General features: G+C 48.4%; 1 protein-coding gene and 1 non-coding gene across 6 annotated transcripts; both read left to right on the forward strand.

Moving 5' to 3' along the window:
• Positions 1–1,018: 1,018 nt before the first annotated feature.
• Positions 1,019–90,068, forward strand: EIF2B3 (eukaryotic translation initiation factor 2B subunit gamma). 5 transcript variants are annotated; one of them, XM_063939438.1, is made up of 12 exons: positions 1,019–1,140; positions 1,740–1,897; positions 36,820–36,962; positions 38,045–38,204; positions 39,126–39,237; positions 76,891–76,980; positions 83,987–84,096; positions 84,242–84,432; positions 85,026–85,097; positions 85,413–85,561; positions 87,258–87,361; positions 89,936–90,068. In XM_063939438.1, the coding sequence occupies exons 2-12, from the start codon at positions 1,744–1,746 to the stop codon at positions 89,986–89,988; spliced, it is 1,338 nt and encodes a 445-aa protein (XP_063795508.1). In that variant the 5' UTR covers positions 1,019–1,140; positions 1,740–1,743; the 3' UTR covers positions 89,989–90,068. The 5 variants fall into 5 exon arrangements, with proteins under 5 accessions (XP_063795508.1, XP_063795509.1, XP_063795510.1 ...); XM_063939439.1 differs by having other exon boundaries at positions 1,743–1,897; XM_063939440.1 differs by lacking the exon at positions 1,019–1,140 and adding an exon at positions 1,197–1,374.
• On the forward strand, positions 52,366–52,484 carry LOC134961804 (5S ribosomal RNA). Its single transcript, XR_010187964.1, has one exon. It is a non-coding gene; the product is annotated as a 5S ribosomal RNA (ribosomal RNA).
• Positions 90,069–144,179: the final 54,111 nt, after the last annotated feature.

The following is a 144,179-nucleotide window of genomic DNA, read 5'->3' on the forward strand; positions in this document are numbered from 1 at the left end:
GTGCATGTAATAGAGGATTAGGATGAGACACGGCAGGTTCAGTATGGTATGCCGGCGTTCGGGCTCCTGGCGACCAGCATACCGGCGCCGGGAGCCCGACCGCCGGCTTACCGACAGTGTGGCGAGCGCAAATGAGCCCCTTGCGGGCTCGCTGCGCTCGCCACGCTACGGGCACGGTGGCGCGCCACGCTATTTTATTCTCCCTCCAGGGGGGTCGTGGACCCCCACGAGGGAGAATAAGTGTCGGTATGCTGGCTGTCGGGATTCCGTTGCCGGTATACTGTGCGCCGGGATCCCGTCAGTCGGCATACTGAAGACCACCCGACACGGCTGGATATCAAGAAGAAATGGGTCTTGAAAACCTGTTTTAAGTTTTGTAGAGAGGTGGAGAGTCTGATATGAGAGATATAGAGACGTCCAGAGATAGGAAGCACCACGGCCAAAATCTTGGAGGCAGGAATGGAAGGAATTAGCTGGCAGGAGAGGCGGCATGTACTTGTGGTGCGACGGGTAGACTGCAGTGGCAGATTTGGTGTGTTTTATGGCGTCGCCGATGCCGGTGTTACAATATTATCTTTGGACATTGTTAAAAATAGTGATACTGATTAACAGTGATAATATTGATAACAGTGAAACTGATAACAATGGTACTTCTAATACTAGTGAAAACAATGGTGTTAACCATACCAGTGATAACAAGTGATAATCACAGTGATAATACCAGTGATAACAATAATGCCATTGATTAGAAGAGACATCAGTTACACAATAATAACACTGATGACACCAGTGATGACAGTAGTGATGATACTACTACAGTAATAGTAGACCAGTCATAACACTGACAATAATAACAGACCCAGCAGCACCACTGCTCCCGGCATGCCCAAGATGGTATGGTTAAGTACTACACACAGTGATGGGAGTGACACCCGCACCACACGCCACGTGGTATGACAGAGTGCAGGGTGCAGCAGCACATGGAGAGCACGTGGTTGGAGCTGCGCGATCGCGCTTCACCTGGTAGTTTACACGATTGTCCCCGAGCGGGGAGCCGTAGCACGTGACCGGAAGTGAGCGCTCTGTTTTGCAGGAGCCGGGCGGAGGCTTGTGCTGCTGTCCAGCAGTGACAGGTACCGGGTAAGTCACCCGGCGGGCGCAGTTAGGGACACCCACCCTTTAACTCTATCAGCACCCATCTCTGCCCGGCTTGTCACCCTATATATCTCTGTAATAAACGGCGCCATGCAGCTTGTGGGACTACATTTCCCAGCATGCCCTGGTAGCCATACCTGACCTGAAATGTATGCTTGAAGTCAGCTGGCCACAGAACCTATGTTATACATGAGTGTACCGGTATAAAGGGATAGTATGGTAAGCCTGTAGTGCGGGACTACAATTCTCAGCATGCCCCACCACCCAGAGATTGCCTCTTTCTGTTCACTCCTCTTACCACAGTCCGGCATGGCATCTATTCACATTACGGGGAGAGTTAGGGGGAAGCTCAGCACCTCCGTAAGTGCTGGTCACGCCCCCAATAGTGACATTGGCGGAGCTGAAGCGAATGAAGCTATGCCCGCACCTCAGCACCATGCCCACACATCCCAGCGGGAATCCTTTATATGGTACTAGATAGTGTTGCTTGAGTGACATCCACCACACATGGACAGCTTGGGAATCATTTTTTAGTGGTAATTTTGTGGGTTTCTATCCTGAATACTCTTCCATCACTCTCCCAGCAGGATGGCGGTGGAATTACAGGCGGTGGTGATGGCCTATGGTGGTGGTTCCCGAATGATGGACCTTACCTCCAGTATCCCGAAGCCACTCCTGCCTGTGGGCAACAAACCGCTCCTGTGGTATCAGCTGAGTATGTTGGAACGAGCTGGATTTGAGGGTGAGTAGTGCTCCGTGTGTGTAAGAAGTATAAAAAAAATAGTTTAGTTCTGTCATTTTCTATAACCTAACCAGGCTGATCACAGGTTAGTGAAGGTAGAGAAAAACTTTCTACCTTTAGTAAATTACCTCTTATTCCTCCAGTATCAAATATTTGAAGGTCTGGAAGCTCAGACTATCCTTATGAAAGGATTGAATGGATGCTAAGTTCAACATTCAGGTCCCTTCTGTTATATTGTGTTGTATCACCGTTCTCTCCACTTACTGCTCCTAGATAAATACAGTTCAGGGAAACGAGTTTGCCCCTGACAATACATAAAGTATTCAGGTGAACTCTATACAATACAGAGAGCATTAATATACAATAACGAGGGTATTGTAGTGAAGACTATACAATAGAGAGCATTTAATGACGACTATACAACACAGTGCGCATTCTAGTGACCACTATACAGTATAGAGAGCATTTCTCTGGCTGGGTCCACAGGATAACATTGGGATATGGTTGAGCGACAGCGGAAATGGCACCAACACTGTCACAAGCTTTCTGGCCTCCCAGGATGCATCGGGGCCTCACCATATAGTCCCGCCCACTGATTCAGTCAATCAGTTTTCTCTAACGTCCTAGTGGATGCTGGGGACTCCGTCAGGACCATGGGGATTAGCGGCTCCGCAGGAGACAGGGCACAAAAATAAAGCTTTAGGATCAGGTGGTGTGCACTGGCTCCTCCCCCTATGACCCTCCTCCAAGCCTCAGTTAGGTTTTTGTGCCCGTCCGAGCAGGGTGCAATCTAGGTGGCTCTCCTAAAGAGCTGCTTAGAAAAAGTTTTTATGTTTTTTATTTTCAGTGAGTCCTGCTGGCAACAGGCTCACTGCAACGAGGGACTTAGGGGAGAAGAAGTGAACTCACCTGCGTGCAGGGTGGATTGGCTTCTTAGGCTACTGGACACCATTAGCTCCAGAGGGATCGAACACAGGCCCAGCCATGGAGTCCGGTCCCGGAGCCGCGCCGCCGACCCCCTTGCAGATGCCGAAAAGCGAAGAGGTCCAGAAACCGGCGGCAGAAGACTTTTCAGTCTTCATGAGGTAGCGCACAGCACTGCAGCTGTGCGCCATTGTTGTCACACACTTCACACCAGCGGTCACGGAGGGTGCAGGGCGCTGCAGGGGGCGCCCTGGGCAGCAATGAGAATACCTTGTTCTGGCTAAAAAATACATCACATATAGCCCTTGGGGCTATATGGATGTATTTAACCCCTGCCAGGTCTCACAAACTCCGGAGAAGAGCCCGCCGAAATAGGGGGCGGGGCCTATCTCCTCGGCACACAGCGCCATTTTCCTGCTCAGCTCCGCTGCGAGGAAGGCTCCCAGGACTCTCCCCTGCACTGCACTACAGAAACAGGGTAAAAAAGAGAGGGGGGGGGGGCACTTTTTTTGGCGTTTTTGATATATATTAAGCTGCTATAAGGGAGAAAACACTTCTATAGGGTTGTTCCTATATATTTATAGCGCTTGGGTGTGTGCTGGCAAACTCTCCCTCTGTCTCCCCAAAGGGCTAGTGGGGTCCTGTCTTCGATAAGAGCATTCCCTGTGTGTCTGCTGTGTGTCGGTACGTGTGTGTCGACATGTATGAGGACGATGTTGGTGTGGAGGCGGAGCAATTGCCGGTAATGGTGATGTCACCCCCTAGGGAGTCGACACCGGAATGGATGGCTTTATTTATGGAATTACGTGATAATGTCAGCACATTACAAAAATCAGTTGACGACATGAGACGGCCGGAAAACCAGTTAGTACCTGTACAGGCGTCTCAGACACCGTCAGGGGCTGTAAAACGCCCTTTACCTCAGTCGGTCGACACAGACCCAGACACGGACACTGAATCTAGTGTCGACGGTGAAGAAACAAACGTATTTTCCAGTAGGGCCACACGTTATATGATCACGGCAATGAAGGAGGCTTTACATATCTCTGATACTACATGTACCACAAAAAGGGGTATTATGTGGGGTCTGAAAAAACTACCTGTAGTTTTTCCTGAATCAGACGAATTGAATGAAGTGTGTGATGAAGCGTGGGTTAACCCCGATAGAAAACTGCTAATTTCAAAGAAGTTATTGGCATTATATCCTTTCCCGCCAGAGGTTAGGGCGCGCTGGGAAACACCCCCTAGGGTGGATAAGGCGCTCACACGCTTATCAAAACAAGTGGCGTTACCGTCTCCTGAAACGGCCGCCCTCAAGGATCCAGCAGATAGGAGGCTGGAAACTACCCTGAAAAGTATATACACTCATACTGGTGTTATACTGCGACCAGCCATCGCCTCTGCATGGATGTGCAGTGCTGGGGTGGTTTGGTCGGATTCCCTGACTGAAAATATTGATACCCTGGATAGGGACAGTATTTTACTGACTATAGAGCATTTAAAGGATGCATTTCTATATATGCGAGATGCACAGAGGGATATTTGCACTCTGGCATCGAGAGTAAGTGCGATGTCCATATCTGCCAGAAGAAGTTTATGGACGCGACAATGGTCAGGTGATGCGGATTCCAAACGGCATATGGAAGTATTGCCGTATAAGGGGGAGGAATTATTTGGGGTCGGTCTATCGGATTTGGTGGCCACGGCAACAGCCGGGAAATCCACCTTTTTACCTCAGGTCCCCTCCCAACAGAAAAAGACACCGTCTTTTCAGCCGCAGTCCTTTCGTTCCTATAGGAACAAGCGGGCGAAAGGACAGTCATATTTGCCCCGAGGCAAAGGAAAGGGTAAGAGAGTGCACCAAGCAGCTTCTTCCCAGGAGCAGAAGCCCCCCCCCGGCTTCTGCAAAGCCCTCAGCATGACGTTGGGGCTTTACAAGCGGACTCAGGGGCGGTGGGGGGTCGACTCAAGAATTTCAGCGCACAGTGGGCTCACTCACAGGTGGACCCCTGGATCCTGCAGATAATATCTCAGGGTTACAGGTTGGAATTCGAGAAGTCTCCCCCTCGCCGGTTCCTAAAGTCTGCTCTGCCAACGTCTCCCTCAGACAGGGCGACGGTATTGGAAGCCATTCACAAGCTGTATTCTCAGCAGGTGATAGTCAAGGTACCCCTCCTACAACAGGGAAAGGGGTATTATTCCACACTATTTGTGGTACCGAAGCCGGACGGCTCGGTAAGACCTATTCTAAATCTGAAATCTTTGAACCTGTACATACAAAAATTCAAGTTCAAGATGGAGTCACTCAGAGCAAGTGATAGCGAATCTGGAAGAAGGGGACTTTATGGTGTCCCTGGACATCAAGGATGCTTACCTGCATGTCCCAATTTGCCCTTCACATCAAGGGTACCTCAGGTTCGTGGTGCAAAACTGTCATTATCAGTTTCAGACGCTGCCGTTTGGATTGTCCACGGCACCTCGGGTCTTTACCAAGGTAATGGCCGAAATGATGTTTCTTCTACGAAGAAAAGGCGTATTAATTATCCCTTACTTGGACGATCTCCTGATAAGGGCAAGGTCCAGGGAACAGCTGGGGGACGTAGTAGCACTAACCCAAATAGTGCTGCAACAGCACGGGTGGATTCTGAATTTTCCAAAATCTCAATTGACCCCGACGACACGTCTGCTGTTCCTGGGAATGATTCTGGACACGGTTCAGAAAAAGGTGTTTCTTCCGGAGGAGAAAGCCAAGGAGTTATCCGAACTTGTCAGGAACCTCCTAAAACCAGGGAAAGTGTCTGTGCATCAATGCACAAGAGTCCTGGGAAAGATGGTGGCTTCTTACGAAGCGATTCCATTCGGCAGATTCCACGCACAAACTTTTCAGTGGGATCTGCCGGACAAATGGTCCGGATCACATCTGCAGATGCATCAGCGGATAACCTTATCGCCACGGACAAGGGTGTCTCTGCTGTGGTGGTTGCAGAGTGCTCATCTGTTAGAGGGCCGCAGATTCGGCATACAGGACTGGGTCCTGGTGACCACGGATGCCAGTCTGAGAGGCTGGGGAGCGGTCACACAGGGAAGAAACTTCCAGGGAGTATGGTCAAACCTGGAGATGTCTCTTCACATAAATATACTGGAGCTAAGAGCGATTTACAATGCTCTAAGCCTGGCAAAACCCCTGCTTCAGGGTCAGCCGGTGTTGATCCAGTCGGACAACATCACGGCAGTCGCCCACGTAAACAGACAGGGCGGCACAAGAAGCAGGAGAGCAATGGCAGAAGCTGCAAGGATTCTTCGCTGGGCGGAAGATCATGTGATAGCACTGTCAGCAGTGTTCATTCCGGGAGTGGACAACTGGGAAGCAGACTTCCTCAGCAGACACGATCTACACCCGGGAGAGTGGGGACTTCATCCAGAAGTCTTCCACATGATTGTGAACCGTTGGGAAAAACCAAAGGTGGACATGATGGCGTCTCGCCTCAACAAAAAACTGGACAGGTATTGCGCCAGGTCAAGAGACCCTCAGGCAATAGCTGTGGACGCTCTGGTAACACCGTGGGTGTTCCAGTCAGTGTATGTGTTTCCTCCTCTGCCTCTCATACCAAAAGTACTGAGAATTATACGGCAAAGGGGAGTAAGAACGATACTCGTGGCTCCGGATTGGCCAAGACGAACTTGGTACCCGGAACTTCAGGAGATGCTCACGGAAGATCCGTGGCCTCTACCTCTAAGACGGGACCTGCTTCAACAGGGACCGTGTCTATTCCAAGACTTACCGCGGCTGCGTTTGACGGCATGGCGGTTGAACGCCGAATTCTAAGGGAAAAAGGCATTCCGGAAGAGGTCATTCCTACACTGGTAAAAGCCAGGAAGGAGGTGACTGCACAACATTATCACCGCATTTGGAGAAAATATGTTGCGTGGTGTGAGGCCAGGAAGGCCCCCACGGAGGAATTTCAATTGGGTCGATTCCTACATTTCCTGCAAACAGGATTGTCTATGGGCCTCAAGTTGGGGTCCATTAAGGTTCAAATTTCGGCCCTGTCGATTTTCTTCCAGAAAGAATTGGCTTCAGTTCCTGAAGTCCAGACTTTTGTAAAAGGAGTACTACATATACAGCCCCCGGTTGTGCCCCCAGTGGCTCCGTGGGACCTTAATGTAGTTTTGGATTTTCTCAAATCCCATTGGTTTGAGCCACTCAAATCGGCGGATTTGAAATATCTTACATGGAAAGTAACCATGCTACTGGCCCTGGCTTCAGCCAGGAGAGTGTCAGAATTGGCGGCTTTATCGTATAAAAGCCCATATCTGATTTTCCATTCGGACAGGGCAGAACTGCGGACGCGTCCTCATTTTCTGCCTAAGGTGGTGTCAGCGTTTCACCTGAACCAGCCTATTGTGGTGCCTGCGGCTACTAGCGATTTGGAGGATTCCAAGTTGCTGGACGTTGTCAGGGCATTGAAAATATATATTTCAAGGACGGCTGGAGTCAGAAAATCTGACTCGCTGTTTATACTGTATGCACCCAACAAGCTGGGTGCTCCTGCTTCTAAGCAGACGATTGCTCGTTGGATTTGTAGCACAATTCAACTTGCACATTCTGTGGCAGGCCTGCCACAGCCTAAATCTGTCAAGGCCCATTCCACAAGGAAGGTGGGCTCATCCTGGGCGGCTGCCCGAGGGGTCTCGGCATTACAACTCTGCCGAGCAGCTACGTGGTCGGGGGAGAACACGTTTGTAAAATTCTACAAATTTGATACCCTGGCTAAAGAGGACCTGGAGTTCTCTCATTCGGTGCTGCAAAGTCATCCGCACTCTCCCGCCCGTTTGGGAGCTTTGGTATAATCCCCATGGTCCTGACGGAGTCCCCAGCATCCACTAGGACGTTAGAGAAAATAAGATTTTACTTACCGATAAATCTATTTCTCTATCGTCCGTAGTGGATGCTGGGGTTCCTGAAAGGACCATGGGGGGAATAGCGGCTCCGCAGGAGACAGGGCACAAAAAGTAAAGCTTTAGGATCAGGTGGTGTGCACTGGCTCCTCCCCCTATGACCCTCCTCCAAGCCTCAGTTAGATTTTTGTGCCCGGCCGAGAAGGGTGCAATCTAGGTGGCTCTCCTAAAGAGCTGCTTAGAAAAGTTTAGCTTAGGTTTTTTATTTTACAGTGAGTCCTGCTGGCAACAGGATCACTGCAACGAGGGACTTAGGGGAGAAGAAGTGAACTCACCTGCGTGCAGGATGGATTGGCTTCTTGGCTACTGGACATTAGCTCCAGAGGGACGATCACAGGTACAGCCTGGATGGTCACCGGAGCCTCGCCGCCGGCCCCCTTGCAGATGCTGAAACGAGAAGAGGTCCAGAATCGGCGGCAGAAGACTCCTCAGTCTTCTTAAGGTAGCGCACAGCACTGCAGCTGTGCGCCATTTTCCTCTCAGCACACTTCACACGGCAGTCACTGAGGGTGCAGGGCGCTGGGAGGGGGGCGCCCTGGGAGGCAAATGAAAACCTTTTTTGGCTAAAAATACCTCCCATATAGCCTCCGGGGGCTATATGGAGATATTTAACCCCTGCCAGAATCCGTTAAGAGCGGGAGACGAGGCCGCCGAAAAAGGGGCGGGGCCTATCTCCTCAGCACACAGCGCCATTTTCCCTCACAGAAAGGCTGGAGGGAAGGCTCCCAGGCTCTCCCCTGCACTGCACTACAGAAACAGGGTTAAAACAGAGAGGGGGGGCACTAATTTGGCGTTAGAAATATATAAAAAAGATGCTATAAGGGAAAACACTTATATAAGGTTGTCCCTATATAATTATAGCGTTTTTGGTGTGTGCTGGCAAACTCTCCCTCTGTCTCTCCAAAGGGCTAGTAGGTCCTGTCCTCTATCAGAGCATTCCCTGTGTGTGTGCTGTGTGTCGGTACGTGTGTGTCGACATGTATGAGGACGATGTTGGTGAGGAGGCGGAGCAATTGCCTGTAATGGTGATGTCACTCTCTAGGGAGTCGACACCGGAATGGATGGCTTATTTAGGGAATTACGGGATAATGTCAACACGCGCCAAGGTCGGTTGACGACATGAGACGGCCGACAAACAATTAGTACCGGTCCAGACGTCTCAAAAACACCGTCAGGGTTTTTTTTAAAACGCCCGTTTACTTTAGTCGGTCGACACAGACACAGACAGGGACACTGAATCCAGTGTCGACGGTGAATAAACAAACGTATTCCTTATTAGGGCCACACGTTAAGGGCAATGAAGGAGGTGTTACATATTTCTGATACTACAAGTACCACAAAAGAGGGTATTATGTGGGATGTGAAAAAACTACCGTAGTTTTTCCTGAATCAGATAAATTAAATGAAGTGTGTGATGATGCGTGGGTTCCCCCCGATAGAAAATATGGGCGGTATACCCTTTCCCGCCAGAAGTTAGGGCGCGTTGGGAAACACCCCTTAGGGTGGATAAGGCGCTCACACGCTTATCAGAACAAGTGGCGGTACCGTCTATAGATAGGGCCGTCCTCAAGGAGCCAGCTGACAGGAGGCTGGAAAAATATCATAAAAAGTATATACACACATACTGGTGTTATACTGCGACCAGCGATCGCCTCAGCCTGGATGTGCAGAGCTGGGGTGGCTTGGTCGGATTCCCTGACTAAAAATATTGATACCCTTGACAGGGACAGTATTTTATTGACTATAGAGCATTTAAAGGATGTATTTCTATATATGCGAGATGCACAGAGGGATATTTGCACTCTGGCATCAAGAGTAAGTGCGATGTCCATATCTGCCAGAAGATGTTTATGGACACGACAGTGGTCAGGTGATGCAGATTCCAAACGGCACAAAGGTGTATTGCCGTATAAAGGAAGAGGAGTTATTTGGGGTCGGTCCATCGGACCTGGTGGCCACGGCAACTGCTGGAAAATCCACCGTTTTTACCCTAAGTCACATCTCTGCAGAAAAAGACACCGTCTTTTCAGCTTCAGTCCTTTCGTCCCTATAAGAGTCATATCTGCCCAGGGATAGAGGAAAGGGAAGAAGACTGCAGCAGGCAGCCCATTCCCAGGAACAGAAGCGTTCCACCGCTTCTGACAAGCTCTCAGCATGACGCTGAGACCGTACAGGACCCCTGGATCCTACAAGTAGTATCCCAGGGGTACAGTTTGGAATGTCGAGACGTTTCCCCTGCGCAGGCTCCTGAAGTCTGCTTTACCAAGGTCTCCCTCCGACAAGGAGGCAGTATGGGAAAAAATTCACGAGCTGTATTCCCAGCAGGTGATAATTAAATTACCCCTCCTACAACAAGAAAAGGGGGTATTATTCCACACTATATTGTGGTACTGAAGCCAGAAGGCTAGGTGAGACCTATTCTAAATCTAAAAAAATTTGAACACTTACAAAGGTTCAAATCAAGATGGAGTCACTCAGAGCAGTGATAACGAACCGGGAAGAAGGGGACTATCTGGTGTCCCGAGACATCAGGGATGCTTACCTCCATGTCCCAAATTTGCCCTTATCACTAAGGGTACCTCAGGTTCGTGGTACAGAACTGTCACTATCAGTTTCAGACGCTGCCGTTTGGATTGTCTACGGCACCCCGGGTCTTTACCAAGGTAATGGCCGAAATGATGGTTCTTCTTCGAAGAAAAGGCGTCTTAATTATCCCTTACTTGGACGATCTCCTGATAAGGGCAAAGTCCAGGGAACAGTTGGAGGTCGGAGTAGCACTATCTCGGATACTGTTACAACAGCAGGGGTGGATTCTAAATATTCCAAAATCGCAGCTGATCCCGACAACAAGTCTCCTGTGCTTAGGGATGATTCTGGACACAGTCCAGAAAAAGGTGTTTCTCCCGGAAGAGAAAGCCAGGGAGTTATCCGAGCTAGTCAGGAACCTCCTAAAATCAGTGCATCATTGCACAAGGGCCATGGTAAAAAAAATGGTGACTTCCTTCGAAGCAATTCCAGTCGGCAGATTTCATGCAAGAACTTTTCAGTGGGATCTGCTGGACAAATGGTCCGGATCGCATCTTCAGATGCATCAGCGGATAACCCTATATCCAAGGACAAGGGTGTCTCTCCTGTGGTGGTTACAGAGTGCTCATCTTCTAGAGGGCCGCAGATTCGGCATTCAGTTTTGGATGTTGGTGACCACGGAGGCCAGCCCGAGAGGCTGGGGAGCAGTCACACAAGGAAAAAATTTCCAGTGAGTGTGATCAAGTCTGGAGATTTTTCTCCACATAAATATAGCTAAGGGTAAATTTATAATGCTCTAAGCTTAGCAAGACCTCTGCTTCAAGGTCAGCCGGTATTGATCCAGTGGGATAAAACATCACGGCAGTCGCCCACGTAAATAGACAGGGCGGCACAAGAAGCATGAGGGCAGTGGCAAAATCTGCAAGGACTTTTCGCTGGGCGGAAAATCATGTGATAGCACTGTCAGCAGTGTTTCATTCCGGGAATGGAAACTGGGAAGCAGACTTCCTCAGTAGGCACGACCTCCACCCGGCAGAGTGGGAACTTCATGGGGAAGTTTTCCACATAATTGTAAACCGTTGGGAATTACCAAAGGTGGACATGATGGCGTCCCGTCTGAACAAAAAACGGGACAGGTATTGCGCCAGGTTAAGAGACCCTCAGGCAATAGCTGTGGACGTTCTGGTAACACCGTGGGTGTACCAGTCGGTGTATGTGTTCCATCCTCTGCTTTTCATACCTAAGGTACTGAGAATTATAAGACGTAGAGGAGTAAGAACTATACTCATGGCTCCGGATTGGCCAAGAAGGACTTGGTACCCGGAACTTCAAGAGATGCTCACAGAGGACTTATGGCCTCTGCCGCTAAGAAGGGACTTGTTTTCAGCAAGTACCATGTCTGTTCCAAGACTTACCGCAGCTGCGTTTGACGGCATGGCGGTGGAACGCCGGATCCTAAGGGAAAAGGCATTCAGGAAGAGGTCATTCCTACCCTGGTCAAAGCCAGAAAGGAGGTGACCGCACAACATTATCACCACATGTGGCGAAAATATGTTGCGTGGTGTGAGGCCAGGAAGGCCCCACGAAGAAATTTCAACTCGGTCGATTCCTGCATTTCTTGCAAACAGGAGTGTCTATGGGCCTCAAATTGGGGTCCATTAAGGTTCAAATTTCGGCCCTGTCGATTTTTCTTCCAGAAAGAATTGGCTTCAGTTCCTGAAGTCCAGAAGTTTGTCAAGGGAGTATTGCATATACAACCCCCTTTTGTGCCTCCAGTGGCACTGTGGGATCTCAACGTAGTTCTGGGATTCCTCAAAACACATTGGTTTAAAACCAGTCAAATCTGTGGATTTGAAGCATCTCACATGAAAAGTGAACATGCTCTTGGACCTGGCCTGGACCAGGCGAGTGTCAAATTGGTGGTTTTTTTCTCAAAAAAGCCCATATCTGTTTGTCCATTCGGACAGGGCAGAGCTGCGGACTCGTCCCCAGTTCTCTCCCTAAGGTGGTGTCAGTGTTTCACCTGAACCAGCTTATTGTGGTGTCTTGCGCCTACTAGGGACTTGGAGGACTCCAAGTTGCTAGATGTGGTCAGGGCCCTGAAAATATAGGTTCCAGGACGGCTGGAGTCAGGAAAACTGACTTGCTGTTATCCTGTATGCACCCAACAAACTGGGTGCTCTTGCTTTTAAGCAGACTTTTGCTAGTTGGATGTGTAATACAATTCAGCTTGCACATTCTGTGGCAGGCCTGCCACAGCCAAAATATGTAAATGCCCATTCCACAAGGAAGGTGGGCTCATCTTGGGCGGCTGCCCGAGGGGTCTCGGCTTTACAACTTTGCCGAGCGGCTATTTAGTCAGGGGCAAACACGTTTGTAAAATCCTACAAATTTGATACCCTGGCTAAGGAGGACCTGGAGTTCTCTCATTCGGTGCTGCAGAGTCATCCGCACTCTCCCTCCCGTTTGGGAGCTTTGGTATAATCCCCATGGTCCTTTCAGGAACCCCAGCATCCACTAGGACGATAGAGAAAATAAGAATTTACTTACCGATAATTCTATTTCTCGGAGTCCGTAGTGGATGCTGGGCGCCCATCCCAAGTGCGGATTATCTGCATTACTTGTACATAGTTACAAAAATCGGGTTATTATTGTTGTGAGCCATCTTTTCAGAGGCTCCGCTGTTATCATACTGTTAACTGGGTTCAGATCACAGGTTGTACAGTGTGATTGGTGTGGCTGGTATGAGTCTTACCCGGGATTCATAAATCCTTCCTTATTGTGTACGCTCGTCCGGGCACAGTACCTAACTGAGGCTTGGAGGAGGGTCATAGGGGGAGGAGCCAGTGCACACCACCTGATCCTAAAGCTTTACTTTTTGTGCCCTGTCTCCTGCGGAGCCGCTATTCCCCCCATGGTCCTTTCAGGAACCCCAGCATCCACTACGGACTCCGAGAAATAGAATTATCGGTAAGTAAATTCTTATTTTCTCGTAGTCCGTAGTGGATGCTGGGCGCCCATCCCAAGTGCGGATTGTCTGCAATACTTGTACATAGTTATTGTTACAAAAAAATCGGGTTGTTATTGTTGTGAGCCGTCTGTTCAGAGGCTCCTACGTTATCATACTGTTAACTGGGTTCAGATCACAAGTTGTACGGTGTGATTGGTGTGGCTGGTATGAGTCTTACCCGGGATTCAAAATCCTTCCTTATTGTGTACGCTCGTCCGGGCACAGTATCCTAACTGAGGCTTGGAGGAGGGTCATAGGGGGAGGAGCCAGTGCACACCACCTGATCCTAAAGCTTTATTTTTGTGCCCTGTCTCCTGCGGAGCCGCTAATCCCCATGGTCCTGACGGAGTCCCCAGCATCCACTACGGACTACGAGAAATAGATTTATCGGTAAGTAAAATCTTATTTTTTGCTTGGTGCGGCAGGAAGCCGCATGGTCACAGGGCTGCTGTGAATAAAGCAGCCTCAAGCTTTTATTATTTTATTATTTTATTTTTATAGACTTACTATATTTTTTTGAGCGACTTTTCTTAACAGCGTCTTAAACGCATACTAGAAAGAGTCGCTCCAACAACTCCCCACCGGGTCGCAACAACGCTTACCTTCGCGGTAATAGTGCTGTCTCGACGGGCGTCTCTGTCGCATGTTCTAGCAGGTCCAGCAGACGTAACCAGGCTGTGACTGGAGCATGGGGGGACGGTAAGTCTATGGATTTCCTCTTACTAGGGGGTCCGGACACAGCTACACTGTATTGGTGGAGACTACAAACAGTGTGTTGATGCGCCAAACATCTCAAGTGCGACAGCGCTACGCTCCAGGGATCATAGGCGCCAGGACTAGGCAGAGGCCGCGATCCTTTGAGTTTAAGTCAACAGGGGGATTCAGACGCTCTCCTGGCCGCCCCTCCTCTGAGTTCATGACCAGTTTCCGTGCGTCTCCCGTCCATGAACTGAATGACCTCACTTCCGTCTCAGACGCTACCACGAGGGTACTCGTCGCAGCTTAGACGCTGCGGTTGTGTACACTGGAGATCCCTCCTAGACCGAGTCGCAGGCCTTAGCGTCTGCATACACGTGGAAGTCGCTGAGCGTCCGTCAGTGAGCGACTGTGTCCGTTATCAGTTATCAGGAGCGGGAGTGTACATCAGTAGCGTCTGAATCCACTCAGCGTCTTACGAGCGCATTTGCTTGGATATGGAAGTGTGGTGAGTCTCCCTGTATCCCGCTCTCCAGAGGAAGGGTGTACAGTACTAAAAAAATTCTCTCTACTTGTTAGTATGAATTGTTAATTTTTAGTACCTATTGCATATGAGACCTGTATATTACTGTGTTTTCTCTAACGTCCTAAGTGGATGCTGGGGACTCCGTAAGGACCATGGGGAATAGCGGCTCCGCAGGAGACTGGGCACATCTAAAGAAAGCTTTAGGACTAACTGGTGTGCACTAGCTCCTCCCCCTATGACCCTCCTCCAAGCCTCAGTTAGATTTCTGTGCCCGACGAGAAGGGTGCACACTAGGGGCTCTCCTGAGCTTCTTAGTGAAAGTTTTAGTTTAGGTTTGTTATTTTCAGTGAGACCTGCTGGCAACAGGCTCACTGCATCGAGGGACTAAGGGGAGAAGAAGCGAACTCACCTGCGTGCAGAGTGGATTGGGCTTCTTGGCTACTGGACATTAGCTCCAGAGGGACGATCACAGGTCCAGCCTGGATGGGTCCCGGAGCCGCGCCGCCGGCCCCCTTACAGAGCCAGAAGAGCGAAGAGGTCCGGGAAAATCGGCGGCAGAAGACGTTCCTGTCTTCAATAAGGTAGCGCACAGCACTGCAGCTGTGCGCCATTGCTCTCAGCACACTTCATACTCCGGTCACTGAGGGTGCAGGGCGCTGGGGGGGGGGGCGCCCTGAGACGCAATTAAACATTACAGAAATACCTTACATGGCAAAAAATGCATCACATATAGCTCCTGGGCTATATGGATGCATTTAACCCCTGCCAGAATATACAAAAAACCGGGAGACAAGGCCGCCGAAAAGGGGGCGGAGCCTATCTCCTCAGCACACTGGCGCCATTTTCCCTCACAGCTCAGTTGGAGGGAAGCTCCCTGGCTCTTCCCTGCAGACAGAAAGGGTTAAAAAAAAAAGAGAGGGGGGCACTAATTAGGCGCAGTATTAAAACATACAGCAGCTATAAGGGGAAAAACACTTATATAAGGTTATCCCTGTATATATATAGCGCTCTGGTGTGTGCTGGCATACTCTCCCTCTGTCTCCCCAAAGGGCTAGTGGGGTCCTGTCCTCTATCAGAGCATTCCCTGTGTGTGTGCTGTGTGTCGGTACGTTTGTGTCGACATGTATGAGGAGAAAAATGATGTGGAGACGGAGCAGAGTGTCTGTAACAGTGATGTCACCCCCTAGGGGGTCGACACCTGAGTGGATGTACTGTTGAAAATTACGTGACAGTGTCAGCTCTATATAAAAAAACAGTGGTTGACATGAGACAGCCGGCTACTCAGCTTGTGCCTGTCCAGACGTCTCATAGGCCGTCAGGGGCTCTAAAGCGGCCATTACCTTAGATGGCAGATACAGACGCCGACACGGATACTGACTCCTGTGTCGACGGTGAAGAGACAACCGTGATTTCCAGTAGGGCCACACGTTACATGATTGAGACAATGGAAAATGTTTTTATACATTTCTGATAATACGAGTACCACCAAAAAAGGGGTATTATGTTCGGTGAGGGAAAAACTAACTGTAGTTTTCCTGAATCTGAGAAATAAAATGAGGTGTGTGATGATGCGTGGGTTTCCCCCCGATAACAATTAATAATTTCTTAAAAAGTATTGGCTGCATACCCTTTCCCGCCAGAGGTTAGGATGCATTGGGAAACACCCCCTAGGGGGGATAAGGCGCTCACACGCTTGTAAGAACAAGGGCTCTACCCTCTCATGAGATGGCCGCCCTTAAGGATCCTGCTGATAGAAAGCAGGAGGGTATCCAAAAAAGGTATTTACACACATACTGGTGTTATACTGCGACCAGCTATCGCCTCAGCCTGGAGGTGCAGTGCTGGGTTGGCATGGTCGGATTCCCTGACTGGAAATATTGATATCCTAGATAAGGATAGTATATTATTGCCTATAGAGCATTTAAAAGATGCATTTCTATATATGCATGATGCACAGCGGAATAATTGCCGACTGGCATCAAGTATAAGTGCGTTGTCCAATTCTACCAGTAAAATGGTCAGGTGATGCGGATTCCAAACGGCATTTGGAAGTATTGCCTTTGAAAGGGGACATTTGGGGTCGGTCTTTTAGACCTGGTGGCCACGGCAACAGCTGGGAAATACACGTTTGTACCCCAGGTCGCCTCTCAAAATAAGACGCCGTATTATCAGGCGCAGTCCTTTGTTGGCAAGCGGACAAAAGGTTCCTCTTTTCTGCTCGTGACAGAGGGAGAGGAAAAAGGCTGCAGAGATCAGCCAGTTCCCAGGAACAGAAACCCTTTCCCGCCTCTGCCAAGCCCTCAGTATGACGCTAGGGCTTTACAAGCTCAGGCACGGTGGGGGCCCGTTCTCAATGAATTTCAGTGCGCAGTGGGCTCACTCGCAAGTAGACCCCTGGATCCTTCAGGTAATATCTCAGGGGTACATATTGGAATTCGAGACGTCTCCCCCTCGCCGTTTCCAAAAGTCGACTTTACCGACGTCTCCCTCTGACAGGGAGGCAGTTTTGGAAGCCATTCACAAACTGTATTCCCAGCAGGTGATAATCAAGGTACCCCTCCTGCAACAGGGAACGGGGTATTATTCCACACTATTGTGGTACCGAAGCCTGACGGCTCGGTGAGACCGATTCTAAAATCTAAAATCTTTGAACACTTACATACAGAGGTTCAAATTCAAGATTGAGTCACTCAGAGCAGTGATTGCGAACCTGGAAGAAGGGGACTACATGATGTCTCGGGACATCAAGGATGCTTACCTTCATGTCAAAAATTACCCTTCTCACCAAGGGTACCTCAGGTTATGGTACAGAACTGTCACTATCAGTTCAGACGCTGCCGTAGGGATGGTCCACGGCACCCCGGGTCTTTACTAAGGTAATGGACGAAATGATATCCCTTCGAAGGAAGGAAATTTTAGTTATCCCTTACTTGGACAATTCCCTGATAAGGGTAAGATCCAGGGAACAGTTGGAGGTCGGTGTAGCACTATCTCAGGTAGTGTTGCGGCAGCACGATTGGGTTCTCAATATTCCAAAATCGCAGCTGGTTCCGACGACTTGTCTTCTGTTTCCTAGGGATGATCCTGGACACAGTCCAGAAAAAAGGTGTTTCTCCCGGAAGAGAAAGCCAGGGAGTTATCCGAGCTAATCAGGAACCTCCTAAAACCGAACCAAGTCTCAGTGCATCAATGCACAAGGGTTCTGGAAAAAAAATGGTGGCTTCCTACGAAGCAATCCCATTCGTTAGATTCCACGCAAGAACTTTCCAGTGGAACCTACTGGACAAATGGTCCGGGTCGCATTTTCAGATGCATCAGCGGATAACCCTGTCACCAAGGACAAGGGTATCCATCCTGTGGTGGTTGCAGAGTGCTCATCTTCTAGAGGGCCGCAGATTCGGCATTCAGGACTGAGTCCTGGTGACCACGGATGCCAGCCTGCGAGGCTGGGGAGCAGTCACACAGGGAAGGAATATCCAGGGCTTAGGGTCAAGCCTGGATACATCACTTCAAATAAATATCCTGAAGCTAAGGGCCATTTACAATGCTCTAAGCTTAGCGAGACCTCTGCTTCAAGGTCAGCCGGTGTTGATCCAGTCGGACAACATCATGGCAGTCACCCACGTAAACAGACAGGGTGGCACAAGAAGCAGGAGGGCAATGGCAGAAGCTGCAAGGATTCTCCGCTGGGCGGAAAATCATGTAATAGCACTGTCAACAGTATTCATTCCGGGAGTGGACAACTGGGAAGCAGACTTCCTCAGCACGACCTCCACCCGGGAGAGTGGGGACTTCACCCAGAAGTCGTCCACATGATTAAAAAACTCGACAGGTATTGCGCCAGGTCAAGAGACCCTCAGGCAATAGTTGTAGACGCTCTGGTAACACCGTGGGTGTACCAGTCAGTGTATGTTTCCCTCATCTGCCTCTCATACCCAAGGTACTGAGATTGATAAGATGGAGAGGAGTAAGCACTATATTCGTGGCTCCGGATGGGCCAAAAAGGACTTGGTAACCGGAACTTCAAGAGAGGCTCACGGAGGATCCGTGGCCTCTACCTCTAAGAAGGGACCTGCTCCAGCAAGGACCCTGTCTGTTCCAAGACTTACCGCGGCTGCGTTTGACGGCATGGCGGTTGAACACCGGATCCTGAAGGAAAAAAGGCATTCCGGATGAAGTCATCCCTATCCTGATCAAAAGCCAGGAAGGATGTAACCGCAAAAACATTATCACCGCAATTGGCGAAAATATGTTGCGTAGTGCGAGGCCAGTAAGGCCCGACGGAGGAAATTCAACTGGGTCGATTCCTACATTTCCTGCAAACAGGAGTGTCTATGGGCCTGAAATTGGGGTCCATTAAGGTTCAGATTTCGGCTCTGTCAATTTTCTTCCAAAAAAGAACTAGCTTCAGTCCATGAAGTTTAGACGTTTGTAAAAGGGGTACTGCATATACAGCCTCCTGTTGTGCCTCCAGTGGCAATTTGGGATCTCAATGTAGTTTGGGTTCCAAAAGTCACATTGGTTTGAACCACTTAAATCTGTGGAGTTAAAATATCTCACATGGGAAGTGGTCATGCTGTTGGCCCTGGCCTGGGCCAGGCGCGTGTCAGGATTGGCGGCTTTATCCTGTAAAAGCCCTTATCTGATTTTCCATTCGGACAGGGCGGAATTGAGGACTCGTCCTCAGTTTCTCCCTAAGGTGGTTCCAGCGTTTTCACCTGAACCAACCTATTGTGGTGCCTGCGGCTACTAGGGACTTGGAGGAATCCAAGTTGCTGGATGTTGTCAGGGCCCTGAAAATATGTTCCAGGACGGCTGGAGTCAGGAAATCTGACTCGCTGTTTATCCTGTATGCACCCAACATGCTGGGTGCTCCTGCTTCTAAGCAGACTATTGCTCGTTGGATTTGTAGTACAATTCAGCTTGCACATTCTGTGGCAGGCCTGCCACAGCTAAAATCTGTAAAAGCCCGTTCCACAAGGAAAGTGGGCTCATCTTGGGCGGCTGCCCGAGGGGTCTCGGCTTTACAACTTTGCCGAGCAGCTACTTGGTCAGGGGCAAACACGTTTGCTAAATTCTACAAATTTGATACCCTGGCTGAGGAGGACTTGGAGTTCTCTCATTCGGTGCTGCAGAGTCATCCGCACTCTCCCGCCCGTTTGGGAGCTTTGGTATAATCCCCATGGTCCTTACGGAGTCCCCAGCATCCACTTAGGACGTTAGAGAAAATAAGAATTTACTTACCGATAATTCTATTTCTCGTAGTCCGTAGTGGATGCTGGGCGCCCATCCCAAGTGCGGATTGTCTGCAATACTTGTACATAGTTATTGTTACAAAAATCGGGTTATTATTGTTGGGAGCCATCTTTTCAGAGGCTCCTCTGTTATCATACTGTTAACTGGGTTCAGATCACAAGTTATACGGTGTGATTGGTGTGGCTGGTATGAGTCTTACCCGGGATTCAAAATCCTTCCTTATTGTGTACGCTCGTCCGGGCACAGTTTCCTAACTGAGGCTTGGAGGAGGGTCATAGGGGGAGGAGCCAGTGCACACCAGTTAGTCCTAAAGCTTTCTTTAGATGTGCCCAGTCTCCTGCGGAGCCGCTATTCCCCATGGTCCTTACGGAGTCCCCAGCATCCACTACGGACTACGAGAAATAGAATTATCGGTAAGTAAATTCTTATTTTCTGCATGTTATGTTGAAAAAGAACCAGTTAAAAACAGAAATACAATTTCTCTTACGTCCTAGAGGATGCTGGGGACTCCAAAAGGACCATGGGGTATAGACGGGATCCGCAGGAGCTTGGGCACACTGAAAAGACTTAATCTGGGTGTGAACTGGCTCCTCCCTCTATGCCCCTCCTCCAGACCTCACTTAGACTTTGTGCCCAGGACTGACTGGACACTCACAGGGGAGCTCTCCTGAGTTTCTCTGGAATAGACTTTTTGTTAGGTTTTTTATTTTCAGGGAGACCTGCTGGCTACAGGCTCCCTGCAGCGTGGGAGTGAGGAGAGAGAAGCAGACCTACTTCTTCTTAGTTAAGGGCACTGCTTCTCGGCTACTGGACACCATTGGCTCCAGAGGGTTCGATCACTTGGTGCGCCTAGCTGCTTGTTCCCGGAGCCACACCGTCACCCCCTCACAGAAGCCAGAAGAAAGAAATCGGGTGAGTATGAGAAGATCAGAAGACTTCAGGACGGTAGAAGACTTCAGTAACGGAAGGTACAGCACAGCGGTAACGCTGTGCCCCATGCTCCCACACACACCACCAACAGTAGTTACAGGGTGCAGGGCGCTGGGGGGGCGCCCTGGGCAGCATGTTACTGAGGTCGGGGACCGGCAGAAGGCTTTCGGTGCCTCGGCACCGTTTCTTAAACCCCCGCCGGCATCTTTTTTATTTTCAAATTTGGCGGCCCGAAGCGCGCCTGGAAGGGGGCGGAGCTTCGTCCCACGGCTCACAGGCACCATCTTCTCCTTCAACACGCGGCTGAAGGAGACGCTGCCGGGACCTCCACATTCCTCTCACAAGTAACGGGGAGATATTCAGAAGGGGGGGGGGGGGGGGCCGCAGTGTGGTGCTTCTTATCATTGTCGGGATATATGGGCGGTGGGGTGTGAGCTGGCATACTCCCTCTGTGTCCTCTATCTGGGCTTCATTGTGGGCCTGTCACCTAGCTGGGACGTTCTGTGTGTATCTGTGTGTCGGTACTACGTGTCGGCATGTCTGAGGCTGAATGTTATTCACCAGAGGTGGTTATTGGGGGAGCGGATGCAGGGCTAGATTTGGGACTGTCGACGCAGCCGACACCTGATTTACTCGCATTGCTCAGTACGATAAATTCGAATGTAGCTTCTTTATCAAAGAGGTTGGATAAGTCTGAGTCACAGACACAGGTGTGAAAAAAGTCCATGGAAGAGGCTTTGTCTCAGGTACAAACCCCATCTGGGTCGCAAAAGCGGCCATTTACTCAAGTGGTAGATACGGATACCGACACGGACTCTGATTCCGAGGTCGATTTCACTGAGGCTGCTTTGCATCCACGATTAGTTAAGAGTATTCAGTACATGATTGTGGCTATAAAAGATGTTTTACACATTTCTGATGAACCTGCGGTACAGGAAACAAGGATTTGCTTGTTTAAGGGAAAAAAACCTGAGGTGAAGTTTCCCCCCTCTCATGAAAGGAATACTCTTTGTGAAAAGGCTTGGGAGTCGCCGGATAAGAGGTGGCAGATTCCCAAAAGGATTTACATGGCGTATCCGTTCCCCTCTGATGACAGGGAAAAATGGTAGGTGTCTCCAAATGTTGACAAAGCTCTATCTCACTTGTCTAAGAAAGTGGCGCTTCCGTCTCCTGACACGGCAGCTCTCAAAGATCCAGCGGATCGCAAGCTGGAGACGTCTCTGAAGTCCATTTTCGCTAATTCGGGTGCATTGCTCAGACCTGCTGTGGCGACGGTATGGGTGAGTAGTGCTATTGCTAAATGGGCTGAGAATTTAGCTAATGATATGGATACCCTTGATAAAGATAATGTTCTTTTGACTCTTGGTTATATCAAGGACGCTGCAGATTACCTGAAGGATGCGGTGAGGGATGTCTGTCTCTTGGGATCAAGAGCCAATGCCATGTCGATATCAGCCAGGAGGGCGTTGTGGATCCATCAATGGAATGCTGATGCCGACTCCAAGAGGGCTATGGAAGCGTTACCCTTCAAAGGTACTGTCTTGTTTGGGGACGGCTTGGCTGACCTGGTCTCGACCGCGACTGCGGGTAAGTCCTCGTTTCTTCCTTATGTTCCCACACAACAGAAAAAGGCACCACATCAGCAGATGCAGTCCTTTCGTCACAATAAATACAGGCGTGGAAAAGGTTCGTCCTTCCTCGCTTCAAAAGGTAGAGGAAGGGGAAGGAAACCACCTGCAATGTCAGGCGCCCAGGACCAAAAGTCCTCCCCTGCTTCTACCAAGTCCACCGCATGACGCTGGGGCTTCCCTGGGGGAGTCCGGACCGGTGGGGGGCCGTCTACAAATATTCAGTCAGGTCTGGATTCAATCAGACCTGGATCTTTGGGTCCTAGAGATTGTGTCTCAGGGATACAAGCTGGAGTTTCGGGAGATACCCCCTCACCGGTTCTTCATTTCGGCGTTACCAGTAGCTCTTCCGGACAGGGAGGTGGTGCTGGCAGCGATACAAAAATTGTGTCTACAGAGGGTCATTGTTCCCGTTCCCTCGTCCCAACATGGGGAAGGGGTTCTACTCGAGCCTCTTTGTTGTGCCGAAACCGGACGGTTCGGTCAGACCAATTCTAAATCTAAAATCCCTCAATCCATACTTGAAAGATTTCAAGTTCAAGATGGAATCTCTTTGAGCGGTAATTGCCAGCCTGGAAGGGGGGGATTTTATGGCGTCAGTCGACATAAAGGATGCCTACTTACATGTCCCGATATGTCCTTCACATCAGGCCTTCCTCAGGTTTGCGATACAGGATTCTCATTACCAATTTCAGACATTGCCGTTTGGGCTTTCCACGGCTCCGAGGATTTTCACCAAAGTCATGGCGGAAATGATGGTTCTCCTTCGCAAACAAGGGGTTACAATTATCCCGTACTTGGACGATCTCCTGATAAAGGCGAGGTCCAAGGAACGGTTGCTGAGAAGTGTAAATTTGTCACTGTCGGTTCTGCGACAGCACGGTTGGGTACTCAATTTGCCAAAATCTCAGTTGATTCCGACCATTCGGCTGCCTTTTCTGGGCATGATTCTGGACACGGATTTACAGAAAGTATTTCTTCCAGAAGAAAAAGCTCTGGAACTGCAGACGATGGTCAGGGAACTTCTGAGGCCGACGAGGGTGTCGATCCATCACTGTACTCGGGTTCTGGGGAAAATGGTTGCGGCGTACGAAGCCATTCCATTTGGCAGGTTTCATGCCCGGGTGTTTCAGTGGGACTTGCTGAGCAAATGGTCCGGGTTTCACCTGCACATGCACCGGAAGATAAGTATATCTCCCAGAGCCAGAATTTCTCTCCTGTGGTGGCTACAAAGTCCTCACCTCCTACGGGGACGCCGGTTCGGTATCCAGGATTGGGTACTTCTGACAACAGATGCAAGTCTCCGGGGCTGGGGCACAGTCACCCAAGGAAGGAACTTCCAGGGGAAATGGTCGCTCCAGGAAGCTTGTCTCCACATAAATGTTCTCGAGTTAAGAGCCATTTACAACGGCCTGCTGCAAGCAAGAAGCCTTCTTCGGGGTCGACCTGTCCTGGGACAGTCGGACAACATCACAGCGGTGGCACATATAAACCGTCAAGGCGGAACAAGAAGCAGAGCGGCAATGGCGGAGCCCACAAGAATCCTTCGCTGGGCGGAACAACACATGAGCGCCCTGTCAGCTGTCTTCCTACCGGGAGTGGACATCTGGGAAGCAGATTTCCTCAGCAGACACGATCTCCATCCGTGAGAGTGGGCTCTTCACCAAGAGGTATTTGCAGAGGTGACAAAACGTTGGGGAATTCCGTTGATCGACATGATGGCGTCTCGTCTCAACAAGAAGCTCCCGAGGTATTGTTCCAGGTCAAGGGACCCCCAAGCCAGTGCAGTGGACGCCCTGGTGTCTCCGTGGGTGTTCCGGTCGGTGTATGTGTTCCCTCCACTTCCTCTCATTCCAAAGGTACTGGGGATCATTCGACGAGCAAGGGTTCAGGCGATTCTCGTTGTTCCAGATTGGCCAAGAAGGGCCTGGTACCCGGATCTTCAGGAATTACTGGTGGAAGATCCTTGGCCGCTTCCTCTAAGAGAGGACCTGTTGTTGCAGGGTCCATGCGTGTTTCCAGACTTACCGCGGCTGCGTTTGACGGCATGGAGGTTGAGCGCCAGATCTTAGCTCGTAAGGGTATCCCCAGGGAGGTCATTCCAACTCTCATTAAGGCTAGGAAGGAGGTTACGGCGAAACATTATCACCGTATTTGGAGAAAGTATGTTTCCTGGTGTGAGTCTAAAATGGCTCCTGCGGAAGATTTTCGCTTGGGGTGCTTTCTCCACTTTTTACAGGCGGGAGTAGATGCAGGCCTGAAATTAGGTTCCATCAAAGTGCAGATTTCGGGTTTGTCTATTTTCTTTCAAAAAGAATTAGCTGTCCTCCCAGAGGTTCAGACTTTTGTGAAAGAAGTAATGCATATCAATCCTCCGTTTGTGCCTCCTGTAGCTCCATGGGAGCTGGATGTGGTCTTACGGTTTCTCATGTCTTCCTGGTTTGAACCTTTGCGTAAGGTTGAATTGAAATTTCTCACTTGGAAGGTAGTTATGCTGTTGGCGCTGGCGTCTGCCAGGCGGGTGTCAGAGTTGGCGGCCTTATCTCATAAGAGCCCGTACTTGATTTTTCATTCGGATAGGGCGGAATTGAGGACTCGTCAACAATTTCTGCCGAAGGTGGTTTCTTAATTTCACATTAACCAACCTATTGTGGTCCCGGTGGCTACGGAGGCTGTGGCGATTCCAAAATCTCTGGATGTTGTAAGAGCGTTGAAGATCTACGTCACTAGAACAGCTGTTGCCAGAAAAACTGAGGCGCTTTTTGTCTTGTATGCTTCCAACAAAATTGGTCATCCTGCTTCAAAACAGACTTTTGCACGCTGGATTTGTAGTACGATTCAGCAGGCTCATTCTTCGGCCGGACTACCGGTGCCGAAGTAAGTAAAAGCCCATTCTACCAGAAAAGTGGGCTCATCTTGGGCGGCTGCCCGAGGCGTATCGGCGTTACAGCTTTGCCGAGCAGCTACTTGGTCGGGTTCAAACACTTTTGCTAAGTTCTATAAGTTTGATACCCTGGCTGATGAGGACCTTGCGTTTGCTCAGTCGGTGCTGCAGAGTCGTCCGCACTCTCCCGCCCATTCTGGAGCTTTGGTATAAACCCCATGGTCCTTTTGGAGTCCCCAGCATCCTTTAGGACGTAAGAGAAAATAGGATTTTGGTACTTACCGATAAATCCTTTTCTCCTAGTCCGTAGAGGATGCTGGGCGCCCATCCCAGTGCGGACTGTTACTTGCAGTGTTTTCTTGCTAGTTAAATTAGTTAATACACGGGTTGTGTATTTCTTGTTTCAGCTTGTTGCTGTTGTTAATTCATACTGTTATCTGGTTTAATGTTACTCTGGTTGTACGGTATGTTTGTGGTGTGGGCTGGTATGTTGGTAGCCCTTAGTTTAAACAAAAATCTTTCCTCGAAATGTCAGTCTCTCCTGGGCACAGTTCCTATAACTGAGGTCTGGAGGAGGGGCATAGAGGGAGGAGCCAGTTCACACCCAGATTAAGTCTTTTCAGTGTGCCCAAGCTCCTGCGTATCCCGTCTATACCCCATGGTCCTTTTGGAGTCCCCAGCATCCTCTACGGACTAGGAGAAAAGGATTTATTGGTAAGTACCAAAATCCTATTTCTCTGACGTCCTAGTGGATGCTGGGAACTCCGTAAGGACCATGGGGAATAGCGGTCTCCGAAGGAGGCTGGGCACTCTAGAAAGATTTATGACTACCTGGTGTGCACTGGCTCCTCCCACTATGACCCTCCTCCAAGCCTCAGTTAGATTTTGTGCCCGGCCGAGGTTGGATGCACACTAGGGGCTCTCCTGAGCCTTTAGAAAGAGAGTATAGAAATTAGGTTTTTTATTTTCAGTGAGACCTGCTGGCAACAGGCTCACTGCAGCGAGGGACTAAGGGGAGAAGAAGCGAACCTGCCTGCTTGCAGCCAGCTTGGGCTTCTTAGGCTACTGGACACCATTAGCTCCAGAGGGATCGACAGCAGGCCCAGCCTTGGTGTTCGGTCCCGAAGCCGCGCGGCCGTCCCCCTTACAGAGCCAGAAGCAAGAAGAGGTCCGGAAAATCGGCGGCAGAAGACATCAGTCTTCACCAAGGTAGCGCACAGCACTGCAGCTGTGCGCCATTGCTCCTCACACACACTTCACACTCCGGTCACTGAGGGTGCAGGGCGCTGGGGGGGGGCGCCCTGAGAAGCAATAATAACACCTTGGCTGGCAAAAATACCACAATATATAGCCCCAGAGGCTATATATGTGGAAAATACCCCTGCCAGAATATAGGAAAAAGCGGGAGAATAGTCCGTGGAAAAGGGGCGGAGCTATCTCCTTCAGCACACTGGCGCCATTTTTCCCTCACAGCTCCGCTGGAAGGAAGCTCCCTGGCTCTCCCCTGCAGTCTACACTACAGAAAAGGGTAAAACAGAGAGGGGGGGCACTAAATTTAGGCACAGTATACATTTATATAGAAAAAGCAGCTATAGGGGACATAACTCAGTTAGTCCCTGCATTATATAGCGCTCTGGTGTGTGCTGGCATACTCTCACTCTGTCCCCCCAAAGGGCTTTTGTGGGTCCTGTCCTCTGTTGGAGCATTCCCTGTGTGTGTGCGGTGTGTCGGTACGGCTGTGTCGACATGTTTGATGAGGATAATAATGTGGAGACGGAGCAGATGCCTTTCGAAGGGATGTCACCCTCTGCGGGGCAGACACCTGAGTGGATGAGCTTATGGAAAGAAATCATCAGGGGCTCTGAAACGCCCGCTACCTCAGACCGCAGACCCAGATGTCGACACTGATACTGACACCAGTGTCGACGACGATGAGTCTAACCTGATGCCCACTAAGGCCATTCACTGCATGATTGAGGCAATGAAAGAGGTGTTACACATTTCTGATATAAATACAGATACCACTAAAAAGGATATTATGTTTGGGGAGAAAAAACTACCCGTAGTTTTTCCCCCATCAGATGAATTAAATGAAGTGTGTGAAGAAGCGTGGGCTTTCCCTGATAAAAAATTGGTAATTCCTAAGAAGGTACTAATGGCGTTCCCTTTCCCGCCAGAGGATAGGTCACGTTGGGAAACACCTAGGGTGGATAAAGCGCTCACACGTTTGTCTAAAAAGGTGGCACTACCGTCTCCGGATACGGCCGCCCTCAAGGAACCTGCTGATAGAAAGCAGGAGGCGATCCTGAAGTCTGTATACACACACTCAGGCATTATACTTAGGCCAGCTATTGCGTCAGCATGGATGTGCAGTGCTGCCGCCGCGTGGTCAGATAAACTGTCAGAAAATATTGACACACTAGACAGAGACACGATCCTGCTAACCATAGACCATATCAAAGACTCAGTCTTATATATGAGAAATGCACAGAGGGAAATCTGCCGGCTGGCATCTAAAGTAAGTGCATTGTCCATTTCTGCTAGCAGAGGCTTATGGACTCGCCAGTGGACAGGAGATGCAGATTCTAAAAGGCACATGGAAGTTTTGCCTTATAAGGGTGAGGAATTATTTGGGGATGGTCTCTCGGACCTTGTTTCCACAGCAACGTCTGGGAAGTCAGCATTTTTACCCCATGTCCCCTCACAGCCTAAGAAGGCGCCGTTTTATCAGGTTCAGTCCTTTCGGACCCAGAAAAACAAGCGTGGAAAAGGCGGGTCTTTTCTGTCCAGAGGCAGAGGTAGGGGAAAAAGGCTGCAACAAACAGCAGGTTCCCAGGAGCAAAAGTCCTCCCCCCGCTTCTTCTTCCAAGTCCGCCGCATGACGGTGGGGCTCCACAGGCGGAGCCAGGTACGGTGGGGGGCCGCCTCAAGAATTTCAGCGATCAGTGGGCTCGCTCACAGGTGGATCCCTGGATCCTTCAAATAGTATCTCAGGGGTACAAACTGGAATTCGAGGCGTCTCCACCCCACCGGTTCCTAAAATCTGCCTTGCCGATTGCTCCCTCAGACAGGGAGGCGGTGCTAGCGGCAATTCACAAGCTGTATTCCCAGCAGGTGATAATCAAGGTACCCCTACTTCAACAAGGCCAGGGTTACTATTCCACACTATTTGTGGTGCCGAAACCGGACGGTTCGGTGAGACCCATTTTAAATTTGAAATCCTTGAACACATACATAAAAAAATTCAAGTTCAAGATGGAATCGCTCAGGGCGGTTATTGCAAGCCTGGACGAGGGGGATTACATGGTATCCCTGGACATCAAGGATGCTTACTTGCATGTCCCCATTTACCATCCTCACCAGGAGTACCTCAGATTTGTGGTACAGGATTGCCATTACCAATTCCAGACGCTGCCGTTTGGACTGTCCACGGCACCGAGGGTATTTACCAAGGTTATGGCGGAAATGATGATACTCCTTCGAAAAAAGGGAGTTTTAATTATCCCGTACTTGGACGATCTCCTAATAAAGGCGAGATCCAAGGAACAGTTGTTGGTGGGAGTAGCACTATCTCAGGAAGTGCTGCACCAGCACGGCTGGATTCTGAATATCCCAAAGTCACAGCTGGTTCCGACGACACGGCTACTGTTCCTGGGTATGATTCTGGATACAGTCCAGAAAAAAGTGTTTCTCCCGGAGGAGAAAGCCAGGGAGTTGTCATCTCTAGTCAGAGACCTCCTGAAACCAAAACAGGTATCGGTGCATCACTGCACGCGGGTCCTGGGAAAGATGGTAGCTTCTTACGAAGCAATTCCCTTCGGCAGGTTCCATGCCAGAATCTTTCAGTGGGACCTATTGGACAAATGGTCCGGATCGCATCTTCAGATGCATCGCTTAATAACCCTGTCTCCAAGAACCAGGGTGTCTCTACTGTGGTGGCTGCAGAGTGCCCATCTTCTAGAGGGCCGCAGGTTCGGCATACAGGACTGGGTCCTGGTGACCACGGATACCAGCCTTCGAGGCTGGGGGGCAGTCACACGGGGAAGAAACTTCCAAGGACTATGGTCGAGTCAGGAGACTTCCCTTCACATAAATATTCTGGAACTAAGGGCCATTTACAATGCCCTAAGTCAAGCAAAACCCCTGCTCCTACACCAGCCGGTGCTGATCCAGTCAGACAACATCACGGCAGTCGCCCATGTAAATCGACAGGGAGGCACAAGAAGCAGGATGGCAATGGCAGAAGCCACAAGAATTCTCCGATGGGCGGAGAATCATGTACTAGCACTGTCAGCAGTGTTCATTCCGGGAGTGGACAACTGGGAAGCAGACTTCCTCAGCAGACACGACCTCCACCCGGGAGAGTGGGGACTTCATCCAGAAGTCTTCCAGATGCTGGTAAACCGTTGGGAAAAACCACAGGTGGACATGATGGCGTCCCGCCTCAACAAAAAGTTAAAAAGATATTGCGCCAGGTCAAGGGACCCTCAGGCGATAGCTGTGGACGCTCTAGTGACACCGTGGGTGTACCAGTCGGTTTATGTGTTCCCTCCTCTGCCTCTCATACCAAAGGTATTGAGAATAATAAGAAAGCGAGGAGTAAACACAATTCTTGTGGTTCCGGATTGGCCAAGACTAGCGTGGTACCCGGAACTTCAAGAGATGATCTCAGAGGACCCGTGGCCTCTGCCGCTCAGACAGGACCTGCTACAGCAGGGGCCCTGTCTGTTCCAAGACTTACCGCGGCTGCGTTTGACGGCATGGCGGTTGAACGCCGGATCCTGAAGGAAAAGGGTATTCCGGAAGAAGTCATTCCTACGCTTATTAAAGCCAGGAAAGATGTTACGGCAAATCATTATCACCGCATATGGCGGAAATATGTTGCATGGTGCGAGGCCAAAAAGGCCCAACAGGGGAATTTCAACTAGGTCGATTTCTGCATTTCCTGCAAGCAGGAGTGAATATGGGCCTAAAACTAGGCTCCATTAAAGTACAGATCTCGGCTCTGTCGATTTTCTTTCAAAAAGAATTCGCTTCAGTACCTGAAGTTCAGACATTTGTGAAAGGAGTGCTGCATATTCAGCCCCCGTTTGTGCCTCCTGTGGCACCTTGGGATCTCAACGTGGTGTTGAGTTTCTTAAAATCACATTGGTTTGAGCCACTAAAAACCGTGGATCTAAAATATCTCGCGTGGAAAGTGGTCATGTTATTGGCCTTGGCTTCAGCCAGGCGAGTGTCAGAATTGGCGGCTTTATCATGTAAAAGCCCTTATCTGATTTTCCATATGGATAGGGCAGAATTGAGGACTCGTCCCCAGTTTCTCCCTAAGGTGGTGTCAGCGTTTCACCTGAACCAGCCTATTGTGGTGCCTGCGGCTACTAGGGATTTGGAGGACTCCAAGTTGCTAGACGTTGTCAGGGCCCTGAAAATATATGTTTCCAGGACGGCTGGTGTCAGAAAATCTGACTCGCTGTTTATCCTGTATGCACCCAACAAGCTGGGTGCTCCTGCTTCTAAGCAGACTATTGCTCGCTGGATTTGTAGTACAATTCAGCTTGCACATTCTGTGGCAGGCCTGCCACAGCCAAAATCTGTAAATGCCCATTCCACAAGGAAGGTGGGCTCATCTTGGGCGGCTGCCCGAGGGGTCTCGGCTTTACAACTTTGCCGAGCAGCTACTTGGTCAGGGGCAAACACGTTTGCAAAATTCTACAAATTTGATACCCTGGCTGAGGAGGACCTGGAGTTCTCTCATTCGGTGCTGCAGAGTCATCCGCACTCTCCCGCCCGTTTGGGAGCTTTGGTGTAATCCCCATGGTCCTTACGGAGTTCCCAGCATCCACTAGGACGTCAGAGAAAATAAGAATTTACTCACCGGTAATTCTATTTCTCGTAGTCCGTAGTGGATGCTGGGCGCCCATCCCAAGTGCGGATTGTCTGCAATACTTGTAAATAGTTATTGCTAACTAATGGGTTATTGTTGAGCCATCTGTTGAGAGGCTCAGTTGTTTTCATACTGTCAAACTGGATATAGTATCACGAGTTGTACGGTGTGATTGGTGTGGCTGGTATGAGTCTTACCCGGGATTCAAAATCCTTCCTTATTATGTCAGCTCGTCCGGGCACAGTGTCCTAACTGAGGCTTGGAGGAGGGTCATAGTGGGAGGAGCCAGTGCACACCAGGTAGTCATAAATCTTTCTAGAGTGCCCAGCCTCCTTCGGAGCCCGCTATTCCCCATGGTCTTACGGAGTTCCCAGCATCCACTACGGACTACGAGAAATAGAATTACCGGTGAGTAAATTCTTATTTTTTCCTACTTATTTATAAGTTGTAATGGGGGTTGTATTCTCATATGACAATGTCTAATGCTTTAACCTGTGACTGACTGCTAGTATGAGTGCTGACTTTTCTGTGTAATGTCAGTCCTGTTCTGACCCTCAATTCACGTGCACTGTGGTCAGATTGATTTCACTTCTGTATTCTCATATATAGGTGATTTTCAGTCACAAATTGTGTAGTCATTAACAGATTATTACCATGTCTGTGAGCGGCAAAAGTGACGAGGAGAATTTATCAAGCACTCCTACATCCCTAACATGCTTATCTTGTAAGACAGGGTTAATTGGTATGGACCAATTGGTCACTTATGAGGGCTTGTGTGCCAACTGTTTTGCTTTTCAGCAAAGTAAAAAACAGGAGTTGGTTCAACCAACAGAGCCACCATGGAATATGTTCGCAAAGACTCTATCTTCAATAGCGGACAGGTTAACTCCGGTAGCACCACCTCAAGGGTTAGGTTACACTATTAAACCATACATGCAGCTCCCTTCCTACGGCTTGGTTCCAGTAGCCTCTACAAGCAACCAAGGGACAGGTAAGACTAAGACAGATACGTCTATGCGGCAGACTACACAAGATGATACAACAGATGATGATACAGTATATTCAAATACTCCGTATGATGATCAGTCGCAGAGTTTTAGTTCAGAAGATGTAGCTGAACTTATTAATGCTGTGAAGGCGGTTCTCTCTTTGGACGAGCCAGCCAAGACAGTGTTAAAATCTAAAGCACCTGTGTTTAAACAAACAAAATCAGTGAAAACTGAATTCCCAGCGTCAGATGAGCTGATGGAAATGATGGATGAGTCTTGGGCGACGCCCAGTAAGAAATATAAGATTCCGAAGAGATGGAATTCTTATTATCCATTTCCAGCTGAGGATTGTTCGAAAAGAGAAGTTCCTCCAAAAGTAGATGCACATGTTCTGCGACTTGTGCATAAATCTGCTTTACCACTGTCCTCTACCGTGCTAAATTATGTCACAGACAGAAGGGTAGATAGCTTTTTGAAAAATGTATTTTCTCTATTAGGAGCAGTGGTAAGACCCGCTATGGCTTCGGCCTGGGTAGCAAAGGCAATGGGTGAATGGATAGAGGAACTAGAGAATGACATCTCCTCTCCTACTACGGAGCAGGAGTATCATTTAAGCCGTTTAAGACAATCTGCCCAATACTTGGAAGAAGCAGCAATTGATATGGGTACAGTTGCTTCTAAAGCTTCAGCCTTGACAGTAGCCGCTCGCAGAGCAGTTTGGCTACGTACCTGGAAAGCAGATGCGGAATCCAAGAAAGAATTGAAAGCATTGCCTTTCGTGGGTAATATATTGTTTGGGAAACCTTTGTCTGATATCCTAGAATCAGAGGCTGAATCAAAGAAGGTCAGATTTCCAGCTACTTATAACCCTAAGTCCAAGGGTTCAAAGTTTCGCTCATTTCGTTGGTAAAGCAAAGCGAAAGCTAAAGAGGAGTCTAAGCAACCCCAGTTCAAAACCAGGGGTAGGAGGCAGTGGGCTAGCAAAAAGCCAGCTTCCAAGCCTGAACAGAAACCATCAGCCTGAGCAGACGGGCCTCCGCCTGGAGGATTCCAGGGTTGGGGGCCGACTCCTTCATTTTGCACACATATGGCAACAGTCAAAACAGATGCTTGGGTGCAGAAGGTGGTATCACAGGGGTATGGGTTCCCATTCAGGAGGCAGCCTCCTCAAAGATTTTTTTGCACCAGCCCGTCTTGTATAGAGTCGAAGGCCAATGCCCTGCAAGAAGCAGTCCAAAAATTACTGCAGTCAGGTGTGATTGTCCCAGTACCTCCATCACAAAGGGGACAGGGGTTTTACTCCAATCTAAAACAAACAGGAGTGGCACTGCGCTATTACTCCAATCTATTTCTGATCCAGAAACCAAATGGGTCATATCGACCAATTCTCAATCTGAAAATGTTGAACAAATACATTTGGATCCCGAAGTTCCACATGGAGACGTTACGCTCCATAATGTTGGCTATGGAACCGGGAGATTACATGGTATCTCTGGATGTACGGGATGTTTACCTACATGTGCCTATAGCACTGTCTCATCAGTGTTACCTCAGGTTTGCCATCCCCCAGGAACATTTTCAGTTCCAAGCCTTGCCCTTCGGGCTAGCAACAGCACCCAGGGTGTTTACCAAGATTATGGTGGTTATGGCAGCTTGTCTGCGCAAACGGGATAAGAATATTCCCATACCTCGACGACCTGTTAATCATAGCTCACTCGCAAGATTTACTTTTGAGCCATCTTCAACAGACAATAGTTTGTTTACAGAGACACGGGTGGCTCATAAATTGGGAAAAGTCGTCTCTGAATTCGTCACAGCGGATGGTTCATTTGGGGGCCATATTGGATTCAGACCTACAGAAAGTTCTCTTACCAGGGAAAAAGATAGTCAAGGTGCAGGTCATGGCTCAGGAAGCGTTACACGCCCAGACAATGTCAGTCCATGCAGCAATGCGACTGTTGGGTCTGATGGTATCAACCTTCAACATGGTGGAATATGCGCAATTCCACTCCAGACCATTGCAGCACCTTATTCTGACCAAATGGAACGGAAATCATGAGATGATAAAAAAGCAGATGATAAAGTTTCCAGTAAACGTAAAAAGGTCTCTAGCGTGGTGGCTACAGACAGACCATTTAAACAAGGGGAGACCCTTTTGGATAAAAGAATGGCAAGTCCTGACAACAGATGCCAGTCTGCAAGGCTGGGGTGCGGTACTCGGAAGCCTGTGGTTCCAGGGAAAATGGACCGTAAGGGAAAGTCGCCTGCCAATAAATCTGTTGGAAATAAGGGCCATTTACTTGGCTCTAGTTCAGCAAAGGACAGTCTGCAAGGAAGACCGGTCCAGATTCGCTCAGACAATGCAACAGCAGTAGCGTACCTCAATCATCAAGGAGGAACTCACAGCAAGAGACTGATGGAGGAAGTAACTCGCATACTAAGGTGGGCAGAATTCCATCTCCCAGCATTGTCAGCAGTATTTGTCCCAGGTGTACTGAACTGGGAAGCGGATTTTCTCAGTCGACACACCATTCAGGAAACCGAATGGGCATTACACCCAGAAGTGTTTCAGACACTAGTGAACAGATGGGGTCTACCAGAGATAGACCTCATGGCGTCTCGTCTAAACAACAAAGTTCCAAGGTACGGATCGAGAACAAGGGACCCAGGAGCGGTCCTTGTAGACGCACTGTCAGTAGAATGGAAATTTCATCTGGCATATCTGTTCCCTCCAATATCTCTGTTACCCAGAGTAGTGAGAAAGATAAAGCAAGCAAAGGGAGCAATAATTCTAATAGCTCCAGCTTGGCCAAGAAGGCATTGGTACACAGATCCTCTGAGGATGTCCGTGGAAGCACCAATATTGCTCCCTCAACGTCCAGATCTGCCAATGCAGGGTCCTTGTTGTCACAGCCATCTGATTGCCTGTCTTTGACGGCGTGGCTGTTGAAACCTCTATCTTAGAAGCAAGAGGATTTTCGAAACAAGTAATCCAAACTATGCTTAGAGCAAGAAAGCCTTCTTCAGCTCGCCTGTATCATAGAATATGGCAAGCCTATATTCATTGGTGTACTGGAAAAAATTTGAATCCAAGATCTTTTAAAGTATCCAGGATTTTGGATTTCCTTCAAGCAGGATTGGATAAAGGTTTGAAAGTGGCTTCCTTGAGAGTTCAAGTATCAGCATTAACTGTATGGTTTCAGAGAGAGATTGCTGATTTACAGGATGTACGTACTTTTTTTCAGGGAGTTGTGCATATTCAGCCTCCGTTTGTTCCTCCTGCAGCTCCCTGGGATCTGAATTTAGTTCTTAAATTCCTCCAGGGTCCTCCGTTTGAACCGCTTAAGAGAGCAGATCTTAAATGGTTAACGGCTAAAGTACTTTTTTCTACTGGCAATGGCGTCAGCCAAAAGAGTTTCAGATTTGGGAGCGTTATCGTGTAAGACTCCTTTCCTGAGTTTTTTTCCAGACAGAGCAGTTCTCAGAACGAGATCTGGTTATCTTCCAAAGGTGGTTTCAAAGTTTCACCTAAATGAAGAGATTGTAGTCCCATCTTTTCAGGTATCGGGACTATCTGCGGGAGAAGCGTCGCTGGACGTGGTCCGAGCTTTAAGAATCTACATAGATCGTACTAGTGCCATCAGGAAAACAGATTCTCTCTTCATCCTCTACGGATTTCATAGAAGAGGATGGCCTGCTAGTAAACAGACGCTGGCGAGATGGCTCTGAATGGTAATATCAGAAGCTTATTCTCATGCAGATCTCCCTACTCCGGCTAATGTCTCTGCACACTCTACACGTAGGTAGGTCCTTCATGGGCAGCACAACAGGGTGCTTCAGCAGAACAGATATGTAAGGCAGCCACATGGTCTTCCATAAACACATACATCAGACATTATGCCTTGGATACTTTTGCCTCTCATGACGCAGACTTCGGGTGAAAGTCCTCCTGTGTAATTAGGAGCGTCCCCACCACTAAAATTGGCTTTGGGAATCCCAATGTTATCCTGTGGACCCAGCCAGAGAAATAGACGTTATGGTAAGAACTTACCGTTGATAACGTGATTTCTCTTATGTCCACAGGGATCCCACCCTGACGCACCTGATTTGAGGATCTTGACAATCACTAAACCTCTTCCTTCTTGTATGGAAGGGTGTGCATGTGTGTTCTTATCGCCTAAACAGGTCTCTACCTGATGATCCTGTCTAAATCGCTGTGGAAAGAACTGATTTGACTGAGTCAGTGGGCGGGACTATATGGTGAGGCCCCGATGCATCCTGGGAGGCCAGAAAGCTCGTGACCGTGTTGGTGCCATTTCCGCTGTCGCTCAACCATATCCCAATGTTATCCTGTGGATACCTGTGGACATAAGAGAAATCACGTTATCAACGATAAGTTCTTACCATAACGTCTATTTTAGTGACCACTATACAGAGAGCAGGGCCAAATGGACGGATTACAAATGGTTTCAAATTACAATAAATTAATTGTCCCTTATGTGGAATATTCAATTTTTTCTATGGGCGTCCTGAAGGGTGTGGACATGCTGTAAGACGTCGTGCTTGGGATATACACAGGTCTGTCTTGAGAAGTAACAAATAGAGAATGGACAAAGGAGATACATGGTTTCTATGTTTGTACATTGTTAGATCCTGTCACCTGCTCTTAGTAGTGTCTGTACCCTCCTGATACTGTTTCTGTCTTCTCAGAGGTTATTGTGGTGACTACTCGAGAGGTTCAGAAATATGTTCCAGACATGAAAATGAAGGTGGACGTTGTGTGTCTGCCTGAGGACAAGGCATCCGAGATGGGAACAGCAGATTCATTGCGTTACATCTATTCAAAGATCAAGGTAAACCACAACCTGAGGAACATGTTTGATGCTCTCATGCCTAAATGTATATTTCACATTCCCGAAGTATATTCCTTCTACATCTCTCCTCTGATGAGGCGAGGGAGCAGTCAGAGATACAGATTTAGCCTAGCATGTCCAAAAAGCAGCAGTTCCGCAGTCATCCGAAGTTTTTATATCCCCAAATGAGGCAATTGCGGGACCCGATACATGTATCCCCCAACTTAGCCCCACGCCCTACCGTGACCGGTCCCACCCCCTTTCTCAAGAGAACAGCACACCCCATCACCACCTGGTCCGTCTTGGCTCCACCCCAACCACTCCCACTCAGACGCAGCTGGGTCGCACCATCCCCACCCCTTGTGGTTCTGTCCTGAGCCCATCTCCATCTGTGTCTCCGCCCCCCCCCCCCCCACCACCACCAGCACCACCACGCCCCCCATACTTACCCCACTGGCTGGACCTGCTACCCTGTATCCCTTGCAGTTGGAGTTTGCCTCCACCCTGCACATTGAGGAGACTGGGCAGACTTACACATTTATTATATAAAGCATATCAAGCAATAGCATGCATCAGTTACAGTCAGTAAGCTGCGGATAGTTTGTGTGTGCTTTTATCACTGCTGACCTCATCAGTGGGCTGTCCCAGCACTGCGCGCTACACATTTAAAAAGACAAAGTAGCCAATCACTATAGAGGTGATGTCACCATTATACATTTATGCAATCATTATAAAATGCAAACAAATGAGAAACTGATTCATACAACATCATATAGAATAAAAGATGGGTACTCTCCCTCTATGCATTATTCTTTTATATGATGTTGTATACATCAGATCTCTTTATTTGCATTATGCATGAGGGAATCAAGGGGTGTAAGTGATGTTCTAGGTGCTGCTTGAGCGCGATTGGCTGCATTTTGGGTGTGGTCTATCTCGTCACGGGTTGAGAGATTAGAAGAAACAGACATTCTTCTTACAGTACATGTAACCCGTTTCCTGTCATGGAACATTAAAGTGCAGTTGGATATTAGAGAAGTTCTGTATGTGTGACCCTTTTCCATGCGCTCTATCTCCATCAGAGCGATGTTCTGATTGTCAGCTGTGACCTGATAACAGAGGTGGCGCTGCACGAGGTTGTTGACCTGTTCCGGGCGCACAATGCCACTCTCTCCATGCTGATGGGGAAAGCGTCAGAGCCCAGCGAGCACATTCCTGGACAGAAAGGGAAACAGAAAGCCGGTGAGTCTTTTTCTCCCAGGTTACTGCCATTCGCTTGTATGCCAGCAAAAGTGAGAAAATGCTGTTCTGATTGTAAATTCCGTTAATATTACAGTTTCAGCCTCTGCGGACTAGAAGCGGTCATAGCGATGAACATAGTCCTCTGTTATTGATGAGAATAATATGCTGTATTCGCTGTGGGGGTCTATTGATTATAACATTTTGTAAAGGTCCTGAAAATTACAGCTCCATATAGCTTGATTTGGAATGTGTTTTAGAACAGATTCCAGGACATTGGGGTCAGTTCAATTTGCCGACCGTTGAATAGCGCCAGGAATTAGCTCTCATCGCTGTTCAATTCTCTGCTCATGTTAAGTCGGTGAATGCCCGTTCTCCCAGACTTAACAGGTTGATTTGTCAGGAGAACGGGCATTCTCCGACTTAACTGCCCGGCGCGATGCTGATTCCCGACAGAATCAGCCTCGCGCCAGCACTTTTGTCGGAATCCTGCTCTCACCCCCCGGGGGTGCGTGAGGAATTCCCGACCGTTAAGTGTCATATGGCGCTGTATTGAAAAGCCCCGGGAGCTAATTCCCTGCGCTATTCAACTGTCAGCAAATTGAAGTGCCCCCATTGACTCAGACAGAAGTCTGTCCCCATAAATGTAAGGAGATATAACACTTTACCTCTGGTTTCAGACCCGGCCTTTCAAATGCGCGTTCTCTTCATAAGTAGCCTGCTATATGTGCTTCGTAAATAGTGTGATACTTAATTCTGCCTTACACATGTGGAACCATCTAATTCTGTATGGTTTAAGGACAGAATCGTTTTGATAAATTGACCCCTAAGTAATTATAGCTGTGCAGTAGACCTGTTTACTAATGATCGATCAGAGAGGGTAATTGCCCTCATTGTAATGATCACTCCCCTCTCTGTTGCCAGTGGAAGAGCGAGATTTCATCGGAGTGGATGACAGTGGATCCCGACTGCTGTTATTGGCAAACGAGGAGGACTTGGACGATGGTCTGAATTTGAAGAGGTCCATCTTCCAGAGGTGGGTCGGAGTCCCCCATTCACACACTACGGATGGTGTAATGGTTAGCATTACTGCCTCACAGCACTGAGGTCATGGGTTCGATTCCCACCATGGCCCTAACTATGTGGAGTTTGTATATTCTCCCCGTGTTTGTGTGGGCTTCCTCGGGGTACTTCGGTTTCCTCCCACATTCCAAAAATATGCTGGTAGGTTAATTGGCTCCCAACAAAATTAACCCTAGCATGAATGTGTGTGTACATGTGATAGGGAATATAGATTGTAAGCTCCACTGGGGCAGGAACTGATGTGAATGGCTAAGTATTCTCTGTAAAGTGCTGCGTAATATGTGTGCGCTATATAAATAAGTGGTAATAAATAATAAAATATACACTGGAGGGATGTAATCACCCATATTACTTGTGTGGATGATGTAAGGAATCACCCAGATCACAGGAGTGGAGGACACAGGTCACCTAGGAAGGGGGACCGGAGAGTGTCTAAGTAGATATATGATATGACATGTACAGATGGGTCCACGGTTATCTTGGCTAGTTTGCTGCACCTAGGCACAACATGGTTTATTTACATAAACCCTTCATCTATTGTTCTCCGCTACAATACAGAGAACAATACAGCAGGGGATTAAGTCATTACAAAAGGGGATTAAATCCGACTGCCCAGTCTCAGTTAATCCTATTAAAGGTCAAGATAAACATGGACCCATCTGTAGTCACATTTAATCCCTCATATATTGTCATGGTAAGAGAGTACTGTCCTTGTTTTATACACTGCTACTCCCACATCATTCTGTGTCCATGTGATGACTGCAATAATATATATATCTCCTATTTCTCTGACGTCCTAGTGGATGCTGGGGACTCCGTAAGGACCATGGGGAATAGACGGCTCCGCAGGAGACTGGGCACATCTAAAGAAAGATTTAGGTCTATCTGGTGTGCACTGGCTCCTCCCCCTAAGACCCTCCTCCAAGCCTCGGTTAGATTTCTGTGCCCGGCCGAGCTGGATGCACACTAGGGGCTCTCCTGAGCTCCTAGAAAGAAAGTATAGTTTAGGTTTTTTATTTTACAGTGAGACCTGCTGGCAACAGGCTCACTGCAGCGAGGGACTAAGGGGAGAAGAAGCGAACCTACCTAAGTGGTGGTAGCTTGGGCTTCTTAGGCTACTGGACACCATTAGCTCCAGAGGGATCGCACACAGGACCCGACCTCGTCGTCCGTTCCCGGAGCCGCGCCGCCGTCCCCCTTACAGAGCCAGAAGCAAGAAGGTCCGGAAAAATCGGCGGCTGAAGACTTCTGTCTTCTCCAAGGTAGCGCACAGCACTGCAGCTGTGCGCCATTGCTCCTCATGCACACCACACACTTCGGTCACTGATGGGTGCAGGGCGCTGGGGGGGGGGCGCCCTGAGCAGCAATATTAACACCTTGGCTGGCAAAACTGACACCATATATAGCCCCAGAGGCTATATAGGTGTATATTACCCCTGCCAGAATAACACAAAAAGCGGGAGAAAGCCCGCCGAAAAAGGGGCGGAGCCATCTCCCTCAGCACACTGGCGCCATTTTCCCTCACAGCTCCGTTGGAAGGATCGCTCCCTGGCTGTCCCCTGCTACAGAAAGGGTAAAAAAGAGAGGGGGGGCACAAATTTAGGCGCAGTATAATATATATATGCAGCTATAAGGGAAAACACTCTTTATAGGTGATATCCCTGTGGATATAGCGCTCTGGTGTGTGCTGGCATACTCTCCCTCTGTCTCCCCAAAGGGCTTTGTGGGGTACTGTCCTCTGTCAGAGCATTCCCTGTGTGTGTGCTGTGTGTCGGTACCGCTGTGTCGACATGTATGATGAGGAAAATGATGTGGAGGCAGGGCAAATGCCTGTAAATGTGCTGTCACCCCCTGAGGGGCCGACACCTGGGTGGATGGACTTATGGAAGGAATTACGTGACAGTGTCAGCTCCTTACATAAAAGGTTTGACGACATAGGACAGCCGGCTACTCAGCTTGTGACTGTTCCAGCGTCTCAAATGTCATCAGGGGCTTTAAAACGCCCGCTACCTTAGATGGCAGACACAGATGTCGACACGGATACCGACTCCAGTGTCGACGACGATGAGACTAGTGTACCCTCCAATAGGTCCACCCGTTACATGATTGAGGCAATGAAAAATGTATTACACATTTCTGATAGTACCCCAGGTACCACAAAAAAAAAAAAAAAAAAAGAAGGCACCGTATTATCAAGTACAGTCCTTTCGGCCCCATAAACACAAGAGGGCGCGAGGCGCATCCTTTCTGCCGAGAGGCAAAGGTAGAGGGAAAAAGCTGCAGCATACAGCCAGTTCCCAAGAGCAAAAGTCCTCCCCCGCGTCCGGTAAGTCCACAGCATGACGCTGGGGCTTCACAGGCAGATCCGGGTACGGTGGGGGCCCGTCTCAGGAATTTCAGCACACAGTGGGCTCTCTCACAGGTGGATCCCTGGGCCCTTCAAGTAGTATCTCAGGGGTACAGGCTGGAATTCGAGACGTCTCCCCCCCGCCGTTTTCTAAAATCTGCCTTACCAGCAACTCCCTCTGCCAGGGAGGCAGTGTTGGTGGCTATCCAAAAACTGTATTCACAGCAAGTGATTGTCAAGGTACCCCTCCTTCAGCAAGGGAAGGGTGACTATTCCACAATGTTTGTGATACTGAAACCGGACGGTTCGGTGAGACCCATCTTAAATTTAAAATCCTTGAACACTTATATCAAAAGGTTCAAGTTCAAGATAGAATCGCTCAGGGCGGTTATTGCGAGCCTGGACGAGGGGGATTACATGGACTCCCTGGACATCAAGGATGCGTACCTGCATGTCCCCATTTACCCTCCTCACCAGGAGTACCTCAGATTTGTGGTACAGGACTGTCACTATCAGTTCTTTACCAAGGTAATGGCCGAAATGATGATACTCCTTCGCAAGAAGGGAGTTTTAATTATCCCGTACTTGGACGATCTCCTGATAAAGGCGAGGTCCAAGGAACAGTTGGTAGTGGGGGTAGCACTTTCTCGGGAAGTGCTACAACAGCACGGCTGGATTCTCAATATTCCAAAGTCACAGCTGGTCCCGACGACACGCCTTCTGTTCCTGGGAATGATTCTGGACACAGACCAGAAAAAAGTGTTTCTTCCAGTGGAAAAAGCCGAGGAGTTGTCATCTCTAGTCAGAGACCTCCTAAAACCGGGACAGGTGTCGGTACATCAATGCACACGAGTCCTGGGAAAAATGGTAGCTTCGTACGAAGCGATTCCATTCGGAAGGTTCCACGCAAGGACTTTCCAGTGGGACCTGTTGGACAAATGGTCCGGGTCCCATCTCCAGATGCAACAGCGGATAACCCTGTCGGCAAGGACCAGGGTGTCGCTGCTGTGGTGGCTGCAGAGGGCTCATCTACTAGAGCAGTGATTTTCAACCTTTTTTTTACTCGCGGCACACCGAACAATATTTTAAAATTGCCAAGGCACACCATCAGATCACCCAAACACACATTGGCCCTCACAGTAAAAAAAAAAAATCCACACATACATTGGCCTACACAGAAAATACACTCCTATTGTTCCCCCCCATAAATCCTATTGCTCCCCACAGGAAAAATTACATAACAAATATTAGCCCCTACCGGTCAGCTGTCCTCCTCCCTGTCCCTCAGTGGCGGGGGTTGTTCATAGTGGAGTGCTGCAAATACTGAGTAGCGGGCGGTCGGGCAGGTGTGGATGTGGGTGAGCAAGGAAAGCTGTGTATGCAGGCGTGATCTGGAAGTTGTGTATGCAGGGGGGTGGGCTGGCTGAGTGATGAGACGCGGTGGCCGTGACCTATGATATAACACCGCCGCATCACCAAGGCATAGGTCATGGCCGGACTGATCCTTTAAGAAGAGCCCGGGCCAACAGTTCATTCTGAAGGTGCAGGAAGCTGCTCTGGCTCCGCGGCACACCTTGCAACTGGTCGTGGCACACTAGTGTGCCACGGCACACTGGTTGAAAAAGCCTGTACTAGAGGGTCGCAGATTCGGAATACAGGACTGGGTCCTGGTGACCACTGAACCAGCCTTCGGGGCAGTCACACAGGGAAGAAATTTCCAAGGACTGTGGTCAAATCAGGAGATTTCGCTTCACATAAATATTCTAGAGCTAAGGGCCATTTACAATGCCCTAAGCCAAGCAAGGCCCCTGCTTCAGAACCAGCCGGTACTGATCCAATCAGACAACATCACGGCGGTCGCCCATGTAAACAGACAGGGCGGCACAAGAAGCAGGAGGGCAATGGCAGAAGCCACAAGTATTCTCCGATGGGCGGAAAATCATGTGTTAGCACTGACAGCAGTGTTCATTCCGGGAGTGGACAACTGGGAAGCAGACTTCCTCAGCAGGCACGACCTCCACCCGGGAGAATGGGGACTTCATCCAGAAGTCTTCCAAATGCTGGTAAACCGGTGGGAAAGACCACAGGTGGACATGATGGCATCCCGCCTCAACAAAAAGCTAAAAAGATATTGCGCCAGGTCAAGGGACCCTCAGGCGAAAGCTGTGGACGCTCTAGTAACACCGTGGGTGTACCAGTCGGTTTATGTGTTTCCTCCTCTGCCTCTCATTCCCAAGGTACTGAGAATAATACGAAGGCGAGGAGTGAAAACTATACTCGTGGTTCCGGATTGGCCAAGAAGAGCTTGGTACCCGGAACTTCAAGAGATGCTTTCAGAGGACCCTTGGCCTCTGCCGCTCAGACAGGACCTGCTGCAGCAGGGGCCCTGTTTGTTCCAAGACTTACCGCGGCTGCGTTTGACGGCATGGCGGTTGAACACCGGATCCTGAAGGAAAAGGGCATTCCGGAGGAAGTCATCCCTACCCTGATCAAAGCCAGGAAGGATGTCACCGTAAAACATTATCACCGCATTTGGCGGAAATATGTTGCTTGGTGTGAGGCCAGGAAGGCCCCAATGGAGGAATTTCAACTGGGTCGATTCCTGCATTTCCTGCAAGCAGGGGTGACGTTGGGCCTCAAATTGGGGTCCATTAAGGTCCAGATTTCGGCCCTGTCGATTTTCTTCCAGAAAGAACTGGCTTCTCTGCCTGAAGTTCAGACTTTTGTCAAAGGAGTTCTGCGTATTCAGCCTCCTTTTGTGCCCCCAGTGGCACCTTGAGATCTCAATGTGGTTTTGGAGTTCCTGAAATCACATTGGTTTGAACCACTTAAGACTGTGGATTTGAAATATCTCACGTGGAAAGTGGTCTTGCTGTTGGCTCTGGCTTCGGCCAGGCGTGTGTCAGAATTGGCGGCTTTGTCCTATAATCTGATTTTCCATATGGATAGGGCAGAGTTGAGGACTCATCCTCAGTTTCTCCCGAAGGTGGTATCAGCGTTTCACTTGAACCAGCCTATTGTGGTGCCTGCGGCTACTAGGAACTTGGAGGATTCCACGTTACTGGACGTAGTCAGGGCCCTGAAAATGTATGTTTCCAGGACGGCTGGAGTCAGGAAAACTGACTCGCTGTTTATCCTGTATGCACCCAACAAACTGGGTGCTCCTGCTTCTAAGCAGACTATCGCGCGCTGGATTTGTAGCACTATTCAGCTGGCGCATTCTGCGGTGGGACTACCGCAGCCTAAATCTGTAAAAGCCCATTCCACAAGGAAGGTGGGCTCATCTTGGGCGGCTGCCCGAGGGGTCTCGGCTTTACAACTTTGCCGAGCTGCTACTTGGTCAGGGGCAAACATGTTTGCAAAATTCTACAAATTTGATACCCTGGCTGAGGAGGACCTTGAGTTCTCTCATTCGGTGTTGCAGAGTCATCCGCACTCTCCCGCCCGTTTGGGAGCTTTGGTATAATCCCCATGGTCCTTACGGAGTCCCCAGCATCCACTAGGACGTCAGAGAAAATAAGAATTTACTCACCGGTAATTCTATTTCTCATAGTCCGTAGTGGATGCTGGGCGCCCATCCCAAGTGCGGATTGTCTGCAATACTTGTAAATAGTTATTGTTACACAAATCGGGTTGTTATTGCGAGCCATCTGTTCAGAGGCTCCGTTGTTATCATACTGTTAACCGGGGTTCCTATCACGAGTTATATGGTGTGATTGGTGTGGCTGGTATGAGTCTTACCCGGGATTCAAAATCCTTCCTTATTGTGTCAGCTCTTCCGGGCACAGTATCCTAACTGAGGCTTGGAGGAGGGTCATAGGGGGAGGAGCCAGTGCACACCAGATAGACCTAAATCTTTCTTTAGATGTGCCCAGTCTCCTGCGGAGCCGTCTATTCCCCATGGTCCTTACGCGGTCCCCAGCATCCACTACGGACTACGAGAAATAGAATTACCGGTGAGTAAATTCTTATTATAATAGCCCAGATCTGTCACCCTGTGACTGTGTGTATAATGCTGGGCGTGGCTAGGAGCTCTCATTGGGTTAGCAGCAGGTTTATCACACCCTGTCCACAGCTGATTGGACGAGAAACTCCCTCCCACGCAGGTTACATCCAATGGGAGGCTCTGCCCTTTGGCTGCTGTGTGTTCCCAGTGGGGCTGATGGAGCCGCAGCTCCAGGCCCACACCCCAATGTCTGGACGCTGAATCAGTGTAAAAGGTGACAGTGCTGGGCAGTGCAGCTGGTGTGTAGTGTCACTGACCTTGCACAGCACTGTCACCTTTTACACTGATTCAGCGAGTCAGTTAGTTTTGCATGCCAGTCACTATTGTTAGCGCTGGTGTCCCAACGTGCCGCATTACAGGGAAGTACCCACACTAAATAAACTACAGCTCCCAGCAGCCCTTAGCGCCGAAGCATTCCAAGCGGTGAAATATGCGCAGTTACACAAGAAGAAATGCACAGTTTTGCAGACTCACGGGTTTTATACAAGATGCTGATCTGTTATGACTTTTAAGATTCTTTTAAGGTATAGCATGGGACGTGGTGTTCCTTAGAACATGTAATATTAATACTAATTTGATGATAACATTGTGGACAGTTCATACAGATGTAATGGTCACTTGTGTATTGTTCGGTAACGGCAAGTGATATTGTGTCCTTTTTATATGGTCCAGCTTCTCCCTGACATTGTTGGAAATTATATACAGGTTGAGTATCCCATATCCAAATATTCCGAAATACAGAATTTTTGGAGTGAGATAGTGAAACCTTTTGTTTTCTGATGGCTCAATGTGTACAAACTTATTGTATTATTGACCTTCAGGCTGTGTGTATAAGGTGTGTATGAAACATAAATGTATTCTGTGCTTAGATATCTCATTATGGTATGCAATTATTCCAAAATAAGGAAAAATCCGATATCCATAATACTTCTGGTCCCAAGCATTTTGGATATGGGATACTCAACCTGTATTATATTTGAATTGCTCACATGCAAGACATTGGGGGTAATTCCAAGTCGATCGCAGCAGGAAATTTTTTAGCAGTTGGGCAAAACCATGTGCACTGCAGGGGAGGCAGATATAACATTTGCAGAGAGAGTTAGATTTGGGTGGGTTATATTGTTTCTGTGCAGGGTAAATACTGGCTGCTTTATTTTTACACTGCAAATTAGATTGCAGATTGAACACACCACACCCAAATCTAACTCTCTCTGCACATGTTAAATCTGCCTCCCTGTAGTGCACATGGTTTTGCCCAATTGCTAACAAAATTCCTGCTGCGATCAACTTGGAATTACCCCCAATGATAGTGCTGCAGTTATTCGGCTATGAGTGGCTGATATCTGTAATCCATAATGAAATGATTAATAGTGCTTGTGATAAGGACTCTATAAACAGCGCCTCCTAGTGATATGTAATGTGCACTGCAGTATTCCCAATTTATATCATTTTATTAGGTTTTAGATGTTATGGTTTTATTTTTGCATTTTCACTCAGCTCATGGCTTACCTTTTAATTGTCCAGTGCTAATGAAATGCATTATGTATACGGAACAAATCCGATATCCAAATTACTTCTGGTCCCAAGAAATTTGGATATGGAAGACTTAACCTGCGTTATCAATTCTATATTGCACCCCTCTCCTGGCTATTTTGTGGGCGACAGAGTGAAATATAAATTCCTGCAAGAGAGAGATACTACAAATATTAAATATACAGGTTCTATCTTTCTCTTTTATGTATGTGTTCTCCAGCATCTTACATGTGATCAAAAGTTAGCCAATCAAAAGTTTATAATACAAAATAATACTTCTTACCACTTATGGTTTTTTTAGCCCAAGTTGGGGCCTGAAACCAGAGCCATGACCTGCAGGCCAGGGAAGGCCCACACCTGCAAAGATATCTGACCCATGACTTTTGAACTAATTGACCTGTGACCCCTCTGGCCATCATGATTGGAGTGCAGGTCAATCTGTCAGACCCTTTGTATATTTCTCTCTGTGAGTCCAGTGTTCTATTCAGAAATATCCGCTCGGACACAGCCACCCACTCACGCCGGAGGTTACGTTATAGGGGTTAATAGACTCTATTTAATATATAGTGAAAGACATCCTTTCACACATGTGATAAACAGATGAGCTCGGTTCCCCACCTTTCCTGAATGGGGGACTGTGATACGTGAACAGGAAAGCAAGACACTTTATTGATCCAAGTCATTGACTTTTGTATGAGACATTAATGGCACCAACAGAGCAGTTCTGCCGTTCACCTCAGTACATATTATTTAGCTTCTAAGTTTGAACAGTAGCTAAGTTTCTGTGTTTTTTATAGGAGAAAATAGAAGTTCATGCGGTGGGGAACAGGTACTGGAAAGATGGGCAGATTCCCCCAAGATGCAGCATAAAACCGTTATCTCTTTGACATCCTATCTGGGGGACACTGGATACCATGGGGTATAGAGGACGCTGTTCATGCATACAAGAGCAAACTTGCTATATTGTTAAAATCAAGACAGGCGGGTGGGAAATATACAGCAGAGCTGACAATCTAAGGAGGGGCCACAGTATTGTCACTTTTCTTTCCGATATTTCACGTTAAGGGACTGAGCAAAGGAAAAAAGCAGGTAACTTTTTATCTGGAACAAACCATACTGTGATACAAGGGGAGCATATATATTTATTATTTTGCATGCAGGGTAAATACTGGCTGCTTTTGCATGTAGCCCACAAATACCTGACAGCTGTGCTTTTTACACTGCAATTTAGGTTTGAGTTTGGGCACTTGCCTCTCACATCTAACTCTCTGCACATGTATAAGTCGGGTGTGGTTCGTTTTATCGACAATGTTTAGGTTGACAGTCACTAGGTCGACATGGATGGAAGGTCGACAGGGTTTCTAGGTCGACATGTGATAGGTCGACAGGTCTAAAGGTCGACATGAGGATTTTTTTTTTTTTGGTGTCCTTTTCTTCGTAAAGTGACCGGGATCCCAAATTAGTGCACCGCGTCCCCTCGCATGGCTCGCTTCGCTCGCCATGCTTCGGGCATGGTGCCTTCGCTTCGCTCGGCACACTTTACCGTTCCAATCGTAGTCCACGTGGATCGTTAAGTATGAAAAAATCAACAACAATTTAAAAAAAAAAAAAAAACTCATGTTGACCTTTAGACCTGTCGACCTAGCACATGTCGACCTAGAAACCCTGTTGACCTTCCATCCATGTCGACATAGTGACTGTCGACCTATAGTGGTCGACCTAGACACTGTCGATCTTCAGACCGGATCCCGTATAAGTCAGCCCCACGTGCAGTGCAGCACGGTTTTACCAACATACAAAGTTACTTGTCCCCAAGTCAGAATCGGCCCCTAAGGCTGGGTACACATCAGGCGATATGTCGCCCGATCTCGCAGGTCGGAGCAACCTATCATACACATCGTCTGATGTATACCCGCGATTGCGCGCTCCCATCTGCTGACATCGAGGTCTTCCCATCTGCTGTTCTGCACGTCATGGGGGACAGTCCAGCGTCCAACAGCATGCAGCTGATGGATAATGAGCGACGTCATGTACTATACTGTTCTGTGTGCATGGGCGGCGGATGTATCATTACATTGGTCGTCCAGTCAGCCACAGTACACACCGTTGTGATATGTACCCAGGCTGAGACTTTTCATCTGGAACCCCCCTCCCTGAGTGGCAGCAGCTTAAAGACGCGAGAATCTAGCCTAGGGATACGTATGATTTGTCGGCGGAAAGGATGCTGGCTGTCATGATCCCGACAGCGGGATCCCGTCTGCCAGAATGCTGGCAGCGGGGCGAGCGCTAGAAAGCCCCTTGCAGGCTCGCTGCACTTGCCACACTGCGGGCACGGTGGCTCGCTGCGCTCGTCAGAGTAAATTCTCCCTCTGTGGGTCTTGTGTACACCCATGGTGGGAGAATAGCCTGTGTCGCCGGTGTCCTGGTGTCCGTTTTGTGACCACCAGGATCCTGACTGGCAGTATTTTAACCGCTCCCCCTAGCCTATTGGTTTACTTGGAACCCCAGTGGTCTTCCTGAGGCCCCCTACCTCTGCATCAGTGAGCTCACTGGTTCCTAATGACTGCAATAAATCACGGCCTACACTGTGTAGAGATGCCTTGTAAACTTTAACATCCTATGTTGCAGTATGTACTAACCTTGCGGTGTACACTAACATATGCGATTAGTATGGCGAAGGACAGCGCTCCTGATGAGAGCTGTCCTTTGTCTTGCGCTCCGGTCCCTGCATGCGCAGAAGGACGCGGTTGTCGCAGGGCATGCTGGGAGGGATCCGATCGGCTCCCTCAAACAGCGCGATGCGGTAAGAAACCCATAGGCTTCTATAGGCGCATATATCCGCACTTACTCGCTCCACAAGGGGACTAGCAGCTAATAGATTAAAAACAATTAGGCCTCAATCCTATTTCATTGATTTATTATGTTCCTGTTTGAAGGACACCATGAGATATTATACTGAGCAGTATTATGATCACACACTTTACAATCCGCTTTGTTTGGAAGGTGATAATTTTGCAATAACAATCGTAGAACGTCCTAATCGCATTACATAAACAGGTCGGGCTTTCTTATTCCAAATGTTTTCCTTTTAGAGTTGATTGTGAAGTCCCTTCTCTCCTGGGAGGCTTTTACATGTCTAATAGTGTAGCTAATAAATGTATAAACAACTTTAAAGATATCGGTAAAAGTGGCGAGCTCTACTGTCATTGCTTATAATCAGTACCGATGTCAGTGTCATTAGGAGCTCTTGTTGTGCACTATAAGGAATGACGCATCGTCTGCTGTACATTGGGGGTAATTCTGAGTTGATCGCAGCAGCAAGTTTGTTAGCAATTGGGCAAAACCATGGGGGTCATTCCGAGTTGTTCGCTCGGTAAAAATCTTCGCATCGCAGCGATTTCTCCTTCATCCACTAGGGGCCACTGGAGTGTAGTTACAATGGGGAGATAGTAGGTGGTATTGGTAGCTGGCACTTTAAAAATTCTCACACTGTGGCTAGCTCCTCCCCTACTATCTCCCCTCCAAGCCAGTCTTAGTTAAGTGCCCGAGGTAGCTGGTTCACTTGGGTTTAGCTGAAGAATTTTCTTCTTTTTTCTTTATTATTTTATTTTTCTTACACACACTCACAGACTGGCAGCTCTGCCACTGCCAGTCTGCACCGTGGGAGCTGCCGGCGGGGTCCCATCGCAGCTGCGTGCGGCTAGGGATGGGCCCCGGCTGAGGGAGACACTGAGCTCTCCTGAGTTGGCGGACACCGCTGCGTGCGGCGCGTGTCGCGGCCACTCCATCCAGCAGAAGATTCCGGCAGCATGGCAGCGGTGAGTATCAAAAAATGGTCGGACACCGCTGCGTGCGGCTTGTGTCGGGACCACCCCACCACAGAAGATTCCGGCTGGACGCCGCTGCGTGCGGCGTGTGTCGGGGCCGATCCACCAAGAACACAGTGGTGAGTGAAGTATACTTTATTTGTGGTGGCTATGTATGTTTTTAGAGCAATGCACTGTTTATTGTTGTACAACCCACTCCAGAAGGGCTCTCTGGGGCTGTAATGTACTTTATTGTATCCTTACCTGTCCTCCTCATGGAGAAACAGACAGGATGATTGGGGGAGGCTGAGTATGTGTTTATACAACCCTGACTGAAAAACGGGTGTGTGTCATTCTGATAACCCTCTGCTCCCCCAGCTCCCCGCACCCCCCGCACAGATCCCCACTCAGCGCGACTCACAGAGCCGGCACAGGGATCCCGCTCGAGCGCAAAGCAATGTTTAAATTTGGCGCCTTGTACGGAGGGGGCGGAGCTAAGTCCCGCTCTGTAGAGCGAGCTCAGCGCTCCCTGCTCCCAGGCGGCGACTCGCGCTCTGTTCAGCGCAACACTCCCCGGCGGCGGCTAGCAGATACAGGGCTCTACTAGCGCTGTATAGCGGGCTCAGCGCTCAGCGCTCCCCGGCGGTGACTCGCAGGCCCAGCGGAGGGTACAGCTCGCTTCCCGCTTAGTTTTGCAATAAGGCGCCATAGCCGGGGGGCGGAGCTAACTCCCGCTCTGTACAGCGGGCTCAGCATTCTCCGCTCCCCGGCCACTGTTATAGTGTAATAGGCATTTATGTGAGTTTAATGCACATGGTGCTGAGGAGAATGTGATATAGTCAGAGTGGCTCAGCACTAATCCAGTTATCCACTATATAGATTTTATCGCATAGCCCAGAGGAGTTTCACTCTGGCGGCCATTTCCTCCATGCACAGACCTGGCTTCATATTTGCAGTGTCTCCTATAGCCCAGTGGGCTAATCTTGCATACTCAGAGACAAATACAAATAAAGTCCCAGGTATATTAACAGTTAACCTGCTTTACTCAGCGGGCTCCCAGGTCTCCCCGTCGCTAGGCAACAGCTCTGGGATTTGTAACTTTTCGATACTTCAGGCTGCTGAAATATAGATACATTCCTCCTGCAGTAGAGTCCTCTACCCAGCATTTTCCTACTTGCAAATCAGGGAACCTGCTCTATTACAGTAGCTGGGACTCAGCTCAATAATAATTAAAAGGATCTACTGTGCAGTATTTATTTACCTACGGTGTGTGTGTATATATACATATATAGTTATGTTTGTGCATGTATATATATAGATATATATATTTAAGTGCGTGTAGGTATGTATATAGATAAATCCATAAAATACCAGATATAGGGGATAAAAGCCTATGGCCACACCACCCTGAACACGCCCGATCTCGTCTGATCTCGGAAACTAAGCAGGGTCGGGCCCGGTTGGTGCTTGGATGGGAGACCGCCTGGGAATACCAGGTGCTGTAGGCTACTTCCGCAATGTTTTCTAATAACAACATCTTGCACATAACATTTTCCCCCATCTTTCTCACAGGCTGGTCACCATTTTGAAAAGCCAGCGGAACCTCAGAGAAACATCTGGTGCACCTTAATTAGCGGTACACTAAATACAGGGCGGGGTGTTGCCTTCCCTTTATTATTCCTTGTTGTCACTAGTTACTAATGTTATTTGTAATTGTGGAATGCGTGTAAGGCATAAGACAAATAGCGCTGCGGCTCAGTACGCTAGTAGCGGGTATCTGAACAGGGGTTTGAATCCAAACAAAACTTTAAGGAGAACTCCTATAGCCTAGGGCTAAGACTCCTGTCCCACAGCGCAGCGTTGCTGGTTCAGGTCTCCGCTGCTCCAGAAAGTTTATTTTAATCGTATCGGTCACTACACATTATAGTGCACACCTTACGTAGGGCTCTGTTTATTTAACCCACCTTTTCTCCTTTCGTTTGTCTCTCCTGGGATAGTCGAAGAATTCCCTCTTAGGTGTGAAGTATGCGGCGGAGCCATCTGCTTCGCCCTCCACGCACCTGCACACCCCTGTTTGATCAATGATGCAGGTAATGTCACTATTAACCAGACAATAACTCATCAGGTAAGCCCTTGGACTTTGGTTTCCAAGGTCACAGGATCAAATCACAGCGGGACCAAACACACCTTTCCAAAAAGAAACTTTGCTAACATTCCATGCATTACTGATGTCTGTTTTCTGTGGATCTGAACCAGTGTCTCAGAATATACAGGTACATAATACAGCAGTTCATCTGATACTGCAGGTAAAGGAGGAGGACACGTCAAGTCCATCAGGGTTCCACGCCATTGACGAAAATGACAGCGACTGGTTCAGTTTCGGATGAGCTGGGCAGGCTCCGGTAGGCGGCCGACAGACACCCGAATACACAATATCAGGTATCAAACAAGGTTTGTTTTCCTATCTTTTCCCCGCAGATGGCAGGAGATGGTATCAGAACCTCTCTAGGGTATACACCTCGGTGTATCGCCGGTCCATCAAGCCGCCGTTTTCCTGAGGCAACCTTGCTCAGGGATCCATCGACATATGCGGCAGCATGGTTCTACCGTATCCGGAGCAGGTAGGTTGGGGAACAATTGTCCTCTAGGTTACAGGATGCTTCGCATCAGGATCAATTGATACTTTGATACAGGTCAGAATCACGATTCTGCTTTATGTTCCTTGGAGGTCTCCATGTCTACAGACTCGGACCCTGCATCTTCGCTTGGGCTGTCTTAACCCGACGACCTCTGGGGCTGCGACAGTGACAAGTAAACATGAAATTCTACGGGGCAGATGGTTCTGGGGAAGGAACTTTCTGCAGGATTTCTTGAACCAATGGAGGTAGGTCCACTTTGATTTCTCCTACTACTGCCCCAGCTCCAAGACAGACCTTTACTGGTCTTCCCTTTAGATTTTTTCGTGCCCTTTCAGGTTTTTGACTCCACACGGGTGATATCTTCGTCGCCAGGGGTTCTCAGGGTAAAAAGGCTGAAGCAGAGGTTCAACATCCTCAGTCCAGTCTGATTTTATGTCATCCTATACACCCATTACACCTGCAGGGTCCCAGGGTAGGCGCAGGTCGATGGGAGAAGGCTTGGGCGGTTACAACCGTCTCAGGAGTCCCTCGGCATAGGTCGGCTGATTTACGATGACAAGAGAGTCATACTGCAGGCTGCGCTCCATAGGTTTCTAACCGCAAAGGGTGTTGATCCCTGTTTTTCACATATCATTTGAATTAGGACAGTTCTCAGGCCTTTGTTTTCTTTTCACGTTCCGAAGCCAAGTGGCTCGGACAGGCCTATTCTGGCCTTACAATCCTTTTAGTCTGTGATTGCTAGTTTAAACAAGAAAGGGAGTTTTACGTGTCCCTTGTCTTCAGAGATGCCTGTTTACTGATTTCCGTTGGACAGGCTTTTCTCAGATTCCCCCTTAACAGGATTCTCATTTTCACTGTAAGTCCTTTACTCTTCTCTCTTCCGCTCCCACAGAGTTTAGAAAGATAACAGAATAACTCTTTTTCAGGGGCAGTGGGTGACGTTGGTTCCCTAATGGGACAATTTACTGCTACTATCCCACTCTGTACATTAGGTGGCTTCTGAATATCCGGAGGATCCACGAGCTTCTGATTCGACACAGATCCAATTTATGCTCCGCATAGACGTTTCTCAACACGGTCCGTCAGAGGTTTTTTCATTCCTCGGCACCAGAGACTCTATTTCTTCAGTCAAGTTGCGACGTAATGAGTGGTCGCCTCCATTCCTCTCGGAACGGGGGACAACAATCTTGTTTCCAGATCAAGCCACCAGGTCAGACTCCTGGGTGAGGGAACATGCCCCGGAGTTTTGTCAGCTGGTCCGCTGTGGGCGGAGATTTCGGATCGACCTCAGGGCGTTCTGACTGACTCGTTAACCCTTTATTACTCTCGGACGGCAGTAGCCGTGGAGGCCCTCAGGGCTCCGGGGAGTTTTCTGGTTATTCTATCCTGCCTCCTTTTTCTATTTCTACTTCATGTTCAGTAACACAGGAGGGGATTATGCGTGCTAGTCCTCTCGGTGGCGCTGGTTGGGCCACGCATGACTTGAAGATACAGATACGCCTGTTGTCAGTAGAGGAGCCTTGGCTCCTACCTCGACTGGACTGTCTACTTCAACAGGCTCCTTTTTTCTCCTTGTTCAATTTTACACTGGTTTCGGTTACCCGTGTGACTGTTCACGAGACCTCAGAAGGGAGGAGTTCCCTAGTTCGGTTAGGCCTACTGGGCTCCGATTTCAGAAGTCTATTACCTCTTCTCGCTTTTGCCACTTTGGGAAAACTTTATGGAACATAATGAAGATAAAAGGGGTTTTTTCCCCCTTCTTCCAGTTACCATTCATCTTTGGTTTCTCTGGGAGGTTTTTTGCTCCGCTGCGCTTCAAACCACACTGACCGGAATTTTAGGTCTCTGCCTTTTTCGCTTTTCTTCCAAATGAGATTAGCCTAGCGGCCGTAAGTTCGGCCTCTTGTTCAGGGAGTACTCTATTGGCAACTCCCCGGGCTCGGCTTCGGCCTCAGCGGTCGTTTCTTCCAGAGGGGAGGTCCATTTTTCATATAAATCTGACACTAGTGGTTTTCAATCCTCTCTGAATGTTGTCAGGGCTCGTCAACTCTCTCTACAGAGGTCTCAGGCTATTCGATGAAGTGTTTTTTCTTCTTTGCTCTGGATGATGCTCCCGTACTAAATAGCCGGGGCCCCAGCATATGCTGGACAGTTGGATACATCTGATCATCAGACAGTCTTCTTGGCGGTTACTAGGGAACCTCCGTTTTCCATTTCAGCGCGCTTTACGCGCATTGTAAGACTTTCGTGGGCAGCCGCCCGCGGGGTCTCCATGAATATTTTGTCGGGCGGCTACTTGGTCAAACCGACATTCGTTTTGTCAAATTCTACAAGTTTGACACTTTTACGGCCTCTGCATCACTGTTTGGCCGAGCAGTTTTTACAGGATTCTCAGCGCTTTCCCACCCGTTTTTTGGGAGCTCTGGGACGTCCCCATTGTAACTACACTCCAGTGGCCCCTAGTGGATGAAGGAGAAATCAGGATTTTGGTACTTACCGATAAATCCCTTTCTCCGATTCCACAGGGGCCACTGGACGCCCGCCCAGCGCTGTTTCTCCTGATTTTTGTTTGATTAACGATTGCAGATCACCATATGACTGCTTGTTGGGTTCAGGCTAGCCTGGTTTTTTGTCAGGTTCTGTTCCAGGTTTAGTTTGTGTTCGCCTGGTTTACAGGGCGTCGTTAACCTCCTCTACCTTACGGTTTGTTTATTACAGCTCTCCTCGGGCACAGTTTAACGTAGACTGGCTTGGAGGGGAGATAGTAGGGGAGGAGCTAGCCACAGTGTGAGAATTTTTAAAGTGCCAGCTACCAATACCACCTACTATCTCCCCATTGTAACTACACTCCAGTGGCCCCTGTGGAATCGGAGAAAGGGATTTATCGGTAAGTACCAAAATCCTGATTTTCCGCTCAATGCGCATGCGCAATTTCCGCACTGCGACTGCGCCAAGTAAATTTGCTATGCAGTTAGGATTTTTACTCACGGCTTTTTCATCGTTCTGGCGATCGTAATGTGATTGACAGGAAATGGGTGTTACTGGGCGGAAACAGGCCGTTTTATGGGCGTGTGGGAAAAAACGCTACCGTTTCCGGAAAAAACGCAGGAGTGGCCGGAGAAACGGAGGAGTGTCTGGGCGAACGCTGGGTGTGTTTGTGACGTCAAACCAGGAACGACAAGCAGTAAAAATAAGAATTTACTTACCGATAATTCTATTTCTCATAGTCCGTAGTGGATGCTGGGGACTCTGGGACCATGGGGAATAGCGGCTCCGCAGGAGACTGGGCACAAAAGTAAAAAGCTTTAGGACTACCTGGTGTGCACTGGCTCCTCCCCCCATGACCCTCCTCCAAGCCTCAGTTAGGATACTGTGCCCGGACGAGCGTACACAATAAGGAAGGATTTTGAATCCCGGGTAAGACTCATACCAGCCACACCAATCACACCGTACAACTTGTGATCTGAACCCAGTTAACAGCATGATAACAGAAGGAGCCTCTGAAAAGATGGCTCACAACAACAATAACCCGATTTTTGTAACAATAACTATGTACAAGTAATGCAGACAATCCGCACTTGGGATGGGCGCCCAGCATCCACTACGGACTATGAGAAATAGAATTATCGGTAAGTAAATTCTTATTTTCTTTATCATCCACTAGGGGTCACTGGAGTACTCTTGGGATATGGACGGGCTTCCGTAGGAACAGCACTGAATATTTAAATTTAGAAACACTCCACCCCTCCATATCCCCGAGCACTTCTCAGTGTTTTTTCTGTGCTGCACGTGGCAACAGCTTGGTAACTGAAGTCACGGTTACTTGAAGAAATTTTTATTTTTTATTTTTCATTTTTTATTTTTTCTACTATTTGACATCCCTTTCCCCCTTCCAAAAGGCAGGGTCAGGGATAGTGCAGCTGCTGATAGCAGCACGGGCGTGTCGGGCCTCTCTGAAAGAGCTCCCTCACAGCCACACACACAGCCTCCTGCACAGGCTGGCCGGCGCTTGTTTAAGAAGCCCCGTCGGAGCCTCCGCACAACTGCAGGATTCAGGTATGTGAAAGACGGGGCGGTCAGCTCCCGCTGCCGCCCCGAGGTGTGGGGACATTGTTAGTGCTTAGCGCTCCAGGCGTCTGTCCACGCCGCTGCTCTCCCCACTCAGCGCCTTCCCAACGGCCACAGCAGACCTCCGTGCAGGCGCTGATCTCCTCTCAGAGGCCGCCGGCCGCCGCAGCTCTCTCGCTCACGGGGCTGGCCGCCGCTATTACTCCGGGTCCCATGACACGCGGCTCACTCGGGCTCACAGCGCTCTACGATAACCGCGGGGGCCCCACACGCTGCGCTGCCGCTGCTCTAAGTCGAAAAGAGCAGGCAGCCATTACAGGGGGGACAAACAATAATAAATACAGGGGCATATGAAATACTGCAGCAGCAGATAAGAGGCTGCAGGGGTTGTTGCATTATAATCAGTGAATGTAACCAGCACTAAGATTATATGTATAAGATAACATGGCAGCCATGTTTAACCATGCTTCCTGTGTCTTCCTGCTGTGATTCCAGAACGTTCCTGTCCTACATCTCTACTCCACCGGAGGCGCAGGGGTGTTAGAGGGAATTTGGGATCACATTTCATAGTACTGGCCACGTGTACTGCACTTGGCCAGATATATATACAGAGACACCTTATTGCTATTTTACTGAGTCGTGCAGGTGTCTGTTTTTTGTGTTTCTTTTTCATCCACTAGGGGTCACTGGAGTACTCTTGGGATATGGACGGGCTTCCGTAGGAACACAGCACTGAATATTTAAATTTAGTAACACTCCACCCCTCCATATCCCCGAGCACTTACTCAGTGTTTTTTCTGTGCTGCACGTGGCAACACATGCTTAGCTGAAGTCAGAAGAAAGTTTTATTTTTCATTTTTATTTTTATTTTTTCTACTGTTTGACACATCCCTGTCCCCCTTCCAAAGGCAGGGTCAGGGATAGTGCAGCTGCTGATTGCAGCACGGGCGTGTCGGGCCTCTCTGAAAGAGCTCCCTCACAGCCCTCACATCCTCCTGCACTGGCTGGCCGGCGCTTACTGAAAAGCCCCGTCGGAGCCTCCGCACGTCTGCAGGAGTGAGGTATGTGAAACGGGGCGGTCAGCTCCCGCTGCCGCCCCGACGTATGGGGACATAGTGCTGGGTGACGGCAAGTGGCAGAGCGGCTCTCCCCTCTCAGCCTCCGGCATCTTCCCGCTCAGGCGCCCGCCCATTCCGGCCCGCTCAGAACCTCCGTGCAGGCACGCGGCTCTCTCCACTCAGACGCCCGCACGTTCGGCACGGACCTCCGTGCAGGCACGCGGCTCTCTCCACTCAGACGCCCGCACGTTCGGCACGGACCTCCGTGCAGGCGCCGCGGCTCTCCCCACTCAGACGCCCGCACGTTCGGCACAGACCTCCGTGCAGGCGCAGCGGCTCTCCCCACGCAGGCGCCCGCACGGTCGGCACAGACCTCCGTGCAGGCGCCGCGGCTCTCCCCGCTCAGGTACCCGCCCGTTAGGCCACAGCCTCCGGCCAGGCACCTCGGAACAGCAGCGCTACCTGGGTAGCTGACACGCTATATATAGGAGCCCACCGCTGGGACACACGAGGCACATAGCGCTCTATGATACCCGCTGGGGGCCCACACGCTGCGCTGCCGCTGTAATAAGATAAACAGCCATTACAGGGGGGACATATCAGTGAAATACTGCAGCAGCAGAGGGATTATTACAGTATAATCAGTGAATGCAGCACTGTGATTATATGTATAAGTAGAGCAGGGCAGCCATTTTTAACAGCTTCCTGTGTCTTCCTCTGTGATTCCAGAACGTTCCTGTCCTACATCTCTTCTCCACCGGAGGCGCAGGGGTGTTCGTGGGAATTTGGGATCAAATTTCATAGTACTGGCCACGTGTATTGCACTGGGCCAGATATATATATACAGAGCCACCTTATTGCTATTTTACTGAGCCGTGCAGGTGTCTGTGTTTTGTGTATTGTATTGTCTGTCGCCATAATGAGTAAGACACCAGCAAAAACTAAAAAGCATATTTGCAAAGTATGTGGCAGTGTGTTACCGGATGGATCTACCACATGTAACGTATGTTTTGTGGATTCCGTTCAGAATACCATTTCTGCTCCGGTTTTGCAACCAATTTCATCACCGGACCCTCCGTGGGGTATGTTAGTAAATGTACTGGAGAAATTTCAGACAGAAATGACCGCTGCTCGTCTGGAGCGAGAAACGCTAAGAGCTGAGTCTAGGGTGAGACCGCCAGAACTACCGGAGGCGTCTCAGCCTTGCGTAGGGTCCAAATCCATTTTGGGCAAACGGGATAATTTTCATATGTCTTATGATTTTCCAGTGTCTGCTATGTTGCAGTCTGACGATTCCATCCCAGACCTCACGGAACACGATGAGGGGGAGGAGGGCGAAGTGGAGTCAGACGGCGAGGATGTTAACAGTTCCGGCATTGATGATCTCATCAGAGCGGTACGGCAGTCGCTAAGGTTTCCTGAAGCTGAGCAGCCTCTCACCAATGATCAGGTCATATTTACTAAACGACGGAAGACGCCAGTAAGTTTTCCTGTGTCGGATTCTCTAAATCAGATGTTAGTAGAATCCAGACAGAATCCAGATAAACGGTTTTCTATACCTCGCAGATTTAAGTCTAGTTATCCGTTTCCAGAATCGGTAACGGGTACATGGGAGAATCCACCAATAGTTGATTCTTCAGTGTCAAAGCTTACCAAGAAATTAACCATACCAGTGCCATCAGCTACTACGCTTAAAGATCCGTCAGATCGTAAGATAGAAACTATGCTTAAATCCATGTATGTAGCAGCAGGTGTGATGCTAAGACCTGGATTGGTTGGCATTTGGGTCACTAAGGCGCTCATAATATGGCTTACAGAACTCAAATCGGCTTTACATGACGAAAACCTGATAATTCAGGTGAATCAAATGATTGAGGCTGTAGAGTATCTCTGTACAGCGTCTACTGACGTCTGTCAGCTCACTTCTCGTATTTCATCTTCGCTAGTTACGGCACGAAGAGCACTCTACCTGCGTACTTATCAAGCGGAGGCAGAGGTCAAACGAAGTATAGAGGCGTTGCCTTACGATGGCAAGAAGTTGTTTGGTCCAGAATTGGACGCATGGATTAAGGAGGCTACGGGAGGTAAGTCTGTGTTCTTACCATTGCCTCCACCTGCGCCAAGAAGAAGGTACGCTGGACCTTCGTTCAAATCCTTTAGACCTCAGCCCTTTCGAGGACGTGGCAGAGGATCCGCCACGCCAGCTAGACGTGGTCGAGGACGTGGTTTCCGTCAAACCAACACAACTCGCCAAGACGCTAAGGTTACCGACAAGCCAGTGGCATGACGGGTTACCAGCCCATCTCGGATCTCCAATTGTGGGAGCACGCCTTCACACGTTCCATGGGGCGTGGTTCCACACGTCCGCGGAGGGCTGGATTCGCAATTTAGTGTTAAAAGGTTACAAAATAGAGTTCGACTGTCTTCCGCCTCTGCGGTTTTTCAAGACAGGTTTGCCTCTGTCGGACGACAAGAGGACAGTTTTGCAAATTGCCATTCAGTCCTTACTGGATTCGGCAGTGTTGATTCCGGTCCCTGTACACCAACAGGGTCAGGGTTATTATTCAAGTCTATTTGTGGTCCCGAAGCCGGATGGCTCAGTCAGACCAATATTGAACTTAAAGGGCCTCAATCAGTACGTAACTTACTACAGATTCAAAATGGAGTCTCTACGGTCGGTGATTGCGGGGTTAGAGACCAAGGAATTTATGATTGCGCTAGACCTCAAGGATGCGTACTTACACATTCCAATTTGGCAGCCTCATCAGAAATTCTTACGATTTGCAATACGCCAGAACCATTACCAGTTTCAGGCTCTGCCGTTTGGCCTGTCATCAGCGCCTCGGGTATTCACCAAAGTAATGTCTGTGATGATAGCTCACCTCAGATCCCTGGGAGTGACGATAGTTCCGTATTTAGACGATCTGCTCATCAAAGCTCCGTCTCAACAGATACTTACCCAACATGCGCTGCTAACTTACAATGTATTGGTTCACCACGGTTGGATTGTCAATTTCAAGAAATCACATCTGATTCCGTCTCAACGCCTTCAGTTCCTAGGTATGATTCTCGATACGGTCAATCAAAGGATTTACCTACCACAACAGAAAGTACAAATGCTACGCCATCTAGTACAATTAGTACTCAAACCACGCACAGTGTCGGTACACTTGTGCATTCGCCTGTTAGGCACAATGGTGGCAGCTTTCGAGGCGCTTCAGTTCGGGAGATTTCACTCTCGTCCATTTCAGCTGAACGTGCTTGCCCAGTGGTCGGGCTCGCATCTGCAGATTCACCACAGAGTGAGGTTGTCACCAATAGCAAGAGTTTCTCTGCTATGGTGGCTCAAGGAACACAATTTAACCGCAGGAAGACGGTTCGGAGTTTGCAATTGGATAATTCTAACTACGGACGCCAGTCTCAGAGGTTGGGGAGCGGTAATTCAAAATTGTCAGCTCCAGGGTCTCTGGGCGGATCACGAAAAATTGCTGTCAATAAATGTTCTAGAACTCCGCGCGATTTTCAATGCGCTACGACAAGCGGTGCACATGGTTCGCTCTCAGCCTGTCCAAGTGCAGTCGGACAATGCGACAGCGGTCGCATACATCAACAAACAAGGAGGAACGAGAAGCCGCATGGCAATGCGGGAAGTAGCTCGAATCCTCAATTGGGCAGAATACCACCAGGTGATATTGTCGGCCGTGTTCATTCCGGGAGTGGACAACTGGGAAGCGGATTATCTCAGTCGTCGGGATCTTCACCCAGGCGAATGGTCATTAAATCCAGAAGTGTTTCACATGTTGGTTCAGCGATGGGGTTATCCTCAGGTGGACCTGATGGCATCTCGACACAATCATCAAACGCCCCAGTATGTGTCCAGAACAAGAGATCCAAAGGCAGTCGCGGTGGATGCTCTCACTGTCGCGTGGCCGTACAGTCTGGTGTATCTGTTTCCACCGTTTCCGCTGCTCCCTCTGGTGCTAAAACGGATCAAAAGAGAGTCGCTCACAGTCATACTAGTGGCGCCTCATTGGCCTCGGAGAGCTTGGTTCTCGGATCTTCGAGGATTACTCGCAGACGATCCGTGGCCGCTCCCGATACGTCCAGACCTGTTACAACAGGGTCCTTTTCTTTACCCCGATTTAGCGCGGCTGCGTTTGACGGGGTGGCTGTTGAGACCGCCCTCTTAAAAAGAGAGGGCATTCCAGATTCAGTTATACCAACCATGTTACGAGCTAGAAAGCCGGTTACGGCAGCTCATTATTACAGAATATGGCGAGCCTATATAGGTTGGTGTGAAGCTCGGAAATTTCCGACATCAGCTTTCAAGTTATGCCGCCTTTTGTTGTTTCTACAATCAGGCTTAGATGGAGGATTGCGTTTATCTACACTAAAGGTGCAGGTATCTGCTTTGTCAATTTACTTTCAAAGACGATTGGCTCTATTGCCGTCTATACGCACCTTTCTCCAAGGTGTAATCAGGGTACAGCCTCCTTTCATTCCACCTACAGCGCCATGGGACTTGAATCTGGTTTTGGAGTTCTTACAGTCTTCATATTTTGAACCCTTACAACAAGTGGATATAAAGTTTCTCACTTGGAAAACAATTTTTCTCTTAGCCTTAGCTTCGGCAAGGCGTGTTTCGGATTTGGGTGCCTTGTCATGCAAGCCACCGTATTTGGTGTTTCATGATGACAGAGCGGAACTTCGGACGAATCCCGCCTTCTTACCAAAGGTAGTGTCATCTTTTCACATCAATCAACCAATAGTAGTTCCTGTGTTGACAGCACATTCCGGAACTCTGGATGTGGTTCGCGCATTACGCGTTTATGTATCCCGAACGTCTTCAGTTCGTAAGACGGATACGTTATTTGTTCTCTATGATGCTGCCAAGATGGGTTGGCCAGCATCTAAACAAACTTTATCCAGATGGATAAAACTGACCATACGCCAGGCTTACCTTCATGCTAGGTTACAACCGCCTACGTCAGTAACCGCTCATTCCACACGTTCTGTGGGAACTTCATGGGCAGCTGGTCGTGGGGCTTCTGCGACGCAGCTTTGCCGGGCGGCTACATGGTCTTCAGTGCACACGTTTGTGCGCTTTTACAAGTTTGATACTTTTGCGGCATCAGCATCTAGCTTTGGCCGCCTAGTGTTACAAGTGCCAAACTGCTCTCCCGCCCACGGGGGAAGCTTTGGTACGTCCCAAGAGTACTCCAGTGACCCCTAGTGGATGAAAAAGAAAATAGGATTTTGGTACTTACCAGGTAAATCCTTTTCTTTGAATCCATAGGGGTCACTGGACGCCCACCCAGAGCAGTTTACTTACTTGGGGTTAGTTCTGAGGATCTTATGGTAACACATTTTCACCGACTGGTTCAAGTTACAAGTGCTGGTTAGGGTGTCAACTGTTAGTTGTCAGTAACGTTATGGGTTAACTTCGTTATTGTCAGTTATGTTATATGTAATACTCCATTATTAACCTCTCTTAATTCCTGTTCGGCTCAGTAAAAAACACTGAGTAAGTGCTCGGGGATATGGAGGGGTGGAGTGTTACTAAATTTAAATATTCAGTGCTGTGTTCCTACGGAAGCCCGTCCATATCCCAAGAGTACTCCAGTGACCCCTATGGATTCAAAGAAAAGGATTTACCTGGTAAGTACCAAAATCCTATTATTGTATTGTCTGTCGCCATAATGAGTAAGGCACCAGCAAAAACTAAAAAACATAATTGCAAAGTATGTGGCAGTGTGTTACCGGATGCATCTACCACATGTACAGTATGTTTTGTGGATTCCGTTCAGAATACCATTTCTGCGCCAGTTTTACAACCAATGTCCTCACCGGACCCTCCGTGGGGTATGTTAGTAAATGTACTGGATAGATTACAGACAGAAATGACCGCTGCTCGTCTGGAGCGAGAAACGATAAGATCTGAGTCTAGGGTGAGACCGCCAGAACTACCGGAGGCATCTCAGCCTTGCGTAAGGTCCAAATCCATTTTGGGCAAACGGGATAATTTTCATATGTCTTATGATTTTCCAGTGTCTGCTATGTTGCATTCTGACGATTCCATGCCAGACCTCACGGAACACGATGAGGGTGAGGAGGGCGAAGTGGAGTCAGATGGCGAGGATGTTAACAGTTCCGGCATTGATGATCTCATCAGAGCGGTACGTCAGTCTCTAAGGTTTCCTGAAGCTGAGCAGCCTCTCACCAATGATCAGGTCGTATTTACTAAACGACGGAAGACGCCAGTAAGTTTTCCTGTGTCGGATTCTCTAAATCAGATGTTAGTAGAAACACGACAGAATCCAGATAAACGGTTTTCTATACCTCGCAGATTTAAGTCTAGTTATCCGTTTCCAGACTCGGTAACGTGTACTTGGGAGAATCCACCAATAGTTGATTCTTCAGTGTCAAAGCTTACCAAGAAATTAACCATACCAGTGCCAGCAGCTACTACGCTTAAAGATCCTTCAGATCGCAAGATGGAAACTATGCTAAAATCCATGTATGTAGCAGCAGGTGTGATGCTAAGACCTGGATTGGTTGGCATTTGGGTAACTAAGGCGCTCATAATATGGCTTACAGAACTCAAATCTTCTCTACATGATGAAAACCTAATAATTCTTGTAAATCAAATGATTGAGGCTGTAGAGTATCTCTGTACAGCGTCTACTGACGTCTGTCAGCTCACTTCTCGTATTTCATCGTCGCTAGTTACGGCACGAAGAGCACTCTACCTGCGTACTTATCAGGCGGAGGCAGAGGTCAAACGAAGTATAGAGGCGTTGCCTTACGATGGCAAGAAGTTGTTTGGTCCAGAATTGGACGCATGGATTGCGGAGGCTACGGGAGGTAAGTCTGTTTTCTTACCATTGCCTCCATCGGCTCCAAGAAGAAGGTACGCTGGACCTTCGTTCAAATCCTTTAGACCTCAGCCCTTTCGAGGACGTGGCAGAGGAACAGCCACGTCTGCTAGACGTGGTCGAGGACGTGGTTTCCATCAAACCAACACAACTCGCCAAGACGCTAAGGTTACCGACAAGCCAGTGGCATGACGGGTTACCAGCCCATCTCGGTTCTCCAATTGTGGGAGCACGCCTTCAGACGTTCCATGTGGCGTGGTTCCACACATCCGCGGAGGGCTGGATCCGCAATTTAGTGTTAAAAGGTTACAAAATAGAGTTCGACTGTCTTCCGCCTCTGCGGTTTTTCAAGACAGGATTGCCTCTGTCGGACGACAAGAGGACGGTTTTGCAAATTGCCATTCAGTCCTTACTGGATTCGGCAGTGTTGATTCCGGTCCCTGTACACCAACAGGGTCAGGGTTATTATTCAAGTCTGTTTGTGGTCCCGAAGCCGGATGGCTCAGTCAGACCAATATTGAACTTAAAGGGGCTCAATCAGTACGTAACTTACTACAGATTCAAAATGGAGTCTCTACGTTCGGTGATTGCGGGGTTAGAGACCAAGGAATTTATGATTGCGCTAGACCTCAAGGATGCGTACTTACACATTCCAATTTGGCAGCCTCATCAGAAATTCTTGCGGTTTGCAATACGCCAGAACCATTACCAGTTTCAGGCTCTACCGTTTGGCCTGTCATCAGCGCCTCGGGTATTCACCAAAGTGATGTCTGTGATGATAGCTCACCTCAGATCCCTGGGAGTGACAATAGTTCCGTATTTAGACGATCTGCTCATCAAAGCTCCGTCTCAACAGATACTTACCCAACATGCGCTGCTAACATACAATGTACTGGTTCACCACGGTTGGATTGTAAATTTCAAGAAATCACATCTAATTCCGTCTCAACGCCTTCAGTTCCTAGGTATGATTCTCGATACGGTCAATCAAAGAATTTACCTACCACAACAGAAAGTACAAATGCTACGCCATCTAGTACAATTAGTGCTCAAGCCACGCACAGTGTCGGTACACTTGTGCATTCGCCTTTTAGGCACTATGGTGGCAGCTTTCGAGGCGCTTCAGTTCGGAAGATTTCACTCTCGTCCATTTCAGCTGAACGTGCTTGCCCAGTGGTCGGGCTCGCATCTGCAGATTCACCACAGGGTGAGGTTGTCGCCAATAGCAAGAGTATCTCTGCTCTGGTGGCTCAAGGAACACAATTTAACCGCAGGAAGACGGTTCGGAGTTTGGAATTGGATAATTCTAACTACGGACGCCAGTCTCAGAGGTTGGGGAGCGGTAATTCAAAATTGTCAGCTCCAGGGTCTCTGGGCGGATCACGAGAAATTGCTGTCTATAAATGTTCTAGAACTCCGCGCAATTTACAATGCGCTACGACAAGCAGTGCACAGGATTCGCTCTCAGCCTGTCCAAGTGCAGTCGGACAATGCGACGGCGGTCGCATACATCAACAAACAAGGAGGAACGAGAAGCCGCATGGCAATGCGGGAAGTAGCTCGAATCCTCAATTGGGCGGAATGCCACCAGGTGATATTGTCGGCCGTGTTCATTCCGGGAGTGGACAACTGGGAAGCCGATTATCTCAGTCGTCGGGATTTTCATCCAGGCGAATGGTCATTAAATCCAGAAGTGTTTCACATGTTGGTTCAGCGATGGGGTTATCCTCAGGTGGACCTGATGGCATCTCGACACAATCACCAAACGTTCCAGTATGTGTCCAGAACAAGAGATCCAAAGGCAGTGGCGGTGGATGCTCTCACTGTCGCGTGGCCGTACAGTCTTGTGTATCTGTTTCCACCGTTTCCGCTGCTCCCTCTGGTGCTAAAACGGATCAAAAGAGAGTCGGTCACAGTCATACTAGTGGCGCCTCATTGGCCTCGGAGAGCTTGGTTCTCGGATCTCCGAGGATTACTCGCAGACGATCCTTGGCCGCTCCCGATACGTCCAGACCTGTTACAACAGGGTCCGTTTCTTTACCCCGATTTAGCGCGGCTGCGTTTGACGGGGTGGCTGTTGAGACCGCCCTCTTAAGAAGAGAGGGCATTCCAGATTCAGTTATACCAACCATGTTACGAGCTAGGAAGCCGGTTACGGCAGCTCATTATTACAGAATATGGCGTGCCTATATAGGTTGGTGTGAAGCTCGGAAATTTCCGACATCAGCTTTCAAGGTAGGCCGCCTGTTGTTGTTTCTACAAACAGGGTTAGATGGAGGATTGCGTTTATCTACACTAAAGGTGCAGGTATCTGCTTTGTCAATTTACTTTCAAAGACGATTGGCTCTATTGCCGTCTATACGCACTTTTCTCCAAGGTGTACTCGGGGTACAGCCTCCATTCATTCCACCTACAGCGCCATGGGACTTGAATCTGGTTTTGGAGTTCTTACAGTCTTCATATTTTGAACCCTTACAACAAGTGGATATAAAGTTTCTCACTTGGAAAACAATTTTTCTTCTAGCTTTAGCTTCGGCAAGGCGTGTTTCGGATTTGGGTGCCTTGTCATGCAAGCCACCGTATTTGGTGTTTCATGATGACAGAGCGGAACTTCGGACGAATCCCGCCTTCTTACCAAAGGTAGTGTCATCTTTTCACATCAATCAACCAATAGTAGTTCCTGTGTTGACAGCACATTCTGGAACTCTGGATGTGGTACGCGCATTACGCGTTTATGTATCCCGAACGTCTTCAGTTCGTAAGACGGATACGTTATTTGTTCTCTATGATGCTGCCAAGATAGGTTGGCCAGCATCTAAACAAACTTTATCCAGATGGATAAAACTGACCATACGTCAGGCTTACCTTCATGCTAGGTTACAACCGCCTACGTCAGTAACTGCTCATTCCACACGTTCTGTGGGAACTTCATGGGCAGCTGGTCGTGGGGCTTCTGCGACGCAGCTTTGCCGGGCGGCTACATGGTCTTCAGTGCACACGTTTGTGCGCTTTTACAAGTTTGATACTTTTGCGGCATCAGCATCTAGCTTTGGCCGCCTAGTGTTACAAGTGCCAAACAGCTCTCCCGCCCACGGGGGAAGCTTTGGTACGTCCCAAGAGTACTCCAGTGACCCCTAGTGGATGATAAAGAAAATAGGATTTTGGTACTTACCAGGTAAATCCTTTTCTTTGAATCCATAGGGGGCACTGGACGCCCACCCAGAGCAGTTTTACCTACTTGTGGTTAGTTCTGAGGATCTTATGGTAACACAGTTTTACCTACTTGTGGTTAGTTCTGAGGATCTTATGGTAACACACTTTCACCGACTGGTTCAAATTATAAGTGCTGGTTAGGGTGTCAACTGTTTAGTTGTCAGTAACGTTATGTGTTAACTTCGTTATTGTCAGTTATGTTATATGTAATACTCCATTGTCAACATCTCTATAGTTCCTGTTCGGCTCAGTAAAAAACACTGAGAAGTGCTCGGGGATATGGAGGGGTGGAGTGTTTCTAAATTTAAATATTCAGTGCTGTTCCTACGGAAGCCCGTCCATATCCCAAGAGTACTCCAGTGCACCCTATGGATTCAAAGAAAAGGATTTACCTGGTAAGTACCAAAATCCTATTTTCTCTAACGTCCTAGTGGATGCTGGGGACTCTGAAAGGACCATGGGGATTATACCAAAGCTCCCAAACGGGCGGGAGAGTGCGGATGACTCTGCAGCACCGAATGAGAGAACTCCAGGTCCTCCTCAGCCAGGGTATCAAATTTGTAGAATTTAGCAAACGTTTTTGCCCCTGACCAAGTAGCTGCTCGGCAAAGTTGTAAAGCCGAGACCCCTCGGGCAGCCGCCCAAGATGAGCCCACTTTCCGTGTGGAATGGGCTTTTACAGATTTTGGCTGTGGCAGGCCTGCCACAGAATGTGCAAGCTGAATTGTACTACAAATCCAACGAGCAATCGTCTGCTTAGAAGCAGGAGCACCCAGCTTGTTGGGTGCATACAGGATAAACAGCGAATCAGATTTTCTGACTCCAGCCGTCCTGGAAACATATATTTTCAGGGCCCTGACTACGTCCAGCAACTTGGAATCCTCCAAGTCCCTAGTAGCCGCAGGCACCACAATAGGCTGGTTTAAGTGAAAAGCTGAAACCACCTTAGGGAGAAATTGAGGACGAGTCCTCAATTCTGCCCTGTCCGTATGAAAAATTAGGTAAGGGCTTTTATAGGATAAAGCCGCCAATTCTGAGACACGCCTGGCTGAAGCCAGGGCTAACAGCATTACCACTTTCCATGTGAGATATTTTAAGTCCACAGTGGTGAGTGGTTCAAACCAATGTGATTTTAGGAATCCCAAAACTACATTGAGATCCCAAGGTGCCACTGGAGGCACAAAAGGAGGCTGTATATGCAGTACTCCCTTGACAAACGTCTGAACTTCAGGAACAGAAGCCAGTTCTTTTTGGAAGAATATTGACAGGGCCGAAATTTGAACCTTAATGGACCCTAATTTGAGGCCCATAGACAGTCCTGTTTGCAGGAAATGCAGGAAACGACCCAGTTGAAATTCCTCTGTAGGGGCCTTCCTGGCCTCGCACCACGCAACATATTTACGCCAAATACGGTGATAATGTTGTACGGTTACATCCTTCCTGGCTTTGATCAGGGTAGGGATGACTTCATCCGGAATGCCTTTTTCCTTCAGGATCCGGCGTTCAACCGCCATGCCGTCAAACGCAGCCGCGGTAAGTCTTGGAACAGACATGGTCCCTGCTGGAGCAGGTCCTTTCTTAGAGGTAGAGGCCACGGGTCTTCCGTGAGCATCTCTTGAATTTCCGGGTACCAAGTCCTTCTTGGCCAATCCGGAGCCACGAGTATAGTCTTTACTCCTCTCCTTCTTATGATTCTCAGTACTTTTGGTATGAGAGGAAGAGGAGGGAACACATACACTGACTGGTACACCCACGGTGTTACCAGAGCGTCCACAGCTATTGCCTGAGGGTCCCTTGACCTGGCGCAATATCTGTCCAGTTTTTTGTTGAGGCGGGACGCCATCATGTCCACCTTTGGTTTTTCCCAACGGTTCACAATCATGTGGAAGACTTCTGGGTGAAGTCCCCACTCCCCCGGGTGAAGATCGTGTCTGCTGAGGAAGTCTGCTTCCCAGTTGTCCACTCCCGGAATGAACACTGCTGACAGTGCTATCACATGATTCTCCGCCCAGCGAAGAATCCTTGCCACTTCCATCATTGCCCTCCTGCTTCTTGTGCCGCCCTGTCTGTTTACGTGGGTGACTGCCGTGATGTTGTCCGACTGGATCAACACCGGCTGACCCTGAAGCAGAGGTCTTGCCTGACTTAGGGCATTGTAAATGGCCCTTAGTTCCAGGATATTTATGTGAAGTGACGTTTCCATGCTTGACCACAAGCCCTGGAAATTTCTTCCCTGTGTGACTGCTCCCCAGCCTCTCAGGCTGGCATCCGTGGTCACCAGGACCCAATCCTGAATGCCGAATCTGCGGCCCTCTAGGAGATGAGCACTCTGTAACCACCACAGGAGAGACACCCTTGTCCTTGGAGACAGGGTTATCCGCTGATGCATTTGAAGATGCGATCCGGACCATTTGTCCAGCAGATCCCACTGAAAAGTTCTTGCGTGGAATCTGCCGAATGGAATCGCTTCGTAAGAAGACACCATCTTTCCCAGGACCCTTGTGCATTGATGTACTGACACTTGGCCTGGTCTTAGGAGGTTCCTGACTAGGTCGGATAACTCCTTGGCTTTCTCCTCCGGGAGAAACACCTTTTTCTGTACTGTGTCCAGAATCATCCCTAGGAACAGCAGACGTGTCGTCGGAATCAGCTGCGATTTTGGAATATTTAGAATCCATCCGTGCTGTCGTAGTACTACTTGAGATAGTGCTACTCCGACCTCTAACTGTTCTCTGGACCTTGCCCTTATCAGGAGATCGTCCAAGTAAGGGATAATTAAGACGCCTTTTCTTCGAAGAAGAATCATCATTTCGGCCATTACCTTGGTAAAGACCCGGGGTGCCGTGGACAATCCAAACGGCAGCGTCTGAAACTGATAGTGACAGTTCTGTACCACAAACCTGAGGTACCCTTGGTGAGAAGGGCAAATTGGGACATGGAGGTAAGCATCCTTGATGTCCAGAGACACCATATAGTCCCCTTTTTCCAGGTTCGCTATCACTGCTCTGAGTGACTCCATCTTGAACTTGAACCTTTTTATGTAAGTGTTCAAGGATTTCAGATTTAAAATGGGTCTCACCGAGCCGTCCGGCTTCGGTACCACAAACAGCGTGGAATAATACCCCTTTCCCTGTTGTAGGAGGGGTACCTTGATTATCACCTGCTGGGAATACAGCTTGTGAATGGCTTCCAATACCGCCTCCCTGTCGGGGGGAGACGTTGGTAAAGCAGACTTCAGGAACCGGCGAGGGGGAGACGTCTCAAATTCCAATTTGTACCCCTGAGATACTACCTGCAGGATCCAGGGGTCCACTTGCGAGTGAGCCCACTGCGCGCTGAAATTCTTGAGACGGGCCCCCACCGTGCCTGAGTCCGCTTGCAAGGCCCCAGCGTCATGCTGAGGACTTGGCAGAAGCGGGGGAGGGCTTCTGTTCGTGGGAAGAGGCTGTCTGCTGCAGTCTTTTTCCCCTTCCTCTGCCCCGGGGCAGATATGAGTGGCCTTTTGCCCGCTTGCCCTTATGGGGACGAAAGGACTGAGCCTGAAAAGACGGTATCTTTTTCTGCTGCGAGGTGACTTGGGGTAAAAAGGTGGATTTTCCAGCCGTTGCCGTGGCCACCAGGTCCGATAGACCGACCCCAAATAACTCCTCCCCTTTATACGGCAATACTTCCATATGCCGTTTGGAATCCGCATCCCCTGACCACTGTCGCGTCCATAATCCTCTTCTGGCAGAAATGGACATCGCACTTACTCTTGATGCCAGAGTGCAAATATCCCTCTGTGCATCTCGCATATATAGAAATGCATCCTTTAAATGCTCTATAGTCAATAATATATTGTCCCTGTCCAGGGTATCAATATTTTCAGTCAGGGAATCCGACCAAGCCACCCCAGCACTGCACATCCAGGCTGAGGCGATTGCTGGTCGCAGTATAATACCAGTATGTGTGTATATACTTTTAAGGATATTTTCCAGCTTCCTATTAGCTGGTTCCTTGAGGGCGGCCGTATCAGGGGACGGTAACGCCACTTGTTTTGATAAGCGTGTGAGCGCCTTATCTACGCTAGGGGGTGTTTCCCAACGCGCCCTAACCTCTGGCGGGAAAGGGTATAATGCCAATAACTTTTTAGAAATTAGCAGTTTTTTATCGGGGGAAACCCACGCTTCATCACACACCTCATTTAATTCATCTGATTCGGGAAAAACTACGGGTAGTTTTTTCACACCCCACATAATACCCTTTTTTGTGGTACTTGTAGTATCAGAAATGTTCAAAACCTCCTTCATTGCCGTGATCATGTAACGTGTGGCCCTACTGGAAAATACGTTTGTTTCCTCACCGTCGACACTGGAGTCAGTGTCCGTGTCTGTGTCTGTATCGACCTGAGGTAACGGGCGCTTTAGAGCCCCTGACGGTGTTTGAGACGCCTGTACAGGTATTAACTGATTTGCCGGCTGTCTCATGTCGTCAACAGTCTTTTGTAAAGTGCTGACACTATCACGTAATTCTTTCCATAAGACCATCCAGTCAGGTGTCGACTCCCTAGGGGGTGACATCACTAACACAGGCAATTGCTCCGCCTCCACACCATTTTCCTCCTCATACATGTCGACACAACGTACCGACACACAGCACACACACAGGGAATGCTCTGATAGAGGACAGGACCCCACTAGCCCTTCGGGGAGACAGAGGGAGAGTTTGCCAGCACACACCAGAGCGCTATATATATACAGGGATAACCTTATATAAGTGTTTTTCCCTAATATAGCTGCTGTATATATTTATATGCCAATTTAGTGCCCCCCCTCTCTTGTTTTACCCTGTTTCTGTAGTGCAGGACTGTAGGGGAGAGTCAGGGAGCCTTCCTCCAACGGAGCTGTGAGGAAAAAATGGCGCCAGTGTGCTGAGGAGATAGGCTCCGCCCCTTTTTTGGCGGCCTTTCTCCCGCTTTTTTATGTAAAAATAGGCAGGGGTTAAATACATCCATATAGCCCAGGAGCTATATGTGATGTATTTTTTGCCAAAAAAGGTGTTTTTATTGCGTCTCAGGGCGCCCCCCCCCAGCGCCCTGCACCCTCAGTGACCGGAGTGTGAAGTGTGCTGAGAGCAATGGCGCACAGCTGCAGTGCTGTGCGCTACCTTATTGAAGACAGGACGTCTTCTGCCGCCGATTTTCCGGACCTCTTCCGTCTTCTGGCTCTGTAAGGGGGACGGCGGCGCGGCTCTGGGACCCATCCATGGCTGGGCCTGTGATCGTCCCTCTGGAGCTAATGTCCAGTAGCCTAAGAAGCCCAATCCACTCTGCACGCAGGTGAGTTCGCTTCTTCTCCCCTTAGTCCCTCGGTGCAGTGAGCCTGTTGCCAGCAGGTCTCACTGAAAATAAAAAACCTACTTTAAACTTTTACACTAAGCAGCTCAGGAGAGCCCCTTAGCCTGCACCCGTCTCGTTCGGGCACAAAAATCTAACTGAGGCTTGGAGGAGGGTCATGGGGGGAGGAGCCAGTGCACACCAGGTAGTCCTAAAGCTTTTTACTTTTGTGCCCAGTCTCCTGCGGAGCCGCTATTCCCCATGGTCCTTTCAGAGTCCCCAGCATCCACTAGGACGTTAGAGAAATGATCGCAGATGCCGAGTAAGTCTGGAGCTACTCAGAAACTGCTACGAGGTGTGTAATCGCAATATTGCTAATACATCGTTCGCAATTTTAAGATGCTAAGATTCACTCCCAGTAGGCGGCGGCTTAGCATGAGCAAATCTGCTAAAATCCGCTTGCGAGCGAACAACTCGGAATGACCCCCCATGTGCACTGCAGGTGTGGCAGATATAACATGTGCAGAGAGAGTTAGATTTGGGTGGGTTATATTGTTTCTGTGCAGGGTAAATACTGGCTGCTTTATTTTTACACTGCAATTTAGATTTCAGTTTGAATACACCCCACCCAAATCTAACTCTGTCTGCACATGTTATATCTGTACCCCCTGCAGTGCACATGGTTTTGCCCAACTGCTAACAAATTTGCTGCTGCGATCAACTCAGAATTAGGCCCATTATTACGGCTCTCAGTCACCTAGATGATTTGTATTATAGTACTGGGACTGGGGTCTCGTTCCTTCTGATATATGGTCACAGAACTCATCCTGACTTTTATTATATTGATTAGAATTCCTGTGATACAGTTAGATATTTTATACGTTGCCCAATGTTTATTATCTAAGCAAATACTACGTTCTAATGTTACCTGACACTATGGTTCTGTATTTATTCAGTTTTTGAAAGTTATTATGTTGACAATTACAGCCATATCCTCATACACCTAGCCCCAATACACCATGCAGCGCGGTGCTCCTGCCGTGAGTGAGCTGTGCTGAGCATTGCAGCTTTTTCTTTCAATTTGCATCTTATTTGCACCACAGACGCTGCAGAACACCCCTCAGTCTGTATCAGTGATGCCAGGCTGTAGCAGGAAATCGTTTAAAATAATATTCTGTGTGACAGATGCAGCACAACTGAACTTGGCATGAAAGGAAGCCGCGGCCGCTGCATCGTAGCCTATTCGTATACAGATTCAGGTGTACAAGGTTCACATATAAAATTAGTGCAGCGGTTTTGTTTCATAGGAGACTCGTTTTTCAGTGGGAAAGATGCTTGGTGCAAGCTGAGTCGCACGGGACCTGGTGTGTGGGGGAGAAGGGTCGTTTGGTGCAATTGCACCAATAGTGTATGAGGACACATCTGTAGTTGAAAGAGAAAATATAACACCAGAAACCACAAAATGTAGCAAAATTGCTGGTGCAGTAATGCGCACGATTTTGTATGAGCGCTCCCCTATGTCTGGGCAAATTGACTTTAGGGCCAAGATGGCTGCTTCTGTAGGATTCCCCATGTTTCTTCCATCAGATGGGGGCGTATAATTCACAGTATGGATTAGGTGCCAGCGTTGAGAGCCAGATAAGAAAGCAAGGTTTCAGCTTGCACGACAGGCCTTTATAAATGCATGGGATGGATAGGATGTACTTATGGGGGTAGTGTGGAAAATCACATTTCTAAGTGGAATTCCAGTGATCTAAAATAATCTGCACACTCGCCAAATGTAGCCAGTAGGTTCCCATGTCCCCACACTCTCCTCACGTTTCGCATGTTTCCAGGCATTACCCCAAAAGCCAGGACAGCTATCATGGGGCTATTCCCAAGGGCTGGAAAGTAGACCTGTACCTTGAAATGCTCTAACAAAGGGGGTCATTCCGACCCGTTCGCACGCAGCGGTTCTTCGCTGCGGTGCGAACAGGTCGGGACTGCGGCTGCACGGCGCCCCGCAATGCACACGAGCGTTGTCGCTGGGCAGTGACGCCGCCAGCGCTGAAAGTGATCGCAGTGGTGATCGCTAGAAGATTGACGGCGGGGAGGCGTTCCGGGGCTGATACCGTTTTCCAGGCGTGGTGAGGTGAACGCAGGCGTTTGGAATGCGGATGTCTGACGTCAATCCCTGGAGTTTTGTCGCTGGATCCGTCGCACAGGGTAAGTAGGTCTGACCCTGGTCTTGTTTTGCAGGAAACTTTTTTAGCATAGTAGGGATGCACAAGCGATCGCAGCCCTGCTATGCTAAAATACACTCCCCCATAGGCGGCGTCAAGTTGATTGCACGAGCGGCAAAAAGTTGCTACGTGTGATCAACTCGGAATGACCATCAAAGTAAGCTGGCGCACTTGGGTAACTGATGAAGCAGCACGGGTCTGCGCTCTTTCTCACCTGTTAACCATTATAAATCCTGAAAGCTATACGCTACAGTATACTATAATAGCTTACAGGTGAAGCTCCTGTGCTTTTCTTAATTCTCCCATTAGTAAGTGAATCCTCTGATCTGTCTTCAAAACCCACGGAACGGGGCTAGCACCCTAATGTACGCTGTTTGTAGTTATTGTGGTGACCAGTGCCCTCATTAATGAATGATGTTATTGAGTAATTGCAGTTGTCTTGCTGGTTAGAGCCCTTGTCCATGTGTCTGTACAATGCGTGAACCGTTCTTAGCTACAGCTGCTGTTCTCTGTTTCACCTCACAGATACCCCCGGATTCGCATCAAGATGGGAATGGTGGACGCGCACCTGTACTGCCTGCGCAAATACGTGCTGGATTTCTTAGCTGTCAATGAGTATGTTTATTCCTGGTCCTTATGTGATGATGAGACAATGGGTGCCGCTGGTAACGGGACACAAGACCGTCCGTCCCATGGTGCTCCGATTGTAATTTGCTTATTTTGTGGAGAGTTTAGGAAATCCTTTTGCCAGCCGCCCTGTACTCTGTTCTTTTATAAACAGTGCTATAGGGGGCACAATTCAGTTATGTGGGCAAATCGCTAAGGATCACATGGTACCCGGCGCAATAGGGGCAGCTATTCTCTGAGCATAACTAATAGTCACAAGAATCCATCTTCTTGACTCACTGGGAAGTAACGTGTCTGATGGGGATGCGTTTAGCATGGCGATGGTCATGTGACCAACGCCGGAATCCCGACACCACTCGGGAGACCGGCGCCGGAACACAGCCAACATTCCGAGGGCAAGTATTGGGATTCTACTTAGGGTTAGGGATTGGGTAGAGGGCTGGGGTTAGGCACTATTTGGGGGTTAAGATTAAGGCACTAAGGGGGGGGGGGGTGTTAGGTACACCCCCACACCTACTCATTAATGCAATTATCTAATATACCAGTTATGAGGCAACAACTGAATGCACCTGCTAGGTGGAAAACATGAACAGTTTGGAGTCTGGGCCACCGAATTTGAGAACCACTATACTTAACGCATTAAAGCATGCTACATGATCGAGAGGTTCAGTTGTTGCTCACACCAAACGCCAGAATGGGGAAGAAATGTGATCTAAGGGTGTTATGCGGTTCTGTGGGTTGTGCCACGGCTGTGCCCTTGTCGGCACTTCCGTAACTGGCCAAACAACGCTAGGTTTTCCCTCGCACCCTACAGCAATGTTTACTAAGGTAATACCAGTTTGATTTTGCCTTGCTAAACATTGCCGCTTTCTCTAACGTCCTAAGTGGATGCTGGGGACTCCGTAAGGACCATGGGGAATAGCGGCTCTGCAGGAGACTGGGCACATCTAAAGAAAGCTTTAGGACTATCTGGTGTGCACTGGCTCCTCCCCCCATGACCCTCCTCCAAGCCTCAGTTAGATCTCTGTGCCCGAACGAGAAGGGTGCACACTAGGGGCTCTCCTGAGCTTCTTAGTGAAAGTTTTAGATTAGGTTTTTTATTTTCAGTGAGACCTGCTGGCAACAGGCTCACTGCATCGAGGGACTAAGGGGAGAAGAAGCGAACTCACCTGCGTGCAGAGTGGATTGGGCTTCTTAGGCTACTGGACATTAGCTCCAGAGGGACGATCACAGGCCCAGCTTGGATGGGTCCCAGAGCCGCGCCGCCGGCCCCCTTACAGAGCCAGAAGGCAGAAGAGGTCCGGAAAATCGGCGGCAGAAGACGTCCTGTCTTCAACAAGGTAGCGCACAGCACTGCAGCTGTGCGCCATTGCTCTCAGCACACTTCACACTTCGGTCACTGAGGGTGCAGGGCGCTGGGGGGGGGGGGCGCCCTGAGACGCAATAAAAACACCTTGGATGGCAAAAAAAATGCATCACATATAGCTCCTGGGCTATATGGATGCATTTAACCCCTGCCAGAATCCATAAAAAAGCAGGAGAAAAGTCAGCGAAAAAGGGGCGGAGCCTATCTCCTCAGCACACTGGCGCCATTTTCCCTCACAGCTCCGTTGGAGGGAAGCTCCCTGTCTCTCCCCTGCAGTCACTACACTACAGAAAGGGTTAAAAAAAGAGAGGGGGGCACTAATTAGGCGTAGTATTAACTATACAGCAGCTATAAGGGGAAAAACACTTATATAAGGTTATCCCTGTATATATATAGCGCTCTGGTGTGTGCTGGCAAACTCTCCCTCTGTCTCCCCAAAGGGCTAGTGGGGTCCTGTCCTCTATCAGAGCATTCCCTGTGTGTGTGCTGTATGTCGGTACTTTTGTGTCGACATGTATGAGGAGAAAAATGATGTGGAGACGGAGCAGATTGCCTGTAATAGTGATGTCACCCCCTAGGGGGTCGACACCTGAGTGGATGAACTGTTGGAAGGAATTACGTGACAGTGTCAGCTCTGTATAAAAGACAGTGGTTGACATGAGACAGCCGGCTACTCAGCTTGTGCCTGTCCAGACGTCTCATAGGCCGTCAGGGGCTCTAAAGCGCCCGTTACCTCAGATGGCAGATATAGACGCCGACACGGATACTGACTCCAGTGTCGACGGTGAAGAGACGAATGTGACTTCCAGTAGGGCCACACGTTACATGATTGAGGCAATGAAAAATGTTTTACACATTTCTGATAATACGAGTACCACCAAAAAAGGGGTATTATGTTCGGTGAGGAAAAACTACCTGTAGTTTTCCTGAATCTGAGAAATTAAATGAGGTGTGTGATGATGCGTGGGTTTCCCCCGATAACAACGGATAATTTCTAAAATGTTATTGGCATTATATCCTTTCCCGCCAGAGGTTAGGGTGCGTTGGGAAACACCCCCTAGGGGGGATAAAGCGCTCACACGCTTGTAAGGGCTCTACCTTCGCCTGAGATGGCCGCCCTTAAGGATCCTGCTGATAGAAAGCAGGAGGGTATCCTAAAAGGTATTTACACACATACTGGTGTTATACTGCGACCAGCAATCGCCTCAGCCTGGATGTGCAGTGCTGGGTTGGCGTGGTCGGATTCCCTGACTGAAAATATTGATACCCTAGATAGGGACAGTATATTTTTGCCTATAGAGCATTTAAAAGATGCATTTTTATATATGCGTGATGCACAGCGGAATATTTGCCGACTGGCATCAAGTCTAAGCGCGTTGTCCATTTCTACCAGTAGAGGGTTATGGACACGTCAGTGGTCAGGTGATGCGTATTCCAAACGGCATTTGGAAGTATTGCTTTATTAAGGGAGGAGTTATTTGGGGTCGGTCTTTCAGACCTGGTGGCCACGGCAACAGCTGGGAATTCCACGTTTGTACCCCAGGTCGCCTCTCAACATGAGAAGACGCCGTATTATCAGGCGCAGTCTTTTCGTGGACAAGCGGGCAAAAGGTTGCTCATTTCTGCCCCGTGACAGAGGGAGAGGAAAAAGGCTGCAGAAATCAGCCAGTTCCCAGGAACAGAAACCCTCTCCCGCCTCTGCCAAGCCCTCAGTATACGCTGGGGCTTTACAAGCAGAATCAGGCACGGTGGGGGGCCCATCTCAATGAATTTCAGCGCGCAGTGGGCTCACTCGCAAGTAGACCCCTGGATCCTTCAGGTGATATCTCAGGGGTACAAATTAGAATTTGAGACGTCTCCCCCTCGCCGTTTCCTAAAGTCGGCTTTACCGATGTCTCCTTCTGACAGGCAGACAGTTTTGGAAGCCATTCACAAGCTGTATTCCCAGCAGGTGATAATCAAGATACCCCTCCTGCAACAGGGAACGGGGTATTATTCCACACTGTTGTGGTACCGAAGCCGGACGGCTCGGTGAGACCGATTCTAAATCTAAAATCTTTGAACACTTACATACAGAGGTTCAAATTCAAGATTGAGTCACTCAGAGCAGTGATTGCGAACCTGGAAGAAGGGGACTACATGATGTCTCGGGACATCAAGGATGCTTACCTTCATGTCAAAATTTACCCTTCTCACCAAGGGTACCTCAGGTTTATGGTACAGAACTGTCACTATCAGTTCAGACGCTGCCGTATGGATGGTACACGGCACCCCGGGTCTTTACCAAGGTAATGGCCGAAATGATGATATTCCTTCGAAGGAAGTGAATTTTAGTTATCCCTTCCTTGGACAATTCCCTGATAAGGGTAAGATCCAGGGAACAGTTGGAGGTCGGTGTAGCACTATCTCAGGTAGTGTTGGGGCAGCACGATTGGATTCTCAATATTCCAAAATCGCACCTGGTTCCGACGACGTGTCTTCTGTTCCTAGGGATGAACCTGGACACAGTCCAGAAAAAGGTGTTTCTCCCGGAGGAGAAAGCCAGGGAGTTATCCGAGCTAGTCAGGAACCTCCTAAAACCGAGCCAAGTCTCAGTGCATCAATGCACAAGGGTTCTGGGTAAAATGGTGGCTTCCTACGAAGCAATCCCATTCGGCAGATTCCACGCAAGAACTTTCCAGTGGGACCTGCTGGACAAATGGTCCGGATCGCATCTTCAGATGCATCAGCGGATAACCCTGTCACCAAGGACAAGGGTGTCCCTCCTGTGGTGGTTGCAGAGTGCTCATCTTCTAGAGGGCCGCAGATTAGGCATTCAGGACTGGGTCCTGGTGACCACGGATGCCAGCCTGCGAGGCTGGGGAGCAGTCACACAGGGAAGGAATATCCAGGGCTTATGGTCAAGCCTGGAGACATCACTTCACATAAATATCCTGAAGCTAAGGGACATTTACAATGCTCTAAGCTTAGCAAGACCTCTGCTTCAAGGTCAGCCGGTGTTGATCCAGTCGGACAACATCACGGCAGTCACCCACGTAAACAGACAGGGTGGCACAAGAAGCAGGAGGGCAATGGCAGAAGCTGCAAGGATTCTTCGCTGGGCGGAAAATTTTGTGATAGCACTGTCAGCAGTATTCATTCCGGGAGTGGACAACTGGGAAGCAGACTTCCTCAGCACGACCTCCACCCGGGAGAGTGGGGACTTCACCCAGAAGTCTTCCACATGATTAAAAACTCGACAGGTATTGCGCCAGGTCCAGGGACCCTCAGGCAATAAGCTGTAGACGCTCTGGTAACACCGTGGGTGTACCAGTCAGGGTATGTGTTCCCTCCTCTGCCTCTCATACCCAAGGTACTGAGATTGATAAGATGGAGAGGAGTAAGCACTATATTCGTGGTTCCGGATTGGCCAAGAAGGACTTGGTAACCGGAACTTCAAGAGATGCTCACGGAGGATCCGTGGCCTCTACCTCTAAGAAGGGACCTGCTCCAGCAAGGACCCGGTCTGTTCCAAGACTTACCGCGGCTGCGTTTGACGGCATGGCGGTTGAACGCCGGATCCTGAAGGAAAAAAGGCATTCCGGATAAAGTCATCCCTATCCTGATCAAAGCCAGGAAGGATGTAACCGCAAAAACATTATCACCGCAATTGGCGAAAATATGTTGCGTGGTGCGAGGCCAGTAAGGCCCGACGGAGGAAATTCAACTGGGTTGATTCCTACATTTCCTGCAAACAGGAGTGTCTATGGGCCTGAAATTGGGGTCCATTAAGGTTCAAATTTCGGCCCTGTCAATTTTCTTCCAAAAAGAACTAGCTTCAGTCCCTGAAGTTCAGACGTTTGTAAAAGGGGTACTGCATATACAGCCTCCTTTTGTGCCTCCAGTGGCACTTGGGATCTCAATGTAGTTTTGGGTTCCAAAAGTCACATTGGTTTGAACCACTTAAATCTGTGGAGTTAAAATATCTCACATGGAAAGTGGTCATGCTGTTGGCCCTGGCCTGGGCCAGGCGCGTGTCAGAATTGGCGGCTTTATCCTGAAAAAGCCCTTATCTGATTTTCCATTCGGACAGGGCGGAATTGAGGACTCGTCCTCAGTTTCTCCCCAAGGTGGTTTCAGCGTCTCACCTGAACCAACCTATTGGTGGTGCCTGCGGCTACTAGGGACTTGGAGGCCTCCAAGTTGCTAGACGTTGTCAGTGCCCTGAAATTATATGTTTCCAGGACGGCTGGAGTCAGGAAATCTGACTCGCTGTTTATCCTGTGTGCACCCAACAAGCTGGGTGCTCCTGCTTCTAAGCAGACTATTGCTCGTTGGATTTGTAGTACAATTCAGCTTGCACATTCTGTGGCAGGCCTGCCACAGCCAAAAATCTGTAAATGCCCACTCCACAAGGAAGGTGGGCTCATCTTGGGCGGCTGCCCGAGGGGTCTCTGCTTTACAACTTTGCCGAGCAGCTACTTGGTCAGGAGCAAATACGTTTGTAAAATTCTACAAAATTGATATCCTGGCTGAGGAGGACCTGGAGTTCTCTCATTTGGTGCTGCAGAGTCATCCGCACTCTCCCGCCCGTTTGGGAGCTTTGGTATAATCCCCATGGTCCTTACGGAGTCCCCAGCATCCACTTAGGACGTTAGAGAAAATAAGAATTTACTTACCGATAATTCTATTTCTCATAGTCCGTAGTGGATGCTGGGCGCCCATCCCAAGTGCGGATTGTCTGCAATACTTGTACATAGTTATTGTTACAAAAATCGGGTTATTATTGTTGTGAGCCATCTTTCAGAGGCTCCTCTGTTATCATGCTGTTAACTGGGTTCAGATCACAGGTTATACGGTGTGATTGGTGTGGCTGGTATGAGTCTTACCCGGGATTCAAAATCCTTCCTTATTGTGTACGCTCGTCCGGGCACAGTATCCTAACTGAGGCTTGGAGGAGGGTCATGGGGGGAGGAGCCAGTGCACACCAGATAGTCCTAAAGCTTTCTTTAGATGTGCCCAGTCTCCTGCGGAGCCGCTATTCCCCATGGTCCTTACGGAGTCCCCAGCATCCACTACGGACTATGAGAAATAGAATTATCGGTAAGTAAATTCTTATTTTAAATTTGACTCCTAATTCACTGAAATCTTGGCAGCTTCAGAATACAGCACCCTATTACATTTGGCGTATCATCTCAAACTGGATACATGAACATGGCAATGCATTCAGTCACCCCTCAATCCAGTAGAGCACCTTTGGGATGTGACTGAACGGGAGACTGCATGAATGTGCGGCTGATAAATCTGCAGCAACTGCCTGATGCGGTCACCATGGACCAGAGTCTCTAAGGAGTGGTTCCAGCACCTTGGAGTCATAAGAGTGAAGAGTCAGGCTGTCCACGGGACTGAGGGGGGACCTACCCAGTGCTAGTGAGGTGTACCTAATAAATTGGCCACGAGTGTCGATATAAAATGGGACATCGGTTTGCATTATATATTTATGTAACCCAGCAACCAGTCATATTCTTACATTATCTACTAAAGCTTAGAAAAAAAGACTTCAGTTGCTATGGGTTACAGCACATTTTCCCTGTGCGCCAGTGTTCGCAGACTTCACAGATGCCCTCTTCTGTATTATCCTCACTGCAGATCTTTCTCTTCCATCCGACGGGAGCTGGTGCCATACCTGGTCAGGAAACAGTTCTCCTCTGCACACAAGAAGAAGGAGCATGAATTGGGCAAAGAAACGAGGACACCAGGTGAGGAAACCTGTCCGACCCTGCACCAGCGTGTGCAAGCTTCTAGTAGATGGAAGTTTGGTTCATCTATGTGTCTGTCCACGTGTGGCCCTAACCCTGTGGCTCTGCCCGCCCCCTGGTTCTCGCCCCCTCTGCCTTCTAACAGACATCTACAGTTTTATACCACGGGACGAACTGCTGGATACGGCATTAAGCAATTCAAGCTACGGTAACAACCGGATCGACCTGCAGGAGCCGTACCAGGGCAGCCACCTGCGCTGCTACGTCCACGTGGCAAAGAGCGAGCTGTGCTTCAGAGTGAACAGCCTGGCAATGTACATTGAGGCCAACAAGCAGGTGAGGCCCTCAGGACATTGAATATTGTGGTTTCAACTAACCGTAGGGAGTATTAGTCCTTATAGCGCCGGCGAAGAATAACTGAAGAGCAACAAAAGTTGTAGAGAGGTAGACTGACAGGCGAAATTGGGGAGTACCTATTTACAAAGAGTAGAAGAGCTTGTAGAGTCGTAGATCTTAGAATGGAGAAATGCGTTGGTACATAGGGGTAAATGTATGAAGCAGTGATAAAAGTGGAGAAGTGAGCCCGTGGAGAAGTTGCCCATGGCAACCAATCAGCTGCTCTGTATAATTTTATAGTATGCAAATTATAAACGTTATATCAATGCTGATTGGTTGCCATGGGCAACTTCTCCACTGGCTCACTTCTCCACTCTTCTCACTGATTCATACATTTACCCCATAAGGCCATCATTATTAAATACAAACACTGAAAACATAATAAATAATAATAATTATATGTGTGTGTGTGTGTATTTTACCTGTACGACAATCTTATGGTAACTATAGGGGAGTATAAAATAAGCTAAATACCCTGATACCAGCGATATCTGGCAAGTCGCTACCAGTGACCGCATTCCTCTTATCTCCAGGTGCCGCAGTGCTCGGTTTGTAGTGAAGAGCCCCGTGTCCATTTGTCTGCTGTCCTCACCGACAAGCTCATGGTAAGGAGACACCACCTTAATGATGGACCATAGCCCCACTCCCACACTCTTATTGTACTTCTAGGTCTTTAGGACCCCAGAAATATTTGGCAGTAATGCTAAGCGTGTGACCCCAAATCTGATCCCCATAATTCATACTGGAAAATGTGGTTGGAGTGCGAGCCAATTTTACTAAGTCGGGGGGTGATGTCTCATTTACGTGTTTCCAAATTGAACAGACCCGCTTCCTCCGCTCCGGGGCTGAGTGGCAGGTTGCGTAACCCCATTTATTCCACTGTACACTGGAACTTAACCAACTTTGTTGCTCCCCCCCAGGTGGGTCCAGACAGCATGATTGGGGCCCAAACCCAGGTCGGAGAGAAGACCTCTATAAAGCATTCCCTTTTAGGTTCTAATTGCGTCATCAAAGACAGAGTGAAGATCACAAACTGTATTATCATGAACGGAGTAACAGTACATGACAGGTAACATATCAGCCGCACAGCTAGGAAGCCGAACATGTCTCCTTCTGCCACTAGGTGTCACTGTCTCCTAAATACAAAATGCCTGTCTATTAACTTTTTCGCCACCACTGGGCCTGACATTGAGTAGCCATAGATACATTAAGTTCCTATATCTGGTAAGAACTGATACCAAGAAGGAATACACTGCATGCTCTAATCCTGCTGCAGCCTACCGTCATATAATACATTTATATTGACCTGTATATAATACACATTAACTATTGCCAAAACCTATAAGCACTGTAACTCTTTCATTTTTATTTCAAATAATTATATAGCGCACAAATTCCGCAGCACTTTTCAAATCTTTGCATTTGGTAGCACCTACATGCATTTTGTATTTTCAGTGTTTCTATACAGTACTAGAAGTTTGATATTGCCTCACAGCACTGAGGTCATGGGTTCATTTCCAACCAAGGGATTTGTAGGTTTAGAGTTTGTATGTTCTCCCCATCATAGCATGGCTTTCTTCCACGGTTTTCTCACAAAATCCCAAAATATATTTGTAAGTTAATTGGCTTGTGATGAGATCGGGAATATAGATCGTCAGCTCCTCTGGGGCAGGGACTGATGTATGTCGGTAAAGTGCTGCAGAATGTGTGTGCCATTTATAAACATCTGTTGCTAAATAAAATGGTTGAAATAAAATAAATATATCTGCTATTATAACCGCACCCAATGGCCCGTTTACTGCCATTTATTAGGGCTGTTTTGCTTTTGTTGTTTTTTAGGCTCTATTTGACTCTACCTTATGTTATTTTACCCTATTTAGGATTTATCATTGTAACTCACTGCATGCAGTCTCCATCACCCCATGTCAACACTGTTACGTATAGATATACAAATTTAAATGACCCTTAAATATGGGGCATTAAGGATCCCAAATGAAATAACATTTGAATAAGTCTACGTATGTGCAATAAATAGTAGTTGTTCCTTTTACTATTCATTATTAGCCATTATTGACCTCTGCTATCACATGGGGTCCTGTGATTGTGATGTAAAAGGCGTGCGTGCCTGGGGGGCTGTGGGGTTAGACCCGTGCTGATAGCAGAGGTGTTTCGCTCTTTTCTTGTTAGGTGGTCCGGCTGTCTTAACACACAGATCTGTGTAATCTTCTCTCCCCCTCTTTCCTCTCCTCCCAGCATCTTACTATGCTTATAATTCCTCTTTTCTTCCTTGTGCCCCAAGAACCCCCCCCCCAGTGAGGACACACACATACACAAGACCCCACCCCCAGCCCTATAGATCTCTGTCCTAGCTGCCTTGTGGGGAGGGGGTCTCCACATTCTAATCTGCTTTCCTTTCACATCCCTTTTATATGTTTATTTTTCTCCCCTCCTGGAATAAAGTTCTGTGAGTTCTCTGTACTGTGGCTTGTGTCCGGTTCGGTTCTCCTGGCTTCACCTAGCTGGATCCGATTGGCTGTCCAGCCCTAAAGTGGACCAGCCACTGAAAACTCCCTGCATAAAAACGCATTCTAAAAAGTACTGTAACAAATTGTATTCTGACATTTATTGGGTTCAATAAAATGTGAATTCTGCATCTAGCCATAAATCTGGTGCAGTGATCCTTAATAGTCCATGGTGGATATTGGATCTCTGCAGATGGTACAACATGGCAGCTCTTGCATGTCTCTTCTGTTCTCTCCTTGCAGCTGCACTATCCAGGGGAGCGTCATCTGTAACAGCGCAGTCTTAGAGAGCGGCGCTGATATTAAGGATTGTTTGCTGGGGCCAGATCTGCGTATCCACAGTAAAGGTTAGTCCGTAGCATATAATGCTATATCCCATCAGGACACGGGACTATGAATTCCTAAATATTAACCCATCACCCAGCCAGCATTCTGGACTCCTATAAACCAGAGTCTTGGTGTTCTTCCATCCCTGTTATTGATTTCCTTGGGTGAGCACTTGATGCAAGATTACCGCATATAGGGGGGTCATTCCGACCCGTTCGCACGCAGCGGTTTGTCGCTGCGGTGCGAACGGGTCTGGAATGTGCATGCGCGACGGACGCACTCGCGTCTTTGCCCGGCGACGGGGGTCGCCGGGTTACGTCGCGGACAGCGAAGAAACAGGTCGCAGAGGCGACCGCAAGAAGATTGACAGAAAGAAGGCGTTCCTAGGCGTCACCAGACCGTTGCCTGCCGTTTTCGGGGAGTGGTGAAGAAAACGCAGGCGTGTCCAGGAGGGCGTATGTCTGACGTCAAAGCCGGCCCCAGCATCGCTGAGATCGTCGCACAGGGTAAGTATGTCCAGGGCTAGTCTTGTTCTGCTTGACATTTTTTTTAGCTTAGCAGGACTGCACAAGCGATCGCAGCCCTGCTAAGCTAAAAAACACTCCCCCCATAGGCGTGGACTAGTTGATCGCAGCAGCAGCAAAAAAGTTGCTGGCTGCGATCAACTCGGAATGACCACCATAGTGACATTGGCTCATTGTAAAGCCGGAGTTATGTAAATAAATGTTGATAAATATTGCAGCCCCAGAACAAGCTTTGATCCCTGATAATTTGGTCAGACCATTGCCGGGTGGGTTGGTGAAGCGTGACTGATTGGCCACTGTGTGCATCCATCTGCAGGCCTTATTGAGTGACCCGTTGCAAGGCTCTCACGTCTGCTTGTGCAAGGGTGAGGATGGCTGCACGTGTGGCAGTCTTACGGTAACCACTTGCCTCGGCAGAGAGAACAGGGCGACGGCTTCCACAAACCTACAGATATATAAGGTTTCAGTATGTAGATATCTGCACATTGGGTTTAATTCAGACCTGTTCGCTCGCTAGGGTTTTTTTTGCAGTCCTGCGTTCGCATAGTCGCCGCCCATAGGGGAGTGTATTTTCGCCTTGCAAGTGTGCGAACGCATGTGCAGCAGACCCGTACACACAGATTTTGTGCAGTCTCTGCGCAGCCCAGGACTTACTCAGCCGCTGCGATCACTTCAGCCTGTCTAAACTGCGCATGCTTTGCGGTGCATGCGCAGTTTAGACCTGATCGCCCGCTGTATGAAAACGCAGCCTATCGATCAGGTCTGAATTACCCCCATAGAGCAATGGAAATAAATATACGTGGTATACTAACCTTTATATTTAAAAATACATTGGGCAATGATGTCTTCTATTTTCCATGTTTATTTAGCCACTGGGGGGTGCTGTTCCATTAAACTGCATAAATGTAATATACATTTTAAGATGGAATGTGTTACAGCTGTCTGTTTATAAATGTGTCAAAACTATATGTTTCGCTTCTTTTTTAAAATATAAAAATGAAATGAAAGATCGCTGTGCATGAGGGTTTAGTGTAATACCTCCTTTTGCTCCAGCCGAGACCCACGCCTGGCAATAATCCATCCAGTCCATCAGGGTGGGGAGGTGTCATTGTAAATTGGGATTTGTTTCCTCATTAGTCAGGGTGGTCTCTGGCCCAGCGGGGGTTAAGTGTCGCTGCAGAATTTAAACAGATAAAAATACACTGTTTCCGATTTCACCACCCAAAGACCTGCATGAATGCCACACAAATGGAAGCGAGTGCTCTGCCATTGTGGAACGTCATGTAAATACTCGCTCGGCTATTGTAAGCATCTGAAGGTTTGTGTCAACACAGTCATTGCTGAGCTGGAAGACCACCTCGAAGGCCAGACTCAACAGTGCGAGCGGGGGTCACACTCCAATCATCTGCCCTTACAGGTGTATGGAGGGGGAGGGAGGGGGGGGGGGGGGTAGGCAGGCAGCGTTATAGCAAGTTACAGTGATCTGAGCTGCCAGTAATCTCTACACAAGTTCCCGGAGTTCCTGATGCATGTAAATGAGCAGGTGGCAGCAGCCGCTAGTAATTGGGCTATAAGGGAGCACGCCTGTCCCAGTGGTGCCACGATAATCTCCATATGCGGGGGATACATGTCTCTGTGACAGTGAAAGTCCCCATGTAGAACTTTTTTTTTCTTTGTTACATTGGGGGAGATTTATCAAACTTTCTAAAACGGAAAAGCAAAGATTTTGCCTGTAACTAGAAACCGATTGGCTGCTGTCATTTTATGGAAACACTAGTTAGATGATAGCGAGAATCTTATTGGGTGCGTTGGCCATCACCTGCATTTGCCATTGTCAGATATACACAGGCAGACCCTTGTCTAGCGATAGGACGTGTATGTACGGAGGGCGTTTCCGCTGTACAGAGTAAAGGGAAGGCATTGTTTTATGTACGTTATTGATCTGTCCATCATTTATTTACACTTTTCTATTATTAGATAGATATTTATATTGCGCCATGGATTTACACCGTGGTGGAAGTTAATAGTTATCTGTGTTTAACCCGCTGTATTCATCTCTTCTCTCTGCAGCAAAACGTGTTAACGAGATCATTGTTGGAAATGAGCAATTAATGGAGTTCTAACCCCAGAAGAAGATCCATGTTCCAGAGTCCTCCCCCCAAGCCTGATTTATTTATATGAGAATAAAGGATTTGGAGCTTTCGGTGAGAGTGGTGTTTATGGGTTCATCGGCGTCTTATTATTTCTGGGGTCATTATTTCTGGGGTCAGTGTTTAAATCGTGTTCAGTGACACAAACTCTGGATTACGGGATGAGCGCGGATGGGCGCAGATATATATCTCATATACCCAAATCTAAGCTGAATCCTGTCTAGAAGGACTTGCACTGGTTTTAATGGGTAACGTCACTTGGAGAGTTATGTGGTAATATTTGTAATGTGTATTCTGGGATTTAAGTATATCTCTGACCCTGAAGGTACCAACTGGTCCTTCTATGGGTAGTTAGTGGTATTCTGTCTGTTACAGTCTCTATCCAACTCACTGTTACAGATGCAGAGCACATTTTATAAATGTAAAAAAAAAAAAATCAATCATATTTTATTGCTATTTATACCAGTGCATAGAATACTACTGTACATACATGTCCTGCGCATTAAATTCTAGAACATATGACATAAATATCAGTGTATTGGGTCAGTAAGAGCTCATGAATTCTAACCCTGAGAACAGGTTCCAGCAACTAGTGACATCACTGAGAATGCAGCCTACCCATTCACTAGGAACCCGTGACATCACTGAGAATGCAGCCAATTCATTTATTAGGAACCGTGACATCACTGAGAATGCAGCCTACCTATTCACTAGGAACCAGTGACATCACTAAGAATGCAGCCAATTCATTTACTCGGAACCTGTGACATCACTGAGAATGCAGCCTAAATATTCACTAGGAACCCGTGACATCACTGAGAATGCAGCCAATTCATTTACTAGGAACCTGTGACATCACTGAGAATGCAGCCAATTCATTTACTAGGAACCGTGACATCACTGAGAATGCAGCCTACCTATTCACTAGGAACCAGTGACATCCCGAAGAATGCAGCCTTACCCATTCACTAGGAACCAGTGACATCACTGAGAATACTGCTATTTATTCTCTAGGAGCCAGTGACATCACAGAGTACAGACTGTCAATTCGCTAGGAGCCAGTGATGTCACTGAGAATGCAGCCTCTATTCTCGATGAAGGGGATACTCTCCGTACAGCGCTGCATGGGATATCGACGCTGCATTAGTAAAAGAAAATATAAAACATAATTGAAGCTATTTTAGTCCATTCTGCACCATATACAGTAGTAAATTCAGTTACAGAGACTTGTCCATACACAGGAATTACATTTTCCAATCCAAATTTTGTTATTAATGTTAACTCCGTTTTGAATTGAATCTATATATTGTGATTATGATGATTAGAACGTGGAAAGCCTGATTAATCTGTTACCTCCTTTACTTTATAATCTACGGTCCCAAGTACAGTTCTGTAATAGATCTGGAAGTGACAAGAACTTGTCTGGCAGGACAGTGATTGTTACTGTGGTATTATTGTGTAAGTGATGTTTCCCATGTAAGTGTCATGTCTCACCTAATCATTGTACATTCAGTCATCTTCTTATCTGCACTGCGCACCAGTACTCTCACTGACTGACCATAAATGCTCGGTATATAAATGTCACGCAATTAATACGACTTAAAGAAAGCCATTAGCACCTGCAGGGAAATTGTGGGTTATGTTACACGTATCTTGCAATTATCCGCTCGTCACCTTCACAGGGGGAGCTGGTTTAAAATCAAATTATAGGGCTCCTGTGCCAAAATAAGTGATAACTTGCTTTCAAAGAGGAATTGTCGGTGTTACTTCAAGGTTTACTATCCGAGACCAATCGATTTTTGACTTGCACTTTGCATGTAACGCGATCTGGATACAACAAACATGTTTTCCACATTGTAATATACAAAGTTCATTGCCAATCATTGATTCATGTGGTCACCGCTCACGGCAAAATGCGCAAACCAGTCAACGCGACGCGTTTTGTCCAGGAATACATTTTTGTACGAAAGGCCGGTGCAGCAGCCATGGCGCCAGTGGTCGCAAACTATGACAATGCGGTCAGATTTCCCTTACAATTTAGGACGACCGAGCCCCTGAGCATACTACCCACGCTGACGGTGGACAGGGGCTGGCTTGTTTTAAAGGGGTTGGCCGTGTTTAAGCGCCAATGGGAACATGGATTTCACGCCAACTTATTCTGTTCTACAAAGAAAATCAATTCAATTCTGGCCAATGCTGTTAAGTCATTGGAAAGTATTTTATAATAATTCTGTTGAAGAAAGACAGTGGACAGAACCAAGACCAGCCATCCAGAGTCTCCTCTCTCTCCCTTCCCTATCTGTGGGACCTCTTCTGCCACTTCTCGCTTCCCCCACTTCCTATGTGCAGTGACACAATGTAATCAGTGCTTTCTCTTGTGTTTAAATGGTTAATTGTATTTGAGGAAGGAGGGGGGACCACCCAGCGAGTTACAAATTGGGAGGGTGCAGGGAACACAGGGGAGAAAGGAGACAGGACAGAGGGCAAGCTAATTGTTCATTTATTATCCGGTTTATCCTGTGTTTGGATATTTCTGTCCCCTGACACAAGCACTTTCCATCCCACCAAGGTGGAGATTGCTAGGCTGAATTCATTATTACACTCCTAGCAGAGTCTATATGGCGGCCTCCAGTAGTAGAAGGGTGGACGGCCTACTGGGGTGCGGCAATAGAGAGCTGTGTGTGTGGTCAGCCTGTAAGATTGGGCACTGTGGGGCTTATTAGTCCACGGCTGGTGCGAGGTGCAGTTGCTAAGTGATCGCATGATCTGGCAGGGGGGACTGGCACCGTGGAGGAAAGTGAGAGACAATTCAGGGGCAGGCTGGCAGCTTCTCTGCTGTGAATGAGCCCCTTGGGCATTCACAGTGCACAGTCTTGGGGCCTGGCTGCTTCACGGAGCTGTCACTCACTGCTGTGTAGGCCAATTGTCAGGATGACAGTGGAGTTGTGGTCACTGAAGCAATCGCATTAGACGCCTCAACAGTAACATCCCTTAGCGAAGTGTCTGCTCATGGGCACCGCAATTTATCAAAAGCTCTGAGACAGTGCTGCATGTTGTATATATTTAGTTGCATGAGATGCTCACACTGGGGCTTATTCTAAACCAGATGCAATTCTGATGTTCACGTAACTTGCGCATCTAAAAAAAAAAAAAAAAGCTGCACAGTCTCTGCGTACAGAGTCGCAAGAGTGGTGTCAGACTCCGACACTTAAACGTAGCATGCTACTCGTGTAGGGCAGGTCCTAAGTATGGGAGCACAGGGGGCTAACAAGTACAAGTCGCCGAGGCAGGATTCCCCAGGCCGTGTCCACCCACTTCTCCTTCTCCCCTGCCCTGACCAGAGTCACACCATCATAGGCACAGATTGCCCCGCCACGTCCTACAAAACTCCGCACACCAGCCAAGGACAAACCTTATTCATGCGTTGATGTTGCATAGGTAAGTGCAGGGACATACTCGAGTATCGCTCACACCGCACTTTAATTCAGCTCTTATTTTATACTAATACATGACATATATAATTGGCGGCGTAAATTCTTCCTATTGCGGGCTTAGGATTTGCCTGATCGCACGATTGCCCAGGTGCTTTTGACCTCTGTCCTGCAGTCCAGCATTATAAAGTAGCGTGGCACCGAGGGCCCCCCTGACATGTAGCAGGATTTCAGAAGTGATTCAGAAAATCAGCCACATCACTCAGCGTCACATTTTAAGCTTGGTCCCAGGAGAATTAAGTGTTTGCATTGAGCGCTCCCCCATCGCTCAGAGAGCAGAGGAACGCAGGTCTGGCAAGTCTCACTCGCCGCAGTGCGTCTTATTCTTGGCTGCAACACAGGTTGCAGAAGAACGCGATCTTGCACCCCACTGCTCCCGGTGACTGGTGCTTGGATGGACATTGTCACCTGTATTGTGCTTTTGGTAATGTTCCTTCTTCCTTAACGAGAAACGTGGAGAATCTCCGCTAAAAGTAATTAGGCCGGCAGCCATCCTCAGTTCTTTCTGCACACCACAAAGTGATAGAAAATATCTGCAAGAAATGGTATTCCAGAATGTGTGTATGTACGCATGCATATGTGTATGTGTGCGTGTGTGTGTATATATATATATATATATATATTTCTGCAGCGGGGTACACTGTGTTCCACAGGGAATACATTGGGGTGTAGAGATGGATCTTGATCCAGAGGCACCAACAGGCTAAAGCAGAGGTTCTCAAACTCTGTCCTCGGGGGCACACACAGTGCATGTTTTGCAGGTCTCCTCACAGAATCGCAAGTGAAATAATTAGCTCCACCTGTGGACCTTTTAAAATGTGTCAGTGAGTAATTAATACCCCTGTGCACCTGCTGGGTTACCTGCAAAACATGCACTGTGTGTGCCCCCGAGGACCGAGTTTGAGAACCTCTGGGCTAAAGCTTTAGACTGTCCCAGAATGCATTGCGGGGCCTCCTCTATAACCCCGCCTCCAGGCACTGTGAGCTCAGTTTTAGAGTTGGTGCCTGAATGAAGCAGGTCATTTAACAGGGGGCTGCGCTAGGCAGCCCTGAAAAAGCTTTTTATAAGACTTCAAGGGCCGCAGCACTTCATATGTCAGTGTGACGTACTGTGCTGCTGGTCTATCACCTCTCCAGTGGTGTCGCATACTCCCGCTGGCTCTGTTCCCGGGTACTTGCGGCGGAGGCGCTCCGGTTCCTAGGCACACCACCACAGACGCTCTCCTGGATCGCGTGGCTGCTACTAAGGGAGGAGGTAAGAGGGTCCCCCAGGCGGGACCCGCCATTAATTCGCGTTCCGATCGCGGTTTAAGGAGATGAACCGCGATGCTGGCGTGGAGACTGTGACAGAGCAGGGACCCCACTGTATCCACCAGGGCATGGGAGCATAGGTCAGATAGTAAAATATCCACTTTAATAAGGCTCCATAGTACCCGGTGGTGAGGCCCAGCATAGGGGAAAAGGCGCTTGACCTGTAGCCCCTCCCCCAGCTCCGGGTGCCATCTACTGCTGGTGTTCCCACCCTGGAGCTGCCTCACACTCTCCCTCACTCCCTGACTGAGACGCTGGGCGCCATCTTCTCACAGTAGCTGCGACTGGTCTCCAGGACTGCAGGGCAAGGTCTCCTCAGTAAATCCGCCTGACTCATCAGCGCTGTGATTTTACAGACACTTAAGTATTCTACATGTCATTTTAAGACGGTGTTAGTTCAGAACAAGTGTACCTCTACCAAAATATATTGTACGAGTATTCTGATATATACATCCGGTTTCGGACCGCGCATTGTTTTATATATATATATTTTTATATATATATATATATATATATATATAGTCCATAGAAACAGCCCGGCACTCCGTTGTCCCCGTAGGGGTATCGCTCTGGTGCCCTCCTAGGGGTATGGTAGCCCCAATATGCAGAATGGAGGGGAACGGCGGCACTCAGAGTCTTTCACATCCAGGTTAATCAAAGCAAAAGTGCATTTATTGGTCAACGTTGGTTAATGTTGTCACTAGTTTGCAGTGTCCTGAGGAAGGGGGTCCGTCCCCCGAAACGTTGACCAATAAATGCACTTTTGCTTTGATTAACCTGGATGTGAAAGACTCTGAGTGCCGCCGTTCCCCTCCATTCTATATATATATATATATATATATATATATATATATATAATATATATTTACTAGTCCAGTGCAGTTTTATTGTCTGACTAAAATAATTATCTGCATTGTCACTGTGTGTGTGCCTTTATCTGCCGTGTGGATTTCACCTTCCGTCTATCCCAGCTGTACCTATCACTATTCTGTACCCTAAGGACTAGGTGTGTCAGGGTCTCATATATAGCGCTGCACAGTATTTACCGTTAAGTGTATTCTACTGTGTACTCGGTCACATCATACCGGATTTATTCATGGGTGTTGTGTACTGTGTACGCAGTCACATAGGGGGTAATTCTGAGTTGATCGCAGCAGCAGGTTTGTTAGCAATTGGGCAAAACCATGTGCACTGCAGTGTGGGGGCAGATATAACATGTGCAGAGAGAGTTAGATTTGGGTGGGTTATTTTGTTTCTGTGCAGGGTAAATACTGGCTGCTTTATTTTTACACTGCAATTTAGATTTAAATTTGAATACACCCCGCCCAAATCTAACTCTCTCTGCACATGTTATATCTGTCCCCCCCTGCAGTGCACATGGTTTTGCCCAACTGCTAACAAATTTGCTGCTGCAATCAACTCAGAATTAGGCCCATTTTACCGGCTTTAGACGCTGGTGTTGTGTACTGTGCCATTGCAGCCACATATTGTCCCTGTGGTAAATCCACCCTGGGGGGTTACTCTGTCTACCCAGATACAATTGAATCAATCGTTGGTTAGACATAAATTTACCCCACGTCCCTCTGGGGTCAAGGGGTCATCTGAGCGGGCCGCTTCCTCCTCACAATCCACTAATATCTCAGATGATACTTCTGATGAGGATGGGGAGTATACTGATCCGTCAGACACTGATGCAGTTGCTTCTGACAAGGAACCTACAACTCAGGTTGATGTCCCTGACCTAGTGGAGGCTATTAAGCTGATTCTACAAATCGATGATGTAGATCCCACTACTGCGTCTAAGAAAACTGATAAGTTTAAACGTCAGAAGGTAGCTAAAGTAGTCTTACCGCATTCTGACCATTTAGTAGACATACGTCAGGAACCCTGGTCGTCTCCAGGAAATAATTTCTCCCTGTCTAAAAAGATGCTAGCTCGTTATCCTCTCCCTGCTGAGTTGTGTAACAAGTGGGAAAATTCACCGTCTGTGGATTCCCATGTCATCCGTCTTGTGGTGTCATCTACTCTGCCTGTCACCACTGTCACCTCACTGAAGGAACCGACAGATAAGTGTGTGGAGGGATGCCTGAAGTCTATTTACTCCCTTACAGGTGCTGTACATAGACCCACTATAGCATCATCCTGGGCCGCAAAAGGTATTGAAGCATGGGTTCAGGCAATAGAGGATGAGCTGCCTCAGGATATATCGGACACTGCCAGACAATATCTGTCTCATATTACCACCGCCTCCCAATATATTCAGGAGGCGGCCTCTGAGGCAGGTGTAATGGCGGCCAAGGCGTTGACTACGTCCATCCTGGCTCACCGAATTATGTGGTCGAGTTCATGGAAGGTGGACCTGGACTCCAAACAGACCTTGGAGGTGCTTCCTTTTAAGGGAGACATCCTATTTGGGGAAGATCTGAATAAGATCGTGACTGACTTAGCGGCTGCTAAGACTGCATTTTTCCCGAATACTAATCCTTCTGCACAGAAGGCAAAGAGTACCACTTTTCGTTCCTTTCGATCTCCAGGGAAAGCAAAAGGTCAGGCATACCCGAGACAGGCTCGTGCTCCCAAAACCACTAAGCCCAAAACAATCCTGGGCCGCCCGTCAGCCTGCTTCCAAACAAGACAACTCTCCTGCTTGACGGGGTGGGCCTCCCCCTGGCGGATCCCAGGATAGGAGGCCGACTTCTGCAGTTCACCCAGGTCTAGTTAAAGACCACTTCAGACGCATGGGTGCGAGAAGTCGTCTGTCACGGGTATGCAGTCTCTTTCAATAGATGTCCCCCTCGCCAGATCTGCACAACGGTTATTCTTTCGGACCCGTTGAAGGCGCAAGCTCTACACCTGGTTGTGCGTTCCCTCCTGGATACAGGACTGGTGGTGCCGGTACCCCTGTCCCAGAGAGACGGAGGATACTACTCGACCCTGTTTCTAGTCCCGAAACCCAATGGATCTGGCCTATACTCAACCTCAAATTACTGAACAAATTTGTGAAAGTGTCCAAGTTCCGTATGGAAACACTGCGCTCGATTGTACTGGCCATGCAACCCAGAGATTATATGGTATCCCTGGATATACAAGATGCTTATCTGCATATACCTATTGCCATATCGCATCAGCAATAACTGCGGTTTGCTATTGGCACCTTTCATTATCAGTTCCAGGCTCTGCCATTTGGACTGGCCACGGCCCCTCTAATCTTCACCAAGGTTATGGCCGTGATGACGGCTCATCTGCGTCGTCAGGGAATCAGGATACTGCTGTATCTGGACAACTTGATGATCCTGGCGAATTCCCAAGATGTCCTCGTCAGTCATTTGCAACTGACGGTACGCTTCCTTCAAGCCCACAGGTAGCTCGTCAACTGGAAGAAGTCCTTGCTAGTCCCTGCTCGGAGCATGGTGCACCTGGGGGCGCTGCTCGATACACACAGCCAAAGACTGTTTCTGTCTCCAGAGAAGGTCCTGAAACTTCAGGACAGTATCAGATACTTCCTCTCTCGGCGATGCAAGTATTAGGCCTCATGGTGTCTGCTTTCGACATGGTAGAGTACGCTCAATTTCATTCCCGCCCTCTACAGAAGTTAATCCTTTCCAAGTGGGATGGCCTTGGGGTTTGTATGGCATTAGCCGCTAGTCCCTTCTCCTGTCGTGAGAACGTGGTTCTATGTGACTAACATCTGCTTTCTCTTTTACCTGCTTCTGCATTGGACTGGTTGACAAAACTGAGCTCACAGTGCCTGGAGGCGGGGTTATAGAGGAGGCCCCGCAATGCATTCTGGGACAGTCTAAAGCTTTAGCCTGTTGGTGCCTCAGTGTACCTCGCAAAAGAGATTTAACCATGGTAAGTCTACCATACATCTCTCTCTCTCTCTCTCTCTCTCATTCATTCATACATATATATAATGTGTGTAAGTATGTGTGTCTCTAGGCCAGTGATGCCCTCGCTTGCACCCCCAGCTCACACCTGCTTTGTTGCCATTCTTGTTTGTTGCAGCTTGTAATGCTTATTTTATAGTCTTGCTGATATGTTATTACATTTCGGTGTCTCCTTCATTGATCAAATGTATTCGTTTAACTTACTGCTGAGGTTAAGGGGCCTATTTATCATTGAATATTTGCTACATAAAACCCGAAAACACCCGTTTTCAGGGGTTAACCGCAAATATTTAGTATCACGTAAATGTATGTAGGAGGGACTGCAGCAGATATCTCCAATACCTTCTGCAATCCCCATAGAAACCTATGGGTGATATGGTGTCGCCAGATTTTCCAACTTCACATTCCAGAGATTGTCCCCGTGGCTAGCAACATCTGAAGATGGCAGATTCATCTGGCAGAGGTTTACCTGGAACCCTTCCCGGCAATGGCTGCTGTGCGTGTTTGGTTAGCAGGACCATGCATGCGCAGGGGCCCCGGCAGCACTCCTAGCACATAGCAAGGTCGGGCTCCTTTCTGAGCCCCTGTCCCTGTTCACAGGGCCAGATTAGGGGAGGGGCGAAAGGGGCAGTCGTCCCGGGGCCCCCACACCCAAGAGCATAGTAGTCTCCCCCCTCCCGGCAGCTCAGCTCAGCTGTTCATTAATAGCGCCGCCGAGGAGGTGTTCCTTGCACAACATTTCGTAGTCTTGCGGGATTTCAATGCAGCATCCCGCGAGACTAAGAAATGCTGTGCAAGGAACACCTCTTCGGCAGCGCTGTTAATGAACAGCTGAGCCGCCGGGAGGGGGGAAGACTACTACGCTCCTGGGTGTGGGGACACTGACTCCGACATCCGCTGCACTGCTGGATGGACAGTTAGCGTGCGTGCATGTGTCTGTCTGTGTGTGTGTTGTATGTAGCATGGGTGTAATATATATGTGTGGGCGGGGGTGGCTTAGGGGTCTGTCATCTACTGTAGTGGGGGCCCCCACAACTTCATTGCTCGGGGCCCCACCAGGCTTGATCCGGCCCTGCCTGCTCACCATACATCCCCCCTGCAAGAATTGCAATGCAATTCTGGGCGCTAATATCACGCCCAGATCACATAGCACATGCCTTTCTAGATAAATGGGCCCATAAGGGAAATGTGTGGCCCTTTTGAAGATAAGAGGGTGTCAAAGTCGAAAAATATTGTAATACATATCCCTTGTATTAACCCCTCATGCACATGCACGCTGCTCGTGCACCCGGTCCCCCGTGCGTACACATACCCGCAAGTTGCGTAAGAGACGCTCCGGCGACTCGTGCGCATGATATGTGTATTTACGGCGGAGTTTGTGAGAGTGTAGCGTGCGACTCGAACATAGCATATTTAACCCAAATAGTGCATTTTGTAGATATAGTTCCCTTAGATCATGTCAGCGAGTAATGTTAGTTTAAACAGTTCCTGGACAGAGAGATTCGTCTTTGCATGATAGGAATGGTCAGATAAAGGTTGGTAGGTGATGTCTAGTATCCAGCTGTAGGGTATTTTAAGAGTAACATTCCGGTGTTAGCTAGGAAAGGATCGCTTGCTCCTGCGTATAGTTATGTACAAAAGTAGATTATGAACATTAACTGTATTTGCTGTAAATTACACATGCGGCGGGAATCCAGAGGATACCTCCCACCAGAGCAGTTGGGAAAGGACATCGCCTACCTGTTCAAATCCACCTATGACCTTTGCTGTAATGTAGGGACACATCCCTGTGTCCAATGAACAATGAGATTACAGTGACCATTGTATTGTGAATGTATGTTGTGTATAAAAAGACCACTGTTGCCTGGCCAGGACAAGACTCTGAAGGCTTTCTCCCTGATAGCTGAGGACTGGTCCAGGACGCGCTTGCGAACGATTCCCCACGTATGTATATTCTCTGTAGCCATTATTCTCTATTTCTCTATCGTCCTAGTGGATGCTGGGGTTCCTGAAAGGACCATGGGGAATAGCGGCTCCGCAGGAGACAGGGCACAAAAAGTAAAGCTTTAGGATCAGGTGGTGTGCACTGGCTCCTCCCCCTATGACCCTCCTCCAAGCCTCAGTTAGATTTTTGTGCCCGGCCGAGAAGGGTGCAATCTAGGTGGCTCTCCTAAAGAGCTGCTTAGAAAAGTTTAGCTTAGGTTTTTTATTTTACAGTGAGTCCTGCTGGCAACAGGATCACTGCAACGAGGGACTTAGGGGAGAAGAAGTGAACTCACCTGCGTGCAGGATGGATTGGCTTCTTTGGCTACTGGACATTAGCTCCAGAGGGACGATCACAGGTACAGCCTGGATGGTCACCGGAGCCTCGCCGTCGGCCCCCTTGCAGATGCTGAAACGAGAAGAGGTCCAGAATCGGCGGCAGAAGACTCCTCAGTCTTCTTAAGGTAGCGCACAGCACTGCAGCTGTGCGCCATTTCCTCTCAGCACACTTCACACGGCAGTCACTGAGGGTGCAGGGCGCTGGGAGGGGGGCGCCCTGGGAGGCAAATGAAAACCTTTTTTGGCTAAAAATACCTCACATATAGCCTCCGGGGGCTATATGGAGATATTTAACCCCTGCCAGAATCCATTAAAGAGCGGGAGACGAGCCCGCCGAAAAAGGGGCGGGGCCTATCTCCTCAGCACACAGCGCCATTTTCCCTCACAGAAAGGCTGGAGGGAAGGCTCCCAGGCTCTCCCCTGCACTGCACTACAGAAACAGGGTTAAAACAGAGAGGGGGGGCACTAATTTGGCGTTAGAAATATATAAAAGATGCTATAAGGGAAAACACTTATATAAGGTTGTCCCTATATAATTGTAGCGTTTTTGGTGTGTGCTGGCAAACTCTCCCTCTGTCTCTCCAAAGGGCTAGTGGGTCCTGTCCTCTATCAGACCATTCCCTGTGTGTGTGCTGTGTGTCGGTACGTGTGTGTCGACATGTATGAGGACGATGTTGGTGAGGAGGCGGAGCAATTGCCTGTAATGGTGATGTCACTCTCTAGGGAGTCGACACCGGAATGGATGGCTTATTTAGGGAATTACGTGATAATGTCAACACGCTGCAAGGTCGGTTGACGACATGAGACGGCCGACAAACAATTAGTACCGGTCCAGACGTCTCAGAAACACCGTCAGGGGTTTTAAAACGCCCGTTTACTTTAGTCGGTCGACACAGACACGGACACTGAATCCAGTGTCGACGGTGAATAAACAAACGTATTCCTTATTAGGGCCAAACGTTAAGGGCAATGAAGGAGGTGTTACATATTTCTGATACTACAAGTACCACAAAAGAGGGTATTATGTGGGATGTGAAAAAACTACCGTAGTTTTTCCTGAATCAGATAAATTAAATGAAGTGTGTGATGATGCGTGGGTTCCCCCCGATAGAAAATTATGGGCGGTATACCCTTTCCCGCCAGAAGTTAGGGCGCGTTGGGAAACACCCCTTAGGGTGGATAAGGCGCTCACACGCTTATCAAAACAAGTGGCGGTACCCTCTATAGATAGGGCCGTCCTCAAGGAGCCAGCTGACAGGAGGCTGGAAAATATCATAAAAAGTATATACACACATACTGGTGTTATACTGCGACCAGCGATCGCCTCAGCCTGGATGTGCAGAGCTGGGGTGGCTTGGTCGGATTCCCTGACTAAAAATATTGATACCCTTGACAGGGACAGTATTTTATTGACTATAGAGCATTTAAAGGATGCATTTTCTATATATGCGAGATGCACAGAGGGATATTTGCACTCTGGCATCAAGAGTAAGTGCGATGTCCATATCTGCCAGAAGATGTTTATGGACACGACAGTGGTCAGGTGATGCAGATTCCAAACGGCACAAAGGTGTATTGCCGTATAAAGGAAGAGGAGTTATTTGGGGTCGGTCCATCGGACCTGGTGGCCACGGCAACTGCTGGAAAATCCACCGTTTTTTACCCTAAGTCACATCTCTGCAGAAAAAGACACCGTCTTTTCAGCCTCAGTCCTTTCGTCCCTATAAGAGTCATATCTGCCCAGGGATAGAGGAAAGGGAAGAAGACTGCAGCAGGCAGCCCATTCCCAGGAACAGAAGCGTTCCACCGCTTCTGCCAAGCTCTCAGCATGACGCTGGGACCGTACAGGACCCCTGGATCCTACATGTAGTATCCCAGGGGTACAGATTGGAATGTCGAGACGTTTCCCCTTCGCAGGCTCCTGAAGTCTGGTTTACCAAGGTCTCCCTCCGACAAGGAGGCAGTATGGGAAACAATTCACAAGCTGTATTCCCAGCAGGTGATAATCAAATTACCCCTCCTACAACAAGAAAAGGGGTATTATTCCACATTATATTGTGGTACTGAAGCCAGAAGGCTAGGTGAGACCTATTCTAAATCTAAAAAAATTTGAACACTTACAAAGGTTCAAATCAAGATGGAGTCACTCAGAGCAGTGATAACGAACCAGGAAGAAGGGGACTATATAGTGTCCCGAGACATCAGGGATGCTTACCTCCATGTCCAAAATTTGCCCTTCTCACTAAGGGTACCTCAGGTTCGTGGTACAGAACTGTCACTATCAGTTTCAGACGCTGCCGTTTGGATTGTCCACGGCACCCCGGGTCTTTACCAAGGTAATGGCCGAAATGATGATTCTTCTTCGAAGAAAAGGCGTCTTAATTATCCCTTACTTGGACGATCTCCTGATAAGGGCAAAGTCCAGGGAACAGTTGGAGGTCGGAGTAGCACTATCTCGGATACTGCTACAACAGCACGGGTGGATTCTAAATATTCCAAAATCGCAGCTGATCCCGACGACAAGTCTGCTGTGCCTAGGGATGATTCTGGACACAGTCCAGAAAAAGGTGTTTCTCCCGGAAGAGAAAGCCAGGGAGTTATCCGAGCTAGTCAGGAACCTCCTAAAATCAGTGCATCATTGCACAAGGGTCCTGGTAAAGATGGTGACTTCCTACGAAGCAATTCCATTCGGCAGATTTCACGCAAGAATTTTTCAGTGGGATCTGCTGGACAAATGGTCCGGATCGCATCTTCAGATGCATCAGCGGATAACCCTATATCCAAGGACAAGGGTGTCTCTCCTGTGGTGGTTACAGAGTGCTCATCTTCTAGAGGGCCGCAGATTCGGCATTCAGGATTGGATGCTGGTGACCACGGAGGCCAGCCCGAGAGGCTGGGGAGCAGTCACACAAGGAAAAAATTTCCAGGGAGTGTGATCAAGTCTGGAGACTTTTCTCCACATAAATATACTGGAGCTAAGGGTAAATTTATAATACTCTAAGCTTAGCAAGACCTCTGCTTCAAGGTCAGCCGGTATTGATCCAGTGGGAAAAACATCACGGCAGTCGCCCACGTAAATAGACAGGGCGGCACAAGAAGCAGGAGGGCAATGGCAAAAACTGCAAGGACTTTTCGCTGGGCGGAAAATCATGTGATAGCACTGTCAGCAGTGTTTCATTCCGGGAATGGAAACTGGGAAGCAGACTTCCTCAGCAGGCACGACCTCCACCCGGCAGAATGGAAACTTCATCGGGAAGTTTTCCACATGATTGTAAACCGTTGGGAAATACCAAAGGTGGACATGATGGCGTCCCGTCTGAACAAAAAACGGGACAGGTATTGCGCCAGGTTAAGAGACCCTCAGGCAATAGCTGTGGACGTTCTGGTAACACCATGGATGTACCAGTCGGTGTATGTGTTCCATCCTCTGCTTCTCATACCTAAGGTACTGAGACTTATAAGACGTAGAGGAGTAAGAACTATACTCATGGCTCCGGATTGGCCAAGAAGGACTTGGTACCCGGAACTTCAAGAGATGCTCACAGAGGACTTATGGCCTCTGCCGCTAAGAAGGGACTTGTTTCAGCAAGTACCATGTCTGTTCCAAGACTTACCGCAGCTGCGTTTGACGGCATGGCGGTGGAACGCCGGATCCTAAGGGAAAAAGGCATTCCGGAAGAGGTCATTCCTACCCTGGTCAAAGCCAGAAAGGAGGTGACCGCACAACATTATCACCACATGTGGCAAAAATATGTTGCGTGGTGTGAGGCCAGAAAGGCCCCACGAAGAAATTTCAACTCGGTCGATTCCTGCATTTCCTGCAAACAGGAGTGTCTATGGGCCTCAAATTGGGGTCCATTAAGGTTCAAATTTCGGCCCTGTTGATTTTCTTCCAGAAAGAAGTGGCTTCAGTTCCTGAAGTCCAGAAGTTTGTCAAGGGAGTATTGCATATACAACCCCCTTTTGTGCCTCCAGTGGCACTGTGGGATCTCAAGTCTCAACGTAGTTCTGGGATTCCTCAAATCACAATTGTTTAAAACCAGTCAAATCTGTGGATTTGAAGCATCTCACATGAAAAGTGACCATGCTCTTGGCCCTGGCCTGGACCAGGCGAGTGTCAAATTGGTGGGTTTTTTTTCTCAAAAAAGCCCATATCTGGTTGTCCATTTGGACAGGGCAGAGCTGCGGACTCGTCCCCAGTTCTCTCCCTAAGGTGCTGTCAGTGTTTCACCTGAACCAGCTTATTTTGGTGCCTTGCGCCTACTAGGGACTTGGAGGACTCCAGGTTGCTAGATGTTGTCAGGGCCCTGTAAATATAGGTTCCAGGACGGCTGGAGTCAGGAAAACTGACTTGCTGTTATCCTGTATGCACCCAACAAACTGGGTGCTCTTGCTTCTAAGCAGACTATTGCTAGTTGGATGTGTAATACAATTCAGCTTGCACATTCTGTGGCAGGCCTGCCACAGCCAAAATATGTAAATGCCCATTCCACAAGGAAGGTGGGCTTATCTTGGGCGGCTGCCCGAGGGGTCTCGGCTTTACAACTTTGCCGAGCGGCTATTTAGTCAGGGGCAAACACGTTGGTAAAATCCTACAAATTTGATACCCTGGCTAAGGAGGACCTGGAGTTCTCTCATTCGGTGCAGCAGAGTCATCCGCACTCTCCCGCCCGTTTGGGAGCTTTGGTATTATCCCCATGGTCCTTTCAGGAACCCCAGCATCCACTAGGACGATAGAGAAAATAAGAATTTACTTACCGATAATTCTATTTCTCGGAGTCCGTAGTGGATGCTGGGCGCCCATCCCAAGTGCGGATTATCTGCAATACTTGTACATAGTTACAAAAATCGGGTTATTATTGTTGTGAGCCATCTTTTCAGAGGCTCCGCTGTTATCATACTGTTAACTGGGTTCAGATCACAGGTTGTACAGTGTGATTGGTGTGGCTGGTATGAGTCTTACCCGGGATTCAAAATCCTTCCTTATTGTGTACGCTCGTCCGGGCACAGTATCCTAACTGAGGCTTGGAGGAGGGTCATAGGGGGAGGAGCCAGTGCACACCACCTGATCCTAAAGCTTTACTTTTTGTGCCCTGTCTCCTGCGGAGCCGCTATTCCCCATGGTCCTTTCAGGAACCCCAGCATCCACTACGGACTCCGAGAAATAGAATTATCGGTAAGTAAATTCTTATTTATTCTGCTTAGATTTCCTTGTTAGCCTGTAGTGTATAACTTGTATCAGTTTACCCCTTTTCTCTGAATAATCCACTGCGGTGTTAGAGCCCAGTGGTTTACCACAAACCGGTGTTGTGTTTTCACTTTCCTGCAAAGGGCTTCCATAGCGTATTAATCGCTATAAGGTGTATAAGCATTGTTAAGGTTTTAAGGTATTACATCGTTGCAGTACTAGGCTGCTAAGGTTTAAAGTATAAGCATATCCTTACATTGTTTCATTACTTAAGGTTTACTGTATATTACTCTGTGTGCGTCCGCGCCGCGTGTACGTTGTACCCACGGCACGGCGTCTGGTACGCTAAGTGCGTATCAATACGTTACTCAGTACGCCAATAGCGTACTTAGTACGTAGCGTGAATCCGTGTGCGTACGTGCTGCGTGTGCGTCGTGCCCACGGCACAGCTTCTGATACGCTAAGAGCGTATCAATACGGTACTCGGTACGCCAATAGCGTACTTAGTTCGTAGTGTGTGTAATAAGTCTAGCGGCCATAGCGGCTCCACGGTAATAGCAAGTCAAGTGATATAGCTTTGTGTTTTAAGGTAATATTTGACATTATCAAGGGCTACCCAGTGTGGCACCTGAAGTGAATCAGATTTCCTAACACTGCTCTAGGCTGATGTACAAAACCTATCGGTGAAGAGAACGTTACCGGTAGACAAGTGGGGAAGTTTCCCATAGTAAGCGATCACCTTCTCCCTATCCTTATATAAAATGTACTTGGTAAATGCTAACTAGAAACTGATTGGCTGCAACTTCTTCACTTGTCCACTTCTCCATTCTTTAGAATTTTTGATACATCTCTCCCTGAATTGCTCCTATCGCTTTCAGTGGGTGTCAGGTGGGCGCAGGTAAGCACCAGGCGCAAGTGTCCACCTCTCTGCATGCGTTTCACTGCTCCCTGCCGGAGGACGCAGATCGAAATTTCATGGAGATACTGTACATGCAATTTCGATGGTAGCTTCTGGGCAGTAATTGGGGGGATTTGTTAACGGTGGCAGACGCTGGTCTGGAGAGGTCAGTGGATATTCTACGCCTGCCATAGGTAACGTCCGATAGTGTCTTTGTACGCACATCGGTGGAATCTCGCTGTAGCTGGTAAGGCATCTCAATAGGACGCCAGTCGGCTGTGGCATTAGCTGAAGACCTAGTAGTGGTTGCAATTGCCTCCACCTTTGGATCACCCCTTCAGTCTTGTCCAGTGAAACTTGAAGCAGAATAATTTCAGCCACGTGTCCCAGACAGTTTTTCTGTCAGTGTGATAACCAGTCAGCTGTAACCCGCTTTTTCTCATACCATAGATTACAGCGTACTGTGCTGCTAGATGGGGCTGATACCAGGTTGAGGAGTCAGCAATGAGGCAGAGAAGCTGTAGGTATTGTTTATGAACTGTGACTATATTACTGTCTTCTTTCTGCAATGTACACAATTGTGACGGGTGGTCTTCAGTATGCCAACTGACGGGATCCTGGCGCACAGTATACCGGCGCCGGAATCCCGACAGCCGGCATACCGACACTTATTCGGTATGCCGGCTGTCGGGATTCCGGCGCTGGTATACTGGCAAGCGCAGCGAGCCCGCAAGGGGCTCATTTGCGCTCGCCACACTGTCGGTAAGCCGGCGGTCGGGCTCCCGGCGCCGTTATGCTGGTCGCCGGGAGCCCGACCGCCGGCATACCATACTGAACCCGACGGGTGGTCTTCAGTATGCCGACTGACGGGATCCCGGTGCACAGTTTACCGGCGCTGGAATCCCGACAGCTGGCATACCGACACTTATTCTCCCTCGTGGGGGTCCACGACCCCCCTGGAGGGAGAATAAAATAGCGTGGTGCGCGTAGCGCACCCGCAAGGGGCTCATTTGCACTCGCCACACTGTCGGTAAGCTGGCGGTCGGGCTCCCGGCGCTGGTCGCCGGGAGCCCGACCGCCGGCATACCATACTGAACCCAATTGTGACGATAGTGTCACTCGGTGACGTACCAAACAGTGTAAGATTTGTCTGGTTTGGGGATCTCCTGTTTGCTTTTTGACTAAGTTACCCTGGTCTTAATTAGTCAAGCCTGCCTTTTATAACAATTGGGTCCAGCTTAATACAGTCAAAGGGGTATATGTAATAGTGTGCAAGTTCTGTGGTCCAGTGGAACCTCGGCGATGAAAGCTGTATATTTGAAGCAACAACAAATATTCCTGGTGTATATGCGCAATAAAATTTGGTGTTCAGCTATATTGTGTACAAAGAGAAGTGTATCCCACACATCAAGAATGATACACAACTACAGCGCTCACCAAATACCATGACACCACATGTGCATACCAAAAAATAAGATTTTACTCACCGGTAAATCTATTTCTCGTAGTCAGTAGTGGATGCTGGGAACTCCGAAAGGACCATGGGGAATAGCGGCTCCGCAGGAGACTGGGCACAACTAAAGAAAGCTTTTAGGTCACCTGGTGTGCACTGGCTCCTCCCACTATGACCCTCCTCCAAGCCTCAGTTAGGACACTGTGCCCGGACGAGCTGACATAATAAGGAAGGATTTTGAATCCCGGGTAAGACTCTTACCAGCCACACCAATCACACCGTATAACTCGTGATACCATACCCAGTTTAACATTATGAAAACAACTGAGCCTCTCAACAGATGGCTCAACAATAACCCTTTAGTTAACAATAACTATGTACAAGTATTGCAGACAATCCGCACTTGGGACGGGCGCCCAGCATCCACTACGGACTACGAGAAATAGATTTACCGGTGAGTAAAATCTTATTTTCTCTGACGTCCTAGTGGATGCTGGGAACTCCGAAAGGACCATGGGGATTATACCAAAGCTCCCAAACGGGCGGGAGAGTGCGGATGACTCTGCAGCACCGAATGAGAGAACTCAAGGTCCTCCTCAGCCAGGGTATCAAATTTGTAGGATTTTGCAAACGTGTTTGCCCCTGACCAAGTAGCAGCTCGGCAAAGTTGTAAAGCCGAGACCCCTCGGGCAGCCGCCCAAGATGAGCCCACCTTCCTTGTGGAATGGGCTTTTACTGATTTAGGATGCGGCAGTCCAGCCGCAGAATACGCCAGCTAAATTGTGCTACAAATCCAGCGAGCAATAGTCTGCTTAGAAGCAGGAGCACCCAGCTTGTTGGGTGCATACAGGATAAACAGCGAGTCAGTTTTTCTGACTCTAGCCGTCCTGGAAACATAAATTTTCAGGGCCCTGACTACGTCCAGCAACTTGGAATCCTCCAAGTCCCTAGTAGCCGCAGGCACCACAATAGGTTGGTTCAAGTGAAAAGCTGATACCACCTTAGGGAGAAACTGGGGACGAGTCCTCAATTCTGCCCTATCCATATGGAAAATCAGATAAGGGCTTTTACATGACAAAGCCGCCAATTCTGACACACGCCTGGCTGAAGCCAAGGCCAATAACATGACCACTTTCCACGTGAGATATTTTACATCCACGGTTTTAAGTGGCTCAAACCAATGTGATTTTAAGAAACTCAACACCACGTTGAGATCCCAAGGTGCCACTGGAGGCACAAAAGGGGGCTGAATATGCAGCACTCCCTTAACAAACGTCTGAACTTCAGGTAGTGAAGCTAGTTCTTTCTGGAAGAAAATCGACAGAGCCGAGATCTGTATCTTAATGGAGCCTAATTTCAGGCCCATAGTCACTCCTGCTTGTAGGAAATGCAGAAATCGACCCAGTCGAAATTCCTCTGTTGGGGCCTTTTTGGCCTCACACCAAGCAACATACATCCGCCATATGCGGTGATAATGCTTTGCTGTTACATCTTTCCTGGCTTTAATCAGCGTAGGAATGACTTCCTCCGGAATGCCCTTTTCCTTCAGGATCCGGCGTTCAACCGCCATGCCGTCAAACGCAGCCGCGGTAAGTCTTGGAACAGACAAGGTCCCTGCTGCAGCAGGTCCTGTCTGAGCGGCAGAGGCCATGGGTCCTCTGAGATCATCTCTTGAAGTTCCGGGTACCACGCTTTTAGGCGGGACGCCATCATGTCCACCTGTGGCCTTTCCCAACGGTTTACCAACAGTTGGAAGACTTCTGGATGAAGTCCCCACTCTCCCGGGTGTAGGTCGTGTCCGCTGAGGAAGTCTGCTTCCCAGTTGTCCACTCCCGGAATGAACACTGCTGACAGTGCTAAGACGTGATTTTCCGCCCATCGGAGAATCCTTGTGGCTTCTGCCATCGCCATCCTGCTTCTTGTGCCGCCCTGTCGGTTTACATGGGCGACTGCCGTGATGTTGTCTGATTGGATCAGTACCGGCTGGTTTTGAAGCAGAGGCCTTGCCAGACTTAGGGCATTGTAAATGGCCCTCAGTTCCAGAATATTTATGTGTAGGGACGACTCCTGACTTGACCAAAGTCCTTGGAAATTTCTTCCCTGTGTGACTGCCCCCCAGCCTCGAAGGCTGGCATCCGTGGTTACCAGGACCCAGTCCTGTATGCCGAATCTGCGGCCCTCTTGAAGATGAGCACTCTGCAGCCACCACAGTAGAGATAACCCTGTCTCCAAGGACCAGGGTATCAGCCGATGCATCTGAAGATGCGAACCCGACCACTTGTCCAAGAGGTCCCACTGAAAGGTTCTTGCATGGAACCTGCCGAATGGAATTTTGCTTCGTAAGAAGCTACCATTTTTCCCAGGACTCGTGTGCAGTGATGCACCGATACCTGTTTTGGTTTCAGGAGGTCTCTGACTAGAGATGACAGCTCCTTGGCTTTTTCCTGCGGGAGAAACACTTTTTTCTGTTCTGTGTCCAGAACCATCCCCAGGAACAGTAGGCGTGTGGTAGGAACCAGCTGTGACTTTGGAATGTATAGAATCCATCCGTGCTGTTGTAGCACTTCCCGAGATAGTGCTACTCCGACCAACAACTGCTCCTTGGACCTCGCCTTTATAAGGAGATCGTCCAAGTACGGGATAATTAAAACTTCCTTTCTCGAAGGAGTATAATCATTTCTGCCATTACCTTGGTAAAGACCCTCGGTGCCGTGGACAGTCCAAACGGCAGTGTTTGGAATTGGTAATGGCAATCCTGTACCACAAATCTGAGGTACTCCTGGTGAGGATGGTAAATGGGGACATGTTGTAATCCCCCTCCTCCAGGCTTGCAATAATCGCCCTGAGCGATTCCATCTTGAACTTGAATTTTTTTATGTATGTGTTCAAGGATTTCAAATATAAAATGGGTCTCACCGAACCGTCCGGTTTCGGTACCACAAACAGTGTGGAATAGTAACCCCGTCCTTGTTGAAGTAGGGGCATCTTGACTATCACCTGCTGGGAATACAGCTTGTGAATTGCCTCTAGCACAGTCTCCCTGCCTGAGGGAGTTGTCGGCAAGGCAGATTTGAGGAAACGGCGGGGGGGAGACTCCTCGAATTCCAGCTTGTACCCCTGAGATACTACTTGAAGGATCTAGGGATCCACCTGTGAGCGAGCCCACTGATCGCTGAAATTTTTGAGGCGGCCCCCCACCGTACCTGGCTACGCCTGTGGAGCCCCCCCGTCATGCGGTGGACTCAGAGGAAGCGGGGGAAGAATTTTGATTCTGGGAACTGGCTGACTGGTGCAGCTTTTTCCCTCTTCCCTCGTTTTACACGCTTGCATTTCTGAAGCCGAAAGGACTGTACCTGATAATACAGTGCTTTCTGAGGCTGTGAGGAAACCTGAGGTAAAAAAATTTTCTTCCCAGCTGTTGCTGTGGATACGAGGTCCCAGAGACCATCCCCAAACAATTCCTCACCCTTATAAGGCTCTATGTGCCTTTTAAAGTCAGCATCACCTGTCCAGTGTCGGGTCTCTAATAACCTCCTGACCGAATGGACATTGCATTAATTCTGGATGCCAGCCGGCAAAATATCCCTCTGTGCATCCCTCATATATAAGACAACGTCTTATGTTCGCAAAATAGTATCCCTGTTTGACAGGGTTACAGACCACGCTGCAGCAGCACTATCTGCAGGTCTCAGTCTAGTACCTGAGTGTGTAAATACAGACTTCAGGATAGCCTCCTGCTTTTTATCAGCAGGTACCTTCAAAGTGGCCGTATCCTAAGACGGCAGTGCCACCTTTTTTGACAAACGTGTGAGCGCCTTATCCACCCTAGGTGATATCTCCCAGCGTAACTTATCCTCTGGCGGGAAAGGGTACGCCATCAGTAACTTTTTAGAAATTACCAGTTTCTTATCGGGGGAACCCACGCTTTTTCACACTTCATTCACTCATTTGATGGGGGAACAAAACACTGCCTGCTTTTTCTCCCCAAACATAAAACCCTTTTTTAGTGGTACTTGGGTTAATGTCAGAAATGTGTAACACATTTTTTATTGCCGGGATCATGTAACGGATGTTCCTAGTGGATTGTGTATATGTCTTAACCTCGTCGACACTGGAGTCAGACTCCGTGTCGACATCTGTGTCTGCCATCTGAGGGAGCGGGCGTTTTTGAGCCCCTGATGGCCTTCGAGACGCCTGGGCAGGCGCGGGCTGAGAAGCCGGCTGTCCCATAGCTGTTACGTCATCCAGCCTTTTATGTAAGGAGTTGACACTGTCGGTTTATACCTTCCACCTATCCATCCACTCTGGTGTCGGCCCCACAGGGGGCGACATCACATTTATCGGCATCTGCTCTGCCATCACATAAGCCTCCTCATCAAACGTGTCGACACAGCCGTACCGACACACCGCACACACACAGGGAATGCTCTGACTGAGGACAGGACCCCACACAGCCCTTTGGGGAGACAGAGAGAGAGTATGCCAGCACACACCAGAGCGCTATATAATTTAGGGATTAACACTATATTGAGTGAATTTTTCCCAATAGCTGCTTGTATATACAATATTGCGCCTAAATTTAGTGCCCCCCTCTCTTTGTAACCCTTTGAGCCTGAAAACTACAGGGGAGAGCCTGGGGAGCTGTCTTCCAGTTGCACTGTGAAGAGAAAATGGCGCCAGTGTGCTGAGAGAGATAGCTCCGCCCCTTTTTCGTGGACTTTTCTCCCGCTTTTTTATGGATTCTGGCAGGGGTATTTATCACATATATAGCCTCTGGGGCTATATATTGTGATATATATGCCAGCCAAGGTGTTTTTATTGCTGCTCAGGGCGCCCCCCCCCAGCGCCCTGCACCCTCAGTGACCGGAGTGTGAAGTGTGCATGAGGAGCAATGGCGCACAGCTGCAGTGCTGTGCGCTACCTTGGTGAAGACTGATGTCTTCTGCCGCCGATTTTCCGGACCTCTTCTTGCTTCTGGCTCTGTAAGGGGGACGGCGGCGCGGCTCCGGGACCGAACACCAAGGCCAGTTCCATGCGGTCGATCCCTCTGGAGCTAATGGTGTCCAGTAGCCTAAGAAGCCCAAGCTAGCTGCAAGCAGGTAGGTTCGCTTCTTCTCCCCTTAGTCCCTCGCTGCAGTGAGCCTGTTGCCAGCAGGTCTCACTGTAAAATAAAAAACCTAATTATATACTTTCTTTCTAGAAGCTCAGGAGAGCCCCTAGTGTGCATCCAACCTCGGCCGGGCACAAAATCTAACTGAGGCTTGGAGGAGGGTCATAGTGGGAGGAGCCAGTGCACACCAGGTGACCTAAAAGCTTTCTTTAGTTGTGCCCAGTCTCCTGCGGAGCCGCTATTCCCCATGGTCCTTTCGGAGTTCCCAGCATTCACTAGGACGTCAGAGAAAAGATAGTGGTATGAAACAAATACATTCACCCTATAATGGATGATAGTCCTCAGTGTTTGAGAAGGCAGAATGGAGGAATTGGTTCTCTGAATGATCTTTCCTTCGCATGTAGAACACAGGCAGGACTGATTAATCCTTATTGGCACCTGAAAGATAAGTACCTCTTTTCCCAATATGAATGGAAATAGTGAGCGGTAAGAATACATAAAAGAAAACAGCATGTCATCAAATCGCACACATGCGCAGGAAAGATCATTCACAGAACCAATTCCTCCATTCTGTCTTCTCACACATTGAGGACTATCATCCATTATAGGGTGAATATATTGGAAGCGGCAATAATTTATACTGCAAAGCCAGGTGTATTACATACTGTATACCCCAAATGTGGTGTTACAAAATCCCACACTAGACAAATGTCTTTCTGATGTACCGGGTCATGTTGCGAGTCTGTATCGGGTCTCATACGCCAATCACACTTGCCACAACGTATGGGAGTTACTGTTCTCTCCGCGCTCTGACAGTGGCAGCACTACAAATAATAAGATAAGGATTCACTTTGCAGCAACGTTCGGGACTGCCTGCAGGATTCCGATTCATACAAACATACAATGGCACTCTATGGTGATGAGGAGGTACAGTATGTACGGATGTGTGAAGTGGTGCTCTGTAGGTATCGCTGTATTTAGGGACTCGTTTATCAATGCATTTGAAATGCAATCTGGGTACGATATTAGCGCCCAAAATTGCATTGCACAAAGCTGCACCCACAGGGACAGGTGCTATGTGTTCACTTCAGTGCCAGGACTCCAGTCTATGGGGGGTCATTCCGAGTTGATCGCTCGCTAGCTGTTTTTAGCAGCCGTGCAAACGCTATGCCGCCTCCCACTGGGAGTGTATTTTAGCTTAGCAGAAGTGCGAATGAAAGGTTCGCAGAGCGGCTACAAAATAATTTTGGGCAGTTTCAGAGTAGCTTCAGACATACTCAGCGCTTGCGATGACTTCAGACTGTTCAGTTCCTGTTTTGACGTCACGAACACACCCTGCGTTCGCACAGCCACGCCTGCGTTCGCCCAGCCACGCCTGCGTTTTTTCTGGCACGTCTGCGTTTTTTCGAACACACCCTGAAAACGGTCAGTTGACACCCAGAAACGCCCACTTCATGTCAATCACTCTGCGGCCACCAGTGCAACAGAAAAGCTTCACTAGACCTTGTGTGAAACTACATCGGCCGTTGAGAGTATGTCGCGCGTGCGCATTGCGCCGCATACGCATGTGCAGAATTGCCTTTTTTTGCATCATCGCTGCACAGCGAACATTTTCTGCTAGCATTCAACTCGGAATGACCCCCTATGAGCGGTCTACTGACCATGCATTTGTGGCAGCTGCCCTGAAACCCTCTGCCGGTTACTATTGTGAAGAGTAGCCCGTAGGCGGGGCCAAACTCCTTGTAAATCTCACAGCATTGCATCCCCATAGGAACCTGTGCGGCTGCGTGTGCAGTTGGAAATGGAGGGACTGCAGGAGTTATGGGAGTTATCTGCTGTGGTCCCTCTGTTATACATTTAGGTGACACTAAATACTTGCAGCTCATTCCCGAAAACTGGTGTTTACCGGGAAGTTACTGCAAATGTTTAATGATAAAAGGGCCCCTTAGTGTATCCTCTACCCTCTTCCTGGCAATTCCAGTCCTCCATAGCTCTCAGCGCTTCTCTGGTATAGTATCAGCTCCGCCGCTATCATAACTGCTAGTTGTTGGAGGGTCTGATCCCTGTTTATGGAATCACTTGGCCTATGGCCCCAGTACCACTGAAAGGCCATGGGCTCTTCCCAGTATCCCTGTGTTATGGTTACAGAGGAATGGAAAAATGAGCAAATTTGCAGTCTCTGGGGGTAATTCTGAGTTGATCGCAGCAGGAACTTTGTTAGCAGTTGGGCAAAACCATGTGCACTGCAGGGGGGGGGGGGCAGATATAACATTTGCAGAGAGAGTTAGATCTGGGTGGGTTATTTTGTTTCTGTGCAGGGTAAATACTGGCTGCTTTATTTTTACACTGCAATTTTGATTGCAGATTGAACACACCCCACCCAAATCTAACTCTCTCTGCACATGTTATATCTGCCCCACCTGCAGTGCACATGGGGGGTAATTCCAAGTTGATCGCAGCAGGAAATTTCTTAGCAGTTGGGCAAAACCATGTGCACTGCAGGGGGGGGGGGGAGATATAACATTTGCAGAGAGAGTTAGATTAGGGTGGGTTATTTTGTTTCTGTGCAGGGTAAATACTGGCTGCTTTATTTTTACTCTGAAATTTAGATTTCAGTTTGAATACACCCCACCCAAATCTAACTCTCTCTGCACATGTTATATCTGCCTCCCCTGCAGTGCACATGGTTTTGCCCAATTGCTAACAGAATTCCTGCTGCAATCAACTTGGAATTACCCCCAAGGTTTTGCCCAACTGCTAACAAAATTCCTGCTGCGATCAACTCAGAATTACCCCCTCTGTGATTTCCTAGGTCAATGTCAATGTGCATTTTAAACATCTGCTCATTATACAAATGTAGTATATAAAAAAAAGTGTAAAGTCCTCCCCCCCCCCCAAAAAAACAAAAACAAAAGACAGTTCTTTCTTAAAAAAAAATAAGAATTTACTCACCGATAATTCTATTTCTCGTAGTCCGTAGTGAATGCTGGGGACTCCGTAAGGACCATGGGGAATAGACGGCTCTGCAGGAGACTGGGCACACTAAAAGAAAGATTTGGTACTACCTGGTGTGCACTGGCTCCACCCTCTATGCCCCTCCTCCAGACCTCAGTTTGGATACTGTGCCCGGAAGAGCTGACACAATAAGGAAGGATTTTGAATCCCGTACCATAACGTCTATTTCTCCGGCTGGGTCCACAGGATTATCCACAGGATAACAATAAGAATTTACTTACCGATAATTCTATTTCTCATAGTCCGTAGTGGATGCTGGGGACTCCGAAAGGACCATGGGGAATAGCGGCTCCGCAGGAGACTGGGCACAAAAGTAAAAGCTTTAGGACTACCTGGTGTGCACTGGCTCCTCCCCCTATGACCCTCCTCCAAGCCTCAGTTAGGATACTGTGCCCGGACGAGCGTACACAATAAGGAAGGATTTAGAATCCCGGGTAAGACTCATACCAGCCACACCAATCACACCGTATAACTCGTGATATTTTACCCAGTTAACAGTATGAATAACAACTGAGCCTCTCAACAGATGGCTCAACAATAACCCTTTAGTTAGGTAATAACTATATACAAGTATTGCAGACAATCCGCACTTGGGATGGGCGCCCAGCATCCACTACGGACTACGAGAAATAGAATTATCGGTGAGTAAATTCTTATTTTCTCTAACGTCCTAGTGGATGCTGGGGACTCCGGAAGGACCATGGGGATTATACCAGAGCTCCCAAACGGGCGGGAGAGTGCGGATGACTCTGCAGCACCGAATGAGAGAACTCAAGGTCCTCCTCAGTCAGGGTATCAAATTTGTAGAATTTAGCAAACGTGTTTGCCCCTGACCAAGTAGCAGCTCGGCAAAGTTGTAAAGCCGAGACCCCTCGGGCAGCCGCCCAAGATGAGCCCACCTTCCTCGTGGAATGGGCTTTCACTGATTTAGGATGCGGCAAACCAGCCGCAGAATGCGCCAGCTGAATTGTGCTACAAATACAGCGAGCAACAGTCTGCTTAGAAGCAGGAGCACCTATTTTGTTGGGTGCATACAGGATAAAAAGCGAGTCAGTTTTCCTGACTCCAACCGTCCTGGAAACATAAATTTTCAAGGCCCTGACTACGTCCAGTAACTTGGAAACCTCCAAGTCCTTAGTAGCCGCAGGCACCACAATAGGTTGGTTCAAGTGAAAAGCTGATACCACCTTAGGGAGAAACTGGGGACGAGTCCTCAATTCTGCCCTATCCATATGGAAAATCAGATAAGGGCTTTTACACGACAAAGCCGCCAATTCTGACACACGCCTGGCCGAATCCAAGGCCAATAACATGACCACTTTCCACGTGAGATATTTGAGATCCACGGTTTTAAGTGGTTCAAACCAATGTGATTTTAGGAAACTCAACACCACATTGAGATCCCAAGGTGCCACAGGAGGCACAAAAGGGGGCTGAATATGAAGCACTCCCTTTACAAAAGTCTGAACTTCAGGCAGTGAAGCCAGTTCTTTCTGGAAGAAAATCGACAGAGCCGAAATCTGGACCTTAATGGAACCCAATTTTAGGCCCATAGTCACTCCTGACTGTAGGAAGTGCAGAAAACGACCCAGCTGAAATTCCTCTGTGGGGGCCTTCCTGTCCTCACACCACGCAACATATTTTCGCCAAATGCGGTGATAATGGTTTGCGGTTACTTCTTTCCTGGCTTTTATCAGCGTAGGAATGACTTCCTCCGGAATGCCCTTTTCCTTTAGGATCCGGAATTCAACCGCCATGCCGTCAAACGCAGCCGCGGTAAGTCTTGGAACAGACAGGGCCCCTGCTGTTGCAGATCCTGTCTGAGCGGTAGAGGCCATGGGTCCTCTGATAACATTTCTTGAAGTTCCGGGTACCAAGCTCTTCTTGGCCAATCCGGAACCACGAGTATCGTTCTTACTCCTCGCCTTCTTATTATTCTCAGTACCTTTGGTATGAGGGGCAGAGGAGGGAACACATAAACCGACTGGTACACCCACGGTGTCACTAGCGCGTCCACAGCCATCGCCTGAGGGTCCCTTGACCTGGCGCAATATCTCTTTAGCTTTTTGTTGAGGCGGGACGCCATCATGTCCACCTGTGGCCTTTCCCAACGGTTTACCAACAGTAGGAAGACTTCTGGATGAAGTCCCCACTCTCCCGGGTGTAGGTCGTGTCTGCTGAGGAAGTCTGCTTCCCAGTTGTCCACTCCCGGAATGAACACTGCCGACAGTGCTATTATGTGATTTTCCGCCCATCGGAGAATCCTTGCGGCTTTTGCCATCACCATCCTGCTTTTTGTGCCGCCCTGTCGGTTTACATGGGCGACTGCCGTGATGTTGTCTGACTGGATCAGTACCGGCTGGTTTTGAAGCAGGGGTTTTGCCTGACTTAGGGCATTGTAAATGGCCCTTAGTTCCAGAATATTTATGTGCAGGGAAGTCTCCTGACTTGACCATAGTCCTTGGAAGTTTCTTCCCTGTGTGACTGCTCCCCAGCCTCGAAGGCTGGCATCCGTGGTCACCAGGACCCAGTCCTGTATGCCGAATCTGCGGCCCTCTAGAAGATGAGCACTCTGCAGCCACCACAGTAGAGACACCCTGGTCCTTGGAGACAGGGTTATCAGACGATGCATCTGAAGATGCGATCCCGACCACTTGTCCAAGAGGTCCCACTGGAAGGTCCTTGCATGGAACCTGCCGAATGGAATTGCTTCGTATGAAGCCACCATTTTTCCCAGGACTCGTGTGCAGTGATGCACCGATACCCGTTTTGGTTTTAGGAGGTCTCTGACTAGAGATGACAGCTCCTTGGCTTTCTCCTGCGGGAGAAACACTTTTTTCTGTTCTGTGTCCAGAATCATCCCCAGGAACAGTAAGCGTGTGGAAGGAACCAGTTGTGACTTTGGGATGTTTAGAATCCAGCCATGCTGTTGTAGCACTTCCCGAGATAGTGCTACTCCGACCAGTAACTGCTCCCTGGACCTCGCCTTTATTAGGAGATCGTCCAAGTACGGGATAGTTAAAACTCCCTTTTTTCGAAGGAGTATCATCATTTCTGCCATTACCTTGGTAAACACCCTCGGTGCCGTGGACAGTCCAAACGGTAGTGTCTGGAATTGGTAATGACAATCCTGTACCACAAATCTGAGGTACTCCTGGTGAGGAAGGTAAATTGGGACATGCAGGTAAGCATCCTTGATGTCCAGGGATACCATGTAATCCCCCTCGTCCAGGCTTGCAATAACCGCCCTGAGCGATACCATCTTGAACTTTGATTTTTTTATGTATGTGTTCAAGGATTTTAAATTTAAAATGGGTCTCACCGAACCGTCCGGTTTCGGTACCACAAACAGTGTGGAATAGTAACCCCATCCTTGTTGAAGTAGGGGCACTTTTACTATCACCTGCTGGGAATACAGCTTGTGAATTGCCTCTAGTACAGCCTCCCTGCTCGAGGGAATTGTATGTAAGGCCGATTTGAGGAAACGGCGGGGGGGAGTCGCCTCGAATTCCAGCTTGTACCCCTGAGATACTACTTGAAGGATCCAGGGATCCACCCGTGAGCGAACCCACTGATCACTGAAATTTTTGAGGCGGCCCCCCACCGTACCTGGCTCCGCCTGTGGAGCCCCACCGTCATGCGGCGGATTTGGAAGAAGCGGGGGAGGACTTTTGTTCCTGGGAACCTGCTGCGTGGTGCAGTTTCTTCCCCCTTCCTCTGCCTCTAGACAGAAAGGACCCGCCTTTTCCCCTCCTGTTTTTCTGGGTTCGAAAGGACTGCACCTGATAGTACGGCGCTTTCTTAGGCTGTGAGGGGACATGGGGTAAAAATGCTGACTTCCCAGCTGTTGCTGTGGAAACAAGGTCTGAGAGACCGTCCCCGAATAACTCCTCACCCTTATAAGGCAAAACTTCCATGTGCCTTTTAGAATCTGCATCCCCTGTCCACTGCCGAGTCCATAAGCCTCTCCTAGCAGAAATGGACAATGCACTTATTCTAGATGCCAGCCGGCAGATCTCCCTCTGTGCATCTCTCATGTACAAGACTGAGTCTTTTATATGCTCTATGGTAAGCAATATAGTGTCCCTGTCCAGGGTGTCAATATTTTCTGACAGGGAATCTGACCAAGCAGCAGCAGCACTGCACATCCACGCTGAAGCAATAGCCGGTCTCAGTATAACACCAGTGTGTGTATATATAGACTTTTGGATAGCCTCCTGCTTTCTATCAGCAGGTTCCTTTAGGGCGGCCGTATCTGGAGACGGTAGTGCCACCTTTTTAGACAAACGTGTGAGCGCTTTATCCACTCTAGGGGGAGTTTCCCAACGTGACCTATCCTCTGGCGAGAAAGGGAACGCCATTAGTAATTTTTTTGAAATCACCAATTTCTTATCAGGGAAAGCCCACGCTTCTTCACACACTTCATTTAATTCTTCAGATGGGGGAAAAACTATTGGTAGTTTTTTCTCCCCAAACATAATACCCTTTTTTGAGGTACCTGGGTTTATATCAGAAAGGTGTAAAACCTCTTTCATTGCCTCAATCATGCCACGAATGGCCCTAGTGGACATTAAATTTGACTCATCGTCGTCGACACTGGTATCAGTATCCGTGTCGACATCTGTGTCTGCCATCTGAGGTAGTGGGCGTTTTAGAGCCCCTGATGGCCATTGAATTGCCTGGGCAGGCACGGGCTGAGAAGCCGGCTGTCCCGTATTTGGCCTGTCGTCAAATTTTTTATGTAAGGAGTCGACACTCGCACGTAATTCCTTCCATAAGTCCATCCACTCAGGTGTCTGCCCCGCAGGGGGTGACATCACATTTATAGGCATCTGCTCCGCCTCCACATAAGTCTCCTCATCAAACATGTCGACACAGCCGTACCGACACACCGCACACACACACAGGGAATGCTCTTAAAGGAGACAGGACCCCACAAAAGCCCTTTGGGGAGACAGAGATAGAGTATGCCAGCACACACCAGAGCGCTATATAATGCAGGGACTAACTGAATTATGTCCCCTATAGCTGCTATAATATTTACTGCGCCTCAAATCTGTGCCCCCCCCCCCCCTCTCTTTTTTACCCTTTTCTGTAGTGTAGACTGCAGGGGAGAGTCAGGGAGCTTCCTTCCAGCGGAACTGTGAGGGAATAATGGCGCCGGTGTGCTGAGGGAGATGGCTCCGCCCCTTTTTCGGCTGACTTTTCTCCCGCTTTTTTCTGTATTCTGGCAGGGGTAATTACCACATATATAGCCTCTGGGGCTATATATTGTGGTTATTTTGCCAGCCAAGGTGATATTATTGCTGCTCAGGGCGCCCCCCCCCAGCGCCCTGCACCCTCAGTGACCGGAGTGTGAAGTGTGCATGAGGAGCAATGGCGCACAGCTGCAGTGCTGTGCGCTACCTTGGTGAAGACTGAAGTCTTCTGCCGCCGCTTTTCCGGACCATCTTCTTGTTTCTGGCTCTGTAAGGGGGACGGCGGCGCGGCTCCGGGAACGAACACCAAGGACTGGGCCTGCGGTCGATCCCTCTGGAGCTAATGGTGTCCAGTAGCCTAAGAAGCCCAAGCTAGCTGCAAGCAGGTAGGTTCGCTTCTTCTCCCCTTAGTCCCTCGTTGCAGTGAGCCTGTTGCCAGCAGGTCTCACTGTAAAATAAAAAACCTAACATATACTTTCTTTCTAGGAGCTCAGGAGAGCCCCTAGTGTGCATCCAGCTCGGCCGGGCACAGAAATCTAACTGCGGTCTGGAGGAGGGGCATAGAGGGAGGAGCCAGTGCACACCAGGTAGTACCAAATCTTTCTTTTAGTGTGCCCAGTCTCCTGCGGAGCCGTCTATTCCCCATGGTCTTTACGGAGTCCCCAGCATCCACTAGGACGTTAGAGAAAAGAAAAAAAAAGACATTTAATTAAATAAAACACTCAGATAAAATCATTCACCACATTATTACACCATCATAATCTATTGGGCATTCTTGCATATATTTTTTTTCTATGCAAGGAATGGTCCGTCACTGTTTGAACCAACAATTCCCGATGCCGAACAAAAAACTTGATCATTGTTGGTCACTCGCCAAGGAATAAGGGGGGGTACACACGGAGAGATCCGTGCTTAAATTCTAAGCAATCTGACTATTTTGCTTTAGTACTTAAGCACGGATCTCTCCGTGTGTATCCCCGATAGCAATGCGCGGCCCCGCGCGTCGCTATCGCCGGTGTTAGATTGGCCTGCATGCAGGTATAATCTAGCAGGTCGCTCATTTCACCACTGGGTGAAATTGGTGGCCCCCCTCGCTCAGCACACATCGCGCTGTGCTGAGTGGGGTGAGAGAGGTGTGCTGAGCGTTCATGATAGATTGCTCAGCACACATCTCTAGAGAACTCTCCCACGTGTCTACGGCTCTTAAGAGTAAACTCCATTGACAGGGACACTGGGCCTAATTCAGACCTGATCAGACAGTCGCCGCCTATAGGGGAGTGTATTTTCGCTGTGCAAGTGTGCGAACGCATGTGTAGCAAAGTTGTACAAACAGATCTTGTGCAGTCTCTGCGCAGCCCAGGACTTACTCAGCCGCTGTGATCACATCAGCCTGTCCGGGTCCGGAATTGACGTCCGGAACCCTCCCTGCAAACGTTTGGACACGCCTGCGTTTTTCCAGCCACTCCCAGAAAACGGTCAGTTGACACCTACAAACGCCTTCTTCCTGTCAATCTCCTTGCGAACGCCCATGCGAATGGTTCCTTTGCACAAACCCATCGCTGAGCGGCGATCCACTTTGTACCCATGCGACCTGCCTGCGCATTGCGGTGCATACGCATGTGCAGTTTAGACCTAATCGCCCGCTGTATGAAAACGCAGCCTAGTGATCAGGTCTGAATTAGGCCCATTGTTCAGCCAATCACTAATGGTTTCCCACACTTTCCACAATGTGATTGGATGGCAGTAAGGAGGGTCTGGGGGAGTAATTCAACCTGTTAAAATATGGTGGGGAAAAAGCAGTGACTAGTGGTTTGCATGGTTGTCTTTTCTTCATTATCACCCATTCACTCCAAAACAAGTTTCTATACGTACAGTAGCTCACGACTCCACTGAAATGAATGGTCCATAGGAATAAATAGGCCATAGAAATCAATTGCAATAATACAGAATGCTGGGTATATACACAATGGGACTTGCGCAGAGTTGAACACAACTTGGTGAATGTATCTAGTTTGTTTCTGCTCTGCGCATACGCCATAGCCACGCATACACAAATATAAGCAATGCAAAGTCATGGCCAGATCGCCACTTGCGGCTGAAGGAAAGTAACTGCCCTGCCATGGGACATTCTCAAACAGGCAAACATCAGTGAGGGAGATCTGACAGAATGGTGGGCTATGGAGACAGATAGTACTGGTGCAAGTGTGCCCTGATAATAATGATGGCTATGAAACCAAGTGTGCGGATATCTGCTGGCGGAGAGCAGAGATGGGTGCAGCTCTGCATAGTAGTGGACCTCCAGATTTAGTTCCATACATGCTACTACTGCCAACTCCTCTCCGTATTCCTCTGTACATGTAAGGAAGTACTTTGCACTCTCAGAAATGGAACACGCGGCATTGAAATGAACTCGCTGTAATGGAGCTGCCAGTGCAGGACGCATTGTACAGAATGGGCTTCAGTTTAACACTAGGGGCCTTATTCAGGTTTGTTAGCAAACAAAAAAAAATAGCAATTGGGCAAAAACATGTTACACTGCAAGTGGGGCAGATGTAACATGTGCAGAGAGAGTTAGATTTGGGTGGGGTGTGGTCAAACTGAAATCTAAATTGCAGTGTAAAAATAAAGCAGCCAGTATTTACCCTGCACAGAAACAATCTAAACCATCTAAATCTCTCTGCACATGTTACATCTGCTCTACCTGCAGTGCAACATGGTTTTGCCCAATTGTTTACTTTTTGGTATGTTAACAAACCCGAATAACCTCCCAGGTTCACACTTACGTTAAAAAGGCAAGTACTATATTTATGAAGCAGCAGCGTTCCTAGGCCAGCCCGTTTCTCTGCAGATTTCAGGTGACAATTTAAAGCTGTACCCACATTGAGTGCAAGGCCAGGTGTGCTTTACATATAATGTGAGTGCAGCTTTAAATTTTCAACACTTTGCCGCCTCTGCTTTGTAAATATAGCTCCAAATCTGCTTAGACACTAGTGGGTAACCGACACTATGAAGTGATATCACAACTCACGTTATGCTCATAAGCAATGCCCCCAAACCTCACCGGTTACACAGATATTACATACAGTCTATACATCACTAGGGATGCGGTATGTAGGGGGTCTATCCGACCCGATCGCTCGCTGCAGTTGTTTGCAGCGCAGCGCTCTGGTCGGAACTGCGCATGCGTCTGTGCCGCAGTGCGCCGGCACACGCCGGTCGTCCGAAGGCCGTCCCCTAGCCATCGCCTCTGCCTGATTGACAGGCAGAGTCGATCGCTGGATGGGAGGGGGAGGCACGTCGGTGTTTGGCCGCCAATTTGGGGGCGCGGTCTGGCCAACACAGGTGTGGCCGTACCGTGCGGAGGGTGGGCCGCAGCGGCTGCGTGACATCACAAGCTGGCCGGGAGTTCCTCAACAAGTACAGAGGCATCGCCACTGTGTGATGCTTTTGTACTTGGGAGGGGGGGGGGCCCTGTGCTGGGCGTCCCCCCGCATGTTTGGGAACATGATCGTAGCTGTGCTAAATTTAGCACGGCTACCATCACCTCGGAATGACCCCCGTAATACCAGTGTTCAGGATATTGGCAGTCACATGATCGACACTGGCACCCCAACAGTGAAGATGCTGACATTGGACATGGCTAAGTCACCGGGAGTGTTGGTTCGGACTAAATCTCCAGGGCTGTCGGCTATGGCTAACCCCTCCCTTCCCCCAGTGCCTAACCCACCCTAGGGCCTAGCCCTTAGCCTAACAGGTACCTTGATACTTACCTTCGAGATGTCGCCTGTTGGTGTTCCGGTGCCTGCGTCCTGAGTGGTGTCGGGATTTCGGCGTTGGTCACATGACCTCCCGGATGCTAAACGCATCCCATCACTATTATTCTATATCATGTTCTTTTAAAAGTGTATACAAAATAAAAGCTTTTGCCTGCATTGTTTTTCACCGCTTGTGGGAATGAGCCCCAGATAAGTTGGAGGGTGGGACGTCACTCGCGTCTCATACGCTCGGACTGGTGGTGAGCCCCACGGGTCCCTTGTAGGCAGATTTGCTGGGCTCGGTGTTAGCAAACATTGCACCAGGCTATTTTGTAACTTTCTGTGAGAAATGACCCAACGGGCATGTTTCCCTGCTGGATGACATAAAAGATTGTGAGTGGTACAAACAGCCCTCTTACCGACTTGCCACCTGCTACTCTCTGCCCTCCTCTCTCTCCAATGCCCCCCTCCCTTGCCCCCCCGTTACACAAAACAAAACAAAAAGCACCAACAAAAGACCTCAAAAAATCTTAAAGGAGCCATTCATCAGGCCAACAAAGGAGGGACGTAATACGTTATTATAATTAGTCTTGGGTGGTACAACTTGCTTCTTTAACCATTCTTCTGCCAGAAGTGTGTAATGCAGGAGTTAGAGACCCTCGGATGGTGTTCTGTGCTGGGGGGTACCAATTGTAGTGACTGTAGACTGAGATGCGCCATGGTCATTATACCAAACTCCAGCCACCTGTCTTGGGGCAATGAGATCCCAGAGGAGGCTTTGGGCCAGTCACTCCTGCACACAGCAGTGCTTCAGTGCCCGGGGTACAGTGAAGTTGGGCTGTGTTTGGTCGCTTGAATAGACATAATGGGGAATAGGTGTAATTGATCTCTATCAGAAGTACACAGATTAGGCAGGAATGGACATTTATTACCAGTTATTTATATAGCGCACACATATTCTGCAGCGCTTTACAGAAACTATTTGCCCAGTCACATCAGTCCCTGCCCCAGTGGAGCGTACGCTCTACATTCCCTACCACATGTACACACATATACACTAGGGTTCTTTTTTTGGCAGGAGCCAAATGACCTATATTTTTGGGTAGGAAACTGGAGCACCCGGCGCAAATCCATGCAAGCATGGTGAGAACATACAAACTCCACACAGTTCTGCAATATGCATTTCGTGAAACCCACATTCAGCTCTGTGAGTATCAAACTGAATGGCTCATGATGTTCAGATCCCCTTCCAGAATCCAGTAAAATACGGAGTGGGTCACTGACTAATACACCCGTGATAGGAGAACATTCTGCGGTGTATAATATAGGGGACAAGTATAAAGTAAATTCATACATAGGGAGCTGGAGCACCAGGTATGGGCAGTACAGTCTGTGGGCAATAGTCAGTAGCCTAGGGGCAACACACCTGGCTGATAAGGGCCAGATGATTCTGATTTTTCCGTCATTACTAATATATACATATATATATTTTTTATTTAGCAAATGATGGGGGTAAGACAATGGCAGCAAATTGTTGTCCAGGAGTTGGTAGTAGGGTGAAGTTGGGACTGCTTTGGTGGTCTCGAGGCATCCGGACTGGCACCCAAAATGAAGGGGGCAATGATGTAATAAACGGGTGGGCGGCCAATAATGTGCCTAGGGGCGGCCTGAAGCCTAAATTCGAGCCTGGCAATAGTGAAAGGCAAAGGCTGTTACGTTAGGCAACCTAGGCTCTGGCCTAGGGAATAGTGTCCTTGAGGGGGACCCAGTTATTGTGACCCATTTTATTTGTTGTTTTGATTTTGCTTTTTTATTACAAATGGAGAGGTATCCAAACCAGTAACTTGCCTTGGTCCCTACAGGGCGTTGGTTCACAAGCTAGGCCCTCAATGCATATACATGCTTAAGCACAGGCGACGTATTCATTTCTCAGTTTATTTACACCATCTTTGCACAAGCATGGATATCCTTGAAACCTGGACTGTGTGCCTTGAGGATTGAGTATGGGAAACCCTGGTACGCAGGGGTGTATCTACCTATTGGCCAGGATGGCACTCGCCAGGGGCGCCAGGCAAGGAGGGGGCGCCGCCTGGCTGTGCCATCCGCGGCCAAAGGATAGAAAAACAGTACTGTCAGACTGTACCTGGTGAGAGTCTGTTACTGTTGGAGTGGCGCTGGTGTCCGGCAGCACCGCACTTGTAGTCAGACTCAAAATAAACTACAGCTCCCAGCAGCCCTTGTTGCTGGGAGCTTCCGGCAGCAAGGGCTGCTGGGAACTGTAGTTTAATGTGAGTCTGATTACAAGTGCGGTGCCGCCGGACACTAGTCTGATCACTAGTGCAGTGCGGTGCTAACGGACACCGGCGCTGCGCCGGCAGTAAGAGACTCTACCAGGTACACAGCAGTGGTGCAAGTAGAAATATTTTCTTATGGGTACTGAGTGCCGAAAAATGGGCGTAGTCATGTGTTGTGATGGGGCGTGGTCATATGCTGCTAGTGGGAGTGGCTACATGACACTAGCGGCGTGGCCACATGACATAGCCCCTTTTTTTTGGTATTCTGGAGGCAAGGCTAAAAATATATAGTAATGCCTCCAGTATAATAGAAATATATAGTGATACCTCAAGTATAATAGAAATATATAGTAATGCCCCCAATTTAATAACAATATATAGTAATGCCTCAATAACAATATATAGTAATGCCTCCATTATAACAGGAAAATACAGCAACTGTTGTACTCCCAGTAACCCTGACAAAGTGGGAGGAGCCGTCATGCTGCCAAGCACCATGGTCTTGTTGCTTTGTGGCGCATTAGAATTGTGGTAATGGCAAAGTGTGTGGCAGGTGGTACTGCGTACCCGCTGCAAACTTCTTAAGGGTACTCCGTGCCCGAGCGTACCCGCATACTTGCACCGCTGGTACACAGCAATTGTTATATAGCACAGTGCTACAGATCTATTAGTTGTTGAAGATAATAAAAAAGTGGCCGTGTTTGGGAGAAGGGACCGTACCTGGAAAACTACACGATTTTCATGCATGTTAGATGTAAGTACTGTAACTAGTAAGTAAGCGAAAACTTTAACTTGTTGAGTATAATAAAGAAAATACATATCTTACCTATTTCAAGGCCATGTTCAAGGAAATGTATATAATTGTATAATTGATCATTTTATCTTGGAAGTGATGGCACCCTGATGTTTCTTCTAACAGGAAGCACTTCTACCATCCAACTAATGCTGTTTGGTTAATGGCTGGGTCCATTTGAGGCTCATCTCACAGCATCTCATTAGCATTTAATTCGGGATGCAGTCAAGATGCCGGCGTTTGACATCCCGGCGGTCGGAAAGCTGACGCCAGCATCCCGAAACTGCTCGCAATGCTGATGCTGGCATCCCAACATAGATAGCGATGCAGAATGCCAAAATCCGGATCAAGTTGGTGCCAAAGTCTCCACTGGCAAGCCATGTGGGAGGGTTAGGGTTAGGCTGCGAGGGCGGGAGGGCCAGGGTTAAGCTGCAGGGAGGGAGATCAGGAAGGGTGGGTTAGGGTTAGGCACCACTGAAGAGGCTTTTTTTTGGGGGGGTGGGTTAAGGTCAGGCTGTGGGAAAGGTGGGTTAGGGGGGAGGGATGGTGTAACATGAATATGAGACACTACTGTGCGGTGTAATGTAAATGAGGGACACTACTGTGTGGCATAATTGAATTGGAAGTACTATTGTGTCCACTCCCTTCCCCCACAAGACCATGCCCCATTTCCAATACTCACACCTTATTCCAAATGTGTGTAGGGGGGGGGGGGGGGGGGCGCCAGCCCCTTACTTTGCCAGGGGCGCTCGGACCCCTAGATACACCCCTGCTGGTACGCAATATTGATCAGGCTCTGGTGAGATATGAGGTGGGCATGATTGAATGTTATAACTATTCACAATGGGTAATCAGTATGAAAGAAGAAATATACTTAGGATTGCTATAATATACTCTTGCAGCGGCGTTATTAGTGATTATGCGTAATTATTAGAGTAAACACTTTTCTTGCAGCCACCAGATCAGTCGTGTACATTCAGAAACATACAGATGTTGCCCGGTATGTGTTCTTCACTATACCAGCATCCGGCTGGTAAGTAAAATACCTGCAAATATATGCATGGAGCCCATATATGTGCCTGGATTTGCATGTCTTATCTGGTAAGCCAGTGCTGAGAACACTGTGGTGATATTACATGACTGAGGAATATTACATCTGAGTGCAAGGTTTGTGTTTTACGTCAGACAGAAAAATGTTCCTCTATTTAATTTCTTTTCAGCACCCTCCGGTATTGTGTATACAGTATTTTGTGTGTGTTCTTGGCAGAAACTGGAACGTGTCTGTTTTTCTATTATTTTCTTTCTGTCGGTCTAGTAATCAAGTCACATTCACAGCTTTAACTGTTTACGGTAAGTTAATTCTGTTTCTTGTGGGTTAACCTGTTAATCTTCAGAGGAGTCTGTGCCACGTGGGCATGAACAAGTTAATTCAGTCTTCGCTTTGCTCCTTCTCTTCTGAGCCTTTGGAAAATAATCTGATCCCGTCCCCCTCATGTCTTTTGTATATTTGTCTTTCTATCATTTTGAATCTGTGTCTGTGTAAATAAATCTGCTTCCCCTCCACACTCGGCTCTACGGCTGGGTGCAAACTACCCTGAGTGGCCCCCTCTGAGGCCTGCAGCCTCCACAGGCCCATGTGGAAAAATTCTGCTGTGTGTTGGTCATCCCGGGGTTGTTTATATAGAAGCTGGCAGGCCTCGGATGAAGACCTCCCTGAGTTTGTTAAGGTTCCTGTCTGATTCTCATCCCACCACCAGCCTGAAGCTGAGCCTCTTACACACGCTCCTTCAAACTGTGCCAGATGGGTCCTATCCTCTGTTATTAAACACAACCTGCCCGAGGCTACAGCCTGAGCCACCACAACCAATGCAGAACCTGCATTCTACACAGTTCCAAGGTCAGACCCTGCTCTCTACACACGGCCAAATCCAGACCCTGCACTCTATGCACTGCCAAATCCAGACCCTGCACTCTAAGCACTGCCAAATCCAGACCCTGCACTACACACGGCCAAATCCAGACCCTGCACTCTACACACTGGCAAATCCAAACCATGTACTCTACACATGGCCAAATCCAGACCCTGCACTCTACACATGGCCAAATCCAGACCCTGCACTCTAAGCACTGCCAAATCCAGACCCTGCACTCTACACATGGCCAAATCCAGACCCTGCACTCTACACATGGCCAAATCCAGACCCTGCACTCTAAGCACTGCCAAATCCAGACCCTGCACTCTACGCACTGCCAAATCCAGACCCTGCACTCTACGCACTGGCAAATCCAGACCCTGCACTCTACGCACTGGCAAATCCAGACCCTGCACTCTACACATGGCCAAATCCAGACCCTGCACTCTACACACTGCCAAATCCAAACCATGCACTCTACACACTGCCAAATCCAGACCCTGCACTCTACTCACTGCCAAATCCAAACCATGCACTCTACACATGGCCAAATCCAGACCCTGCTCTCTACACACGGCCAAATCCAGACCCTGCTCTCTACACACTGCCAAATCCAGACCCTGCTCTCTACACACGGCCAAATCCAGACCCTGCTCTCTACGCACTGCCAAATCCAGACCCTGCACTCTACGCACTGCCAAATCCAGACCCTGCACTCTACGCACTGGCAAATCCAGACCCTGCACTCTACACACTGGCAAATCCAAACCATGCACTCTACACATGGCCAAATCCAGACCCTGCACTCTAAGCACTGCCAAATCCAGACCCTGCACTCTACGCACTGCCAAATCCAGACCCTGCACTCTACACATGGCCAAATCCAGACCCTGCACTCTACACATGGCCAAATCCAGACCCTGCACTCTACACACTGCCAAATCCAGACCCTGCACTCTACACATGGCCAAATCCAGACTCTGCACTCTACACACTGCCAAATCCAGACCCTGCACTCTACACACTGCCAAATCCAGACCCTGCACTCTACGCACGGCCAAATCCAGACCCTGCACTCTACGCACTGCCAAATCCAGACCCTACACTCTACACATGGCCAAATCCAGACCCTGCACTCTACACATGGCCAAATCTAGACTCTGCACACTGCCAAATCCAGACCCTGCACTCTACACATGGCCAAATCTAGACTCTGCACACTGCCAAATCCAGACCCTGCACTCTAAGCAGTGTCAAACAGATCCTGCACTGTACACACTTCCAAAATCAGACTGTGCACAGTAGTGCCGAGCGAGGGTAATAATTACCCGTGCCCAGGTCTGATGGAGGTGCCCAGTGTGGGTCCTGGGCCCCCTTACCTGGCAGCAGCAACTGCAGCTCTTCTCCGCAGCCCAGCACATGCTGCTGTGTTCTGGGCTGCAGTGTAGCCAGGAAGGCACGTAAAATAAAATAAAAATCAGTATTTTCTCTTACGTCCAAGGGGATACTGGGAATCCAATTAGTACCATGGGGTATAGACGGGTCCACTTGGAGCCATGGGCACTATAGAAGTTTGATTACATGTGCTGGCTCTTCCCTCTATGCTCCGCCTACCAGACTCCGTTTAGAAAATGTGCCCGGAGGAGCCGGTCACGTCTTTGGAAGCTCCTGAAGAGACTTCTACATTTATTTTTAGAGTTTGTTATTTTCAGGCAGGACTGGATGGCTCCAGCCTGCCTGCTTCGTGGGACTTAGGAAGGGGAACGGCCCAACCCCACTAAGGGTTAATGGTCCCGTTCCCCGCTGACAGGACGCTAGCTCCTGAGGGAACTATTCGCAAGCCCCACCATGGCGAGCGTACATTCCCGCAGCACGCTACCACCCCTAACAGAGCCAGAGGAATTAAGAGTGGTGAGTACTAAGCCGGCATCCCGGTTAGCGGGTCGCCGGCCATTATGGTGGCATGAGGGTACGGAGACGCACGGCTTCTACGTGGGGCAGAATGAATCTCCTAAGTACCCTGTAGTGTACACAGTACCCAGACTGGCAATACAGCCATAAAAGGGGAATGCACTTAGACACTATGCCAGTATAAAGAAGTGCGGGAATACCGCGCGCTATTGAAGGGGCGGGACTTCACTATGAGCAGATCCAGCAGCTCACATGCGCCATTTTTCCTACTGCAGCTGACAAAGACGCTAACTGACAAGGACGCGCAGTTCCTCCGGAGACCCTCTAGTTTACCTCAGCGGTACCAGGGGGTCATAGCAGGGGGGAGCGATTTTCTAGTGTACTAAATCCCTAATCTAGGTACTTAGTCTTCTACCCAGATAAGCTTGGCATTAGCGAAAAGGGCGCCATGTGCTGGTTCCATACTCTCTCTGTGTCTCTCGAGAAGGGCTCTTTGTGGGTTAATTGTGCATTTAACCTTTTCTTGCGTGTGTGCTGTCACTGCGGCAGTATGTCAGGCAAAGAGTGTATTTCATGTAAGGCACAGTGTTCCTCTTCTCCAGGGGGTTCATTAGTGTGTACTCAGTGTAGTATCCCTTCCCAGGCTAGTGGGGCAGAACCAGCGTGGCTGGACTCCATTAGGGGAATGATTTCTACTAAATTATCTCGTAATGAGAAGGAGACGCAATACTTAAGACAGTCTATAGCTGAGTTTATGAAAAAAGACCCAGACCAGCATCTCAGTCCTCTACCATTTGTCTACAAAAACGTACTTTGGCCCATATCCTGCATTCTGACTCTGATAATGAAGGATCAGAAATGGAGGAAGGTGAGGTGGACATAGAGGCAGGGCAGGTTACTCTGTCACAGGTTGTAGAGGCTCTCATAGATGCTATCAGAGAAGTCCTAAATATCCCTGATAAGGTAACAGAGGAGAGCGAGGAATCTTACTTTAATATAAAGGAAAAATCCTCAGCTACTTTTCCTGTGTCACAGGAACTAAATACCCTATTTGAAGAACCGTGGGTTAATCCAGACAAGAAATGTCAAATTCCTAGGCGGTTGTTATCATCTTTTCCTCCTGAGGATAGGAAAAAATGGGAAAATCCACCGATAGTGGATGCGTCAGTCTCCAGGCTCTCATGTAAAATTGTATTACCTGTCTCTGGTGCAGCCTCCCTAAAAGACGCGGCTGATCGCAAGATTGAGACTACACTCAAATCTTTGTATACAGCTGCTGGGGCGGCCAGAGACCCATTATAGCATGTGGGTGGATTACGCGAGCCATTGCTAAATGGTCGGGTAATTTAATTGAGGGGTTAGACACCTTACCTCAAGAGGAAATTGTTTGACTCATGCAACATATACAAGACTCTCCGAACTTTATGGTGGAAGCCATAAAAGAGATAGGTTTGCTTAATGCACGCACTACATCTATGGCAGTGTCGGCACACAGGGGATTATGACGTCAGTGTACTGCTGACGCGAACTCCAGGAAAGGCGTGGAAGGCCTGCCTATCACAGGTGAGGCCTTATTTGGAGATGAACTCGACAAATGGATCTCCCGGGCTACTGCGGGTAAATCCACATACCTACCTTCTGCAGCTCCGCCAGCTAGGAAGGCCTACTCTGGACTCAATTTACAGTCCTTTCGGACTGCCAAGTTTAGGGGCAAGGCCAGAGGTTCTTCTACCGCCGCCAGAGGTGCTAGAGGTAAACCACGTAAACCAGCGACTGCTGGTTCGCAGGAACAGGGCTCAGGCTCTGCCTCCTTAAAACCTTCTACATGACGGTGGACCGCGATGCCCGGAAGACAGGCGGGTGGGAGCCCTGCTCAATTCTTCAGTCAGATCTGGACAAGATCGGGCCAGGATCCCTGGGTCATAGATCTTATATCCCAGGGCTACAGACTGAAGTTCCAGGATCTCCCACCTCACAGATTCTTCAAATCAGGCTTACCAGTTTCACAAGAAGCAGGAATAACCCTACAGGACGCCATTCAAAAACTGTTACAGACTCAGGTCATTGTTCCAGTTCCACCTCATCTACAAAGCAATGGTTACTATTCCAGCTTGTTTGTAGTACCGAAACCGGATGGTTCTGTAAGACCGATTCTGAACCTCAAGTCGTTAAACCCGTACTTACGAGTGTTCAAATTCAAGATAAAGTCTCTGAGAGTGGTGATCTCATGTCTGGAAGAGGGAGAATTCCTAATGTGTCTGGATATCAAGGATGCGTACCTTCATATTCCGATCAGGCCGCCTCATCAGGCTTATCTACGGTTCGCACTACAGGACTGTCACTACCAGTTCCAGGCCCTGCCATTTGGTCTCTCCACGGCACCAAGTGAACATAATTCCGTACCTGGATGATCTTCTGATAAAGGCACCGTCCAGGGAGCAGTTGTTGGAGAATATTGGTCTCTCAACCAAACTACTCCTGGATCATGGGTGGATTCTGAACCTACCAAAATCTCACCTAGAACCAACACAGAGACTTCATTTCCTGGGAATGATATTGGACACAGAGTCTCAGAAGGTGTTCCTTCCCTTGGAAAAGGCAGTGGTAATCCAGTTGATGGTTCGGGCCGTCTTGAAGCCGACCCGGATCTCAGTACATCTCTGCATACGCCTTCTGAGGAAAATGGTGGCTTCTTACGAAGCAATTCAGTATGGAAGGTTTCATGCGAGGCCCTTCCAGCTGGATCTGTTGGACAAATGGTCCGGATCGCATCTTCACATGCACCAGAGGATTCTGCTGTCACCAAAAGCCAGGATCTCCCTCCTGTGGTGGCTGCAAACTTCTCACCTAGTTGAGGGTCGGAGGTTCGGGATTCAGAATTGGATTCTGCTAACCATAGACGCAAGCCTCAGAGGTTGGGGAGCAGTCACCCAGGGGGTACAGTATCAGGGAAGATGGTCAAGTCAGGAAGTCGTCCTTCCAATAAACATCCTGGAACTCAGGGCTATCTACAACGCCCTTCTGCAGGCCTCATCTCTTCTTCAGGATCAGGCCATTCAGGTCCAGTTGGACAATGTGACGGCGGTAACGTACATAAACCGACAAGGCGGAACAAAAGGCAGAGCCGCAATGTCAGAGGTGTCAAGAATTCTCCTCTGGGCGGAAAGGCATGCCGTGGCGTTGTCGGCGATCTTCATTCCGGGAGTAGATAACTGGGAAGCAGACTTCCTCAGCAGACACAACCTGCACCCGGGGGAATGGGGCCTCCACCCGGAGGTGTTCCGGTGGTTAACACATCGGTGGGGGTATCCACAAATTGACATGATGGCCTCTTCACTCAACAAGAAGCTCCAGCGGTATTGTTTCAGGTCGAGGGACCCACAGGCAGTAGTGGTAGATGCCCTGACAACTCTGTGGGTCTACCAACTGGTGTACTTGTTTCCTCCCATTCCTCTGATCCCAAGAATTCTAAAAAAAATAAAAAGGGGAAAGGTTCAAGCAATCCTCATTGCTCCGGACTGGCCATGAAGGGCCTGGTATGCGGATCTTCTCGAGATGCTGATCGAAGATCCTTTGCCTCTGCCTCTTCAAGAGGATCTTCTGCAACAGGGTCTGTTCATCTATTAAGACTTACCATGGCTACATTTAACGGCATGGAAGTTGAAAGGCTGATTCTAGCCAGGAGAGGGATTCCTGACAAGGTCACCCCGACTATGATCCAAGCTAGAAAGGGGGTAACGTCTAACCATTACCATCATATCTGAAAGAAATATGTCTCTTGGCGTGAGAGCAGACAATATTCTGCAGTGGAATTTCATCTGGGACGTTTCCTCCTTTTTCTGCAGTCGGGAGTTGACGTGGGCCTACGCCTAGGCTCCATAAAAGTTCAGATTTCAGCCTTGTCCGTTTTCTTTCAGAAACAATTGGCTTCTCTCCCTGAGGTCCAGACGTTCTTGAAAGGTGTTCTTCACATACAACCTCCCTATGTGCCTCCCACGGCACCTTGGGATCTCAATTTGGTTCTGACATTCATCTAATCGGATTGGTTTGAACCGTTACAGGAGGTAGACGTAAAGTATCTTATGTGGAAGACCATCATGCTGTTGGCCTTGGCTTCGGCAAGGCACGTGTCGGAGCTGGGGGCATTGTCTCACAAGAGCCCCTACTTGATTATCCATGAGGACAGAGCTGAACTCAGGACTCGTCAGCAATCCCTTCCTAAGGTGGTGTTGGCGTTTCACATCAACCAGCCAATTGTGGTCCCGGTTATTACTGACACCTCTGCTACTTCAAAGACCTTGGATGTTGTAAGGGCTTTGAAGGTATATGTAAAGCGAACTGCTTGTCACAGGAAATCGGACTCACTGTTCATTTATATGATGCCATCAAGATTGGGTGTCCTGCTTCAGAGCAGTCCGTTGCTCACTATCCAGCATGCTTATTCCACGGCAGGCTTGCCGATTCCTAAATCTGTACAGGCCCACTTTACTAGATCGGTGGGTTCCTGTTGGGTGGCTGCCCGGAGTGTTTCAGCTTTACAGCTCTGCCGAACAGCTACTTGGTCGGGCTCGAACATGTTTGCTAAGTTTTACAATTTCGATACTTTGGCCTCTGAGGACCTTCAATTTGGTCAATCAGTTCTGCAGGAACCTCAGCACTCTCCCACCCAGTTTGGGAGCTTAAGTACTTCCCTATGGTACTAATTGGATTCCCAGTATCCTCTAGGACGCAAGAGAAAGTAGGATTTTAATTACCTACCGTTAATCCTTTTCTCGTAATCCGTAGGGGATACTGGGCGCCCGCCCGGTGCTTCATTCTTCCTGCTCTGTTACTTGGTTAAGTATTGTTGTTTGGTTCAGCTGTTGCTGTCTCAGTTTGCAAGTTTGGTTATCATGGCTTTCCTCTTATTCTGGTTTTGCTGGTTCGTATTCTCACCACTTTCCTTTTTCTATATCCTTCTATCAAAGTATGTCCGTCTCCTCGGGCACAGTTTCCTAGACTGAGTCTGGTAGGAGGGGCATAGAGGGAGGAGCCAGCACACGTAATCAAACTTCTATAGTGCCCATGGCTCCAAGTGGACCCGTTTATACCCCATGGTACTAATTGGATTCCCAGTATCCCCTACGGACTACGAGAAAATGATTCCGGTAGGTAATTAAAATCCTTTTTTTTTTTTTTTTTTTTTAAAGGCGCATGGCCATGCCTCCTGTGATTAGACCACACCCCCTGAAAAGTACCTGGGCCCAGTCAGGCTCTCTACTGCCCTACACACTACGCATGGCGAAATGCAGACCCTGCACTGTATACAGTGCCAAATCCAGTTCCTGCACTCTGGGGGTCATTCCGAGTTGATCGTAGCTGTGCTAAACATAGCACAGCTACGATCATTCACACTGACATGCGGGGGGACGCCCAGCACAGGGCTAGTCCATCCCGCATGTCAGTGCCGCCCCCCCCCCCCCCCCCCGCAGAAGTGCCATGGCATCGTACAGCGGCAAGCGATCGGGTCGGAATGACCCCCTCTATACAGTGCCAAATCCAGTTCCTGCACTCTACACCCTGCCAAATCCAGACCCTGCACTCTACAGAGCTCCAAAAGCAGATTGCACACTCTACATTATTATTTATTACCAGTTATTTATATAGCGCACACATATTCCGCAGCGCTTTACAGAGACTATTTGCCCATTCACATCAGTCCATGCCCAGTGGAGCTTACAATCTATATTTCCTACCACATGTACACATTTATACTAGGGTTCATTTGTGTTGGGATCCAATTGACCTACCAGTATATTTTTGGATTGTGGGAGGAATACCGGAGTACCCGGAGGAAACCCACGCAAGTACGGGGAGAATATACAAACTCCGCACAGGTAGAGCCATGGTGGGAATCAAACTCATGACCTCAGTGCTGTGAGGCAGTAATGCTAACTATTACACCATCTGTACTACACAATGCCAATTCATACCGCTCACTCTACACAGTGCCAAATCCAGTTCCTGCACTCTACACACTGCCAAATCCAGTTCCTGCACTCTACACAGCTGCCAAATCAGATCCTGCATGCTACACAGCTCCAAGGTCAGAACTTAAACTCTGCACAGTTGCCAAATCAGATCCTGTGCGCTGCATAACACAAAAATTAAACCCTGCACTCTACACATATCCAGAATCATACTCAGCACTTCATACAGTCCCAAATCACATGCTGCACTTTACAGAGCTCTAAAAGAAGACCCTGAACTACAGTATATACAGATCCAAAATCTGACCCTTCATTTTGCACAGCACAAACTTAGCTCTCCACACAGCTCTAAAATTAGTTCCTGCATTGTACAAAGCTCCAACATTAGATCATGAACTCTACACCTCTCCAAAATCAGATCATGCGCTCTACACCTCTCCAAAATCAGGTCATGCACTCTACACCTTTCCAAAATCAGGTCATGCACTCTGCACCTCTCCAAAATCAGGTCATGCACTCTACACCTCTCCAAAATCGGGTCATGCACTTTACACCTCTCCAAAATCGGGTCATGCACTCTACACCTCTCCAAAATCGGGTCATGCACTCTACACCTCTCCAAAATCAGGTTATGCACTTTACACCTCTCCAAAATCAGGTCATGCACTCTACACCTCTCCAAAATCAGAGTAGGCAGGCTACACCGCCCCAAATCAGATCCTGTACTGTCTTGGCCCTAATTAAGACTGTACATTTTACAAAGCTCCAAAATGAGACTATGAGTTGTACGCATTGGCGATATTTAAAGTTGAGTGATTATCGTAAACTGCACATGCATCTGAGTCCCACAGGTTGTCAGTCAGGGACCTTTAAGAGAGGTAACGGGTAGTAGCAGCAAAAATACGTGTGTTGCAACCATTTTCAGGTAGTGTCTCGTGCTGCGCTAGCACCTCAGTTTCCAAGGCCATTCTGCGCGACTATAGGGTTAAACTCAGGGAGTCATTTGTCAAAGCATCTATGACAGACGCTGCACCTTTGTACGCAGTTGCTTGGATATGTGATATATACTCTGAATCAGGCCCTATGTACGCTACACAGTTCTCAAATCATAAACTACTCTCTACATAGCTCCCAAATAATGTCCTACTCTCTACATGGCTCACAAATCATATCCTACTCTCTACATGGCTCCAAAATCATTCTGCTCTCTACACGGCTCCCAAATCATATCCTACTCTCTACATAGCTACCAAATTGTAATCATATCCTACTGTCTACATGGTTCCAAAATTATATCTTACTCTCTACTCGACTCCCAAATCATATCCTACTCTCTACATAGCTCCCAAGTCATATTCTACTCTCTACACGGCTCCCAAATAATATTCTGCTCTGTACATTGCTCCAAAATCATATCCTACTCCCTACATAGCTCCCAAATCATATCCTACTCTCTACATAGCTCCCAAGTCATATTCTACTCTCTACACGGCTCCCAAATAATATTCTGCTCTGTACATTGCTCCAAAATCATATCCTACTCCCTACATAGCTCCAAAATCATATCCTACTCTCTACACAGCTCCCAAATCATATCCTACTCTCTACATAGCTTCCACATTGTAATCATATCCTACTCTCTACATGGCTCCAAAAACATATCCTACTCTCTACATAGCTCCCAAATCATATCCTACTCTCTCTACATGGCTCCAAAATCATATCCTGCGCTCTACACTGCTCCCAAATCATATCCTACTCTCTACATGCCTCCAAAATCATATCCTACTCTCTACATGGCTCCCAAATCATATCCTACTCTCTACAGAGCTCCCAAATCATATCCTACTCTCTACATGGCTCCCAAATCATAATCATATCCTACTCTCTACATGCTTACAAATCCCTACTCTCTACATAGCTCCCAAATCATATCCTACTCTCTACACGGCTCCCAAATCATATCCTACTCTCTACATAGCTACCAATCCTACTCTCTACATAGCTACCAAATCATATTCTACTCTCTACATAGCTCCCAAATCATATTTTGCTCTCTACATGGCTCCCAAATCATATCCTACTCTCTACATAGCTCCCAAATCGTATCATACTCTCTACATGGCTCCAAAATCATTCTGCTCTCTACACGGCTCCCAAATCATATCCTACTCTCTACATAGCTACCAAATTGTAATCATATCCTACTGTCTACATGGTTCCAAAATGATATCTTACTCTCTACTCGACTCCCAAATCATATCCTACTCTCTACATAGCTCCCAAGTCATATTCTACTCTCTACACGGCTCCCAAATAATATTCTGCTCTGTACATTGCTCCAAAATCATATCCTACTCCCTACATAGCTCCAAAATCATATCCTACTCTCTACACAGCTCCCAAATCATATCCTACTCTCTACATAGCTTCCACATTGTAATCATATCCTACTCTCTACATGGCTCCAAAAACATATCCTACTCTCTACATAGCTCCCAAATCATATCCTACTCTCTCTACATGGCTCCAAAATCATATCCTGCGCTCTACACTGCTCCCAAATCATATCCTACTCTCTACATGCCTCCAAAATCATATCCTACTCTCTACATGGCTCCCAAATCATATCCTACTCTCTACAGAGCTCCCAAATCATATCCTACTCTCTACATGGCTCCCAAATCATAATCATATCCTACTCTCTACATGCTTACAAATCCCTACTCTCTACATAGCTCCCAAATCATATCCTACTCTCTACACGGCTCCCAAATCATATCCTACTCTCTACATAGCTACCAATCCTACTCTCTACATAGCTACCAAATCATATTCTACTCTCTACATAGCTCCCAAATCATATTTTGCTCTCTACATGGCTCCCAAATCATATCCTACTCTCTACATAGCTCCCAAATCGTATCATACTCTCTATATGGCTCCCAAATCATATTCTGCTCTCTACATAACTCACAAATCATATCCTACTGTCTACACAGCTCCCAAATCATATTCTGCTCTCTACACGGCTCCCAAATCATATCCTTCTCTCTACATAGCTACCAATCCTACTCTCTACATAGCTACCAAATCATATTCTACTCTCTACATAGCTCCCAAATCATATTCTGCTCTCAACATAGCTCCCAAATCATATCCTACTTTCCACACGGCTCCCAAATCATATCCTTCTCTCTACATAGCTACCAATCCTACTCTCTACATCGCTCCCAAATCATATCCTAATCTCTACATAGCTCCCAAATCATATCCTACTCTCTACATGGCTCCCAAATCATATCCTACTCTCTACACAGCTACCAAATTGTAATCATATCCTACTCTCTACATGGCTCCCAAGTCATATCCTACTCTCTACACAGCTCCCAAATCATATTCTGCTCTGTACATTGCTCCCAAATAATATCCTACTATATTCATAACTCCCAATTCATATCCTACTCTCTACATGGCTCCCAAATCATATCCTACTCTCTACACAGCTCCAAAATCATATTTTGCTCTCTACATGGCTCCCAAATCATATCCTACTCTCTACATAGCTCCCAAATCGTATCATACTCTCTACATGGCTCCCAAATCATATCCTACTCTCTACACAGTTCCCATATCATATTCTACTGTCTACATAGCTCCCAAATCATAGCCTACTCTTTACATGGCTCCAAAATCATATTCTGCTCTCTACGCCTACTCTCTACATAGCTACCAATTGTACTCTGCATAGCTCCCAAAACATATTCTACTCTCTACATAGCTCCCAAATCATATCCTACTCTCGACATAGCTCCCAAATCATATCCTACTCTCTACATGGATCCCCAAATCATATTCTGCTCTCTACACGGCTACCAAATCGTAATCATATTTTATTCTCTACATGGTTTCAAAATCAAATCTCACTCTCTACTCGACTCCCAAATCATGTCCTAATCTCTACATAGCTCCCAAGTCATATCCTACTCTCTACACGGCTCCCAAATCGTATTCTGCTCTGTACATTGCTCCCAAATCATATCCTACTTTCTACATAGCTCCCAAATCATATCCTACTCTGTGCATGGCTCCAGAATCATGTCCTGCTCTCTACACTGATCCCAAATCATACACTACTCTCTACATGCCTCCAAAATCATATCCAACTCTCTACACTGCTCCAAAATCACATCCTACTCTCTACATGCCTCCAAAATCATATCCTACTTTCTACACTGCTCCCAAATCATATCCTACTTTCTCACAGCTCCCAAATTATATCCTACTCTCTATATGGCTCCCAAATCATAATCATATCGTACTCTCTACACTGCTTCCAAATCATAATCATATCCTAATCTGTACATAGCTCCCAAATCATATCCTACTCTCTACACGGTTCTCAAATCATATCCTACTCTCTACATACTGTAACTCCTAAATCATAGTATAATCTCTACATAGCTCCCAAATCATATCCTACTTTCTACATCGCTCCAAAATCATATTCTGCTCTCTACACGACTCCTAAATCATATTCTGCTCTCTACATCACTCCCAAATCATATCCTACTCTCTACATAGCTACCAAACTATATCCTACTCTCTACACAGCTACCAAATCGTATCCATATCCTACTCTCTACATGGTACCAAAATCATATCTTACTTTCTTCTCGACTCCCAAATCATATCCTACTCTCTACATAGCTCCCAAGTCATATCCTACTCTCTACACGGCTCCCAAATCATATTCTGCTGTGTACATTGCTCCCAAATCATATCCTACTCTCTACATAGCTCCCAAATCATATCCTGTTCTCTACATAGCTCCCAAATCATATCCTGCTCTCTACATAGCTATCAAATCATATTCTGCTCTCTACACGGCTCCTAAATCATATTCTGCTCTCTACATGGCTTCCAAATAATGTCCTACTCTCTACCTAGCTCCCAAATCATATCCTACTCTTTACACAGCTCCTAAATCATATCCTACTCTCTACACAGCGCCCAAATCATATCCTACTCTCTACATGGCTCCCAAATCATAATCATATCCTACTCTCTACACAGCTCCCAAATCATATCCTACTCTTTACATAACTCACAAATCATATCCTACTGTCTACATAGCTCCCAAATCATATCCTACTCTCTACATGGATCCCCAAATCATATCCTCCTCTCTACATAGCTACCAATCCTACTCTCTACATAGCTCCCAAATCATATTCTGCTCTCTACATAGCTCCCAAATCATATCCTACTTTCTACATAGCTCCCAAATCACATCCTACTCTCTACATGACTCCAAAATTATATTCTACTCTCTACATGGCTCCCAAATCATATCCTACTGTCTACACAGCTCCCAAATCATATTCTGCTCTCTACACGGCTCCTAAATCATATTCTGTTCTCTACATCGCTCCCAAATCATATCCTACTCTCTACATAGCTCCCAAATCATATCCTATTTTCTACATAGCTCCCAAGTCATATTCTGCTCTGTACATTGCTCTCAAATCATATCCTACTATATACATAACTCCCAACCTCAACAGGAAGCTTCGGAGGTACTGTTCCAGGTTGAGAGACCCACAAGCAGTGGCAGTGGATGCACTGGTGACACCGTGGGTGTTCAAGTCAGTGT

The sequence above is a fragment of the Pseudophryne corroboree genome, chromosome 9 (genome assembly GCF_028390025.1).
Source record: "Pseudophryne corroboree isolate aPseCor3 chromosome 9, aPseCor3.hap2, whole genome shotgun sequence".
NCBI lineage: Eukaryota > Metazoa > Chordata > Amphibia > Anura > Myobatrachidae > Pseudophryne > Pseudophryne corroboree.

Bases quoted from the DNA above. Each gene is read 5' to 3' on its own strand.
- EIF2B3 (XM_063939436.1), top strand. From the start codon at position 1,465: ATGGCATCTATTCACATTACGGGGAGAGTTAGGGGGAAGCTCAGCACC. The intron at 1,626-1,739 runs GTACTAGATAGT...TCACTCTCCCAG, and splicing joins CAGCGGGAATCCTTTATATG to CAGGATGGCGGTGGAATTAC. The intron at 76,981-83,986 runs GTATGTTTATTC...TCCTCACTGCAG, and splicing joins GATTTCTTAGCTGTCAATGA to ATCTTTCTCTTCCATCCGAC.